General features: G+C 37.0%; 8 protein-coding genes across 21 annotated transcripts in view; 4 read left to right on the top strand and 4 right to left on the bottom strand.

Annotated features, from left to right (window-relative positions):
- The window catches only part of mettl1 (methyltransferase 1, tRNA methylguanosine), a 9,707-nt gene extending 4,737 nt beyond the window's left edge, over positions 1-4,970 (bottom strand). Inside the window, exons 1-4 of the mRNA XM_027001924.3 lie at positions 4,772-4,970; positions 4,452-4,597; positions 3,735-3,919; positions 1,094-1,207 (exon numbers count right to left, since the gene is read on the bottom strand). Of these exons, the coding sequence (XP_026857725.2) occupies positions 1,094-1,207; positions 3,735-3,919; positions 4,452-4,597; positions 4,772-4,851 (525 nt within the window). The 5' untranslated portion in view covers positions 4,852-4,970. The remainder of the gene's footprint in view (positions 1-1,093; positions 1,208-3,734; positions 3,920-4,451; positions 4,598-4,771) is intronic.
- A 6,734-nt stretch (positions 4,971-11,704) lies between these two features.
- Positions 11,705-14,243, bottom strand: LOC113572434 (E3 ubiquitin-protein ligase MARCHF9). Its single transcript, XM_027001998.3, is given in 3 exon segments — positions 11,705-11,991; positions 11,994-12,022; positions 14,029-14,243. Coding segments are annotated over 3 exon segments (531 nt in total).
- Positions 14,244-34,087: 19,844 nt separating this feature from the next.
- Positions 34,088-45,243, top strand: cdk4 (cyclin dependent kinase 4). The gene is made up of 8 exons (XM_035520586.2): positions 34,088-34,349; positions 35,770-35,990; positions 40,624-40,759; positions 41,350-41,517; positions 41,679-41,788; positions 43,046-43,096; positions 43,845-43,980; positions 44,217-45,243. The coding sequence occupies exons 1-8, from the start codon at positions 34,347-34,349 to the stop codon at positions 44,304-44,306; spliced, it is 915 nt and encodes a 304-aa protein (XP_035376479.1). The 5' UTR covers positions 34,088-34,346; the 3' UTR covers positions 44,307-45,243.
- Positions 45,244-46,451: 1,208 nt separating this feature from the next.
- On the bottom strand, positions 46,452-58,052 carry LOC113572440 (tetraspanin-31-A). Its single transcript, XM_027002019.3, has 6 exons — positions 57,881-58,052; positions 54,957-55,124; positions 54,242-54,322; positions 53,928-54,068; positions 52,565-52,675; positions 46,452-47,616 (listed from the first exon to the last, which is right to left on the bottom strand). The coding sequence occupies exons 1-6, from the start codon at positions 57,941-57,943 to the stop codon at positions 47,488-47,490; spliced, it is 693 nt and encodes a 230-aa protein (XP_026857820.1). The 5' UTR covers positions 57,944-58,052; the 3' UTR covers positions 46,452-47,487.
- A 3,924-nt stretch (positions 58,053-61,976) lies between these two features.
- On the top strand, positions 61,977-109,490 carry LOC113572409 (arf-GAP with GTPase, ANK repeat and PH domain-containing protein 1). Of its 3 annotated transcripts, XM_035520143.2 has the most exons (20): positions 61,977-64,227; positions 74,141-74,199; positions 84,212-84,299; positions 87,010-87,095; positions 87,242-87,383; positions 87,582-87,716; positions 87,851-87,972; positions 88,303-88,458; positions 91,483-91,563; positions 92,586-92,690; positions 92,898-93,057; positions 94,939-95,058; positions 96,152-96,280; positions 96,832-96,891; positions 99,698-99,849; positions 101,447-101,537; positions 102,016-102,238; positions 106,669-106,960; positions 107,146-107,394; positions 109,285-109,490. In XM_035520143.2, the coding sequence occupies exons 1-19, from the start codon at positions 63,045-63,047 to the stop codon at positions 107,383-107,385; spliced, it is 3,624 nt and encodes a 1,207-aa protein (XP_035376036.2). In that variant the 5' UTR covers positions 61,977-63,044; the 3' UTR covers positions 107,386-107,394; positions 109,285-109,490. The 3 variants fall into 3 exon arrangements, with proteins under 3 accessions (XP_035376036.2, XP_035376038.2, XP_035376037.2); XM_035520145.2 differs by lacking the exon at positions 94,939-95,058; XM_035520144.2 differs by lacking the exon at positions 96,832-96,891.
- A 1,762-nt stretch (positions 109,491-111,252) lies between these two features.
- LOC113572454 (translocon-associated protein subunit alpha-like) lies at positions 111,253-116,799 on the bottom strand. The gene is made up of 9 exons (XM_027002044.3): positions 116,686-116,799; positions 115,401-115,519; positions 115,080-115,173; positions 114,818-114,945; positions 114,381-114,515; positions 114,223-114,299; positions 113,892-113,970; positions 112,330-112,423; positions 111,253-111,850 (listed from the first exon to the last, which is right to left on the bottom strand). The coding sequence occupies exons 1-9, from the start codon at positions 116,753-116,755 to the stop codon at positions 111,783-111,785; spliced, it is 864 nt and encodes a 287-aa protein (XP_026857845.2). The 5' UTR covers positions 116,756-116,799; the 3' UTR covers positions 111,253-111,782.
- Positions 116,800-122,280: 5,481 nt separating this feature from the next.
- LOC145653122 (T-cell receptor-associated transmembrane adapter 1-like) lies at positions 122,281-126,088 on the top strand. Of its 2 annotated transcripts, none has more exons than XM_081705867.1 (6): positions 122,281-122,526; positions 122,707-122,796; positions 123,978-124,014; positions 125,257-125,315; positions 125,445-125,476; positions 125,730-126,088. In XM_081705867.1, exons 1-6 carry the CDS (start codon positions 122,493-122,495, stop codon positions 125,985-125,987), a joined length of 510 nt encoding a protein of 169 aa, XP_081561993.1. In that variant the 5' UTR covers positions 122,281-122,492; the 3' UTR covers positions 125,988-126,088. The 2 variants fall into 2 exon arrangements, with proteins under 2 accessions (XP_081561993.1, XP_081561991.1); XM_081705865.1 differs by having other exon boundaries at positions 122,680-122,796.
- A 3,181-nt stretch (positions 126,089-129,269) lies between these two features.
- arfgap1 (ADP-ribosylation factor GTPase activating protein 1) lies at positions 129,270-143,437 on the top strand. 11 transcript variants are annotated; one of them, XM_027001986.3, is made up of 15 exons: positions 129,270-129,525; positions 130,060-130,093; positions 130,667-130,731; positions 130,821-130,930; positions 131,160-131,331; positions 131,475-131,575; positions 133,333-133,419; positions 134,939-135,041; positions 135,167-135,223; positions 136,196-136,228; positions 136,998-137,027; positions 139,326-139,382; positions 140,589-140,648; positions 141,141-141,217; positions 141,625-143,437. In XM_027001986.3, exons 3-15 carry the CDS (start codon positions 130,672-130,674, stop codon positions 141,950-141,952), a joined length of 1,275 nt encoding a protein of 424 aa, XP_026857787.2. In that variant the 5' UTR covers positions 129,270-129,525; positions 130,060-130,093; positions 130,667-130,671; the 3' UTR covers positions 141,953-143,437. The 11 variants fall into 11 exon arrangements, with proteins under 11 accessions (XP_026857787.2, XP_026857786.2, XP_081561582.1 ...); XM_027001985.3 differs by having other exon boundaries at positions 130,001-130,093; XM_081705456.1 differs by having other exon boundaries at positions 130,001-130,093; positions 130,635-130,731.
- Positions 143,438-144,179: the final 742 nt, after the last annotated feature.

Genomic DNA, 144,179 nt, shown 5'->3' with positions numbered 1-144,179 from the left:
GCAACTGGGCATGGCAACATTGGAAGAAAATGATGGATGATATTTTGACACACTCACTGCAGCTTGTGGTATAGAAGGGACTGTTAAAATGCAATGCCCTCACAAGTGGCAGGGGAGGGGGAGCTCTGAGCCATTTCAAACATCTGTGACGCAATGGCTAACTAATGTTTTGATGTCAGAATATTTTTCACAGCAGAATAAGCAAACCATGTCCTCACATTAGCAATGGTGTTCATTCAGACAGAGTTGGTAGATTTACAGTATGGAGAGATATTTGACAGGAACAAAAAGAAAAATAGGCAATGCTTCTGAGACATACAAGACAAGTACTAAATCAAATACTAAGTCAAGAAAATATGACAAAGCCCATCTTGCAGAGTGAACGAGGTGGGAGATGAGACCAATGTGTATTTCATGTCTTAAAAAACTGGCAGCTAACTGTATAAGACTCAACAAATTAAGAAGACAGAGACATTAACCCAAAGTAAATGTCAAAAAGCCAATTGAGTTGTTTCAGAGACTGAACTATATCATTCTATCAATGATTTAAATTTTATTTTTCTCTATTTTTGAAAAAGCATGTAGACTGATGAAGTAATCCAATGACAATGTCTCAAAAAATGGGAGCAGGTATAAAGAAGACAAAATAGGGTCAAGGATCAATGAACAAAAATAAGTGGCACATGAGAACATCCATCTCCAACAGGCATTGATAGATGGAAAAAAATTGTTTTCAACATATTTCTCACTCTCCATCTGTGGTTCCAGTGCATTTCAAAATGGCCACCATCAGTCCAGACCAAAGAAAGCCACAATAACCTGTCTGAATGACTGGTGTCTTGTTGCGCTAACCATCTTTTTCACTACAAATATCTTGGATACATTGGTCACAAAAACACTCACCATACTATTTTAATTCTGTTCTGTAGAAAGTTAAAGGGATTTTGGTCTTGTACTAGACACTTTGTAGGTCTGGTTTCTGCAGTGCTTCGTATCACAGTTCAAGCACCATGGAAAACAATAAACCTAATGCCATGCATTAGGGCTCTTTGTAAAGCTCTAATGCTTCAGTATAGATATCGTCACTTCTTACCCATATTCTCAGTATGTAGGCATACTCAGCAAGTAAAGAGGAGCTGATGATCCTCCATTTGTGCTTCGTTTTCTTGAAGTGCGGATCCGGAAAGAGGAAGAACATCTTGCTGAGCTACAGAGACATTAATCAGATGTTAAATAATTGGCATATCTTACTATAGATCACTGTGTGATATTGTATTTCAATCCTTTTATAACATCGCAAGCTCCATTTATACTTAAACAACCTGAAATGAATGTTTTTTTTTACCTTGTTAACTCATCCTTTACTATATTAATCATGATTCAAATCATTATGTGACAAATCATTTAACAAAATTCTTGTTTATCTGAAATCTTTAGTCAAAATGCAGTGACCTCTGAACAGCTTCTGACAATTTGCTGTCATCATATACTGAAGACAGGCAAAAAAACCAAACTTTACGATTCAATCAAATTCCCATTGATAAAACCATGTCCCACCAATATCTTTTCCCTGTTTCACTTAGAAATATTAAGGAAGCAAAATTACAATCTGGTTTCTGATTCATGCTGACTTTAAAGAAAGGTAAGTATAAAGTAATACTATCTAACAATCTATGTAACAATCAATAGTGCCAGGAAAAATCATGCCAGTTTGCATATATACTTGTCTGTGTGGTGTGTTATTTTGAAAATACACTGCATTTTTCAAGTGATAGGGTTTACTCTTACAGGTTTAATTCTCTTTACACATTCAGATGAACACAGCACAAACAAGCTGCTCTTAGCTTTTTGACCATCCTCAACTTCACATTAACTTTCCCATAAGCAATGTAACTGATCGAGAGAGCTAGCATGAGAACATTAAACACTGACTGCATACAAAAAAACAAAACAAAAACAAAACATTTAATCATCTGTATCAGTGTCAGCTAATTTCATACTGACCATTATGTTTGATTTCTTGGCATTTTGCATCTATTGTGTCTTAAATAAAATTATTAGAATATTAATTTGATCAACAAAAAGACTCCTCTTGCTCATCTTATATTACATATTATAACTAGTGACATTTCTGAGGGATTGAGGTTTGTCCTAAAGACATTTATATTCTATTTAAATGTGCTAAACAGAACTGATGTATCTTCAGATGATGCTGTGATGGCATTCAAGTTTATTTCTACCAAATGGGTTCAAGGCAAAACCCACTTGTCATTTTTTTCTACCTGTTTAGAATGCATAAATGTTAAATCATAGATTTTCTTAGTTTTATTAAGGTTGTCTGGACCCATGATGATGTAAAATTGACTGAGATTAAGCAAATTATTGATATGTCCAGATTTCTGTATTTATTCCTATCTTTTAGTGTCATATTGCATTTTGATTCGTACCCTTAACACTACCACAATTTTGTCCTAGGCTAGCTATAAAAATTACCTCTTACAAAAAACTGAGAGAGCCTTTATCAAAAATGACCTGGCTCATCAGTTTGGTACAAGGTCTTTTGATTTACCATTCATATTTAGAACAATGTACACATGGAAGTTTGACCATTAATTTAAATGATTTAAAAAAGAGCCCATCTAGCAATATATTTATCTATGTGAGATGATATATGGTAATATTAGCATGAAAGGATTAAAGTATCTATCTACCTCATGTTGAAATTACAAAACTGCCTATATATAAATATGCTTGTAACAAAGGCTGAAGACAGCCACCCTTCCCGGGACTCAAACCCAGGTCTAACAGGAGGTAGATATGAGTTCTTACCACCAAACCAAAGAGCCAGCTCCCTGACATAGCAGCCAGAGCACTCATTTTACCTTCCCAAGTGATGGTCTCACCTCCGGGAAGTGCCCCTGCACATAACACTGTCCATGTGTCCCTCCACGCACAACTGCTCTTTCCATCAGGGCCATCCTCACACTTGGCTACACCATCCTCTTATAGCAGGGGTGGATTCATCAACCTGGGGCATGCTCTGAATGGCCTCAGTGCCATCCCACTTCTGACACCATGTGTAACGAAGGCTGAAGGTAGCCACCATACCCGAGACCCGAACACTGGGCTGATAGGAGGTAAACATGAGCACTGACCACCAGACCAAAGAGCCAGCTCTCTGGCAAAGCAGACAGAGCACCCATTTAACCTTCCTAAGTGATGGTCTCAGTTACAACTCTCAATGATGTAATGTACACAACAGCAGTCAGGTGGACAGAATGCCAATGATGCATTCAATCGGACTGTTCAATGTCGAATCAATCATTTTTGACTCCATTTAATGTGGTCTAAGTGAAGGTTGGTTAATTGCTGTGTAATTGGATTCATTTTTAGTATACTCTGAATAAAAGTCACCTCTCTGTATTGGGAATAAAAAGGCATATCAAGTTGGTGCATCTAAATTTTTCTGTGTGTGCCTATATTTTTGAGGTCAAGAAGAGATGGTTCAAACTGTATGATCACTACTTGATATTACCAAAGTGCCTGCTTTTTGTCCATGTCTGATGCAATGTGGCAACATGTACACTAATCCAAACTGCAATCTAAATCTGCAAAACATAACCTTAATATTTTCTATCTTTATACACTTTTAGACATGCTTATATATAATCAAAGTTTTAAAAACTGTTTGAAGAACAGATTTTGATCAGCTCAGTAAAGTTTGCATTACCTACCTGACCCTTAGTAAAGAAGTTGGGAAGGTACTTCATAGCATTGCTTCGGAGACAGGCGATGTTCTGGTATTTGCCTGGCTCAGCAGCTCGAAGGGAGCAAATGCGGTCTTGTACATAGTCTGAAACTTTCACCCGAATTTCCAGACCCAGTATTAGCTGATCTGGGAACAATGGCGATAACTCAACTACAAGAGAAAAGAAAGTCATAAACATTGTTTTGTAAATACTATATTTACTATACATCACACATTTTAACAACAATGAGGATCAGTTCAACAAGAACATGGAAATGGAACATGAACTATAGCCTTGTTTTAAGAACCAATATTGTCTCACTCTGCCATAAAATGGAAATAATCTAGATTGATCTTTTTTACTGGAATTTACTGTCTACTAAGGCACACAAATGTAATGACATAAGCAAATATTTATATGTGAATGAAGCCTCAACAGTGGTATCTTGTGGCTTGTTGTGGACCTACAAGTGAAAAGAAACCATTTAGTACTACATGTACAATGAAATTTGTCTAATAAAAATGGGAATTGTCTACCTTCTCCCCAAGCAATTAACAGACGGTGCACTGCTATTCTGGGATCGTAACAGGTGGGGAGTGAAATGGTGTGCAGCATGTTACGTGTCAGAGCGTTCTTATCCAATTTCTGAAACACGAGGAAATGAATGTGACCTGCTTTTACTCAGTGTTTTTTTAGATTTACCAAGAAGTCCACCGTATCCACAGCCGATATCAGCGAACTCTACTTGAGCTGTTCTTTTACCCAACTGGTTTCCCTTCTCTTCTAGAAATGGACTAAAATACTCAGGATACAGCTGAGACCAGTCCATTTCCTTTGGACAAACTGGACTTGAAACGAGACAAAACTTAGATGTAACTTACAAAATACACAAATGATCGTAGCCCATACATTTGCTAGTGCTTGTAGCTAAGATCCGCAAGATAGATAGTTATGTGAACTCTCTATAACTTAGAACTTTAACGTTGGCTATAGTACGAACAGAAAATCATCTTGAGACTTACTACTCAAAAGTGTGGTCCGCCATCGGGTTGGAGTGGGCTCTTTGCCGATAATAACGCTTCTGTGGCATAGAAACACTCATCTTGAAGATGTTACCTCGTTTGTAATATTTCGTTAATCAAGCCAATTATGACACAAATTATCTTATGCGAAAGTAAACCGCATGGACGCTTCACAAAGAAGAGACGCATGTTATTAACATCATCAAAGCGTCGAGACTCTGATTGGCTAAGCGGTGTGCACGTCTGCTTTACCTATGCACAGCTAGTAGTCTCATAGGACTGGTTTTAATATCGAGGTTTTCAGCGATTTATCAAGAATTCAATTTATTTTATTTTTTTAATTTATTTTTTTTTAAAGTTAATGTATCGCGATCAAGTTTTGTTGACGAAGAGCGAGGCGTCAAATTGCTTAGCAAGAGTTACTTTCGAATCAATGAAATTTGCACCCAGCCACATTGCTTGTTATGCTGTGGTCAAAATACAAAATATTTTAAAGCAATTACTTTGCTTTATGCACATTTTAATTTATTCATCTCATAAAATAAAAAAAGAGTGCAGAGACTGCAGTATGATCGAGGATGAACGTTTATTCGTGGGCATCACATACTTACGGCTGTACAAACTCTGCTACTCAAACGACATTTGAATAAATAAAATAAGAGTTTTGGGGATTCTGATCACGTATGATATAACACATCTTCAAATTCAAAGTATCAAGTAACTACTGTACAGAGATGTGTACAGATCATTTTATCTTCCAGTTGCTTAGATGTTTTAATGTGCTGGACTCCTCTACGTGGCGCGACAGTACATCTTAGTGCACAGCTTTTCCAAGAAGCGCACGTAAAAACGGCATGGCAGTCCGGACTAGAGTAATGTGTAGCCCCGTACCGCACGTTTTAGCGTTTTCTCAGCTCAGGCACGAATTCCCATTTTAAACTCAATAACTGATTATTAGCTGACGTGTTTAGTCAGATGTGTTGGCAGGGAACACAATAAAATGTGCAGTGCAGACCGCAATACATACAAAAGGGCCATGTATGCACCTTGCAAGGAAACCTCGAACAACTATTCAGTTAAAACGACTGCTCCTCCACATGGCGAGGACTGCAAACGATCACCATTTAGATGTCAGAAACATCAAACATCACAGCATACTCCCTGCTCCCAAACAAGCTAAACAACTTCTAATTAAGATTTAAATTACAAAAACATCTACTCCCCCTGTAGTTTAGATACAGTTAGCCTGCAACACCCCGACTGCAAACTTGTCACACTTAACCTGTGCTTATTCTCACCTCTTTAGCACTTACATCTTCTTCTCCCACACTCATCACCATCACTGAACATCAGGTCAGCCAAGTAAGGTAGTTGAGCATTAAAACAAATTACTTGAAAAATAGAACGTAAATGGCGCCACACTAAGTTTGTAGTCTTCCAGCATGCATGGAAGGAGAGCCTTCTCAACCATAGAAAAGCACTTATCTCTCGACCCTAATAGAAAATAAACAAAATAATCCTAAATTTCTTTTTAGTACAATTCCACATCTAACTAGGAATAAAACTGACAACAATGCTCATATTACAACATCACACAGTAGTAATGAGTTCATGAATTTCTTTAATGAGAAAATTAAGCACATTAGAGATAACATTAAGAGTATTAACATGACATTGGGCATCTTCTTAGAGATCAGAACAACCAAGCTAAAAATTAACTCTAGAATCCTTTACACCTATCCAAGATCCAAAACTTACATCTCTGATCTCACGCTCAAAATCTACACTTGCTTACTAGATTCACTGCCCACACACTTTCTTAAGGAAATCCTACATGAAGTAACTGAACCTTTACTAAATTTAATAAACTCCTCCTTGAAACTGGGGTATGTTCCTAAATCATTCAAATTAGCAGTAATCAGACCACTTATAAAAACAAACAAACAAAAAAAACAAAACAAAACAAAACAAAACAAAACCCAACTAACCTTGACCCATGTCAGTTGTCAAACTACAGGCCGATTTCAAAACATTTATTTCCAAGTTCCTAGAAAAAGCTGTAGCTCAAAAGCTAAGCTCATATCTGAATCAGAACCAGTTACATGAAATATTTCAGTCAGGCTTTAGGCCTAATTATAGTATGGAAACAACACTAATTAAAGTAGTTTATGACTTCTTGTTGGCATCTGACTAGGGTTATGTCTCTTGGCTTATATTGCTTGATCTGAGTGCAGCATTTGACACTATCGATCACAATATTTTACTAGATACACTCAAAAATGTTGTTGGAATTAGGGGAATAGCCCTTTCCAGGTTTAAACCTTATCTAGGTGGTCACTACTAATTTGTTAACATAAATGAGACTTCTTTATATATGCTACATCTAGGTGACATTATACGTAAACACTGTGATAGTTTCCAGTGCTGTGCTGATGATACTCAACTATATGTCTCAGCCAAACCAGAGGACATATAACGGCTTAGTATTATTGATGAATGCATAAAGGACATCAGACACTGGATGTTGAGGAACTTTCTCTCACTTAATCCTGACAAAACAGAGGTGCTTCTATTAGGCCCAGAGACAGCTAGGTCCTCACTCTCTAATTAATGAACCGCAGTGGTCTCCCAATCAGATATTCTCTAATAGTTAAAGATCTTGTAGTTATTATGTATCCCGGTCTCTCGTCCGAAGCTCATGTAAATAATATTTCTAGAATTGCCTTTCTTAGGAAACATTTCAAAGTTTAGGAACGTGCTCTGCTCACCTGATGCAGAAAAGCTAAACCATGCATTTATTACCTCAAGATTGGACTGTAGTGCCTTACTATTTGGCTGTACATTAAGTGTAACAGCTCTGGCCCGCGTGCCGCCAGGCAGGACGCAAAGAATTCCTCGTTGGTGCAAGACATTTATTAACGTTAAACACGGACAACACAAGTGGCACTCACATACAACTACATGGGTGAACATTATTAAATATTTAACACTAGCGACATACACTTAAATACAAAACGGTGAATAAATACAAAAATTAAATACAAATTAAATACGGTGAATTAAATACAAAAATACAAACACAGACGTTATGTGCTACAGCTACTGTTTACATTTACAATTCACAATGAGACATAGGTAGCAACAATAACTGACAAAGGGAGCACACACGGACAGGGGTTTAAATAAACACACAAGATATTAACATTAAACCCTATACACTTGTGCGCAGTCCCGGGGGTGTGGTTACCAAAAACAAAAACACAGTACATTTGTGAATCCCCCTGCACATGGCGGGCTGTACCACATGACTTATATGGGGGGAGGAGCAGTCTGTGACATTAAGTGCCTAACCAAGCTCCAGCTAGTTCAAAATGCAGCAGCCAGAGTTTTTACTAGAACTAGAAAATTTGATCAAATCACTTCTATCTTAGCTACTATAAACTGGCTCCCAGTAAAATTTCATATTGATTATAAAATACTTCTAATAACCTACAAAGCACTGAATGGTCTTGCCCCCCCGTACCTTAGAGTATTCTTAATGCATTATGATCCACCACGTCGGCTTAGATCAAAAGGTGCAGGCTCTTTACCAGTACCAAGAATTTTTAAAAATCTACTTCAAGCGGCAAAGCCTTTTTCTGTAAAGCTCCCACACTATGGAATAAACGTCCTGTAAATGTTTGATAATCAGACACAGTCTAAATATTTAAGGCTAGTCTAAACACCTATCTGTACAGTCAGGCATTTTATTAACTCCATGGGCATTGAGAGTTATGGTAAACTGGGATATTATGATGCTGTCACTTCACCTCTCTTTTGTCACTCAGGTTTGTTGACTGAGAGCGGCAGAGTGATGATGTTCCAGGGTGCCCTCATGCCTGTGTTTCCTTCTGGCTCTTTCCTTTAGCTGCGCTGCCATAGCTAGATCTACTAGAGTCCATCATTGCACATTATAGTTCCCTAATATACACACCCTCATACCTGGACATGCCTAATAATCTAGTTTCTCTTTCTGTCAAGGTACACCTACCCCTGATGTCATTATGTTACTGAGCCTCAACCTGTCTCAGCTGCCATGGATACTCCTATCACTCCTGGGTGTCCCCTGCTGTAGCTCACCACACCTGTACCCCAGCCAGCTACTTCTCCGTTGCCCTTGATAAACATTCACGTGCAGGATGTCATGATGTTACTGAGCCTCTACCTGTCTCAGCTACCATGGCTACTCCCACCATCCCCTGATGTCCCCTTCTGTAGTCCACCACACCTCCACCCTAGCCAACTACTTTTGAGTTTTTCCTTGCCACTTTTGCCCTTGGTTTGTTCACTGGGGGCTTGGAATTAGACATTTGCAAAGTTGCTTTGTGATAACATCTGTTGTAAAAGCGCTATGTAAATATTTAATTTTGATTGATTTTTTAAAATTAAAGTCAAATTTATTTATATAGCGCTTTTTACAACAGACGTTGTCACAAAGCAACTTTACAGATCATCAGGTCCAAGCCCCAGTGAGCAAATCAAAGGTAAGGAAAAATGGTAATTGTAAGGAAAAACTCCATAATAGCATGGGGTAGAAACCTTGAAAGGAACCAACACTTAAAGAGGCAGCCATCTACTTAAGTTTCACACCAGACAGCACCACATGAACAAAATAAGCAAAATGGAATAAAGTAAGTATTAGAAACATAACAGAAAGCAGGCCCTATTGTAAAAATAGTGCATGTCATGGGAAAATGATCCAGATGCTCATATGAATAAATGAATTTCCTATTCTGGATTCAATGTAAGTGAACCTCATCTGTTGCAGGAACAACTCAGAAACAGCAACTTGATATTCACCCTTGCAAATTACAGTCCACTATCAAAATGTCTACACTAAATCCTGCAACACCTGAATGGCCCTCACTCCTATGCAACTGGATACAGAACTGGAAAACTTCCCGTTTAATTGGAAACATTATGTAAGTGTGGTTGACCAACATTCAGACCCACTCTGCCTCAACACCAGTGATGTGTAAACCCTTTTGCTCTACTCTTTTTACACCAGTGACCATACTTCTAACAGTGACACTGTTAAACTTATTTGCAGATAACTTTGGTTGGACTAATTTCTAACAACGATAAAGGAATTAAGGCATCTGGCATCATGGTTTGGAGCTAAGAACCTGCAGTTGAACTCTCCAAAAACTGTTGATATGACTACTCCTTTTAGAAGGAAGTCAAACGTGGTGTGACTGGGAATTCATAGCTTCACATTCGGTATAGCAGTCTTACAAATTTCTGAGCAACACCAATCAGTAAGATCTGTAATGGGACCAACATGGTACAGCAATTTTTTCCCCTGCAGCACCTCAAGAAATATTAGCTGCCTCAAACCCTATTGGTCCAGTTCTATGTTGCTATAATTTAATTCACCATCACTTCCTCCAACTCTGTCTCATTCAGCTCTGCATCTTCACACATCAAGTCCAAGCTGTAGGCAGTTGTGCAATGTGCAGAGAAAATCATTGGCTGCTGGCTCTCAAATCTTCAATACCTTACTCATCTAGTATGAGGAAGAAAGCAAGGAAAATCATGGCTCTCTCTCCCAGTGACCCCCATCTCTGTAAGGGTTGATGCCAGGCCAAGGCCCCCTATGGCCACCAGAGGGAGGCCTCGAGTCAGGCACACCACTAATCAGGCTTAACACCCAACAGCTAGGCTAGACCTTATATAAGCCCAGTGAGCCAGTTATTCAGTGCTGGGTCTTTGTCAAAGTTCTGAGACAAGCTTCTAGCTGGTAACTTCAGGTATTGAGCCCTTGTGTTACACCTCATTTCTTATCAGCGAAGATGTTTGTTGTCCCCTCCCCTCTCCAGTTTTCCCTCTTGAGTCGGTCTCTCTCCTGAGGCTTAGCCATTCAGGTTCCTCCCTGTTTTCTGGTTTTGTTTGGGAAGTTTTAGTTTGGTTTTCCCTGGTGCATCGTGGTTGCCATTTCTTCCCGTGGCCTCCTTTGTTCTCTATTTTTCCACACTTGGCGTGGTGTTTAGTTTTTCCTTTTGTTTTACCTGATCCAAGATCTAACTGTTCTGCACACAAGCCCACCATTGTTAGAGTGTGGTTGCTCACCCAGTAGGCTGTTGGTGTCATCACCTAGCTGACCTGGGTTTGAGCCCACCTTACAATCTCAGTAGAGACCAGGAAGGAAAGCCCTAAAGACTTGGACCAACTGCACATCCCACAGGGTATAATCTTCCTAAATTCTTATATCCCACTGCTTTGACTAGTGGCTTTGAGTACACTTTACAGCACATGTTGTATTTATTTATTTTTATTACAATTTCTTTTTTGATTAAAAAAACATTGTGCTGTACATAACTGTATTTACTGTGTGTGCCATGCACAATCTTTCTGTCTTATAATAATCCCATTTGTAAAATTGTATTTGCCATCTAAGAAATACATCAAAACTCAAGTTGTCTTTCTTTATTTGGTGCTGTGAAGTTGGTAATAGTTGGTGCTGATCTGTAGGATGTCCTATTAACAAAGCAGTATACAGTGGATGGTTGCACCTTTAGTTTATTGGGTCTCCAGTTGTGGAATTTGGTAAGCTTTTAAGGATTTATTTTTGTAGACTTTATTTGCTAATTTTATCACATTTTCTTATTTATTAGATTTTTTCACACATTTAGATGAAACCGTTTAGATAAAATTACTGTTAGTTAAAATTATATAAAATTTCTGTTTATATAGTCTCTTTTTAATCAACAGGTCTTAAAGCATCCCGATTAAAAATAGTTGTACCCACTCTCTATATTGTATGCTTTTCACACCTATGCTACAAAATTTGTAAATTTGTCAGATTTCATAAACAGAGCAAGATTAAGATGCCAATCAAGAGTTTTGTGGAGGGAAAAGGTCCAAGGTTCCATTTTTAAGAAACAAACTTCCATCTCAAACAGTAGTAATGTTCATCATGACATTATGGTTTGTAGCTGTTCCAAGGCGGTGCTCACTAGGCCGTAGAATATGCAATAGAGTGTATCTACAGTGCTGGTTGAGTAAAGTTCTAATGGGCTGCTCAGTGTGACCTGCACGGACGTTTAGGCCTGAAGTGTGTGGCAAACTCCTTAACCCTTGATCCCCTTCTTTACTGCTGGAGGTGGTTGAAGCCCCTAAGTCTTTAGACTTGTCATAATTCAATACTTTCCACTGCTGGTTCACGGCTTGCTAGTACTTCAATACACAGATGAATCCTCATGGATTATAAGGCTTGTGAACAAAAACGGGTTGAAGGCATGATCAAGAAAGAGGAGAATACCAGAGAAGGGTAGTGAAGGAAATAAAACATGAGAAAACAAATCAAGGACAAAGAGAGAAGAAGAAAAACAAAGACTGCAATTATCATTATAACCAGAAAACAATCATCAAAAAATTATTTTTTTCCACACATTTTTCATGATGTGAATAAAAAAACAGGTATTGCTTTTAAAAGTATTCATATTACAAAACAGTAATTTCAGGAATCTTAAAAAACACAACCTATGCTCTTGGTGAAATAGCCCTGGAATATTTATGAATATTTCAACCAATACTTTAATTGTATATATTAACTAATTAATGATTTAAATTAAAAAATTAAATTAATTAAAATTAAAAAAATTAAAATACAAGAGAGTTGTATAATGGTTTATATTTATAGTTACATAAGTACAAATGATATCAGCAGATGAAGATTACTATGGAAGATAAAAAGGTTTCTGACTAAACAGAGTTGCAGACCTGAATAGTTGTGCTGCATACATGTGATTTCAAGCATTGCATAGCAAGTGTTTCTATTCAATGGAAATGTACAGTATCTGCAATAATATTTTAAAATTAAATAGTATTTGTCACGATACGTCCCCTCCCACTCTGTGTGTGTGTGTGTGTGTGTGTGTGTGTGTGTGTGTGTGTGTGTGTGTGCATGGTCAGGCCCTCACCTGATCCTTGTTCTGTGTCATTTGCATGTATATAAGTCTCTTGTGATCGGACTCTGTGGAGTACTACAGACCTGAGCTGGACCACTGGGACTGGTACAGTGAGGACCAGTACCCAGAGTTGGACTCAGCAGGGTTTTACGATCCCTAAAATGGACTATCAGAAAGGCTATGCAGCTCGTGGAGAGGGTAGGAAGTATAGTGATATTAGTTTTTGGTCTGACTCGGAATTTGACCATGTGGGGGATCCATTGATGGAGGCGGAGGAGGTCCTCCATAAGGATCCTCCCTCTGTTATGGACACCGCATTAGCAGACTCCAAGGCCTAGCCGACAACTGGGGAACAGGCTGGGGTTCCTGCTGGCTTCCCTGGACTTTTTCAGTTTCCATTGTGTAATTTTGTGCATTTACCTGTTCCTGTCACAGTACCTGTCCCTGTCACCCTTAGTGTACCGATCACTTTGTTCCCCCTTTGTGTCTATGCCCATTCCCGTTTGTGTGCCCGTCCCTGTGTCTGTCATTGTCCTTGTCTCGGTCTTCCTTCCCTCTGACCTGCTCGCACTAGCATTGGGTCGTATCGGGTCGCTCTGTCCTCCTGCCTCGCCATTTGGCATCGGTTTCGGGGATGTAGCCTGATAGGCTGGCACGCCAGGAGTCGTGCTGTTGGGGAGGGGCTCTGTCACGATATGGCCCCTCCCCCTTGAAGTCTGTCTGTGTGTGTGTGTGTGTGTGTGTGTGTGTGTGTATATGTGTGTGTGGTCACACCCTCTTGTGTTTCTCATCTGATCCTTGTGCTGTTGGGGAGGGGCTCTGTCACGATATGGCCCCTCCCCCTTGAAGTCTGTGTGTGTGTGTGTGTGTGTGTGTGTGTGTGTGTGTGTGTGTATGTGTGTGTGGTCACACCCTCTCGTGTTTCTCATCTGATCCTTGTTCTGTGTCATTATTGTCCCCGTATATAAGTCTCTTGTCTAATTGTGGATGTTGTCGATGTTTAACCCCTGATAGCCTGTGAGCTACGACTTCTTTGTCGTGTGCGCTAATAAACATAGGTCTCTATTTTATTCTACTCATCCCCACTTCCTGCTCTGCCTCCTCATCGTTACACTATTGTAATGGCAACATTTGTTTTCAAATCGAAATTTATTTATATAACGCTTTTTACAACAGATGTTTTCCACTTTCATTAAATCAGAAAACACAAACCATCTGGTATTTTGATATTCTATTAATTAAAATTTCTTTTAAACATTTGCTTACTTGCGGACTATTTACAAATGTAATTTTACCCAGGAGGATGACTTACCTATGCAAACAATGTCCATGAAGTCATACATGCCATAGCATATTTGGAAAAGCAGATCCTGCCGTTGCCATTTGGCTGAGGGGCTGAGGGAGGACCACACCAGCCAGGAAATACTGGCAATGAGGAAAAGGGAACCCAGGATAATGGCTGTAATCTGGATCTTCTCAATCAGTCAGAGAGATTGTCTGTCACTGAAAATATGGTAAGGCATAGGTTAAACTTGACTCAAGCTGCAGTGTATATTCTTTCACTGCCATATAAAAGCTACTTGAGAACACCCTTTGTTTTATGCTGGAAATATGGTGAGTGACCAGAAAAATACAAACACATTTTAAGTTTTAATGCTTTCTTGATCTGTAAAAGTTCAAAATTGCAAAGAATATACTTAAGTCATGATCTAATGGCCTTTGTTGTTGGTTTTAGTATTAATAAGACTGTAAAGTTGTTGGGCTTTTCAAATGCAGCAACCACAAAACAGTTACAATGAATGAACCAGGACAGTATTTAAAGGAGGTATTGTAGAAATCAGGTTTAACAAACTTTAAACTCTGAGTTCAACTAACTTGACCCAACATACCCAGAGTTATCAGTTTTAGAACAGCCAGTTAAAATTTCAGTGACTGGAATGAATCAACTCAACATCACTGAGGAATGTTCATGGTTAACTTTGTAAGCCATCATCAACTGAGTGATGTTAATGGGATTCAGCATGAATGTGAATGATAAAAACTGTAGATCTTCTTATTGTAACCTAACTTGAAATTAACATTACTATTTATTTAAATTATTAATATAAATATAAAAGTAACAAAGTGAAGTTAGCAAACGAACTACAGATGACGTTCCAAAAGATATGACTGAGTCAATAGATAAGTTCATAAAACTGCAGATATAACCTAAATCTTATTTAGCCATTAAACATGTATCAGCTATTTAATTGGTTTCAGCCCTTTTCATTTGGGTTAATTGTGATAACTTTCTATTTTAATATAACATATGTAATCCAAGGGTAATTAAACAGCATTGACAGCACAGAAAATGTATATTTTGTTAAGCATAATTTTAAATGTTATGATAGTTAGTCTTATAGTTAATCGTCATTCTGTAAATTACAGTAAGAAGGTTAATGTCCAATGGTTTTGCATATGATGATTTGGGGTAGCTTACATAGCATAAAGTCTACATGTCCAGTTTTACAGTACATGAAAGGCGGTGTATATGAAGAATGTCATTGTGTAAGAAAATTGTGTTTCAACTTTGTTTTATATTAACACATAAAGTCATATATTATTTTTACACACCTTTTGCAAATTGGTAAGTAAATTTAATATTTGAAAACTGCCTTTTTTCACTTTTTCAGTAAAGTCTTTCCTGCCTTTTGCAAACATACATGCAGAGGGATGGTTTTGACCATTTAGTGAAAAGTAATTTTATGGCAGCGGTGTCTCTTAAGGACCTCTCAGCCATGGTTGTGTTTCTTCCTCTGCGTCACTGTGTGGTATGGCAGGGTGTCTTTAGTACCAAACAAGGCACATTAAAGTCTCATGCCTTCTCATGGGTGACCACTCAAAGTCCCCTTAGGCACTCAACCTGGCTTAGACTACATTTTTTTAAATCTCAATCCTGGCTCTAAGACCTGCAATGCTGAGACTGTAGCAGGGTCAGGATGTGGTGTCTCCAAGAAGGAAACCATTTGTCTTAATCATATGAGAGGGAACATTTTATTATAAGACAATGACATTCAGTGACATGACTTGTGCTAATTTGTTGTGGTCTACAATGTATCATCACATTGCCTACTATTATTAGGTTATTCATAACTTTTATTAATTATTTTAATAGTGGAGAAAAGTAAGTATATTGTGAAATAAACCTGAACTGAAAGAAAATGTTGGACATGAAAAAATAATCTATTCTCATATATTTACTACTGAATGAGCAGTTATAAAAATGTGGGTCTATGCAGGCTATATGAAATGTAAGATTCAAAGAGTTAAGATGGCCAACTACTTATATATTTTAAACAATCTAGTAAAAATACTTATAATTTTATGGATATCCTGAGGACTTTCACAGATTTACATCCAGGGAAATTTTTGAGCTAAGTAAGCTAAGGTAATTATGTTCATCGTCTTCTGTTAAAAGCTTAACGTGAAAGCATATTAAAATAAACACAATATTATGCATAGCTACAATTTGTAGTTACACATAGGGCAAATCCACAAGTTTAACATGAAATTTGATGGTGAAGAATGTCCAAATTTAGCCAAATTTGGCTAAAAATTGTAAGTTAGTGAAAATAGACATCAAAAATTTTAAACATAGTCCAGTTACTCTTTGCACTCTATAGTATGTTGCAAAATCAATGTAATAATCTAGGAACAGAATATTTGAGCTCTAGATTAGCTGTTAGCTGGTGTGCTAATGATTAACTATGGCTTGTGTCCCATAAATCTGCTAGATAGTAGGTTAACTTAACAGTGTATGTTGCCTAACAACTAACCTATGCTTATTCCTCAACTCCTTATTCTGAAACCTCTCAGTTTCCACAAATTCTGAGTTAACAGATATTCCAGAAATCAGGTTTAGAAGCTAGGGTTTGCATCCCAGATTTGTTAACTTGGAATGAACTTGAAATGTGATGATTCTATTACTCTATTTTGAGTTTATGTAGAATAGATACTATGGTAACTTTTAGCTAACCCACTCAGTGTTTGTTAGGAAAGACTATATTCTATCTGATAACTATCTTCACTACTAATGCATTCTGTTAGCATTATTTAGTCTCACATTGCAAATACACACAAGTAATTAAACAAGAATTCCACATCACTGTAATCATTTTAACATTTATGTGATGGTATCAGACAATTGAACATCATGAATCATATTATAAATCTTTTATTGTACCCCAAATAGATTTGCATTCCTATGGCTCGATCATCAGTAAATTGAAAAGTGTATAGGAATCTTTCCATAGCATTGACATGCAATCAGTGACGAAGTATTGTCTTCCAATTCAAGCTTCATTACGCAAAATGCTACATCTATTTGGATAGAAACTAAAAAAATGCTGACATTGAACAGCATCACAAATACAGAGACAGATTTTCCAAACAGACTACTTTGGTGTACAAGTACAAATTGGTGGTGGGTGGCAGTTAAAACATAGATGTTTTTGTAAATATCTTCATTATTACACAGATGATGTAACATGATGATTCTGTAGAATGCCTCTCCCTCTATGCACATGCCTTTTTTTTTCTTTTGCCTATATTGCTTTTATTCTCAGTAATCCTTGCTGTTTTAAAATGTAATCTTTAAAGTGTTTATTTATTTTCACTATACTATCCTATTGTATCTCTCCCAGACACCTTTCAGTTGTTGGCAGTAATATCTGCATTCTTATGTATTTGTGAATGTGCATTTGAAGATAGATAGCCATGGTGCTGTTTGAGATATGGAAGAAAGGAAGGATTGTGATATGAATGGAATAAGGGGGAGATGGGTGTTAGTAAGGTGACTCACACAATTCACTCACTGTTGCCAACGTGGCAATGCTCCGTGTTCATGTCTTTTACAGCCTGTACACAGTCGCTCTCTCGCTCTCTCTTTCTCACACACACACACACACACACACACACACACACACACACACACACACACACACACACACACACACACACACACACACACACACACACACACACACACACACACACACACACGAACGACCATTTCAATGCACCACATTTCAAAGAAACATGCCAATCTGTCTTTTTTTCATAGATGTTTTTCCGAGAACAATGAGAGGAAGGGCATATTATTTTTGGCTACAACTGGCAAAGGGAGACATTAGTACAAAATTAGTAAAACACCTCTAAAGAGAAACTTTGAAGAAATTAAGTAAATTTATAGCTGCCAGACATGTCCCCTATTCTTTATGAAGTCACCTTTTACCAGCACCTGTGCATCACCTATCTCCTGTCCTTAAGCCATTTGACTTAGATGCTTATCATGAGACTACGAGGTGGTCTTACCACTGCCAAGTTGCCACTGTTGGGTCCCTGAGCAAGACCCTTAACCCTTCAGTTGTATTCATTATCTAACAATGAGTAAGGTGAGGCAGAATGCAAGTGCTGAGATGAGCAACATATATTAAGGGCAGTTCTGAAGCTATTGTTGTTAAAGCAGTCCATGATTGAGTATCAGTACAAATAATGAAATGTGAGGATTTACAAAACATGAGACCAGGTGGGCACTAAGACAAAAAATAAATAAATAAAAAAACAACACTACATGGTGCTTAGTGTTGTTAAAAAAGTTGGTTAATCTGTACAACATCATCATCAAATCGATAGCATCTTCAGGTCATGGTAATAATTATTATCTGCATAAACTAGACAGACTGTCAGAAAAACTATAACAATGGCAAAGTTATTCAGAGATTAATTCTTCTGCTAAGCCTGGCAATTCCTTTACTGGTACAAATGAGGAAATGATCAAGGGATCAAGATCTCCCAGAAAATGATTTGGTGTATTCTGTCAAAGTAACAGAAGTGGAAGTGAGGAGAATGACCCTGAGGTATCAAATGTGATTAAATATGAGTGTAGACTTGAATGTGAAAAGATTAAACTACAGAGACATTAAAGCACATGTACCAAGTTACCAAGTACCAAGTGTAACAGGGGAGGCTTAGCAGGATGTGAAGAGGAGCCGTGATACACACAACGACATTTATTTGTAACACTGAAGACAAAGTAGCACTATGGCTATCGTGAGATCAAACACTGACAATCCTAATGTTTACACAAAGGACTTATATATGCTCACATTAACACAATGAGAAGCAGGTGTGAAACACATGGGGGCGTGGCCACACAGAGAACAAACACACACACACACACACACACACACACACACACAGACGTTTGGGAGGAGAGGCTGTACCATGACACCAAGCTAATTTGCTTAATATTCAGACATCGATAGTACCCCAAGATGGCAAACAAGAATAACTATGACCAAGAAAACAAGAGGTAAATAATGGGGTCTACCAAAATTCAAATGCTTGACTGAAATGCTCCAAAGCAGTGTACTGTATGAAAAGTTTCTTATTTATTTATTTTCAATGTGGAGTCAATATTGATTACATTCCTTAAGAAAACCTTACATCAGCACCTCTGCTGTGTGCCCTTCTTCTGTTTCGCCAACAGGAACATTTCAGAGCTGATGTAATTTTTGTAGCATGAAAATTAAATTCACTTGATTTCCACTTCCCAGATTTTGATAAATGAGGCCCACTGCGACTTTTCTTGTGCAACTTACATTTGTCAAGCAGGTGTGTTTGCTGTAATTGCTGTGCTGCCGCCAGCCTGAATGAACTGTTCTGCTTGATGCTTCCTGCAAAGGTTTTCTCAGAAAGTCATCAGCTGCTGATTGAAAGTCAAAAACATGACTTAACCAGGTGATTACAATGCTTTAAATAACAATGTATCAGTTTAGGTCTTTTGGCCTTGATAGATGTTATAAAATATTACGTTCATATCTAATATAATAACAAAATAACAAATAATTGGGACATTAATGATTCCAAGATTCATTCAGCTCTTAGAAGCAATACGTTCAGGGACTTTTTCAAGTAGTGAAATAATAACCATATGCGGTAAAATACCAGAGCCCACTACCAGTGATCCCTTACTTGCTACTGGAGGACTGTTACTCCACATGCATTTTTTAAGGAGTTCACGTCCATTGGATGTAATATACTTTTTGGGTGTTCTGTAGACCCAACATATGTGCACTCTGTTCAGTACCATCCACTTCTAGAAGGTCATTACTATTAATGTCTGGGGGGTTCTTACTAAATGTGATTAAATTGTTACACAACCTGGTCAATGTCCCTAAGTTGTATCAGCTAGTCAGTTAAGCCTTTCTTAAGAAACTATATCCTGGCTCCACTCATCTTTCAAGTTACTCTCCTCCTTTCAAACTCATCTTTTCTAGCTAAGATAGGCTAGTTGAGGAAATATATTATAAAGATGGAATCACTGAGGTCCATATGATGTCTCGTTGGTATTTGTCTGTGTGTGTGTGTGTGTGTGTGTGTGTGTGTGTGTGTGTGGGTGTGTGTGTGTATATGTGTGTAATATGTGTGTCTCCTTATCACCATGCCCCTCCCTTGTTTATCGGGTTATGAGTCACTCCTGTCCTTCATTATCATCTTTGTTAGTGTATGTATTTAAGGTTTTCTTCTATGGTTGTCCATGTTTGCTGTGTTTCAGCTAGTATGGATTTTATGGGTTAGGAAGTGATTAGGAAGTGTATAAATATAGAGAGATTAATGCTGTGTTTGCTGTTGCTGTAGTGCATAAAGCCCATATAAAACTGCTTGCACTAAATCTACAGTGTCACTGGGGCTGGGTAAGCCCTTAATCTCCAGGGAAAACAGTGTGGGTTTACATTTAAAGCGGTGTTATTACAGGTTAAAAAAGTGAGCTTGGAGGGGAGTGTGGCTGGGATGCCAGAACTCACAGTTGTGCCTTCTGGAGTAAAGTACAGATGCAGAAAGGTGCCTATCTGAAGACCTCTGTGAAGAGCTTGCATTGTGATTTTGGGTATGAAGTGAATGGGCTGAGCCAATTTGGTTTGGCATATGATATTTGACATCTTATCCTGTGTATAATTACAATTGTAAAGAACATTTTAAGGGTTTCTTCATACATTGTACACTGTATTCACCCACCAAAAAAAAAAAGGTTATTTAATGTGGGTAAAACTTTTATCATCTTGATGATTACTTAAAATTTAAACATGGTTCTATGTCTGCAATATATCCTTAGAAAAGATGTCAAGGCTGGTAGTCTAAACTTTAGACAGTTTATTTAGAGAACAATTTATTTAATAACATGTTGACTGACCTGTTTTATTTGCAGATTGCAATAATTTCAAGCTACAACTAGTTGCTCTGAGAAAAAGGTTCTTGGTGATTGACTGGGCTCTTTAACAAAAGATCTGAATGGAGTACATGTGTTTGAAGGAAGGGATAGACTTTCAGTGGCTGGCAGAAATTAGCATGAACTGTAAAATTGATTACAGAAACATTAAGGAACAGTCACAAATGGTAATTTTATTAGTATTGCATTTTCTCTCATTCCTGTTGATTCACACAAAATTATAAGGGAATCTTTCCTCTGAAGTTCGTTACAGAAAATTAAATACACATCCATAAGAAAGGTCTTTGTAGATATAGATTTAAAATAGTTTGTAAAAGGCCTTTGTAACTGTATAATTTCCTTTTGAAATTATTTATAAAAAAAATGCAACACAGCTTTTTCAAAATTTCACTACACAGAAAAAGATTAATGTGAGCAATTCACAGAAACAAAAGCGTGTTCACTGTTCAGAATTTGTAGTACTGGCCTAATGGCTGGTACTAAAGGCCTAAATCTGAAAGTTTGCAGACTCATAGACTACTTTTATGAGCACTACTAAAAGGTTTAACATCACTTAACAGGTAGGGTTTGGTTACAGCATAGGAAAGCAGTCCACACTATCCTGAACTATTGTCACGGAACACTCGACTCCTGTGAGTCACGTGGTTTGGCCCGCCACGTGCAGTGGGAGGATCCTGTTTGTAGCCACACCTGTACACCCCTGTATTTTTAGTTTTTGTGTATTTAAACTCTTGTCATTGTGTGCAGTGTTGTTGGTTATTGTTGGCATAATGTGTTAATGTTAAATGTTCTTATTGTCGTTGTTAAATGTATCCGTGTTTATCGTGTTTGTTCAGTGTTAACCATGTTGCGTTCATTGTTTGTAATACATGTGAGTGCTGTTGTCTTTTTATGTTTCAATTAAATGTCCGTCCATGTTGAGGAAGTCTGTCCCTCCTGCTCCACACCCTGCGGCACTTGGGACACCGCTTTACAACTATAATAATTACTAAATTGTACTACTACTTCTAGTACTACTATGAGTACAACTACTACTTCTACCATGACCACTATTTTTCGAATAATATAGGCAATTAGGAAGACAATATTTAAGTATATGTTTTTGAAATGTTAAGGCTGTATAGACAGAACATTAAGCTAGGGCAAGCTAGGCCATGACTTCATGCAACATTTAACAGTCATCATGCCTGCATGTTGAAGCCAGATCCAGTTACTCTCTGCATTTATGTACTGAGTTCAGTCATGCTCCCCTGTGCCCAGGTCTTTTTAAGTCCCTTGTGAATAGCTTGTAATTTACATTACTGAAAAGCATAATATATCTTTTAAAATAATATACAGAGTGTGACTGAAGAATCAGTACTAAGAGCTTGTGTTGCCATTTTTTTCCCTTTGTGTGGTACTTTTTAACCATAGAAAAAATGTTTTTGATGTACATAGTTAAACTATTTGTTAAATTCATATAAGTGCAGGTACGCCTTTTTAAAGAATCAAATAGTAGATTACAGCCTTCTACACACAAAAACATTCTTTATGTCATTACGTTTTTGTATAAATAAGGCCAAATGACCCTCAAAAAATCTCTCTTCGAAGAATATGATCAGCAAGAGAAAACCCTACAAGCCTATTCCCAAGACACCTGCAAACAATAACAGTATATGTTCAGCGTGTCAAGAGTGAAAGCCTACATTGCGTTTAAAAACAAGCCTGCAGTTTCGTTAATCGCACAGAATGTTAAGTAAATAAACTAGACTTGTATATCTTTGCCCTGGTCATACAGACGAGAATACGCTCTCCATGCTGCACAAAGTGACTCTGCATCCAAATCCGCGTGCCACCTTGTATACTCGTCCTCGAATTCTAGGCTCTGTGGCCGGGGGCCCATTCCTCCTTGTCATCCCAGCTGGAACAGTTGAATGTCAGACAACCACAGTTCCCAATTCGGATATCCAGAATACCTGACCGCCTGTCTGATTCCACTCCCGACTCACTTTGTCTGGAGTCAGAATGCATCATGACTAGAACTTTCAATTAATTGAGAAACATATGCATCTTGTATTTGAACAAGTTGCACTACGAGGCTGTACTACTTTCAAGGGTGTAAGAATTGGAACTTTAATTCAATATTAGGGTGCAGACCTAATATTATTTATTCATTTACTGAAGTAGAGTCTGAAATAAAAAAATGTTTATGGATTTTTTCAGTGGTGCGATTACGTAAAACAAACTATATTAACAAAGGAGGCAGGAATGTGTATTTATTTGCCATTGAGGAGTTATCACTTCAAATGCGTATGTTTTCTTAACGACCACAGGCTGTTCCAAAATGCTAAAGGTGACTAGACATAAATTCACATTTGCTGTGCTCCATGGAGTAATATAACACTACAGTAATAAACAACTTCTAAACTCATATAGAGATCACGTGGTAGGAATATAATCTTGTACTGATCTTTTTTGTATTCTGTAGAAAGAAATGTTGATCTAATCGTATGTAACGTTCGGATGACTGTACAGACTATTAAATAAAATGTTAGTTAAAAAGCAGGTTTCAACATTGTCAGTTCATCTATGCAGAGTTTTTGGTTTTCCATTGTCCCTTCAAAAATGGCATATTGAAATACTTTGTGATTCACTGCATTCTTCTTTTGTACTTCTGTAGCATCCCTGTTATCAGTTGAGGATGTGATTTCCCCATTTCATACGCGATTGTTTTGGATCCATTTTATAAACATAGCAGATATTCCACTCCACATCCCCTTCCAACAAATCCAAGATCCACTTTAAAAATCCAGCGTCGGCGCATTTTAATTCTCTCCTGATCAGTCTAAAAAATTTGAAAAAATAAACACTCAGCCATTTCACAGTGAATCTACATTTTGACTACCCCGCTATCTGTCTGCAACGATTCTGAACAATGCAGAAGGACATCACAATCCTTACCAAAACGGAGGCAGTTCATATATAGAAGCATCCAGAACAGCTGCTGTGACAACAGGGTTGTTTACGAACAATACGTAATCTAGTTCTTGCGAGTATACACACTACACCACAGACACTGATAATGTATTTCCACTTGAAACGAGCCTACTTGCTACTTAAGAAAGATCATACATTGAATATCAAGATTATGAGGGAACGCACATTTGCTCCACTGATTAAAAATTTAAAAAGGCATTCAATTACTATTACTGTGGTCCCAATCTTCCCATCAGAAATCTTCACTCCCCTGGGCCGAGGAAAGGAAATCAAGCTTCATCGTTTTTTTTCCTTTTGTGTACATTGGCAAACGTCTCTGTCCAAGGTACCGATTTTCATGTGACTTGACACCCACATGTTTACAGATGACCCCCCGTTGGTCATTGGCTAATATTAGTCAAGGTAGGTATAGTTCTGTAAGATTTTATTTGGCCAAATTGGAGGACAGAAGATACTTTCAGTACACCAATAAATGTCTCAGGGAAAACTACACCATTTATTTGTGCAAATTTAATAGTCTAAATTATTATAAGATTATAAACTTTCTTGCTAGGACTAAAAGAAAAATAATAATTGTAGTTTATCTTGAAACATTAAAAAGGTAATACTAAAATTGTAAATAAACCCTCCTCATTCTAATGTATGGAAATGAAATGTGAACAGTGCTTATTACAATTTTCACTTTCTCAGTCATTATTATTCAAACCACAAATCTTAGAAACCATAGCTCATAGCAGTAACTGAGAGCATGACCTTCTTCAGTCATAGGTTGCTGTTTTTTGTTTAAAGGAGTCCATACTGCTTCTAAAACATCTGGCCCTGATTTATAACTAGTGGATTTGGTCCATGCTACCTTTTTAAATAAAAAAAACCAAAACAAAATAAAACAAACAAACAAACAAACAAAAAAAAAAACCCCACTGGATCCATGCGCTCTTTAGCACACTTTTTTTTTTTTGGATGTGTGATCTGTGACTTTCAGGTTACTGTTCTCAATATTAATATTGTTGTTGTTGCACTTGTTCTTCTTTTTGTAAAAGCAGTAATAGTAGCAGTAGCAGTAGTATCAGTGGTAGTAGTAGTAGTAGTACTAGTAGTAGCAGCAAGGAAACATTCTTGTTCTGCATCCCCATCTTTCTGATCATTGGATTTCTGAACATTCTGTTCCCCATTATTTCCATGCAGTGAACTGTCTTCCATTTCTGTATATACAAATACCCCCTACATCCAACCAAACCAAACCCAGTCTTATACAGCTATATCCCACAACAAAAACAACCTCAACTTCAAGCAATCTATGTTATACATCAAATAGCCAGAAAATTGCACAGTATTCTCAGCCTACTCCACTCAGCCAAGCATCAATTTTACTGCACTGACACATATTTCACTCTGTAACTCTGCAATAGCACGTTCAATCTTTAATAATACACATGAATATACATTAATTAAATAACTATTACACACCATGAAATGTACAATAAAATATTACAATAAACTATGTATAGGCCAGGCTAAACAAGTACATGGTTAATCTTGATTAAGAAATAATAATTGCATTCTACTATTACTACGGTCATTAAATTTTGGAATTTAATTTCTAGGAAATTTTGACCTCATCTTTGACACTAAAGCCATTGTAAATCTTCTATAATGTACTGTATGTTCAGACTATTAACTGTCATGGAATGCTCACCTCCCACAAGTCACGTGATTGGGCCAGCCACATGTAGTGGGAGGATTTGTTTGTGGCCACACCTGCACACACCTGAACCTTGTATGTTTGTATGTACTTAAACCCGTGTCGAAGTGTGCAGAGTGTTGGTCATTGTGGATGTAGCGTGTTAATGTTCAGGTTAATGTTCTTTTTGTCATTGTTAAACGTATTCGTGTTTATCGTCTGTGTTTATTGTTAACCGTGTCATGTTCGTGGTTATCGTTTGTAATATGTGTGAGTGCTGCTGTCGTTTATGTAAATAAATTTTTGTCGATGTCACGGTAGTCTGTGCGTCCTGCCCCTCACCCTGCGGAACGCGGGCCACCGCGCGTTACAGGAACAAACGTCTGAACTGGAATCCTTGGGCGGTGAGGTCCTTTGAGGAACTCAAAAACACCTTCTCCACCACACCAGTGCTACAACAACCCAACCCAAAAAAATCTTTTGTGGTAGAGGTCAAATGTAGGTGTGGGAGCTGTGCTGTCGCAACAACAGGATAAAGGAAGTAAATTACACCCCATAGCCTACTTTTCCCAGAAGTTGAGTCCGGCAGAACGAAATTATGGAGTTGAAGACTACGAATTGCTATCCATCAAACTTGGTTTCGAGGAGTGGAGGCACTGGCTAGAGGGAGCCCAGCACCTTTACTGTGATCACCGATCACAAGAACCTGTTTAGAACCTGTCTTTCCCTCCTCTTGCTTCCTGGCATCGCTAAACTGGGAGATTGACAAACAAATAGAAGCAGTTAATCCTCATCCACAATGTCTGCCCTGTATGTGCCACCCAAACTCCCTCATCACGTGGGCACATACCTCAATGGGAACTGGCCATCCAGGGTTCACACATACTGCCCAGTTGCTAGGTGCATGCTACTGGTGGTCAGCCCTGAACAGGGATGTGGTGAGGTTTCTTGGCTTCATGCGCAAATTGCGCATGTAGCAAAATGCTGCATTCTCCTCCCGCAGATAAACTGCAACCCTTGTCTATGCCCTGTGCTCTCATCTCGCAGTGGACTTTATTACAGATTTACCTGCATTTGAGGTTAATACAGTGATCCTTACAATAGTATATAGATTCTTGAAGATGGTCTGATTTGTTCCCTTGGCAGGTTTACCCACGGCTTGGGCAATAGCAGATTTACTCTTTCATCATGTCTTTGGACAGTTTGGCCTACCAGAGGACATCGTTTTTGACAGGGGCCTGCAGCTTACATTGCGAGTGTGGAAGGAACTACTGGGTTATCAACTACTGAATTAACTACTGAATATCACAGTCAGCCTGACGTCTGGCTACCACCCCCAGGCCAACGGTCAGGTGGAGAGAGCTAACCAGGTGTTGGGTAAGTTCCTCTGACTGTATAGCCAACGACACACAGAAATGTGGAGCACTTACCTCACCTGGGCAGAATATACACAGAATTCTCTGCATCATACAGGAACTGGACTAACCCCATTTAACTGCCACTCTACCCTTGGAACCCCCCTACCTCAGATCAGCGTGCGGTGAAACAGTGGTGCCAATGCAGTGAGCGAGTATAGGAAGAGACACACCAGCACCTGCACAAGGCAGTCGCCGCTTACACGTGGATAGCTGATAGAAGACGTGGAGAGACTCCTCAGTATGAAATGAGGCGAAAGGTGTGGGTAGCCACAAAGGACGGCCAAGCAGGCCATACTAGAAAGCTGGCTACAAAATACGAAGGTCCTTTGTCATCGCCATCACAGTGAGAGTCAACAACGTGATGTTCAAGGTCGGTCTTCTGGGAAGCAGTCGGGCATCCCGGGCATTTCATGTGTCAGCCCTGAAGCCAGTGGTGGAGGGTCCTCTCTCAGAGGAGAGTGGTCTCTTGGCGCCTCCACCACCACCAGTGAGGGAGGCGCAGCATACAGGGTACAAACCCTGCTCGACTTTTGAAGGAGAGGCAAGCAATTGCAATACCTTGTAGACTGGGAGGGGTATGGTCCAGAAGAATGCAGCTGAATACCAGCCTTCCAGGTGTTAGACCCTGACCTCACTGCCTCTTTCCACAAAAGAAACCCATGGAGACTGGCTCCTCGGTCGGCCGAGCTCTGGGAGGTTGGCGGGGTCTTCGGGGGGGTTCTGTCACAGTTGACCAGTCATCTGCCAGAGAAGACACACCCACTTTAGATAGGGGCCATCCTACACCAGTACCTCATTCCCAATCACTGGAGTTTTAATCAAGTACACCTGTTCTTACTTATCTTTATTATTTAAAGCTACAGATCTCTGGAGAAGGTCCTGCGCATTTTGTTGTGGATTTGTTTAAGAACATGGAAAATAAAGAGCTCTTTAGTTCGACCTTGCCTCTTGCTTCTTCTGTTCCATTGCTACCATCACATGCACGCTATGTTTGTAAGCTGTTGCCTTCACTTTACCTGTGTAATGTGAGTACCAATTTGTTAATTATTCGTGTGTGTTTAATAAACATCTGTCTTCATGGAGAGAACCTGTGGCACTCGAGCCATTACAGAAAGACTGACTGCCACGGGATGCCTATTCCCTTGACATTACATGGACTTCTCACAGGAAAGTACACAAGGGACTACTATTGCCGACATCCAAAACCCCTGCCTGGATCCCTGGATGTTGGGAGGAGGACCGTGACTGGAGCTCATGGCCATCCTGGAGAAAGAGGAGAAAGCCCTCTCCAGCCATAGAGGGGAACGTGCCCTGGAATTTCTTGGGGGGGCCCTAGGGCTACCGAGCCAGGAAAACAGAGGGCTAAAGGGCTCCACTGAGACCACTATGTAGGTGGTCCGGTGGAGTTGGCTAGGTCCCTGGCTAGTGACGTAGTAGCCTATGTTCTCTCGCTCCCGAGTACAGGCCAAAAGCACTGAATGGGTCCGCCCAAAGCCCTGTAGGAGGACTGCCTCAGGGGCGCTCCCTGGGTGGCTGGCGACAGGTGGACTGTAGTCCGTAGCAGCATGTGTGGACCCAGTGTGGACGTGCCTCTCTGCGTGTCTTGTAGGGCCAAGGACATGCCACCATCACCTGCTCTTCTAGCAGGCACTGCTTCTAAGTGCCTTTTTGTTTGTTTACAGGCGCATCTGTTCATTGTGGTCTGCACCCGTGCCTTTTGTTTGTTTACAAGTGCATCTACATTGTTGTGTGCACCCATGGTGCATGTGGGTGCGATATGTTGTGTGCTCAGGCTGGGTCCCTCCAAGGAGGTGGTCGCCACTGAACATCGTAGCCAGACCTTCAGGGCAGTGGACCAACCACAGCGTGTTACTGGACTGCCTTGGGAGAGGCACAGACTTTGACTTTCCTCCTCATATACTGAGAAGCCTCCCTTGTTGGCGGCTCCTAGCACACCTGTTGATGGGTGGGCACCAGGCTTTGCCAAGTGTTATTTGGGTTTTTGTGTATGTGCACACGGCAGCCTGTCCCAGGAAGGACACATCAGGAGCCGTTGCCCATTGGGGGTGGGGGGATGTGGGTTCTGCAATATACAAAATATTAACTGAATGTTACCTTCCTTTTCAATTATTTGTGTTGGGCCAGGTCCAAAGTGACCACTGTAATTTGATCACCTTTATCTCTATGAGACAACAAATGACAACAGCAGTGGGGATAAATGAGAACAAGATTTAATAGATCAGATTGTTGCAGCTGAACGACCTCTAAAATGATCCTTTAAAAGACCCTGGAGTGGTCTGTGGGAGTACTGTCAGAGTCAGCAACCTCAAATAAAGTATTTCTGAAAATGTTGTTAATTCTATTCTGCTGTGTAACGTTGAGATAAGCAGGATGCGGGGACGAATCATGTAAAACAGAGTGACACATTTATTAAGACACAACACCAAAACAATATTGCACATTGGCTGGGGTAAGGCTAAACACCGACCACAGACAACAGAACATCAGGATTTTTTATACATATGTAAATGAGGAACATAACTACAAACAGGTGTACAAACATAGGAGGGGGCATGGCCACACAAACGAACACACACACACGCACACAGGAAGATGTCTAGGAAGAGGGGGCCGTATCGTGACATGTTGTAGCTTAATGTTAAGTGTTATCACCATGTTTCAGTGGCTTAGGCTTTTTGCTTTCTGCTAGCCTTGTGCTGTGATTCTGCTTGCTGTAGAATGCCTAAAAGGCCTACAGTGCATGCTGGCTAAAAGGTCTGTGCTGATATGGGTCATGATAATCTTGCTAGCACAAGGTGACTGTGGGCTGATGCGGGTAATGGGGCCTATAGTTAATCACTTGAGATCATATATAAAGTATATTAACTAATTGTAATCTACTCACTTGGTCTCAAATGCACATGCTAAATGTATGCTGGGAAACAACTTGAGTTGTCACTGTCTGCTGCTTACAATGCTAGCACCACAACATTTTTGGAAACAATACCAGTTTGGTTATTTGATTATTTTATTTCTGCTAAAACAACCTATTTGGTCTGCAATTTATGGTTGTTGCTGATGTATTAATTCATGTTTATTCCATTACTCAGTATTTAAACTCAGAAAGTATGTTGAGACTAACACATTTCTTCAACATAAACTGAAAAAGGAAATTGATAGAAATACAGCAGCAACATTTAAAGTTATTAAATTTATGTTAACATTGCCATATTTATATTAATTCTCACATGCTTTTCAGACAGATTAGCTTTCCACTTTCACTGGTATAAATAGTCTATAGGCTCTTTCTTAAACCTTAATTTGCTAAGTCATACATGTATAGGAGTAGACCCAGGGTTGGAATTGCTTGGGGAGGTTGGGGAGAAAGGAGATCTGGTGGAGGGTGTATCTATGGGGTGGCCAGCAGCAAATGTGTCAAAAATGTATGTGTTACACAATACAAAATACTGAGTGATCATTTCTTTTTCCACTTCTAAAAGATTTATTTTTATTACTCTTATATGTGGCTCTTAGAGAAAAACAAACAAACATTTTTTTAAATAAATGAAATAAAACATAAAAATACATAAATGACAAGTGACCATAAAGGAAATTAATGTATTATTAAAAGTAATAATAAAATAAATGTATACATTTGATTTGATTTGTCAATAGTTATTATATCACCCCTGGATTAGCATGTTCTTCAAATCTATTAGTTCTCTATAATCATCACTTGCCATATCCAAATTACGGCCTTTACATTCTGTTGCTTAATATTAAATGGCGCAAGTATACGTGAGTGCTGATCTCCCTTAACAGCATTATAGAGTAATGTATGACTTGTGGATGCTCCTAACTGCTGTCCTTACTAGAGATGAGTTGTTAAGGCAGCTTGGTAAATGGCTAGCAGGTGAATGGCTAAGAGATGGTGCCAGCAACATTCAGAGACAGGTTTTAAGTTTGTGTCTTTCTTGAAAGAGTCCGTGTAAACTTACAACAGACAACTAAATTTTACTTAGATAGCTAGCTAGCGAACTTGATAATTTTAAAGCTTAGCGTTTCGCCAACTAGCTGCATAACTACTGAATATATGTAAAGGATTTTTGTTTGAATTTTGTTTGTACTTTCTAGGTAGGAAGCAAGTTGACTCTTCTTTCTTGTTCTTCGCAGAAACGCGCGACATTTTGTGTTAACTAGGTATTACCGTTGTGTTACTGTAAGTCCAGGGGTATGAATATTTGAGTAGACTTACTCATAAAGCACATCAAAATCTAATTTTCATTGCCTTTGATTATTTTCTTTTTTCATCCTGACAGTGGTAACGCTACCAATTCAGTCACGACTCAGTGAAAATATTTACTATAAGGCAGTGAGTTCTGGTGCAAAATGGGTACTTCTAGTAAATTGAGTGGTGAGTGTTCAGCACATCAGATCAGTAAAAAAAAAAAAAGTTGCATTAAACATGGTCTTCAGAGCAGCTGTTTCATGTTCAAAAATATGTTATCTATTCACCAAATGGAAACTCCTTTGTTCATTTGAAATGTCACTTTATTCAATTTTCATAGTTATTAATAAACAAATATATATTTGTTGTTTGTATTACACTAGACCAATGCACGGACAGTCATATTATATATATATATTTTTTTCCAATGACTGATTTCAAATAGCAAATCACAGTTGTATGTGAGCCTAGCAACAGAATGTCTCAACCAATCAAAGTCTATTTCCGCAATAGGCGTCCTTTTGATTGGTCGACACTGCTCCGACACGGAAGACTTAGTATTACAGAAGGCGTAGAAAAAGTATGCATGATAATTGCTTACTTTGCTTTATTTAGAATTCTTACTGGTATACTGTAAGGAAAACAACAACGACAGGTCTAAAATTCACAGCACTTACACTACACGTTCGCGGTGGACAAACAAAGCGCATAATCAGAAATTCCAAAGGGCAGGAGACAAGACCAGAAAGAATTAGTAATGGATCGTAAATTTATTAGTATTTAAAACAAGAACCCAGGTGTGCCCATCTGCATTCATTTAGGTTCAGATTACACGCACAAACAGTTTCGGCGTCAATGCATTCGCTATATGTATTAGGTTATTCGAAGAATAACTAATTTCACCTAAATATAACGTTTTCGGATATTTTGTTCCCGCACCACGCAATGTCAGATGTTTTCAGTAAGCCTATTTAAAGAAACGAGCTAAGAATATTATAACGAATACTGCTCTGAGGTAATTTTGTGAGTGTTTTTGCAATTGACGTAACTATCACTAGTGGATCGCTGGGTATTAATTTAGTGTTTTGTCCATACTGATGCATAAATGTACTTGTGGGTATTCTGTAAACCCTCATATATTAATGTTATAACTATGTTAAGGAGATGATATTCTGATAACGCAGAGGCAAACATACCATGCTGATTTTCAAACTTTTCTTAACAAGCGTCCTGACGGAGTTCTGATGAAAAGTGTATGATAACCTTTAATGTATACAACACCACACAATAATTCCTTAAACAATATATGTAGATTCTCTGCTATCAGGAGCATGACATGTTTTTCAGCTGTTTCATTTTCATTCAAAATGGTCACTTTAAGGTAGTACAATGAAAGAGATCATTGTTTTAAACTGGAAAGCAGTAGAGTCACAGCCATCTGTGCCTGATTTAAGATTATAGACCTACTGTTAAACAGGCCTGTTTGGCTTTTATATTTTGTTTTACACGTATGGAACGTTTAAGCCCCCAGAAGCTACAAGAGGAGTTGCCTTTGATGGGGGCTGAAGAGATACCTATCAACTTGAAATGTGCTGAGACTTCTTTGCAACCTAACTGAATGAAGAAATAAAGAATTATTATAAATGTTTTTATACGTTGCTGGTTACTAGATAGATGCTACACATATCTTCCATTGCATTCTGCAGATGTAGCACAAAGATTTAACTGCATTGTGTCTCAGTTATTCACAGCAAAATGTATTAGTGCAGTGCACAACTTCCAGTCCAATTAGCCATGCATCACTGAATTAAGAATAATGAGAGAATATTATTAATAATAAGAGATCAATAAGAGAAATTCATCACTTAATGAACATTTTATCACTGAATAAAACGATTAGCTGCTGCTCTGGGTATGACCAAGTTAACCACAGTTTTTAACAGATGTCACAGTGATTACATCAATGGGATGAATGAAAGTGCTGTATTTTTCCTACTTTACTAAGCTAACATAAGTACTCCATCAAATGGAAACCCTAATTAGAAATTGCCAAAAAGCTGGTTTAGTACAGTGTGCTAACCGCAGTTTTTATTATGTTAAAAAGTGGTGTGTGTGTGTGTGTGTGTGTGTGTGTGTGTGTGTGTGTGTGTGTGTGTGTGTGATATAATTGGCTAAGCTGAGTACAGAGAACCATTTGACATTACCATTTGGCTGAGTACAGAGAACCATTTGACATTACCATTTGAAATTACCATGTTTTAACTGAGAGTGTTAGTTATTTTAGTATTGATAATTAATCTCTTCAGCAATCATAACTGACACAAGAATGTGGTCATAAATGTTCTTTCACATATAAAGTTTGGGAGAACACAAGACCATATAAAAATCTTTTATTATATTATCAGTGAGTTATATTACTGTGTTAAAAGTGAAAGATATGCATCATAAACTCATCCTAAGTGTTAAAGTATTTGCCCAAAACTTTACTTAAGCACTGAAAGAAATAACACATATATGTATAAAAACATAGAAAGAAAGAAAGAAAAACGGCAGTTAATTAAATATAATATAAATATTCAATTATTGAAAATAAATGATCTCAGAAACAATATTATATCTTTCATGGAATGTCTGAAGTTAGATAAGATCTAGATTATTTTATTTCCACAAAATATTTTAGTTATGTTCTACAACGCCTTTTTAAAATAGGCGGTAACAAGACGCAATGTTTCGCACGACTCATAGGTTAGTTCAGCTGTTTTCTGACTCCACAATCCAGTCTCATTTTTATCTGACTCCGCCTCGATGACAAGACAGGAAGCATCTAATTTTCACAATGAGAGTTCAAAATAAGGATAAACAGAAAGTTTGAGAAAAGGTGCTTGAAGACTAAACGATTAGTTGCAATTACTGGAAATAAACAACAAAGAAATAAAGAAAAACTCAGCTCGACTTTATGAGGTGCGGAAGGACAGATGCGATATTCTGTTTGTGTGGCAGACAGCAGCTAGGTATAGCTATCTAGCTAGTTTGCGTCTCAAATCGAAAAAGAACATGGTAAGTTTCTAAATAGTTTCTAAGTAAAATAGAACTCGGAATGCTCACTCATCTTAATTACTCATTCAGTTGTATGTGGTTGCATGACGTTCATTTTCACGAACAACCAGCAGCTTTGCAGTGTTCGAAATGAAATAAGTCCTTGGATATCTTGCATCAAGCAATTATAGTTATTATACATTTTTTGGTGATATGTGGATAGAGGTTACAACGTTTTTTTTAAAAAAAAATTCTTTGTTTATTTGTTTTAGCTTTCCTTTTTAAACCCCATTCTGAGTAATTAACAAAGAACCCTCCATTCGGCACCACGTGCTGAGGAACAGGAGCTATTGCTATGGACTATGAGCTGCTGCGGTTGCTTGTGATTAGTAAGGCCACCGCTAGTGTTACTAAAAATTGGCAAAGAAATGAAAATATGTTATGAATAAAAGCTCTGATTGTAGATTAAGTGGTTTGATTTGTGACTTGTTTCTCGATGTGTATGTCTCAAACTCATTTTTTAAAGTTGGCCGGACGTTTCGGAGAACGCTTGTTTAAACTTGCAAAAAGATTATACGCGTCTTCCGTTAGCATGATTTAATTTGGGATGATCATATTTTTAAGGAAGCTGTTTTGTTCTAAGTGAAAATCAAGAGTGATCAGCAAAGTGGATGTAGCTTTACTGAACTTTACAAATTTCAAGGAAGTCGTACCATGTTTTCTGAATGTGAGAACCGTCAGCTAATAGTTCAGTTAAAGAACCATGCATAAACGCTCAATAATTTACTGAAAGATGTAAAGTCAGAACTTTACTGTTTTGGTGTAGAATGAGAAATTTAAAAGATGCAGTCCTCAAGAATTAAAATAGGACTTCATGTGAATAGAATATGTTTGGTGGTTTGTCTCTGGAATGTTGTGCTGACTCTCACTTGGAGGATAAGTTTAGATTCCACCATCTTTTCACATATGCTTATGATTGAGGACAGGAATTCAGAACCTTTAAATATACTATATATAAATAATTATAATATAAAAGTGCTAATGCTTCTGTCTTAATTTTCAAACACTTCTGACTTCACTCATACAGTCTAAGTACTAAGATATGTAAAAGTTGAGTTGAGCTTAATCCTCTGTAGATGACACCCCAATAGGTAGTTAGCACAGTTGATATGGGCCCAGGCAGTATATGTGGAATACATGTGACTGCCTCATTAATGACCTGATTTAACAACAATGTGATGTGCATTATGATTGAGTTTTGTGCAATTGTGTGCAAATATTGTAGCCTTATATTTCACACAGTTTAGAACTTAGGTGGTCAATAGGCAGATTTATGTACATTTATTTTACTGTTGTCTTAATTTTCCTTGACTCATATACTTTAAAATTTTTAATTTAATTTTTTATTAGCTGTAACAAGTCTTCCTTTCTCCTTTTGCAGGCCATGACCCAGGAAAGTGGGATTCAGTATGAACCAGTGGCTGAGATAGGAGGGGGTGCATATGGCACAGTATATAAGGCCAGAGATAAACAGAGTGGACAGTTTGTAGCTCTGAAGAGTGTGCGTGTGCAGACAGACCAAGAGGGCCTCCCCTTGTCTACTGTGCGAGAGGTGGCCCTGCTAAGAAGGTTGGAACAGTTTGACCACCCAAATATTGTGAAGTAAGAAAACATACTTAACACCATATACATGCCAACAGCAGCATCAATCAAAGGTTCACTAAACGGCTATCTTGGACCAGTGCTGTCTCTGTGACTATACTGTTGGTCCTGAGACTAAGACAATGTTTGAAGGTTTGTCCTGAGTAATTTTTTATTTATTTTTTCCTCCCCCAGTGAATTTTTTTTCAGTTACATGATTTGGACTAAAGGGGCATTGCAAATCTCCTTGCCTTTTTAAAATATAATTTAATTGTTTCAAACATCAGTCGTAATCTGGCTGCTGTAGAGTCTATTTCACAGACTATAATTGATTTAATTTAGCATGTACTAGAATGTTGTTTTAGGTAACAATGGTTGCTAAAAGGGAATGGTAAGGATTTCTTGAAATTGGTTTCATTACACTTAACTCTGTCTAGAACAGCCATTTTGTTTCCTTCCATAGAAGTAGATGCTGCATCTACCTTCCAACTAATTACTAGAGTAGTACCAAAAGCGAATTATTTTTCTGTTGCTTGTTTATATTCTTGTCTCTACGTCGTCTTTCTCTCATTATTGTTCCGACTCAAGAGTTTATGAACTGGGATTCTGATGTCTCAGCAAACCCTCGTTTTTGTACAAAACTCTAGCATTCACATTTTTAAGTACACGAACCATTTGTGTGCAATTTGTTTTTGTTTATAAATGTGCATTGGTGTTTGCAAACCTTATAAAATTGTGTTACTTATATTTTGTGTTGTCTTCATGTATAGTGATTGTGTGTGTGATGAATGATGTATATAGACACACACTGAGGTGCCAAAAAAATGGTACATGAGACATCAGTCTTGTACTTGGTTCCCACGGGAGCGTAGGACTGCAAAAATGTGATGGGGCATGGACTCCACAAGGTTTCAGAAATTTTCTGTAGGCAATGAGCACCATGCATACTTGCAGAATAGTCCACAATTCTGTTGTAATCCGAGGTGTAGGATTTCTGTATTCCACAGCGCATTGCATTGCATCACAGATGTGCTCAATAACGTTGGTATCTTAGGTGGGAATGGCAAAACCCCAAACTCAGAAGTGTTTCTCTAACCATCAGACTGAATGCAGGACATGAATGGGTGTAACTCGCTAGAAAGGAGGCATGCATAGCGTTCATTGTCAGATGTTTGTAGACGTACCAGGGGTCCCATGGAATCCCAGCTAAACAAACCCATAGCATTATGGAGCCACCACCAACCTATACAGTGCCCTGTTGACATGGTGTGCATATCTATCATGTGAAGCAATTCTTGCCAGCTGATGCTGATCACGTTCACCCAGAGTCTTTACAGCCACACTGCTGTCGAAACTGAAGTTTTGCCACAATTCTTGTCATGCCCTTCAGCTTTAGAAACAGCTCTAGAAGCTTCCATAGATGTCTATCATTTTATATACGCACTGCAGACACAACCAATGACGTGCATAGGTGGCCTTGCTATATAGGCTCGTCTGTACCAGTTTTTCTGGCACCTCTGTGTGTGTGTATGTATGTAATAAATATATATATATATATTCATATTCCATATTCTACACCCTTCTGAGCTGCCTCTGCTTTCTGGACTTTCTAGGTCACTCTGCATGTGACTTCACCTTCCTGTGTGACTATTGCCTTGACCGCAGTTTTGGCTTTGTATTATATCCATCACATTCATGTACTACTAACCCGTGCTCATGTTTGTAATTTCGTTTATCTAAATTATATAAGTAATAGTTTGAAGATTCTCATCTGAATACCATTTTTAATCTTGCATATGTAAATTTTGTTTAAACCTTACTATTGTTAGATTGCAGATTCTCATTATGTTGAGTATCTATGAAGCTTTGCAGTAAACACTGGCAACACAGAATGGTGGAATAATTTGTTTCGAGGTATGATTGGCCAATCGAAAGAGTGCCATCGAAGTGAGGATTTGTTGTAGTATTCTCTTAACGACCTGTAGATTGGCCATATGTATAGTTGAGAAATAAGGTCTCAGGTAGGCTAGACAGTTGACATGGATTTGTCAAATACAACAAAGTGTCTTCTTGGCAAATCATTGAATTAAAATAGACATCCTGCATGAATGTGAACTGAACAGGGAACATACAGAATGCCACTGACACACAGTCAATGCTTTCTTTTGCTGTTCAAGGGGTGGACTTCCCTCCTTTCTTGGTTTATTTGACTATTTCCTACTAATTTTCCCTTAATGCTGGTATTCAATATGTGTAGGGGCTTATTGTACTCAATATGGGCAGGAGCTGGAAACTGAGCTAAGGAGGTCTGTTCACATAATTGCACGTTAGTACACTTATTCTGTAATTCTGCTCGGATCTGTGTTCCCTCACCGGTACACACCAGCTCCGTACAACAGTAGCTTGCTGAACTGATGTTAGAGTTTGAACTGGAGCACCAGGCTCCCCTCATCATTTAGAGGAGACATCAACCACCTGACCCTGAATTCTGAAGTACTTGGATTCAAACCACTGATCAACTACCTCACCACCAGAAAAAAACAAAACAACTGATGGTTCCACTGCTATAACACCTTCAAGGAAGCATATCAGGCTAGCATCCATGCTTGACTTGCATTAGAGAGTAAACTGGGTTTTCATCTCATTCCCTTATACAGGCAGAAGCATAAAACCACCAAGCTTGCGGTGATATTAGTGAGAACATGGACTCCTGATGCCATAGGGGATTTGAGAGAGTGTCTGGACTCAACCAACTGGGACTCCTTCACATTTTCAAACAATAACATGGATGATACATGCATGGTCCTCATGTAGTCACCTCTTATGTTTCTGTGATGACACCATACAGAAGCTTTCTACATGTACAACAAATAACTCTGGATCTCAAATGAGATCAGGAAACTATATACAATCATAGAGCCCCACAGGAGTGGAGATTGCAATGCATACAAAAGGGCCAATGTACTCAACAAGGATGTTAAAACTGCATAACACAAATGCAGAGAAAAACTGGAACAGCTATTTCATTCAAACTCCTTCATTTGATAAGGACTGTCACAATCACAATTTACATGCCAAAAATGCCAAAGGTCACAATAGGCCCCTTGCTCCAGAACCATCTTAACAACTTCTACTCAAGATTTGAAACACAAAGGATGTCTACCCTCCCCTTCCCTCAAGTCTGTTTGTGGTCACCCTGCAAACTTGTCATACCTCACCTGTGCTCATTCATACTTAGTACTTGCATCTTCTTCTCCATCACCATCACTAAACGTCAGGTCAGCCAGGTTCTCAGGAAGCAGAAGATTAGGAATGCAGTGAGGTCCAAATGGTATCTCACATGCTATACTCATGTACTGTGCTGAGCAGTTTTTGTCCATCCTAACTTCAGTAAGCGCCTGGCACAGTGCTTGTTTCAAGATGTCTATTGTCATACCACTTCCAAAAAATCAGAACATGTCCCGCCTGAATGACTACAGACAAAATGCCTTAACCTCTGTAGTCATGAAGTGCTTTGAGAGACTTGCAACATGCCACCTCACAGTCATGGCTGGCAGCCTTCAGATAGTGTGCAGTTCACATACACCTAACAGTTCAATTTGTCTACACTACATTCTGCAACACCTGGATGGCTCCAACACCTCTGCCTGTGTGCTTTTCATAGATTTTAGCTCTTTCTTCAAAACAGTTATTCCTGATGTAATGGATAAAGAGATGCAGCTCAGTGTTTCCGCTTCTGTCTGTACAACTTCTTGTCCAATAGGAAACAGTATGTCAGGGTCGTGACCGTTTTGGACACTCTGCTTCAGTACTGGTGCTCCACAGGAATGTGTGTGCTCTCCTTTTCTCTCTGCTCTTTACACCAGTGACTGAATTTCTTACTAACAAGGGTAAAGCAAGAAAGTCTGGGTGCAAATGCCAAATGACAGCCTGAAGTTTGTAATATAACCAGATGCTAGGTATATTTTTGTTCTGGTCTGTGGTTCAGAATTGTTTTGTCTTTTGTTCAGGTAGTTAAATACTTGCTTAGCAGGGTTAGCCTGTCAGCAGCAATCCAGTTTTTTAACACTAAAATATTGTGGGTTTAGTAGTCTTTGTGTTTGGGTCCGTTATTCTACTGAAGTGCCTTGCCTGAGGTGGTTGTGGTAGGATCCTGGCGTTTGCTTGTGAATTCTTTACTTCAGAATTAATTCTGCTGCTTCTGTTGGGACTCCTTTCCTCTTGGTTTTACTCTGGTACAGGTTAGTCTAAGATTCAGACTGTCACTGAATTCTGCAGGTGCTTTCAGTAACATTTGAGTCTAGTTTATATATATATATATATATATATATATATATATATATATATATATATATATATATATATATATATATATATATATATATATATATATATATAATATTATTATTATTATTATTATTATTATTATTATTTTTATTTTATTTTTTTTTTGTAGTAATCCTTTATAGGGTTATGTTGGTATTCTCTTTCTTGTGGTTTTTGACACATGCATGACTATCTGCAGTGTTAAACTGTTTAGCAGTTTTTCCTTCATGTATGGAAGGGTTCTTTGTGTATAGCGAAACTCATCAATCCATTCTTGCTTTTTAACGATGCATCAGCAGTAGTATAATTTACTTTCCTTTTTGTTCAGACTCATGGATGTGTGTGCCACATTAAGAACAGACCAGGAGACTAAAGTTACTCTGGTATTTGAACATGTGGATCAGGACCTCAAGACGTATCTCGAGAAGGCTCCACCCCCAGGACTGCCTGTTAGCCGAATTAAGGTAAAAGGACTTTACTGAAATATGATAGTCTGTCCTTTCAGAAACAGGTGAGAAGTTTTGGCATCAAGGTCTGTGATATTCAGGGTGACCTACAACAGACAATCTCCAATGTACAAAAAGGAAAAAAGATATCACAGTTTAATAGCAGAACACCAAGATTATTTTTGAATGTTTAAAGATCCTTCATAAAGAAGAATTTAGTATTGCCAACAGCACATTACTAAGAACTTAAGCGGACCCTTAAAGGCATTGTTTGTATTGTTAAGGAGATATGCTGTTCCTTAAATAGTCAGTTTATCCAACAACGTTGGGAAAGAAACAACTGTTCTAAATATCCTTACTTGATTTTATGTCTCATCTTAGCACATGCATCTTTATCTGGGAGCCTTTGAGTTTGAAATAATGCAAATTGTATTTGGGAATTTTGTATCCCAATACATTTTCCATTACTGAAAAAAGAAGGCGTGCTTTCACCAGATACATTTAGTATATAAATGCCCAGAATTGAATTTTGGCAATAACAAATAAATATTTGTTTGTATAATGATTTGCCTCAATAACGTGTGCGTGTGCGCTTTTTCTTGTAAAAGGACTTGATGCGGCAGTTACTCTGTGGTCTGTCATTTCTGCACTCCCATCGAGTGCTCCACCGAGACCTGAAGCCAGAGAACATCCTGGTCACTAGCAGGGGTCAGGTGAAACTCGCTGATTTTGGCTTGGCTCGCATATACAGCTGCCACATGGCACTCACACCGGTGGTAAGATGGACAGTAAACCTCTACTAATTTAAATTAGTGCTACAGAACATTTCAACTTTTATTTTCCTTCCTTTATTTTCTTCTTTTGTCACCTTCCACCTCTTCCTCACTTATGAAGAGTTCTCTTGGGTGTTTGTGTCAAAATCCCCTTTTTCTTTCAGGTAGTAACTTTGTGGTACCGTTCCCCTGAGGTCTTGCTCCAGTCAACCTATGCCACTCCTGTAGACATTTGGAGCACAGGCTGTATCTTTGCAGAGATGTTCAGATGCAAGTGAGTCTGGGAAGTGATTTTTCTTTTTTGTAAATCTTGTTATTCAAACTGCAAACCTTGACTCCATTTGCATATATATGCAAGATGTGTATGCGTGCATTTCCTTTAGTTCAGTTCTGATGCTGAACTACTTTAAATGTTGGCATTGTGAAACACTGAGCACATGTACCTTGATATTTATTTTAAATGTGCTTTTACATGTTCAGTTCTTTATCACTTATACTAATAGATTTATACCTTTTACATTGAAAAAATAAGATTAAATATTTCTTGTATAGCCATCACTCGTAGACAACCCTTATTAATATTCCAAACTGTATAAATTTTGTAATACCAATGTGGAATATTTCTGGGCTTTGAAATCATGAGCATCAACTGCAATTTATTCAGTTTTGTATTTTTTCCCCTATACTAATGACTATATATTGAATACTTCCTCTAGTAATACACTGAAAATGTATTTAGAAAGATAAATGGCAAAACTGTCTCATACATAGTTGGATTTTCTCAGTGCATGCAGACTGTGTTCATGTCTTATGAAACTGGCTAGGTTACCCTCATCAATTAAGTTCATTTTATCTTTCATGTATACACACAGATGTGTACACTATGAAAACAGATCTTATTCATTGGAATACAGTTTATAAAACGGTAGTTCCCTGGAGATATATACAAATATTTATTGCTCTGTAGTGTATTCAGTGTTCATATGCTGTACAAAGGGCAGGATGGCACAAGATTTCATCATGCTACTCAGAATGGCACGCAAATAACTTTTGTTTATTTTTGGAATTTTCTAGTGAATGTTTTCATACTGTGGTCAGCTATGGATAACAAACTGTGGATACTCCTGGAAAAGAGCATTATATTGTAATTTTATAATATACAGTCTCAGGCCAACTTGGTGTTCAGCATATTAGATAAGTGGATGCCATTATAGATGCGTACCAAATGTATTACCAAATGATCAGTAGCCCAACCATACGCATGTTTCCAAGATCTGACTTGTTACTGACATCTGGTGGTCATTTAGTCATACTGATGTTTGTTGTGGGTTTTTGATTGATTTGTTTTGGTTAAAAAAAATTATCAATAAATAAATAAATATAAATAAATAATAAAAAAATTATATATATATATATATATATATATATATATATATATATATATATATATATATATATATATATATATATATATATATATATATAAAATAATGGTACTAACTACGTTTATTAATTTTGCCTTGATTTTCAGGCCTCTGTTCTGTGGAGAATCAGAAGTGGACCAACTGACAAAGATTTTTTCGTATGTACCTTTTATCCTAATATCTTAAAGATATTACAAGATATGTTCTAAGGACTTACATATAGGTTCAGCCATGTTTTTTTCCCTTCTTAAAAACACCACAGTTTCACCTTGGAGCTGCACAAATAACAATTTTATTTTCCCTAGTTTGTTGCTGAGCTTTGTGAAGTCATATATATATATTTACTTTTACTTGGAGTGATCCGTTCCCTAAACAAAATATTTGTTTTGTATTGCTACAGGAAGGAACTTTCAAAGGGATTTCTTTTTAAGTACTTATTTCATATTATTTGTTTGTTTCTTAATAGAACTGGAAGTTTAGGTATGACTAATACTTTGAACCGCAATTTTGGTGAGAAAGGAGTTAAATAACTAATAGGTCATTTTTCTTTGTATGTTTCCTCTTTCAGGGTCAGGTCAAAATGCTTATTAAAATCAGCATCTATGTTTTTGTTATTTCTGGAAGCACAATAGCTATATATGTTAGTGTAGCTCAGGTGTTGATGTATTTTCTGAATATACACATCATTGTGTAATGCATCTCAGAAGAATTTGGCTTCTTTCAGCTAGTGGGCATAATTCTCATTGAAGTGTTGCACTGCATGCTCCCCTACTCCGGTGCCTCTAAACCAGTATACCGAGTGTATTTCATTTAGCAGACCTAATCCTGTTCTTTCTGTTGTGTATGATGAAAGTGAGTGCTGTGATGGTCTACATGTTTTTGCATGTTTTCATTATATTTTGGCAGTGTTATTGGCCTGCCAAGTGAAGACGAGTGGCCAACAGATGTTACACTTTCCCGTCAAAACTTTTGCCCTCAAAGCCCCCAACCAATCACAGACAGCGTTCCTGAAATTAGTGAGGAGGGAGCAGACCTTTTGTTGGTATGTTTGTTTCCTTTGTCCTGATGCCTTGTTACTTTGAATAGATTTCACATTCATTTTTTAAAAGCAAAGTGGGAAACTTTGGGAACTCTTGGGAAACTTTGCCATTAATCAATCTTTTGATAAAATGTATGATGGCTCCCCATCACATTTATACCTAAAAAGATTCCATTAAATTTTTTATTCATATAAATTATATATAATCTACATCACGTTTATTCTCTCCCTCTCAACAGAAAATGCTAACGTTCGACCCCTTAAGAAGAATCTCAGCCCTAAGTGCGCAGGAGCATCGTTTCTTTTCGGATCAACCTGATAATTCCTAGAAAAGAGTGGCTAAAGCCTCTCTACTCTTGTTAAAGTAACATGCTTGTGGCATTATAAAGCATTAATGAGTTTACAGCCTGATTTGCTGCCATGTACAGAGGACAAAAGTTTCATGGTGACCAAAACTGACTTGTAAGATGGATTGTTTTGTTTGTGGAACATTTTAATTTTACTTTTAAGTTGATGCAGAAACATTTGCTAATTACAGTTTTTAAATTTTATTTGTAACGGTAAAGTGCTAATGTGATTTGGCAGTCAGGATGTCCTCATTTGCAGTTTACTGAACTCTGCGTTAGAAATACTCATATCCTCAGTCAAGTTTCTGTACTGATAAAGGTTTCCCAAAATATTATGCAAATCTAACACTGAGCTTTTAACTGTCTAAAATCATTATTTTCATTATGTATTTTAGATTATTTCTATTTTTATAAACATAGAATTGACTAATAGGTCATAAAGCATTTAAATTGAAGTATATTTCACTTTGTAATGCTAATCAATATGATTTTCCCCCGTCTGTTTAAAGGGAGTTCAGGACATGTGCCATTACACTTGTTCACATGTGTTTGCACTGTGATGTCACTACATTCCACAGTAAACATTCAATAGGTAGTTGTCTGGGACAAACCATTTATCAGAATACCAATGTATTACACTTAAAATGGTTACAGTGAGCATGGACAAATGATAGTAAAAATTAGTGTTTCAAGATACGTATTGGTATACCCTGGTGTTTTTTAATTGCGGTTTTGTCAGTAATTGTATTTTGTGATACCATTTTAAGTGTGTGCTCACATTTAGGTCAGTAAAAGTGGTGTATGTGGAACTAGTCCCAAGTGATTATTCCTTGGATTTACCCTGTCCTAAACTAAAATTGTCACTTTCATGACCTGTTCATTTAATGTTACTAAACCCAATAAAAATAAGACACAAAAACATCTTGTCTAGACCCTAGATAGAATAAGGGAATTTTGACTACAACAGGTGAAATATTCAGCAATAAGATGTATGCATAATAAGATGTTTCAGTGAAATTTGTGCATGTGCAAATTCACAAAGGGTCACAGTAGTGGTAATTACTCTGTAATGGATATTGTCTACGAGTCCTTAACATATTGATTATATAGAGGAAAATGTTTCAGTAAATGTGGCTTAAAAATATACTAATTAGGAGAAGCAGTTTTAAGGTGACTGACCAAAATCTTGGTAAAAACGCTACTATAACAAGATTTAATTACAGTGATCAGTTGAATGATCAGTTAAACAGGTGTAGGGATCATTCTCATTGCTAAAAAGTCACATAGAATGACAAACGTCATATAGTAGTAGTAACGTCTCATGTGAATGACAAAGTTGAATTGCATAATTTGCGTCGGCTTTACCCATATTGAAAAAGTTGGCATGCATTTATGCAAACTCTTCCAGTTAGCTCATTTATGGTCATAAGCAAGTAATTTAGGTGGACAGTGCCAAAAATAAACCTTTTTTTTTGTTTGTTGGCTCAGTTAGTTAGTACAGCTGTGGTTCCAAAATGCGTCTATTACTCTTACAGTAGTCTCTTGAATTTTATATAGTAGTTTTGTTCAGTCATGTCTTAAGTTGCTCTGGTAAATGAATGGTGTTTTAGAATAAAAACAATGTTGAACTATCTGGGATTCATTGCCAATGTCCAAGCCTGGTGATATTTTAGAAATCCTCTGCTTGACCAGGCTTTCAAACTGCCAGAATCAGACATTTTACAGGTGAGTATCAGACAATCCATCTGTTCACTGAAGAATGGTTTGGCACATGTCTACACCTGAACCCGCCTCCCATTTTTTTCCAGAATCTTGAGCCACAATAGGAAGCCGTATTCCTCTCTGGTGGAGAGAGACACTTGCGAATATCTACAGAAAATCTGTGCCAGCAGTCACAGCTGATAAATATTTCACTACTATTCCACTATGTTTAAGGGCTTTTCATACTTTGTTTTACACACATTTTTTAAATTCACTCTAAAGTGTCATTTAAATGCAACCAAAAGAAAAGCAACCAATGAGGTACACTTAAGTGTATTTATTTGGGATTTTTGGAAAGAAATGATTTATATAAGATTAAATGCACTGCATGCAAATTTATCCACAAATTTGAGCAAATAACAAATCTTAATACCATAACATTTATTCATACATTTTATACTTCATTATGTTTTCGTACAATAATGTAATATTTTCCTCATGGAATTATACATGCTTAGATTATCACAGAATATTACAAGTTATTCATACATTTACACAGGTTGGTTTGTGTAATTCTACTCATGGTTAGATGGTGTTAAAAATTAATGAATACATTTTCTCCCATCTTTATCCTATGCATTATTTCTATGTATTATTTATAAATGAATATAGATGTATCGTAATGACAAAGGACAAAAAATATGGCACATCACCTCCTAACTAAATAACAAAAATGGAAATAGCTATTTAAGAATCACTCCTTTGCAACCCCTATATATAGTAATCTTTTTTAAAATTAAGGTCTCTCACCTTAAAACTACAAGTTTATGATGTATAAGAAAGTATTTTACAGACATATCAGTGTTCTTTTGTGAGATGGACAAATTGGGGAGTGACACACTGGTTAGATACACCTTCGGGATGTCACCAACAACCCTGGACGTCACAGCTACTCACAAAGTTTGCTTGTGGGGTAAAACATGAAGAGCATTCAAAAAATAGTTTTATGCCCAGAACTAAATGCATATGCCACACACAGTAACTGAACAAATGTGGGGGAAAAAGATTCACTTGAAGATATGACTTTTAACAGAGAAGCTACAATATACTCACAGTTCTCAGCTGTAGGTTAGGTTGTGACACCATGGAAAGAGATTCTACTGTTTACACATTTTTTAAGACTGTATTGAGAATGTATTGAAAATTTGTACTAGTACAAAGTATCATCATTTAAACAAGATATTACAGACTGCAATCAAATTCCCAGGAAATCATCTGTGGTAGTAATTCAAGAGCAGTCATAATTCCCTGTTTTACCTTCATTACCTACTTTACCATCAACCTGCCAAAACAAGTTCTAGGTGGGGTGGGGGGATCTGGGGTGAATGCCCACCAAATTCTGATTGTCATTGTCATTTGAACTTTGTCAGTGACATAAACCTTGGCTTCCACTTGGTGCATGTTATTCACCTGGAATGCCCTTTGTGCTTTGTTCATGTGTAGCACACTTGTCTGCAATAGTCAGAGGGTTTTTTATAGTTGAGGGGTTTTTCTTGTTTCTAAAATGCATGGCCAGCCACACAGCCAGGATCTTTTAAAAAAGAAGAATATTTATATGAGCGCACACATTATACTTACTTTATAGATCTGGACACACAAATACCCAAAATGTATATCTCAAATACAAGGAATACAATGGTTTCAGAAAATATTCAGACCCCTCCACTTTGTGCACTCTTTACTGTGTTGTAATATTATTTTAAATGGATAAAATCTCTATTTTTCTTCCTCAGTTTACACTCAATAATCCATAATGAAAAACCAAAAACATGTTTTTTTTTGCAAATATATTACAAACAAAAATGAAATCTCTGATTTCCATAAAAATTCACACCCTCAATGCAATACATTTCTAAAGCCCTTCTACAGCAATTACAGCTTCTTACATAAGTATCTACAAGCTTTGCACACCTGTATTTGGCAGGTTTATTTCATTCTTCCCGGTAGATCCTCTAAAGCTACATCAGACTTGATGTGAAATATCTATTAGCTGCCATCTTCAGGTCTCTCCACAGATGCACTTAAGTCTGGGCTTTGACCAATCCACTCAAGTACAGTCCGAGATGCCCTGAAGCAGTGTTGTCTTGGCTATATGCTTTGGCTCATTATTGTGCTGAAAGATAAACCATCTCTGTAGTTTAAGGCCATATGCTCTCTGTAGCACATTTTCTCCAAGGGCATCTTTGTATTTGTATTTGGCTGCATTCATCCCTCTCATCCCTGTGCATGCCACTGAGAAGAACCCTGGTAAAATGATACTGTCATAAAATGATACTACCATACTTCACTGTAGGGGTGGCATTAAGTTCACACCATGGAATGGAATCTGCCAAAAAATCTGCATGTATATATCTGCCTATAAAAGGTTTTGCCAAACAGAGAAGGACTAGAACATATTTTTAGGTGATGTTTGGTTGGGAAGTTATTATTTAGTTTATCTCACCCTTATTAATTATTTAGTGTTACTCTTATCGATATAGTTAGTAATCAGTTCTGGGTATGCACTGAAGTTATTAGCTACCTGCATGTATGCCTTTAACATCACCAGCAAACAAACTGCTACCTATTTGTACATTATAGTGAAAAATTCACCTAAAGTTCCAGTTGAAATGGACACAGCTTTTTTTCTTTAATTGTGGTATATAGGAGAGCATGCTTCATACATCTTTGGATGCTCCCACACAGCTAATGATTTTCTCCTCCTCTGTTTTGTCTTCAAGTTCCTCCTCTGATTCCAATTTGCACACCCCCTTCTTCTGATTGATTCATGAGAAGTGTGGAGATTTACTACTGAAGTTGAAATTTAAACTCGATCCATTAGGATCTGTTGCAGAAAAAATGGCAGCAGAGGAATCAGCAGAGCCTGTGGACTCTGTGTGCCTTGTAGGATGTAATGTAATTTTGACTGGAATCTGCTCTGCAGCATGAACATACCCTTGTTCAGGTTAGTTAGCGGTATCTGATGTTTGCCAGACATAGTACTTGGAGGTCTACCCAAAGAGTACAATGTCTCAACAGATCACAGGATCATATTTTTCATGCTTCAAATAGGCTTTCATATGACTTTTACTCAAGTGCCTTCCATTTTAACATAAAGGCCTGAACATTGCCCTTCTTGCTCAGCAGAGTGGCTGTACAGTCAACTCTAGGAAGACTACTTGTCATTCCAAACTTCTTTTATAAAAATGATTAAGAATCCACTCCACTAAAAAGGCCACTGTGCCTTTTTAAACTATGTCAAGTTAATTCAATTTGCTACTGGATTCTAATCAAATTCTTGGATAATAAAAGCAAACAGTGAACCACAGGTCTGAACAGTATCATACAAGAAAATATGCTGCCTTTTGGTGAAATTTACCATGTACAGTAGTGAATTGTAATAAAAAAAAATAGTCATCCATATGAATAGTGTAGATTCAAGTTTGGGTTCTTTTTTTGTTGTTGTTTTTTTTTTTGGGGGGGGGGTATCTGGCATTTCACATTAGATGATAAAATCAGCTAACAAATTTGAATCTCAAATTGTTTTTCTTTTGTTGCTACATGAAATTCTACAGGTTAATTTAGATAACTGTCCAAAGAAAAAGGTACATAATTTCCTCCAGACAAGTTAAAGAGGTAGCTGCTAGAGTCAAGACAAATATTCTGAAACAAGCACAGCTGGCTGCAGCAGCAATGTTTAGTTAAACAGCTAAAGTGAGCTACACAATTGAATGCATGCATTTGGTTTATCAGAAAAGATCTTCTGTCTAAAGCACAGCTCAAATTTGTTCTTACTGTTTAAAATAAACATACTGTGTAATATATGAATCTGAAGTTGGCTTTTTATTTGTGTACTATGGCACTTTAAATATGGAGAAAAAAAAGATTTAAGGAGGAAAATTTGAATAAAAAGCTGTTAAGGTGGAGTTGAAAATTAAAATAAAACAGCAGTCCGGCAGGGACATCCTGATCAGGTTTTTTTGCCCAATATCCCTATCCAAGCCATTTAATATTGAGGATCTTCTGATATTGAGTCTTGATCCAATACATTTCCTAAATAATATTATTGCACAGTGTACACTTCAACTACATTGCAGTTATTAAAATCGATCTAATGTATATGCTTGACAACTCAATTATTAGATAAAGAACTTTTGGATGTTTAAAATTTTCTTGTACATTTAAACACCCAACTAAAGCCCCAAAGATGTGTTTTTATAGAATTTTTGGTCAGCTACAGGAACCTTATCAGTGCATTTGGTAACCACAGTGTATGACTAACTGAGCAGTGACAATAAAGACCATATCTATGCCATATTTCTAGTTAAAACCTTTTTGCTTGCATGAATCACACATTTCTTTTTTTCACATTTCTTTCTTTCTTTCTTTCTTTCTTTCTTTCTTTCTTTCTTTCTTATGTTTGTCATGTCTAGTTTCCAGCCAGCCTTCACTGAACTACATTCCCCAGAATCCTCCTGTCCGTTCCCAATCCCCTGATTATTAGTTATACCTGTGAATAGGTTATTTCATTGTTTCTGTTTATAAATACTTACTTGTTCGTCTTCATGAAGTCTTGCTTTGCAATTGTCTAACGTTTCCAAGCCATTTATCTTACTCTTGTTTTTGGACGTATGCCTGTTTATTTTCTATTTTTGCCAGTTTGTTTGCTTGTTTTATTGCCCTATCTGTTACCAAGCTTCACCTGCTTTTTCACTTTGATTTTGGACTAACCTTTGAACTACTATATTAGTTTTAAGCTGTATGCAACTCTGCTTTTGCATACAGGACCTGACAATGTTCTCTAAACTTCTTCATTCCACTTGTTCATTTCTCTCACATTTGTATACCACTTTATGTAATTCAGACAATTTGGCTTTTGATTTTAAATACATTTGCAAAACCTTTTAAAACATGTTTTTTTTTGTTCTTTTTTTTTTTATGAATTACTGAGTGAAAAATTGTAATTTTAAACATTTAAAATTAAATCTATAACCCTATGTGTGAAAAAAAGTGAAGGGATATGAATACTTTCTGAATCCATAGAATGTCCAGTTTAGATGATATATGGATATATTGGTGTCTTTTATGCGCATTTCAGTTTACCTCTCCAAACTAGCAAATAATTTACGGTGGCCATGAAGACCTATTGTGATGCAAATGAAAAAATGCTGCAATTACACAAAGCACATTCAAAGTATATTTTAAGTGGTTAAGGTACTTGACCTTTTTCAAGTCCCACCACTGCCAGGTTGCCTCTTTTGGGCCCCTGAGAAATTACTCAATTACTCAAGTTGTATTCAGTCATAATTGTAAGTCACTTTGAATTAAAAAAGAAAAGAAAAGAAAAAGCCTGTGCTATAATGCTGTAAATGTAAATTTCTGAAACGAGATGCAAATTCCAAAAAATGCATGCAACTTCAGAAATGTTGCAAATCCAGCCACGCACAAACAGAAGTATTTCTGATGTACATGGGCGGGGGGGCGGGGGGGGGGGGGGGGGGGTGTCGGCTGGACTCCTAAATGAGTAGCTGATGAAAAATAATTGTATTTGTGATTACCACAGATGTATCATTGGCTACAGAATTAACAACTGACCTATTCATGCTCTGCATTTTTGCGTATTTACTGTTTATAGACTGTACAGAATGCAGCCTTAAAGAACGCTAATAAAAATTCCATTTAACATGTCTAAGTTTCTGTCTAGCTAAGCTACTTAGCTAGCTGGATACATTCAAAGTGTGATACTAATTTACAACATTGACTAGGTTTTCCATCAAGTTTGAGAAATTAGCTGGTCTGTTACAGTGACCAGTTTAGTTAGCTGGTCTATTACAATGAGCAGCTGGCCAACTGTCTTATTCATACTATCTTATCTGAAGTGTGATGTTTTTATATGCACACAAAATATGATTTGAAATCAACACTCTAAATGTAGTATATAAACAGAAATTGAGTTGTAATAGATAACAGCTCATTAGGTTCAACCAGATTGTAAAAACACACTCTGAATGTAGCTAGAAAGTAGCGCATTATTGGCAGGGTCAGGTTTATATTCATGTTAAATGGGATTTTGCTTTACCAGCATTCTTTAAGGCTGTGTTCTTTACAACCTAGCAGTAGCAACAAACGCAAGTATGTGAAGCATGAACAGGTAAATTATTCATTTTTTACCATATACCAATGACAAAACTGCGATAATTGCAAATATAAATTTCTTTACACTAGCTGTTCAGTTGTCCATACTCTTTCTGCGTCCTCCTGAAACAACACTTCCATTGTGTTGTGACTGGATTTGCAGCGTTTCTGTAGTTGTATGTGTTTCATGAGTTTGAGTTCTGAATTTGGATAGCATTCATGCATTTGACTCGTTTCTGAAATGTAGCGCATGTGTTTTCATTTTGATTAATGTTTGTGTAGTTGCCGTGTAACTTGCAGTGGGGCTTGCTGGCCACCGTAATAAATAAATGAAAAAGCAAGCAAGTACAAATGGACAAACAAACCTCTGAGAAGCTGAAGAATAGCCCAACTTCACCGAGGAATTTGAGGGTTTCACCAGCATGTTGTAGCATTAAGTCCCCACATGTGAAACAGTTCCCTGTTAGTTTACAAGCCTGAAAGACAGGTGTGAAAGAAACCACTGAATACTTAATACTCAATTAATAAAAAAGTACTTGTATGCAATTCATATGGGAAAGCTCAATAAATATATTGTTCAATACAGTCAATTTTAGCTCTATTGAACCGGCAGTAATTCTCTTACTTTATGGTATTGTTTTCCCCAATGTTTTTTCAAGTTGTTTTATGATAATTAATGTTATTTTGATAGAGATGGAAATTATTATTTGAGTTTTAGATCATTTCATGGCAGTAATCTGAGAGGTTATGTGAAAGCTTGGTCTGTTCGCAAAGTGGAGATATCTCTGGTGTCACAGTACGGTAAATAAACATGTGTTGGTGTTCCTCGCTACCCGTCCCTGCATCCTCCTTAAAGCCTCCGCGTTACATCTGGTCTCTCCCATGGGATATCTCTTGGATATACCATGTTCTAACCCATCATCTACGGACACCCCCAATATTTTATGGAAATTCAAGCACTTTTAATTAACTCCTATCCACAGTTTTAATTTGTACCCATTCTTTTTTTTAAAGGTTATTATTAAATATAGTCTGCTTGCTCCTCTGAGTGTATTTAAAGAAGTGATACAGCTTTAGTCATAGCAGACTTTTTCTTAGTCATTTGCAGTATTTGACTAATTAATTAGATTTAACCAAAACCTGATGTGCAGGGAAATCATGAAATGGTGCAGAGCAGCTATGTCGCAGGACTGGAACTGAAAACTCCTCCTAATGAATGTCCACGTCCTGTCCCATAGATCTAACACACAACAGAGGTTAGTTCTCTAGCTATTCTAAAAATCCATGCTTCGAATAGCCACTATTCAAGCCACTAGTATAGTTTCTGATTAATAAGCCACTAGTATAGTATAATAAGCCACTAGTATAGTTCCTGATTAAATGGCTCAAGGGGGATAGATAAGATTTGGAAGTAAAGTCTGCAGGCCAGGTAGATCTCCAGGGAGGCACCACTGGTGTAATTCCAGGGAATGAAATCTTGCAAAATGATGAAAACTGGTACATAATCTGGAGTCACATTAGTTAATTGACACATAAAATGCAAAATGAGATACAAAAAATGGTTAATTTAGTTATGCACACTGGAACATTAGAATTTTTATAATGGATAATTACTGCCATGTGATAGACTATGTCCTAGAGAAATAAAATCATAGCTTTATCTTGTCTGACAATAAGTGCTTGTGATATTGTGTTTGTGTATTTCTGTAGAGGTAGCAGGGTATGTACAGCGATACATAGCTTGGCATCCATGCTGAACACCTCTCTGTTGTGTTCACTTCTGAACAGACCACAGCAGTTCAGGTGCTGCTCCAGAGTCCTCCTCGTCTTATTGCTCATCAAGCCCCAATATGTGCCAAACAGCTGCTCCTGTTTCGACACATAAATATACATAGCATATACACTCATATATATATATATATATATATATATATATATATATATATATATATATATATATATATATATATATATATATATATTTGGCATTAAATATGTTTTAAAAAATAGGTAGAACTGTTGGTGTGTTTCAGAGCAAATACCTGTTGTTTTCTACTAAAAGTGAGGCAGTAACAGGATATGCCAAACTGGAAGAGAAACACTAAAAGCAGGAAGATCGTGTACTAATAGACAGCAATAAAGGAACATATATTCCTTTACAAAGTTTCCACATTTAAACAATGTTATAATACCATGTTGCCACTTAAAATGGAATTTCACTTATTTTTTAGCATAGTTTCCTTATTTCAAAGTAAACAAAGTAGATTATTTTAAAGAAAATGGGCCATTTACTCAGATTTATTTATAATGTATGTTGTAGGAACCAGTGGTCAGGAAGTCTGCAATGCAAAGACTTTTCTTTCATCATTTTGCTTATTACCCAAACTATCAGTAAATCTAAATCTTTATCAGTAATGCCTGATAAAGCCTAAAATACTGGTAAATCTGTACAAATCAGTTTCTTTGGGTGATATTTTCATAAAATTCCCTGCATGTATTACTTTAAGCAAAACAAGCAAAAAATAAATATTGTATGGCAAAATATGATCAAAAACCTCTAAGGAGTCAAACAACAATTCACTTAATAACTTACTTTATTTGCTTTCCTAAATTATATCATTGCCAATATGACAAATTCTAATTTGGTCATTTTGCCAGAATTGAAACAAACAAACAAACAAACAAGACAAATGTCTGGATGGCTGTTAAAAACAGTCCTAATGCCGTGAGTTTATCAAATGTTTATCCAAAGGATACAAAAAAGAGGATAATCTGGTGGTGTTTGAGGGCCCCAACAAGCCCTATAAAGGAGATGAGGAGCAGGAAGACTCCTATGGCTGTCACTGCACCAATGACATGTACACATACTCCTATTCCAAAGCCCTTTCCCCAGGCGGCTGCTCCAATTAGAGAAAGGCCTACCATCTGAGGGAAATAGCAATACACAACTTAGCCTATATAAATTAATATATACATCATATCTTAGTGTAAACAAAGATAGGATAGTAGTCAGTCAGTTACTGGACCCCATACCTGGTCTCACATTGCTTAATACATCATCATAAAATCTGCAGAGGTTTTTCCACCACCCCCTGAGGCCCCCCTGCTGTAGCCCACCACACCTCCTTCCAAGCCAATTACTTCTCTGATGCCCTTGACTGACATTCTCATGCAAGATGGGTTTCAGACACATACACACTGTCGAAACCAGACTAGGACTAGAAAACCAGAATATATATTAATTGCTTATTTCTTTATTTCTATTTTTTTCTTTCTCTCTCACTACTTATTCTGCTCCTTATTGTATTGTAGCTATTGTAGTCTCTGTTGCCGGCCAGAGGAGGATGGGCCCCCCTTTTGAGGCTTGATTCCTCTCAAGATTTCTTTCTCATGCTCTAGGGAGTTTTTTCTTGCAACTATTGCCCTTGGCTTGCTTAGTGGGGGCTTGTATTTGGACAAGTGTAAAGCTGCTTTGTGACAACGGCTGTTGTAAAAAGCACTATACATTGTGTGCACAATTATTAGGCAAGATTGTCTTTTGACCCTAGCATCATTTGTATGCATATGTTCTAACTCCAAGCTGTATAAACTTGAATGCTTATTGGGTTTAAGCATATTAGGTGATGTGTATTTGTGTAATGAGGGAGGGTGTGGCTTAGGGAGATCAACAACCTATATCAAGGTGTGCATAATTATTAGGCAGCTTCTTTTCCACAGGCGAAAAAAGAGATTTAACTGATTCTGAAAGGTCAGAACTCTTAAAATTGCTAAGATATTGGGGAGTGATCACAGAACCATCAAATGTTTATTGTAAATAGTCAACAAAGTTTAAAGAAACATGTTGTGAAAAAAGACGCAAATTAACTTCCAAAGATTTGAGAAGAATCAAATGTAAAGTGACCAGGAGCCCATTATCCTCCAGTACTGTCATATTCCAGAACTCCAACCTACCTTGAATGCCCAGAAGTACAAGGTGTTCAGTACTCAGAGACATGGTCAAGGTAAGGAAACCATTTCACTGCGCGTTATACTGTGTATGACTATGTATGTTACGAATAAACCGAACTTGAAACGGACCACTGAACAAGACACAAGGTGAAATGTAAAGACTGGGCCAAGCAATATTGGAAAAAAAAAAGATTTTTCAAAGGTTTTTTGGACTGATGAGATGAGTGACTCTTGACTGACCAGATGGATTGGCCTGTGGCTGGATCAGTAATGGGCCCAGAGCTCCACTTTGACTCAAACGCCAACAAGGTGGAGGTGGGGTACTGCTATGGGTTGGTATTATTAAAGATGAGCTAGATGGACTCAAAATCAACTCCCAAACCTACTGCCAGTTTTTAGAAGACACATTCTTCAAGCAGTGGTACAGGAAAAAGTCTGCATCTTCCAAGAAGACCATGAATTTAATGCAGGACAATACTCCTTCGAATGCATTGAAGTACTGCACTGTGTTCCTAGCCAGTATGAGGCTTTAAAGATGAAAGAATAATTATATGGCCCCTCTCCTCATCTGACCTAAACCCTATTGAGAACTTGTGGGCCCTTTTTAAACTGGAGATTTATGGTGAAGGAAAACAGTATAGCTCTCTGAACAGTGTCTGGGAAGCTGTGGTTGCTCTTGCACAAAAAGTTGATTTTCAACAGATTAAGAAACTGACAGACTTGGAATGCCTATTATTGAAAAGAAGGGTGGAAATATTGGTCACTGATTTAAAAAAAAAAAGTTTATTTGTAAATATATTGTATATTATTTGTAATATACAGAGCAGGTTTCTCCAGCACTGTTGCTGGAGTGTCACTGCATTACAAAACTGTGCATAATCTTGGGTATAAGATAAGGAGAAACAGAACTGAACTCTGGTCATCCAGCGTTACAGCTGGAGAAGAGTAGGAACACATTACCACTGTTTTCCTGAGTTACCAGGTCATTTTCCATGCTATAGGTCATGCTCATCAATTGTGGGATCGTTCTCAGGTCTTATCAGTTATGTTATGCCTAGACAGACCTTCCCATCAGCAAGTTTTGAAACATACAGGATTAAAATAAAACTAGCCAGTGTAAGTGACATATGTGTCCTAGAATATGAGGAATGTTTCTTAATTTACAGCAGCACCAATAGCAAGACTAAATTACTTATGCACTATTCAATAGGTCTACAGAAACCAACTTTTAGCATTTTAAGTTTAAGGTAGCCTACACTGACTATTCTAAGATTTGGTCTTGTGAGGAGCTCTTTCTTTTTTATGTTTAGGTGGGGGTAGAGTCCATTTCCTTGTTTTTCATGTCCATTTCCTTATTCATGTGCATTTCCATAATTTTATTAATTGATTGTTTAAAGCTGCCTTCGTGATGTATTAAAAATATTAAGGGTTTAAAAACCTCAAAAGTAAACTACAGCATGTGAACACAAGCTTAGGTTAAGATTTGCTAATACCGGATAGATAGAATTAATCAATTACATAGTTTCACAACGTCTGTCAAATTAATTTGTTCCATCTCAGTCGCATAAGAATTAAATACTACATATATACTTAGTATTTCATTATCTGAAACAACCTCGTCGACGCAACTAAGAACCAATCTTTTTAAAGATCTTTGAACTCTCAACATGAAAATTAAGGCAGCATTAATCTAACCAGGTAATAAAATTTTAATTTGCGGGCGATAAACTCACCATATAAATCACGTTTAGGGCACAGAGTGTGTTTTTTGCACACGTAAATCCAACGTGTACCATTATAATCTTTATGTTGATTTATCTGAAAATTAAAGAAATGAAGAAATATGTTTAACTCTGAAAAAGCTTCTTTCGTTTTCTCCCGACAGTTCATAAAACCTCGCAGACGTCCGACACTTTTCCTTATGGTCACAAGTCCGTAAGGTCTCTGAAAAAATACGTTAATATTGATCTACGTCATTTCCCAGTATGCGTCATTCACCATATTTGAATCCATTTGAGAACAAGTCAACATATAGGCCAATTAAGATATTCCGTCATGAATTAACCAGATGTGTCAAAGCAACTGAGGGTGCTTAACCAGTTAAGATAACAAATTCGTCTAACGAGCCTCCCACAACACTACAACATTTAACAAATGAACACTTTGCTGCTATGCCAGGTATGAACTAATAAATAAAGAGCTTGCTCAAAGCATTTCTATGGTCCTAAAACACAAACCACAATGGTTGGGTAGAGAATCAGTGATGTGTTGCTAGAATGTCAGAAAAGGACCCCTCCAACAAGTATTCATCGCCACTATGTTATAAATAATCTGACACACACAAAATGCGTTATAAACTTTTTTATTTCAAAATTTAACAGTATTATTATTTTTAAACTTGTGATTCAAAAATATGAATACAAAGCTCCGGAAAAAGAGACCACTATAAATGTGACGGTCGGGTAAAATCAGACGCTTGCGGATATGAAACAGCAGGTTGGTTTATTTTTGGTTCAGGGGTTGTGCAATAATCCAGGGTGAAGACAAAAAAGAGTATAGAAAGGGACGATCAAACCGTAGAGAACATAACAGTCCGAGTCAGAAAGCAGAAGCTCAATCACAAAAGAACAAGGCAGAAAATCCAGAAGGGTCCAGGCAAAAATACAAAAACGAAGAATACTAAGAAAGACTATCCATAATAACGCTCGGTATGCTTTTAGAAAACTATCGGCAATACTCCAATATATACTCCAATAATCAGGACACACAGTTGAGTTCAATATTCCAGTGACGCTGATCTGATTGGAAGCCTTCGATTGGTTGAGTCATTGACTGGGTGACGAATGGGTTGCTGGGTACTGTAGTCTGCTTGGGGATCTGTTATGGCAACAAAATGATCAGTTTCTCTAGTTTTATGTTTGACTAGGTTGAGCAGTTTTGTTTTATTCTATAAACTATTGGCAACATTTCTTCCAAATTCCAGATAAAAATATTGTATTTCACAGCCTGTTTTTTTTTTTTTTTGTTTTTTTGTTTTTTGTTTTTAAATGAAAATGACTAATGGTCAAAATAACAGTTACTGATATTTCAGACCACAAATAATGCAAAGAAAACAAGCTCATATTCATTTATAAACAACACAGTACTAATATTTCAACTTAGGATGAGTTAAGAAAACAATATTTAGTGGAATAACTGAACGTCAACCTGGCACGTGGTGATGGGACAGGCCTGGCACATGTGGAGTGGCTTCCTCCACTCTAAGAACAGCCAGGTCCAGTGATGCGACGTTCAGGTGAGACCTAAATAATTTAGAGAGCTTTCTAAGTCTTACATTTTTATTAGCCAGTTTACTAAACAGCAACATTTTCATTGCGGGTTCACTGGAGTACTCTACTGAACATTATGGGAAAAGTTTCACAAACTAGAGAGGTGGACCAAGGTGAGTGAACCTAACAAGCTGTGTCAAGCCCAGGACAGGAGCTGCTTATTAAATGATTTACCTGCTTATTACAAGAAGGTCAATTATATTACACCATTGAATTCTGAATTTCAATACTGTATCCTGAGATACAAACAGAAACAAATGAAACTGCTTTGAATAATCCTTATTGTAGCATTAACTTAATACAGTGTAGTGTAATAACATGCAGCAATTGTATCAAGTAACTTATTTTTGTAGTTATTATTATTATTGTATTATTTTGTTGTATCAAATGGTTTTACTACTACTACTACTAATAATAATAATAATTATTATACTAATACTACTAATAATAGTAACAATAGGGAAAATTTGTAGAGTCTGTTTATTTGAAAAGGAGAAAGGTAATGGATGCAATGTCCATGCAATATGGCATTAAAATCTAAAAAGGATTTCTAGAAAACTGTAATATAATAGTTACTTTTTTTTCTACCCTGATTAGGCTCTACTAGTACTTTCGGGAATAGGGTAAAGTAATTAAACATTCACATTATGTTGTAGAACAAACACTATACTCTATATTGTCTATATTCATATTTCATTTTTTTTGTTCAGATATTTTCCCCTTTAATGTTTATATTCATGCTTGTGTTTTCTTTGAGTCCCTGTCATCAGTGTGAGCGGAACTCTAAAATGCCCTGAAAATGTGCAAAAAATCAAGTCACATTTATAACCGAAATAATTCATGACCCAAAGGCATGCATGAACAACAACAAAAATGTCATTATTGAAAAACAATTTATCTATGAACAATAGAAATTAGTGAAATAAAGCATTTTATTTGGTGGTAGATATTTTATATTTCCAAAACAGAAATTAAAACTGGAATTACATTACAGAGAACACGGTTCCAGGGAATATTAGGAATGCCAGTTTCTCCCAAGCTTTAGTTTTGTAGATGACTGAAGCAAGTTGTCTTGCAGTATCTCCCTTTATTTTGCATCATCCTTCCATCCTTTAATTTAAACAATATTCAGAGTTGCAGCTGAGGAAAAGCAACTCTATAAAGTTATACTGTAATTATTCTGTAACCTTCATATTTCACTGTTGGGATGATGTTTATAAATGGGTATTAGGATTGCACCACACATACCATTTTGAATTTTAGCTATATTTTTGTTTCATCAGACTACAGAACTGTATGCAGTATTTAACTGGGTCACTGATGTTTTCTGTATGTATTTACTGCAATTGTTTTGCAGCAAAGTAGGCAAATACTTTACTGTATGTATATTGTATTTGAGGTGAATATTTGTTCCTCGAGTCATTTAAATAGGATATTTAGAAGGCCACACCATTTCTACAATATGTATTAGACTGTCTGAAGCTAAATGGTCTGTGTGCATGTCTTAGTTTTTGTGCCTGTGGAATTCAAGCATACAGATTTGAATAAATATACAAGAAGGAATGAACGTTAGCAGTTTGTATGGTGGTTTGGTGCTAATGGTATTGATATCATGCATTACTGAATCTATTACCTGTGTAATTTGCAGAGTTATACTTCTTCATCCCTCACACAGATAGTGAAGAAACATTAGATCTGATTGTACATAAATGAGCTGAGAAATCATGTATTTCAGTAACTTAGTAACAATAGAGAAAGTGAATTATTTACTCTCACACTCTCAGTCCATCGCACCCTCTCTCTACAACCTCCACTTATTTTGCTCTTCTTGTTGTGTGATCTGCAGCTGTGCTCTTTCCCCTTATTTCTTTTTTTCATTCTGCCCTGTGTTGTGAGCAACTACCCAAATATTCCTCCGGATTCATCACCACATCCCATTTTATAGAGACACATACAAGGGGGACAATATTAGGAAAAGCAAACGATAAAAAAATTATACACAAGAAAATAGTTCAGTCAAGGTCTGTCACTGAAAAAAAAAAATAGAGCACTGAATCATTGCCGTGACTACTGAATGAAAGAGTAAGCATGTGTGGGAGTGATAACATCTTACAGCAAGCTGGCTTATGGAAGACAAGAGTCTTTTATTCTTATTTTCCAGGGAGCACTTTATAATAAATGATAAATTAATTGTTCTTTATTAGCTGAGATTTATTTTTACTCTGTACATCTATGCTTCTTTTTGGTTCCTCTCATTTCACATTTGATGTGTTGAGTGTGCACATCTGTGGTGTTCTCTCATCCATTCTGGCTGTGTGACTCGTCCAGAGAAGGGAAGGGTGGCTTTGAGGGGGAGGAGAGATAGAGGAGGGGCTCAGAAGGATTGAATGCATTTTATCTCTCTCTCCCCCTCCCCTCCACTCCCTCCCTTCTCAGTAAAATTTGACTTGCTAATTGCATGAGACATTGTAGAGAGGGAGGGAGACAGAGAGAGAGACCAAGAGAGAGAAAGAGAGCATGAGGAGCGAGAGCAAGAGAGCGAGAATGCAGTGGTAAAAGACGATTGGTTTTCTACGGCTTCCAGAAAGGCATCCGCTGTCCTTCGCTTTTCCTGTGCCGACTGTATTGCAGAATGAAGGCAAATGAACATGCTTTCTTTCTGCCACTGGACTGACATTAACTGTAAATTTCCAGCATCTGATGCCTTGGCTTGCAGTTAGAAACCTTTTTTTCTCTCCGTACAATTTTTTCCCAAACAAACGGTCTCCCTGTTCTGAATCAGGTTGGCTTTCATTGTCTTCTATTTGCAGCTTGCGTATGGACACAGAAGACCAATCACATAATGCGGATTACGCGACACAATCACTTGCCAATCCGTCAATTGAGCAAACATTTGCTATACAACAAAACATTGATCTGGAGGAATTAAAGCGCCCAACCGGGGAAATAAACAGGTGGAACAGAGACACATGGCAAGGACTCTTTCGAGACTAACAGAAATTTCCTTTAAATGTGGATGGACAGCAAAGGATTTTCCTCAATTTTATTCATACCTCAGAATGCATAATTCCGAGGTCTAGACCATACTGTAACCTACTGTCTGAAAATCCCAGACGGTGAATTGCACTTCCACAAATCAAAAAGGGAAGGAGGGATCTGATGCACACCATTTGAGGAAGAAGCTTCTGTACATGAACCAGGATATATGCAAGATATATATACATTATGTTCCTTGCATTGATCTGAAGGACTAAGCCTCCTTTGCTAAGTTTTGTAACATCAAATCTACTTTTTTAATGTTCTCTGCTATTTCAGGTAGTAGTTATTCATGATGTGCTCTAAAAAGCTAAAAGACTGTATTTGAGTAAGCTATACATGTAAAAAAAAAAAAGAGTTTTGTTTTTTTTTTGCTTTGGTTTCTTAATGGTCACCTAGATATTTGATGGCCTATACTTGCTTTACCTATTGGGTGCATCTGGTAGATCTGCTTCGTGTTGACTTTACTATCTCTCAGTTCACTGTATGACTGTATTTGCTTAAAGGGCTCTAAGACTCCACTACCATCCCCATGAGCCACTCAGGCACTTTGCAGCGACGAACCACCTACCTCATCTCCCTCACTCTGGTCAAGGTTGAGGCTGTAGGGACTGATGATGGGACTGAGCCAACAAAAACATTGGCTCCAACCACAGCCCCAGCCCTTTCCCAGGGCCTGGAACATGGAGCAAAAACAAGGGAGGAGTTAAAGGTGGAAGACATAAGCACAGCTCCAGAGATTGAGAAGAGCCCTGGATGTTTTGAGGAGCAGAAGGTTGAGGTTAGGGGATGGAAGTCAAATAATGAGATGAAACCTGGGAGCAAATTTGGATGTGCAGTCAGAGCTCCACCACCGAAAGCCAAAGGGATAAGCTGCCCTCTTGTCCTAAGTAATTACAAGGACAGAGAACTTCACAGAGAGATTAGGGCAGAGTCTTCTGCTAAAATTTCCCCTGATAATGAAGAGAAGAGAAGTGACATAAAAAGAACAGAAACATCTAAGCCTGATATTTACAAAACAGAATTTTACACACAAACACCAGAAAAGGCCTCAGATGTCGTTGTGTCTAATGGGGCTTCGGTACGTTCCAGCCTCCCAGTCCATCTCAGTCAACGTCCTGAAGCCCTGCTGAGAGCTGCAGTAACTATGAATCGTCGTGAGCTCAAAGAGGCCAGCAAGAGCATCTCCTCATCTGCCAAGAGCTTGGACTGTCAGGTCAGAGAGCACTCGCCCCCAGTGACAATCACTATGACAATGGGACCATATCGGGCCTCTTGGTCTGAAAGTGAGGGGAGAGGCATGTACCAACGTATTGGCATAGAGCCTTTAATGGTTGCAAAAGAAGCATATACAGGACCTGGGCTTGTAGCTCTGGATAGTCCTCAGGTGGAAAAGCTTAGAACAATATCAACCTCACTCCCAGCCCCTGCCACACGGCCACCAATGAAACCACAGCGAAAAGGCAAGAGCCGTACACTGGATAACAGTGACCTGCACTTGCTTTCAGAGGACCTGAAAAAAGGAAAGGAGGCCCAGGTTGGAGCCTCAGCTGGACAGCGTGCTTCTACCCATGCCTCAGGAAAAGACCGAAAAATGCTGAAGTTTATCAGTGGCATTTTCACGAAGAGTACCCAGTCTCCTGCAACACCAGCAGTCCCTGCCACTCCAATCCCTCTTCACAGACCCATGCAGAGAGGGTCCAGTGAGGAAGAAGGTTAGTATTAATTAAAAAATTAAAATTATTAATTCATCACACATTTTATTAGTTGCCATCTTGTATCTATAATATGCTAAGCTACTCTCATGCTTAGATACTAAAGTAACAGGTACTTACTTGGTGCTTCCAACTGATCATCTATCCTATAGCAAGTTCTTCTTCAATAAAGTCCTTTAAGATATCTATCCTTTAAGATCTATCTTAGGATATATGCTTCTTGCATGCAAATGACTGGTATTCCTAAAATTTTAAAAGGAGTGTGTAATGATGGAGGCACAGAGGAGGTACCACATGTCTGTAAAGGAACTGTAGGATGAATAGGCTAGAACACACAAATTCCATCAGTCCAGGTTTTCAGCTGATAATTTAATACTCTGAAATCAGAAAGTATAGATAATTTTTTATTATCCTTAATGCAATAATTCATCCAAATGCATAATTCATAACCCTATTAACCTATAGTTTCATATCAAATGTTAATGCAACAATTTTTCAAAACAATTCAGTGAATGCAACAGATGTCCATGTCTAATTCAAATATCATTTTTTAAATATAGATGAACATTGTAATTTATTAGATAGTTTTAAGTGTGCATATATAGGAAATATAAACAGTAAGATAGTAATGTGATTTTCTTGTAAAAGTGATAGTATACCTTTAAGTGACAAAACACATGAAATGTTAAAATAATATTATATTAGTTTCCCTCAGAGACTAAAATGCTGAAGGAAGATGTGCAAAGGAAGATATTAAGATGGGAGTGGCACACCAGGCTGCTGTGGTACTCTTGTAGATGTAGCTTGCCACTATAAAAACTAGTATGTTTGCTGAAACCTTTCATTTCATTTGTTAACTTTACTTCAACATAATTTGTTGTCATGACAAAAATGCACATTTTATAAATAATAGTTAATAAGGAATAGCAGGAAATTAAAAAGACATACACAGTTTGTGCATGTCCTATGGTGAGCTATTATTATTAATATTATTAACTGAACTATGATGAGGTGTGAACAGTAAATACTTGTGCTTGTGTACATGGCTGTTTCTATATATGTTTGTATACATGGCTGTTTCTATAAACATGTTTAACATACAGGAGAAAGGTTGTTTCTACAGGATAGGTTGCCATGGCAACAGCAAGCAGGGAGAAATGTCAGTTGCATGGATGGTGGTGTATGGATGGAAAAGAGAGGGAATGAGAGAAATATGAGCTACAAGGTGGGGGGTTCTGGAATAATACCCAAAGCAGTTGCCCCAAAAAGGAATGAAGGAATGAAACTGCTTTATTATTGAGAAGATCTTGCACATTAATTCTTGAACTCAAAAGATACAAAAGACTTGTGTTGTCTGAGTGAGCCTGGATATGCATGTACGTGTGGCCTTCATGTGATTTCATACAAAAAACATTTTGTCTCTGTCTCTTTCCCTCTGTGTGTGTGTGTTTGTCTCTCTTTCGTGTGTTTGTGTATGTGTCAAGGAATGGTAATTGTTAGATGCCAAAATGATAAATAATTAAGAGGGAGTTATCCTCTTGACTGCTCTGTGGACAGCTGTGCTTGAAACTGATGTAACAGTTGGGACTCACCTGCATGCCAGCAAGTGCATCCTGGTCAAAATCTTACAGATGCATATATTTATATGTTAGATATAATACATAACTTCTGTCAGAAACCTCAGAAGTGCTTGATGACTCATATAGGTGAAGTCTGGCTTTGAAGTTTCCTCTGCAAAATACAGTTGTAATCATCATTTAACCCACGAACTGAGTGAGCTTGAAAGAGTGTGGGCGATTGAAGTGGAGGGAGCAAGGTGGAGACTGGATAGAGACAAAGAGTGTGAAGGAGATAAAAATTGGCAAGAATAAATGGAAAATGTAGGGGTCGGTACTGAGTGAAAGGCTTGTCGTAAATTAGAATGATACATTTATAACAAACATGAGTCTAACATAACCAACATGAGTCTATTAACCTAACATGACCAACATGAGACTAACATAATTACTATAAACCTAATGACCAATGTATCTAACATAACCAACATGAGTCTAACATTAACAACATGAGACCAACATAACCAGCATGAGTCATATGACCAACATGACTCTAACATAAATAACATGTGTCTAATGTCTACCGTGAATCTAATAAAATTAACATGAGTCCAACATAACCAACAGAAGTTTAACATAACCAACATGAGTCTAACAAGCGATATGAGACCAATATAAACATGAGTCCAACATGCATCATTTGCTTTTCTGCATTTACATATAAAACAATATTTTGGTGAGAGGCTGGGCAATTTTATTAAATTTGCTCCAAATTGTTTTTTTTTAGCTAAATGTTGTCCTGTCAAATTGCTCCTGGCATATACAGTATTATTAGATAGATAATAGCTCACATTAGTTAGTATTCTAGCTAAGGTTAACTGAAAGTAACTGCTATAATATAACATACATATTTTATATTTGCCTTTATCTAAAGTCTGCAGTCTTTGTTTTAATTACTAGCATTAATAGCATTGGTTGATTTCGCTTTCTGCAGTATAAATGCCTGTTCATTATGTATTTTTGCACGCTGTAATGCTAAGTGGTAAGGAGGTGGAACATGTGCAGAGAAGAGCGAGATTTATTATGGGCAAATCCAGAGTCATTGTAACAGTCCAGGGTCAGTGAGCCAAAAGAGTCTGGGAATACATGATCAACTAAATGAAACAAAAGCACACGATGACAAACAGGGAATGCAGGCTATAACAAAGTGGCTAGGATCAATGAAGGCTAGAATAAACACAAGGTTAGGAAACACGAACAACTAGGAATTAGAAACAGGCTAAGAATCACACAAACAGCAGCTAGACTTAACACATGGAGACTAGAAATACAATGACCAGCAAAACACAGGCAAAAAAAACCAAAAAACAGGTTTTACATACACAGGGTAATGAGGACTTAACTAGACACAGGTGCAACTAATGAGGGGCGGATAAAACGAAACTAAGGAATTGAACCACAACAAGGAAGTAAAGCAAAACAAAGACACAAGACAGGGAAGTCATGGAGACAGGGATGCTAGGAAGGTCACTGATCATGACACACGCTACATCCAAGTATGTTTTCAGAATTTCTGTCAACCATAGTTTTTTGTTCCTGCATACTCATATGCTGGACACCAAAGAGGGGTATTCCTGAAGACAAATATGGGCAAAAATCATATATTCTACATTTTAGAAGTACATTTTTTACATATTTTAAGTGTAATAAGTGTAAATTCTCCTGCCACTTAAAAACCATACATGATAGAAAAATTCTAAATTATCTACTGTCCACAATGAGTAAAATTGGAACAAATTCAATAAATGTCTTCATAAAACTGAATATTTTAGATTTCAATAACAGTCAGTAATAAATGTTGAGAGTATAACATCTACACTATTTTAGAAGCCTATTGTTGATTGTTTGATATAATTATACTGTACACAAAACATCTTACATTATACACTGTGACAACCCGAGTGCCGCAAGGCAAGGAGCAGGACGCACGGACCTCTCTTGATAGAGACACATTTATTTACGTAAGACATGAACGATAAACAATAAACGTTGATGGCACTCACACAACAGACCAGTGAAATGTGCAGTAAACGATAAACAACTACACTAACACATGGTGAACGTGAACACAAACAGATAACATGAACATCTAACATGCACAGTGACTGATGATGTGGTACAACACACAGGGGTTTAAATGCAAACCTAAATGAAACAAAGAATAAGGTGCAGGTATGTGTTTAACAAGGGGCTGTGGAAACAAACAAGAAGGAAGTAGCACTGAACACAGTCAACAATAAACTCCCACTGCATGTGGCAGTCCGTACCACGTGATCAGTGGGAAGAGGAGTATACCGTGACATACACATGGTCCTAACTGTTTTAAACCAAATCTTTGCACAGTTTTATTAATTGTAACAGTGAAACATAATATGATATAATTACTTTTTATTTAGCCATGCCACTCTGACAGTGAACAAATATGTTTTAGGGCTTTGTGTATGTAATAAATTAATAAATGGCTACTGTTACTTTCAGTACTTCCTATAGAGGCTGTTATGTTATATATATTGATTGATTACTTTATAAGGTATCTCTTATTCTATAACTGTTCTAAATAGGCTTACACATTTTTTTAGTCAGTTGTAACATGGTATCCTGTACCCTGTATAGGTTGTGTCAGTCTTAACAGTTAAACTCTTAAATGGTCTGATTTAGACACATGAGCAAGTAATAATTATTAGTTGGATGCTTTAATATTTATTTATACTGCAGATTATAAATAGGGCTATATATGCCTTTCATCACATTCATAAAATCTTTTCATCACAGGTCAGAGTTGAAGGTGTTGTGCAGTATTTTCATCATTCCAAGGACAGCGCACTTCTGATCTGAGATTGATGTCTGTCTTGGAGCTATTGCTCCAACTTCCAAGGGATCACAGCTCTAAGTGCCCTTATCACAGCTGTGGCAATCTTGGTGTTAACCTTCCACATTCACTCTTCCACTCCACAGTATTTTTCCATCTTCCCATATTCCCCCCTCTGAATGGTTACATCAGTTGGGCTTGCCACATTGATTACCAAAGCAATTGTTGGTTCTTCATTGCTCAATTTTCTGTCTGGATCAGAAAGTCCCACAAGATTTATTTTATTTATTAGCTTAATTTTTTTACATAAGTCATGGCTGGTCCCATTTAGATTTGGGGAGGTGTCCAGCACATATGTCTTACATATTTTTCTGTATATGATCCCTACCTATCAGTCATTTACCATGCTAATACATGCAGGTTTGTCTCAGAGGCTCCTTTGCTCAGACTGCATATTAGGTCTTGTCTAATGTAATGCACCCCTCTTATGATCTAGTGATTAGTGCCGCTGTGCTAATCTTCAATCCTGCTGTTTCCAGCCATTTGCAGGATTATCTTATGTTCGTCACCTCTGCAATCTGTCAATGGTACATTCCATGGAGGGGCTTATTCTGCCATGACACCTCTTCTGTTTCCATGGTATCCATGTCCCCTGTGTCTGAGGCACATCATCAGTCTCATCCTTGTGGCAGATACTTGTATGTTTAGTGTCTCATTATAGACAGTGGATCGTAAATAAACCATTTTTTTTCTCCTTAGCTAATTATCATGTTTTTGTTTACTGAGTTGGATAGGGCCATAAACTATATAACATTATAGCTATATAATATATAATGTAATGTTAATGCTAAATAGATTGCATGATATAAATATAATGGCATAAATATAATGTCAATCTTTGCTTTTAGTTGGGTTTGTTTGCATTTTAACTCTACTGCTCTTTTTGCTTCTCTTTGTGTTTTAAATGAGATTTAAATGTGTTTTAAATTTTAAATGAGATTTAATCACAGTTGCTGACCATAATGTATCACTTCCCCACTGCATTACCACTTTACCCAACCATTTTACCCAAATAATATATAAGTTGACAGACAGATTTTGACTAACTGTGATAGCTTTATATTAGTTTTAGATTTCATAATAAATCTAAAACCCCATAAGAATTTTTTATAAGAACATTTTTTCCTGTTTTTAGAGGTGAGCAAGTTGGGTTCATGATTACAGATCATTATCAAATGTTTTGGTTATGTAAAATTTGTTCATATATTGTGATGTGGTGAAACATCACAATATAAAGCGAACCTTTTGCTTTATATCTTTATTCTCAGACTTGCACTCTTTCCCATGCATACGGACCAAAACTGTAAATTCACAGGCCATGCACCTGCACATTGTCCTTGTTAATGAACTGGAGTCTCTTTGATAATTTCCCCTCGAGCCTGTTACAATTAATTAGCACTCCTCTCATCCATCCAGTGCATTCTTTTTGCATCCCCAGTCCCATTTTGTGCTATCTGGACCCATCACTCAGCATGTTCAGCGGCACTGCCAGCCCAACAATGGCATGCCTCCTCTGCTGAAAGTGCTATCATATGCAGCAGAGAACCCAAGTGGCTTTGAACGCTTTCCTCTGGGCCTTTCAGGGTTAACATTAATTATTGTCAGTGACATCCCAGTAACCCAAATCTGTTGGTTGTGAACTTCAGACTAGTCAGTTCAAAGGTATAATGGTAAAAAAGAATCAAATCTCTTACAAATACAAACATAAAATGCATACATGTATATACAGCAAACCTGGTAGCTAGCTGTAAGGAATGGCTGCCCTCCTGGCCTCCCTATTTTTGTAGTTTCCCAGTCGTGTCTGTTTTCCTTTGTGTCTCTGCTCTGTTCCTTTGTTTCATTTTCGCTGCCCTTCATCTGCTGCTTCGTTCCGGTCCATGTTTTGGTTCTTGCTGTTCCCATGTTCGCCTGAGTCTGTTTAGTGCATGATTGTTTTAGTTATTTGTACCCTGTGCTTGCTCTTCTACTTTGTTGGTTATTTTTGGTAAGTCGCGCTCATTCTGCCCTGTTTCAATTCTGCTCGCTGCATTGTCGTCACCCGTGCGTTTCGTTTGTCTAGTTCATGTGGTGTTCTACCTCGGTGTCTTCCCCTTGCCCCTGTTCATTTTGCCCTTGGTGATCGTTTCCCTTGTTAATAAACCGCCCACTGCACATGCATTCTGCCTCGTGCTTGTTCCTAAGGGACTTCGTTACAGAATAATCAAACTGTTGCTAAGAAAATTCAACAGGAGGGCTTCAGTCTGTCGCCGCTTGTTCCGTCATCTTCGGTTCAGCAACCCTCACGCCACGCTATGAGGGACACTGGACTGCTGCCAGAGGGGGAGCTTGCTTATCTCAAGACTCTGCTCTCCACTCTCAGGGAGGGGAAGCCCCTGGTTTTGCCCTCACTTATGGCAGCTCCAAGTGAGTACGATTGGGAGGACAGGTCGGTAGGGAGATTCGTTATGCAGTGCCGCATATACCTCCAGTACCTGACATGCCCTCAACCCCCTGACCTAGTGAAGGTGCTGTTCACCTTTCTTTGGGGTAAAGCACTGGAGTGGGTGGAGTTAATATTCCTGCACAGAGCTCAGGAGGCTAGAACTGTGGAAGGTTTCTTCAGGCTGTTAACAGCACGGTTTGCTACAACCCCACCAAACCTGCCTTCTTTAGCTACTCCCCTCTCAGCTGCCCAGTCAGTCCCTGCCTCCAGAGTGGAGAACAGAGCCTGACCTGTCGCTATCTCTGGTGTGGTGGTCGCCACCCGGCTGGATCCAGCCCCTGCCTCCAGCGGAGAGACAACATCACTGCCCGGCCAACTCCGGTCCCTGGCGCAAGAAAGGACTCTGTCAGTTCTGTTCCTGTTCCAGTCCCCGGTGCAGGAGATGCTGCTCATCCTGTTTCTGTGCCTGGAATAGTGGATGGCATCGCCATGAATGTTCCCGGTGCGAGAGATGCCTCCTGGCCTGTTCCTTTTCCTGGCGCAAGAGACGCCACCCCTCCTGACCAAGTCCCGGTCCCTGGCGCAAGAGATGCCATTCATCCTGAGCCTGTTCCTGGCCTTGTGGTGGCCTCCTGGCCTATCCTCACCACCCAAGAGGTCTCTCAATCTGTTCTTGTACCCTATGTCAGGTCTATGCCTGTAGGTGGACCCCTGGATCTCCCTGCAGTGCTGCTGAATACTGTAGCAATGCCTCCAGACCCTGCAGCACCGCTGACCAGCTCACCCCCGTCTTTGAGCTTCCCAGACTCCCCGCTGAATGCTGCGGCCGCACCTCTGGACCTCCCAGACTCGCCGCTGAGCAAGGCAGCCATGGGCACAGGCCCGCCGCTGCTGAACATGGCGTCAGCAGACTCTGATATTCCTAGAGTGGAGAAGGCCATGTGCCAGGCCTGTCCCGGGGCCACGAGCCAGGCCTGTCCCTGTGGTCGCTCCTCCAGACTCCCCTCTGGCCCCTGTAGCTGCTACAGGTGTGCCTCCGATTACATTTGGAACTCCCTCAGACATGCCTCCTGGCAAGTCAATGATCCTTGAGGCCCCTCCATCAACCTCCCGGACCCATACAAACTCTGGTTATGCCGGGAATCACTTTTGATACTCCTCTACTCCCTGAGGCTGCTGTGCCAGCCCCCAATACTGCTCTCCTCTCCTGATTCTACATCCTCATCCTTTTCCAGCCACACTACTAGTCGGCTTGCTTTTCCCATTCCTACTTCTGTTCCAAGGTCTGCCCCGACTGCGGTGCTGGCCCAGGGTTTAGCAGGGAATCCCTTATGTGCCGCAAGCCCTGCCACTAAGCCTGGCTATAGTCCTGCCTCTGGTCCTGTCCCTTCCTTGGTTGCTCCTTGTGTTTTCCCGTCTGCTTCCAATCCTGTATTGTCATCCCTGGCTCCTCCCTTTGATCCTGTCTTTGCATTGTGTAGCCCGCTGCATCATCTGTCTAACCTGAACTCCTGTCTGTTCCAGTGTCTAGTCTGGTTCCTGTCCTAGTCCTTTCTCATTTTGCATGCCCTGGTGTTGTGCGTTTTAGTGGGGGGTTCTGTAAGGAATGGCTGTCCTCCTGGTGTCCCTATTTCTGTAGTTTCCCAGTCGTGTCTGTTTTTCCTTTGCGTCACTGCTCTGTTCCTTGGTTTCGTTTTCGCTGCCCCTCGTCTGCTACTTCATTCCGGTCCGTGTTTTTGATTCTCCCTGTTCCCATGTTCAGCTGAGTCTGTTTAGTGCATGATTTTGTTTTGGTTATCTGTACCCTGTGCTTGCTCTTTGTTGGTTATTTTGGTAAGTCATGCTCATTCTGCCCTGTTTCAATTCCGCTCGCTGCGTTGTTGTCACCCGTGCTTTTCATTTGTCTAGTTCATGTGGTGTTCTACCTCGGTGTCTTCCCCTTGTCCCTGTTCATTTTGTCATTTGTGATGTTTCACTTGTTAATAAACCACCCACTGCAAATACATTCTGCCTCACGCTTGTTCCTAAGGAAATTTGTTACACTAGATACATTACTTAAATGTTAATACATTGGTTACCTCAAGCACTCTTTGGAGAATAGACAGCTCTTGTCCTCTTCCTCTGTCCTTTTATGTCCATTTTCTTTTCTGAACACAAAACCGCTAGCATTACACATAGTGCTTCAATAGCCATGGTTACTAATTTCTTCACGCTCCTCCCCAGTGACCTCAGAAATGGATGATGCAGTGTCATCAAGAATGTCGTGTTGCCAGTGTCCATGACACAGCAAAAATTTGTCATTAAGATTGCCAAATCTGACACAGTAACCATTGTGAAAAATAAAAATATTGTGCAGTTTGTTCCCAGCATAAGACAACAGCTTTCATGTTAGAGGGAGTTAATTTTATCAAATATACTTTGTTTTGATTAAACATATTTCCTTTGGCAGAAATTTGTGCTGGACTCCTGCACCACTGATTTCATGTATGTTCCACCCATCACCACCACCAGTCCACAAAGCTCAAAAAAGAAAATTACAACAACCTAAAAAACACCCCAAATACAAGCACTCGTGCATCTTCCAGCACCAGCCATCACACTTTTTGCACTGTGTGTGAAAGATGACTGACTTCCTCTTGTTAATATTATACACAGTAAAAAAACATATAGGCACAAATACCCAATACACTACATCTTGCATATGATACAGACACAAATTACTTTTGCACAAATGACTTTGTGGAATGTTGTGTGCCCATTTGAGACAGTTTGCGTATTTGAGCATTTTATCTTGGAATTTGTGAGAGATTTTCATTGACTAAATAAAATGAATCTTACTCTGGGTAGACATATTTCAGAGTCATGTTGGTATTGTTTGGAAAAGTTTGATTTTACTTAGGAAAAACATATTGGCTTTTTTTAAAACTCTAGTACTTAACTGTCTTACCTCTCTCTCTTTCTTTCTTTCTTTCTTTTTCTTTCTTTCTTTCTCTTTCTCCATGAAAGCGGCCTGTGCTGCAAGCCAAGAATGGATGTTGAGTCACACCATTCAAGAGCTGCATCTGGTAGGATAGCACTTCAATTTGCCAGTTACTTTGACCAATAATTATTCAATTTCAAGAGTAAAACCACCATGAATGTTTTTAAATGTTCAGTTCATGCTTTTTAATTAAATTAGTTATTATAGACGCTTTGCAGCTAAAACAGATCTTCCTTTATCTGTATAAAAATATTACATATGAACTGTAACATTGATTTATAGAGTAATGATCAGTTTAGTACATTTAAAATCTATTTCACCAGGTTGGCCTACTCAATCAAATTTGTTTTGTACAATGTAAAGGTATTGTCACAGGGAGTGAGGCAAAGTACATAGATGAAGACATAGATGAGCAACATTTATTAAGGCCAAATCTATAACCATTAGTCTCAGAACAGTCCATGACACAAAGCAAAAACATGAAACAAAGACAAACACAGAGAACAAGTCAAAAACATTCAGACACTTACAAAACAGAATGACATAAGGTAGGTACAATATCCACCTTTGCAAAAATGAAGTATAAATACACAAAACAAAAAAAACCTGATACAAATAAGGGGTAGAAAAATCAACATGACAGAAATAGATACCCACATGGAGCAGGTTACCATAGAAACCATGGTGCCAGAGAAGGGGAACTATGATAGAATCCCTAACAATATGCACGGCTCCTAAAATGCAAAACAAACAGAATGCAAGCCAAAACAAGAACAAAAACGAACAACACAGAAAACATGACTAGACACAGACATGAACAGGGGCCAGGGTGAAGATGGAAGCAGGAGCAAAGGCAGGAATAGGAGCTGGAATGAAGGCAGGAGCAAGAGCTGGGGTGACAGGAAAACCACAATGGGAATGGGACCAGAACTAGGGGATGAAGAACAACAGATGCAGGAACAGGAACAAGGACAGTTATGGGGACATGTACACTCACGGGCATGGTGACACATGCAAAAGCAGACACATGGACAGAGAGGGTAACAACAATGGGCAAAGGGATAGATACAGAGACTGGACAAAATCAGGAAAGGGAGATAGAAAGAACACAGGGGTAGAAGAGAAAGCTATTGCGGTAGCCACAGGAGATGGGAAGGCTATTGAAGCAGGTAGAGGAGACAGAAAGCCCGGTGAGATGGGCACAGGAGACTGGAAGGCCAGCAAGATTTGAAGGTTGGCTGATCTGCCAGGTCTGGCAGGTCCAGTGCCGTGGCAACATCTGGTGGCGGGTCCGGCAGGTCTGAAAGCACCTTCTTGGGATCATAGCATGATAGAAGCAGTGCCCTCCTAGTAGAGGAGGGCAGTGGAGGCAGTGCCCCTGAGAAAGGCATGGCTGGATACAGGATACAGGGTGGTGTCTTCAACGCCAGAAAGAAAGCTTGGAGTGGCATCTTCCATGCCACAGACAGGAGTCATGGCTCAGGCTGGGGCAACAGAGACACACAGACAGCGAGGCCCCTAGGCACTCTCGCAAGCCCAAGCATTCCAGTTACAAGAGCAGTAACACTACCAGGACTGCACCAACTCACTATCCTGGAAATAAAATAGCACTGGCACAGAAGTGAAAACTATGTGCACCTGGGTAAAATCCAGTGGGGGAATCTAAGGAACCTCCTTGAGTGACAATGAGACACCTTTTTCCCCACAGTGCCAGGGAATTTGCTCTCACTGGGTTGGTGCCATTGGGACTGGACCAACTTGGGCAGCTTTGGCAAAGTATGCAGAGTTTTGTCCCAACAGAACAACCACATACTGATATGTTGCTTGCTCACTGCATCCTTGGATGCAGGATGCAAGGGCACCGGTGATAAATGTTTATTAATGGAAAGTCCTCTGAGTATCTTTATAATCTATCTAGTTTACCAGGTTGACCTACCATGTCATTATTAGTTTTGAGCACTGTAGGCAAATGCATAGGTGAGGGACGTTTATTAAGGTCACATCTATAATCATTAGTCTCAGAATGGTCCATGGTCAAGAAAACAGAAGTCAACAAACCTAACTTTGACATAAGGAGATGACATAAGGAGAAACAAAAGGAAACCAAAAGACACAAAGCAAAAACAGGAAATAAAGAGACAATCACAAAAACATACAAAGAAGGCCTGGCTCGTTCTATTGGGTTCTATCAGGATTCTGTGCAGGCCAGTCAAGTTTTTCCACACCAAACTCACTCATCCATGTCTTTATGGAGCTTTCTTTGTGCACTGCTGCACAGTCATGTTGGAACAGGAAGGGGCCATCTCCAAACTGTTCCCACAAAGTTGAGAGCATAAAATTGTCCAAAATCTCTTGCTATGCTGAAGCATTAACAGTTCCTTTCACTGGAACTAAGGGGCCAAGCCCAACTGAAAAACAACCCCACACCATAATCCCCCCTCCACCATGCTTTACACTTGTCAGACATATACCATTCTCCTGGCAACCACCAAATCCAGACTCATCCATTGGATTGTCAGACAGACAAGTATGATTCATCAATCCAGAGAACTCATCTCCACTGCTCTAGAGTCCAGAGCCGGCGTGCTTTACACCACTGCATCTGACGCTTTTCATTGTGCTTGGTGATGTAAGGCTTGGATGCAGCTACTTGGCCATGGATACCCATTGCATGAAGTTCTCTATGTGCTGTTCTTGAGCTAATCTGAAGGCCACTTGAAGTTTGGAGGTCTGTAATGATGGACTCTGCAGAAAGTTGGTGACCTCTGCACACTATGCACCTCAGCATCAGTTGACCCTACTCTGTCATTTTACGTGGCCTACCATTTCGTGGCTGAGTTGCTGTCTTACCCAATTGCTTCCAGTTTTTATAATTCCACTGACCATTGACTGTGGAATATTTAGTAGAGAGGAAATTTCATGACTGGACTTGTTGCACAGGTGGCATCTTATCACAGTACCACACTGGAATTCAATGAGCTCCTGAGAGTGACCCATTCTTTCACAAATGCTTGTAGAAGCAGTCTGCATGCCTAAGTGCTTGGTTTTATACACCCGTGGCCATGGACATGATTGGAACACCTCAATTCAATGATTTGGATGGGTGAGTGAATACTTTTAGCAATATAGTGTATATGAGCGAAAGGTATATATTCAAAATTCTCTGGAAGCTGTGTGTATTTCATTCCTGTGTGAACATCTCTTACTTGAGTACACATGTGTCTCATCTGGAATCTTCTTCAGACACACATGCACATTTATATATATATATATATATATATATATATATATATATATATATATATATATATATATATATATATACATACACACACACACACACATGCATATATATACATATATATACATATGCTGGCTAAAGAGCAAACAAAAAGCAAAAGCGCTGACAGTAAGTCTTGAGGCAACTGAGATGTGTATCTGTAAGGAGGTGGATGCATGTGCAGAGAAGAGCCAGATTTATTAGGGGCAAATCCAAAGTCGTAGTCGTCAGAGTAGTCCAGGTTCAGTTTACCGATACAGAGATTACTAGGATACATGACAAACAAGCAAACAAATGCACTCGAAGGGAAAACAGGAGAATCAAGCTATAACAGAGGCTAATAAACACAAAGACTAGGAAAAACATACAGACTAGGAGGCATGGAGTACAAACTTATGGGCATACAGATACTGGCTTTCAAAAACATCCAAACATACATCCATTCAATGAACAGGGTTTAAATACATGACCAATCAAGACAGGGTTTAAATACATGAACTTGACAAGACTAGAAATGAGGAACAGGTGTGGAAAACCAATGAAAGGCAGAGGAAACGAAACTATGGAATGAAACTAAAATACACAAGACAGGGAAACCATGGAAGCGAGGAAGGACTATCCGTGACAGATACAGCAAAACAATGACATAAACAAACAGGGTAGAGGTGAAGAAAACATAATAAGCAAACAGAGTGGAGGTGAAAGCAATCAATAATCAGGGGATTGGGAAAGGTTCAGTGTGTGTAGTAATGGGTGTGTCCCTTGGGCTAGGTGCCTGGCACATCGTGACAGGAGCCAATCTGTTGATACCTTTTTATACCCCTAAAAACAGAAGGTTAACATTATAAAAAATGGAAATGTGGCAGAGTAACAAAAGACTTGAAACACTTACAGTGCTGTTACAGCTGTTACCTTCCTGATTTTCTTTTTTGTATTTGTTGCAGTGAATGCTTTTAGATTTTTAAAGAACATGTAATATTAGACAAATTGAACCTTACTAACCTTACTTAGACAAACAGAACCTTACTAACACAAAAATACATTTAAAATTTTTAATTTGATCTAATTTATCCAACCTGTTATCCAAAATGTGAATCACCCATAGGAAAAAGTAAAATCCCTTAGACAAAGTCAAATTTATTTATATAGTGATTTTTACAACAGCCGTTGTCACAAAGCAGCTTTAGACATGTCCGAGTCCAAGCCCCCAGTGACCAAACCAAGGGCAAGAGTTGCAAGGAAAAACTCCCTAGAGCATGAGGAAGAAACTTTGAGAGAAACCAAGACTCAAATGGGCCCTCTTCTGGCTGACAATAGACACCATAGTAATAACAATATAAACAATAAAGAGCAAAATAAATAGCAAGTGAAAATAATAATAATAATAATAATAATAAAAATAAAGAAATAAAAAATGAAAGTCTATTCCAGTTTTCTAGACAATCTTTTTTGGTTTCAATGGTGTACACGTGTCCGAAACCTACCTTGCATGAGACTATCTGTCAAAGGCAACAAAGAAGTAGTTGGCTGGGGTGGAGATGTGCTGGGCTACAGCACGAGGGCATTGGGGGTGGAAATAATAAGACAATAAATAATAAGATAAGAAAGGTACTACCTTTACTTCTGTAGAAGAAAGATATTACCTTTATATGAATTACCTTTACTTGGCGCTCACACCAACCATGTCCTTGAAGGTCTTTTAGGCATGGCACAAACAATCCACCCTGAGCTGATCCAATGGATCGAGGAACTTGTCGAAGAAGGTATGACTGACAACATGGAGATGCAAGCTACAGTGAAGCATTACATGAAAATCAAGATGTCCAACATAGCTACCCCCACTTATATGAAGGCATATTACTTCAGCTTAAAGCATAAATAATTACATATACCTGGCAAAAGGTAAATGTGATTCACAAAAATGGATTAGGAGAAGCGACACCATAAACTGAGAGACTATAAGAATGATGATGCACATATTTTTTCTGGTCTTCCAAAAAAGTCTTCTACAACAGAGCTAAGCACACAAGCACATCAGTGGAAAATGAACTACCTGAAGATTATCTTCATCCTTCATATCCTGTCTAAGATGAAGAATCAAGAGTTGTGAATAATAAAATCTGTTTCTCCACCAAGAAAAATGTGTTGAAGCAATGTTGGAAACAATTGATGTAAGACCACAGAATATGACCTGGCTCTATTTTTTGTGTGTGCAAACAAACTGTGGCTACATTGTTGCAGCAATGTTCATTACTCAGTTAGACTGAACATCATACATTGAGAAAGCATTAAATATTTTGAAAGGCTGGTATCCAGATGGAAAACAAATTTCTGGATGAAATTACTAGGATACAGCATGGAATGCACTTCAGAATGCATATCCAAATTCCACACAATATAACTGTAATTTCCACGGTGAGCAGAGCTGCACCATAAGGATCAGGAACTCCAACGATATCTATATATGAGGCAGTAGAACAACTCCTTCGGATGCTCTGTAGCATTGCTGGAGCACCACCTGGACAGACAGAACAATGGAAATGGAGGGAAATTAAACCAAAAGAATGAACACTGAAGAAGATGTTTTTGAAGTTAAAGGATATAGTGACATCCCATGGTATACAGTTGACTTTGTAAAAACTGCCTCATGGCTCTAATGGTTTTGCTTGCATTAAAAACAACATTCTCTGTAAATATTTCTTTACAATTTTCCTGCACTACCTAGAGAGAGGATAGAAAGGGTTTCCATCCTCTTACCTCCATCAGCCTGACCTTTCAATGGACAAGAGAGAAGACTCTCATGGAAGAGAGAGATGATGTAGTTGAAACTGTAATTAAATATGACGATCTGCCACCAACATCACAAAACACAGATATTCAAGAATAGCTACGTTCCGATTATGTACCAAGATATTTATATTTGCTTCTAACATAACAATAAAAAATGCAACATGTAAGTTTGCTTCTAAAAAAAATCCCAATTTTTTCAGAGTTCTGAAACAGCCTTAATTGGGGAAAAAGAGTACAGGAACAGCTGGAGACAGGAAAATCTGACTTACGACACCACAACTGTCCAGGTCTTATATGCAGCTGGGTAATAGATGTGAAAAACACCCTTAAACAGCACCTAGAGCTATCAGGGTTAACAACGATCATTCACACATTGCACATGGCTATAAATGAGTAGGAAAAAACCCATAACCACAGATATAAAACCACTATCTCTTGTAAAACAAAGAATAGTTGGACATACACAGACAGGGTGGAAGCAAAAGCATAAACTGGTTGCTGAACAAAATGGAAGGAGAACAGACTCTGCCCAGAATGCTCTTTTGATAGATCATCTATATTAGTGTGCAATGAGCAAATGTATTTTTTGCTATTTTCGGTATCATTACCTGAGTGTTTCTCCAATAACTGCAAAGAATGTTTTTTACTCCTGTACATTTTAAGCAAATTATTAGTAATTGATTCTTGCTCTATGCTTTGCTAGTTGAAATGTTAGTACAACCATTGCACTGGCTAGATATACAGCCAAATTGAATTAATCCAGTCTATTATGTAACTCAACTGAATTACTAAGTAATTGCTAAAGTAAATGCTAAAGAAATAAATATGAATAAAATCTTGTAGCCTGGTGTAATGGTTACAATATTTAAATAGTTACGTTCTTACCTGTTAACTGATTGCTCTTTGGTTTTATCACTGAAATACACTGTGGCTAAATATGAATCACTCAGACTGCGAAATCATGGTGTATTGTTGGTTAAACTTGGCTTTGAACGTTTGTGCAAAATATCATGGGAAGGCATGCCCAGCGGATGCAATCAGTATCTCCTGAACTGGATGTTTGATGAATTATAAAGATTTATCAGGTTACCCTGGAAATTAAAGGTTGTGCCTTTTGTAGTACACAACACATTTCGGAAATGTAGCCCACATGTTTTCATTTGGATGAATATGTTTGTGTAATTGCAGCGTGATGGGTCTTCACAGCCACCATACTAAAGCCTCTTTTGCGAACCTCTTTCTTTCAGTCCCAGCACCAATTTCTTTTCCATGTATGCACATGCCCAAGGATTTAATTTCTTAGGGCATTTTCACAGAAGAGCTTTTTTCCAGACCCAGGTCCACTTGTTCCATGAGTTTGGTACATTTGGTCAAGTGTGAAAGTTGTTTTCAAGCCCGGGAGCAGTCCAGAGCACCAACCACTGGTCCTTCTGAAATTGGTGGTCTGGGGTTCGCTTTTAGCGAGCTCTGGAGTGGTGTGCAGTAGGTGTGGAAGCTCTCTGCTCCCGGCACCGCATGTGTAACCTGGCTGATTCAACTTATTGCGTTACTTCCCTTTTCAAGTTTCATGTATTTTCTGAGTAAATAAATGCTTACTATCCAGATAAACTTTTTAAGTCCATTTTTCAGGTACCCATCATTTTTGCAAAGCACTGTAACTGCAGTTTACAGGGGGAAAAAAGCAATCTATAGATGTTCAATGCAACAAAATATATATTTTTATATGAGAACGGCTCCTTGTTTGCAGGTGCTTCTGCATGGTGAAATCCCATGCATCCCAAAAGCACTGTTGTGTGTGAAAGCAAAACATCGATAATCGGTCATGGGTATGGACTCAAATATTTGGGACAAGTGAGAAAATGCTTTTAAAAGAAAAGCAAATTTGAGCTGCAACATCTGGCTCACATTCTTATCCCCAGCAATTTTCCAAGCGAAGTTATGCCTGTGGGCATTACCTATTGAGATTCTTTGTTGTGTATGGATGTGGGTACACCAGGCCCATGGTATGCATCATAACTTCCAAGGAAACAGGAACTGGACATTACAATGACAGGACTGTCATCCAGAAAACCCACTGTGCCCTTCTGAGGCAGTGGGATATATCTGGACTACAACCCCAAAGGCCTCTAATGCAAAGCCTGAGTGGACATGTCTACCTTTTCCCTTATCTCATTAGGTGTAAGATGGTGACTAGTGAGCAAGTAGAAGTGAAAGTGGAGAAGAAACATTCAAGATCCACATCAGCAAATGCATCAATGCATTGGCATTGATACCTGCATGCATCAGAATTAATCCCTGTATTTCAACAGCATTCTAGTTCATTGGTATCTTGTATTCTAACCTATTGTACTGGCTAGGATGTATTCTATGAGTAAATGACAAAACAGTTTTGTTTTTCACTCTGGATAAGAGCGTCTGTCAAATGCTATAAATGTAAATCTATATATAAGATCCATCACTGGTGAAAAACCTCACTGAGTACCTAGCCTTTACTGTCATTTTGTCCTACCTATTCAGCAGCATGTTCTATTCAGCACTTGTTAAGATAGCATAACTGTAGTTAGGTTCCTCTAGAGAGACTGTTGTCCTGAAGCATTGCAAGTGAAGCCTTGACATTTAACAGATGCAGAAGTAGACCAGCCGTGACCCCATCTTTGCTTGGGGGGATAAAGTAGTTGGAGTCTGGAAAGCATCCTGGAGTAAGGTCAGCACACTACTAGAAGTGGAACGCACTTGTACTGCATTTAAAATCTAAGGTTCTGGTGGTGGTGGGGTCAGACCTACTCCAGCTGCTTGTGCATCATGTTCTCTGTCATGGCTCAGTGGGAAGACCATTCTGAAGCCACAAAAAGACATGCTGTAGTTTTATATTTTAAAAAAACCTAGATGCTGTATTGGATATCTGTCATGAACTCCAGGAACCACGCTCATCCCAGCACTGCCACGCCTACCTCTTCCCACCAACATTTCTGATCTGGTTCACCAGAGTACCAATTACACACTTGATGACAATTCTCTCCATTGCTACCTTCCTATTTAAGCTCCCCTCCCTCACACACTTTGCAAAGTATTGCCATTCTCATATTGCATACCAAGCTTTCATTGTACACGTTTGTCTTCCTGGTTTCCGAATCCTGCCTGTGTTACAGACCTCGTCTCCTGCCTGATCCCTGGAAGCCTTCTGGAATCTGCCTCGCGTTTTTGACCTTGGACCGACCTGAACACGATTACCCGCCTAACTCCTCTTATCTTACTGGGAAAGCTCCAAGCCCTACTACCTCTCCCTACGGTTCCTACCCGCCCCATAACCAAAATAAAATCTCTAGCAGTTGGATCCTCTCCTTCGTGTGTGTGTCTTCATTACAATATCTGATATGATATACTGTATGTGGTTGAGTGGGAGAAGCTACAATGATGTGCAGCATCATTATTAGCTAGCATCCTGTATCATTATCCTTCTGCATGCTACAACAAGCCAAACGGGGATAAAGATAACATGAATTATCCACCATCCAGTGGATACAACTTTGACCTTCAACCTAATCAAAAGCTGCAACACCAGCTGTGCTCATGGAGGAACCTTAGGTGGGGTCAGTGTAGTGTTCTGGGGAGAGGTTGGTGTAGTTTTGGGAGCAATCCTCCCAGCAAACCATGATCATAGTATCTATGTACCCTCTTTGTAGACTGTGTTCATGTTAGTGGATTTCTCCAGTCAGTTATATGTTAAGCAATCTATGAAGTAAAGCTTTTAATGCAACTGTATCAGCTGCTTTAATGTTGAACTTATTTCTCAATATTGCTTACTTTTAAATGTTTTTTAACGGATAACTTGGCCTTTCCTGATAATCATCATTTGTCATATAAAATAATTTGAGCCTGACCAAAATATGTATTTATTGATGATTAATTTTTTTATTAGTTTACATTCTTCTTTGGTCTCTCTGGCAGGTTGCTAGGTCCATTGTATATTTATATAAACATAAGGATGTCCTCATGTATTACTTTGTGTATTATCGTTTTCATATAGGGAATTCTAGGCAGTCTGCGCAGTGGAAAATCATCATTGGTGCATCGTTACATGACTGGCAGCTACCTGCCATTTGAGAGTCCTGAAGGTAAGTTCAGCCATTTTTTCATACTGGTATTGTGATATGTCATTGAATGCATGACATTCAATGCAGATCTAATTATTATTTTTGATGTTTACTCTCCCATATAGAGAAGGTTATCTGATTATGGTATTATTGTAATCAATTGGAAATATTGATTACAACCAATTGGAAATGTAGTAGTGCTCGGCGTGATTTACTGTAACAGCAATGGAAGAATAAAATACAGTAGACAAAACACAGTGCAAAATCCTGTAAAGCAATTGTGGATAATAGAGCTATGTACCATTTCTGATATCATAGCTTTGATCTACCTTTGATATTATAGCAGTATCTGAAATAAAAATGATTATTATAAAATTTGTCCCTAGGCTAATATGAACAATACCCTCAAACATATATCTTGACAATGGACACCGAGATGACAGAAAAAGTTGGAGGATTTACAAATAGCATGTGAAGAATCTTTCATTACTTATCCTTTGGCCCTCATTACAGACAGAGCATCTTACATTTCTGACTTGATTGTAAGCAAAAAGAATTACATTAGATTTTTAATAGATACAGTATCTAGTTAATAAATTATTGTCCCATTAATTAATTTCAGATTCTAGCAAGCCTTAGCAGCTGCACATTCTCAGACTTCTTTAGAAAAAATAAACACCCCAAGGGGTAAGATCAGTTACTGTCCTTTTTTCAAAAACCTTTTTTGTGGTTGCTCCTTTTTAATCTGGTGTCTGACAAGATCCTAACCTAATATTTTTTTCACTTTATATACAACACTTTTTGTAATTTGCAAACATAATGTTGGCTTTCATACTGAAAGACTAAAACATATCTCTTTACACTCTAAATCATACTATGATTCTGTTGTATATTATCTAGTTAGTATATTTTATATTTGATACAAGCTCAATGTTTAAGTTTAAAATTATCTAATCCTTAAAATTAGTTAAAACACAAGTTTTCTCAACTAAAAACGTTTATTTTCAAATTATTATTTTAAATCACCAGTACCTAAACATCCAAATTGATTTATTACATAAAGATTGTACTTATATAGTTTTGGGGCAGTGATTGGAGCAGTGGTAGCGCAGTGGTTAATGTACTCAACTTGTAATTGGAAGGTTGCCAGTTAAAGCCCTACAACCAGCAAATTGACACTATTGGGACCCTGAGCAAGACCCATAACCCTCAATTGCTAAAGTTGTATTCAGCTCTAGTTGTAAGTTGCTTTGGATAAAAAGCATCAACTAAATGCCATAAATGTAATTATTGTACATTTTTAGTGTTTAATAACAGTGTTTAAGCAGAACTTCTGTCTTAAAGCATTTTATTTTCGAATCCAAGTCTTGGCTATGTAGATTGATGATGCTGGCTGCTATACTATCCAATATCGGTTAAATATGAATGTATTCAAAATAATTTCTGTTGAAAATAAGAGACACTGTGCAAGACTCCTCATGTTACATTTGACTACTTGGTCTCAGATAACAAGATCCAAGAAAGCCATGCTGTCTTGGATGATGCCTGGATTAACATGGGACAGCAATAAATGTTGAAAAACCACAACAGTCTTCTTTTGAGCCAACTGAAGCCAACAATAAATTGAAAAGATTTGATAGTGTGGAACTGATAGAATGCTATGAATGCATGATTTATGAGATGAGCTACATGAAGCACATGAGGAAACCATGGAGCATACAAAAACCTAATGTACATTCACACAGAAAGTGATGACAATGCAGATGCCAAATTACAGTTCTCAGAGTCTTGGAAGATAACAAACATAATGTCACCATTCGGATATACTAATCCTCTTCCTTTAAACTTGAAAATTGTATTTATTTAGAATATGGTTTCAGCCTTCAGCAATTACCCTTATGAATAAACTTATTTTCATTGAAGTCCTGCTGACATAACATTTTAAGTGATAGGTATAAAATGTTCTGTATGGATTTAGATTTAGATATGGTTTACTGGATTTAGATTTTAAAACATACTGTGCAGATTTGTGTTTTGACTATAATCTTAAATCATTTGCTTTCTCAAAAGTGAATGCAGAATACTGAATTTGTATTTTAAGTCGGTTGAGATAGAAATGTTTTACAGTACACACGGCATAATATACTCCCCTGCTGGGTTAAAGAAAGAAGAATAAACATAAAAATACAGTTTCATACATGAATATCCATTTTCCTCCAACTCCAACTAAAATTGATTAAATTCAGCATGATGTCTTTTCTGTGCAAACAATCTATTCTGAAGAAGTACTATATGCCTCCATATCTCCTACAATACACTACTACAGTTTGTTACAGGCTGGGCACCCTGTTCTAAGTGATCTTAAAGCAAGCATGTTAATCTAGCCTTATTCAGTTCACACTGGCTTCCTATTATGCGCCACATTAACCACAAAGTGATATTAAAAACATTTAATTGTCTAGCTCTAGCAATGCTGAACTCTAGAAGCATTATAGCCTATCCTAATCATGTTGCACAGCTGAGGGAGACTTACTGCTAGTAATCCATAATTTTAGTAATCCAGTAATCTTTCAGGTGGAAGCACTTCTGTGACACTTAATTCAAAGGATTGTTCGCAACTTGGATGTGGACAATCTTACTTATATAGCTAACTGTAACTCAGTAATGGTGTATTCATTTTATATTTGTATATAACATTGGTAGCTGCTACTGAGTTGACTTGTTGCTTTAGGGGGCGTGTTTAAGAAGGAAGTGCTCATTGATGGACAGAGCCACATCTTATTTATCAGAGAGGAGCCTAGCCTTCCAGATGCACAGGTAGGCCTTTCTCTTCCTTTAGACTCTGATTTTATTACTTCTTATAATACTCTTACAATATATCTTATCTCTACATGTGATATTTTTAATGATCCATCTCTTCATTTGTCTCTCTTCACATCTACTGTCATCTTGCTGGGTATCAGTTCTTCAGTTGGGTAGATGGTGTGATCCTCGTCTTCAGTCTGGAAAATGAGAGCAGTTTTCTGGAAGTATACAACATCTATAGGCAGCTGGGAATTCATTGCAATATTGCTGAACTCCCCTTCATTGTAGTTGGCACTCAGGGTAAAAAAATGAAACAATATAGAAATTAAACATAGTTTTAAAAGACATGTTTAAGTTTATTAAACACTGATAATGCATGTCTCCTTAAATTACTTTTTCATGTCATTACAAAAAAATAAATAATTGCAGTCAAGACTTTTAATAAAGACTGCTATTTCCATCCTTTGTGAATCATGAAGCTATTATTTTCGCATCCAGATAAAATAACAAGCACCAATCCACGTGTAATTGATGATGCTCGTGCCAGACAGCTATGCTCAGATGTCCACCGCTGCACCTACTATGAGACCTGTGCCACCTATGGTCTAAATGTAAATCGGGTGTTTACAGAAGGTGAGACCATGAAAGGAAAGCCGAACCACACACAAATGCATACCCATACACATGATCTTGAACAAAATTACGTTTTGTGCTACATCAGTGATTCAGATAATAAATATTCATGGTAGTAATTGCTGCATCTCCAGCTGCACAGAAAATAGTTACTATGAAGAGGCAGTTGGCTCTCTATGCTTCTTGCAAATCTCTACCAAACTCTCCCAATCACTCTGGTGTGTCCACCCCAGTCTCTGTAGCTTTTCCTGTACAAGTAAGTTGCACTAACACCTTTATATTTGTACACATAATGTATTTAAAGGGTCACACAACTGAGCTGTGCTTTAATGGCTGACTAATCATTGGAAAACATTAACTAACTAAAATCACCTGAATTAACTTTTTCCGCCTTTCTGCCTTTGTTTAATTTGAAATTTTTCTCTCAAATCAAATTACCTTTGATAACAGCAAAATAACCTGAGAAAATACCTTAGGAATTTCACAGAAATATGTTTTAGGAACTACTGATTATAACACCATTATATCATTGCTGACTCACTTTATCTGTATTTGGCTGTTGTCTTTATCTGTTCCATTGTCCTAGACCAGTAATGGTGGTCAGAGCAGTGACTACTCATCCCTGCCCTCCACCCCTGTGATCGGTCATAAGCATGTTGGTGGAACATCAGGAGGGGAGAATCTGGGCACTGCTACCCCCATATGTCTGAGAAGTGGACATGGGCGAACTTCACGATTCACAGTGAGTTACTAAGTCTAACCCTAAAACTTTAATAATAATAATAATAATAATAATAATAATAATAATAAGTTCAATTTATATAGCGCCTTTCACAGACACAAGGTCGATTTACAATGATAGTGGGAAAATAAATAAATAAATTTGACACGAATTGACACAAAAAAATACTTAACAAATACAGATAAGAAAAGAGGTTATGAAAAGCACTGGCAAAAGAGGTATGTTTTAAGTTGAGATTTGAAGGAGGATAGTGTGGAGCAGAGACGGAGAGATTGAGGTAATGTGTTCCATAGTTTTGGGGCCATGACACTAGACTAGGAGTCTAGTCTAGGAGGAGGACCTAGACTAGAAGTGATGTGAGCTGAGTTCCTTAGATGAAGGAGGATTCTTGCGGCTGAGTTTTGGACGTATTGTAGTGAGTGGATGGTTTTGTTAGGGATGCCAATGAGAAGACATTTACAGTAATCAAGACGGGGGGTGATGAAGGGATGAACCCAGGTCTCAGCATCATGTGTGGAGAGCAAGGGCCTAAGCCAAGCAATATTATGGAGGAGAAAAAAGGTATTTTTGACCAGAGACTTGACTTGGGGTTCAAAAGAGAGAGAGGAGTCAAAGAGTATGCCAAGGTTCCTAACCATGAATGAGGAACTGATCAAGATACCGTTCAGATTTAATTTAAGATTGGAGAAATTTGATATTTTGGACTTTGGGCCAATAAGTAGAAATTCCATTTGATCAAAATTGAGTTTTAAAACGTTTATGCTCATCCACTGCTTGAGATCTTGGATACAGGAGAATAAAACAGGAGTTGGTAGGGTAGTGTGAGCCTGGCTGTTAATATAGATCTGAGTATCATCTGCATATCAGTGGAAATGAAGACCATGCCTGCGGATAATCTGACCAAGGAGCAGCATATAGATAATGAACAGGAGATTGCCAAGGACAGATCCCTGGGGAACACCTTGAGTGACAGTAGGAGTGTGCGATTTGTGTTTACCTAAGACAACATAATGTATTCTATTAGAAATATAGGACGAGAACCATTCAAGAACCATGTTAGTAATGCCAATGGTTGAGAGGCGGGCAATGAGTATGTTATGGATAATTGTGTCAAATGTGGCACTTAAATCTAGAAGGAGGAGAATACTCAGGTCACCAGAATCAATAGAGAGTATAAGATCATTTAGAATACGTAAGAGGAATGTCACAGTGCTGTGCATGGGACAGAAACCAGATCAAAAAGGTTCTGATTTACTCCAGGTTTTTTAAGAATGGGAGTGATACCTGAGATTTTGAGAGCTGAAGGAACATAACCTAAGGTAAGGGATGCAGTAATGAGATGACAGATGGGAGCAGAAATAGCAGAACAACACTTCTTAAGAAGAGTAGTGGGGGCCAGATCAAATTGGCAGGTAGAGGAATTAGATTTTGTTATAATCTCAGAGATTAGGGAAGGTTGGGTGAGAGAGAAGGCAAAAAAATGTTCAACAGCAGAGGTGAGAAGGGTGTCCCCATAATCAGATGTAGGGAGAGCAGAGGGAAAAACTGGTTAATTTTGATTATTTTTACATTAAGAATCTAAGAAAACCTTCACATTGTTCAACAGTACCAGATGGAGAGAAAGATGGAGGCTGAAGGAGCTTGTTAATAGTATAAAAGAGAGTTTTGGTCTTATGTCTGGGACCATTGATAGCAGAGGATATAAAGTGTGAGTGGGCTGTATTTAGAGCTGACCTATAATTAAGCATATGGTCAGAATAAGATACTTTATGAACAGTGAGACCAGTTCTCTTATAGAGGCGCTCAAGGCACAGACCTTTGGTTTTCACAGTACATAACTTAGGGGTAAACCATGGAGAAGAATGACCAGAGGGAACCTGCCTGGACTTGAGAGGTGCAACCTGTTCAAGTAGCTCAGAGATGGAAAGTTATATATAGAGAGAATATCATCAGGAGAGGACAGTATTGAAACAGACATTAGGGGAGAGGAGTAGAGGTGAGCAGAGAAAGTGAGAGGGTCAACAGCTTTGATATTATGGAAAGAGATGAGGGATTTAGTGCATGGCTGAGTGACTGAGGTAGTATCAGTGGCTTCATTAAGTTTATGATCAGATACCAACTAGCAATCCAGTAACAGAAGTAATATTTAAACCAGAAGAGCAGATTAAATCTAATGTGTGACCATGAGAGTGGGTTGGAAAATCAACATGTTGAGTCAGAGAAAAATATGGATATTAAAGTCCCCTAGCACAACCATCGCTGAACACATTGCGCTGGCCAGAGTGAGAAGCTCACTGAATTCTGACAGAAAGTCTGAAGATGTACTGGGTGGTCAGTAAATTAACAAAAACAGCACTGTTAAGGAAACAGTTAGCTTTAACACCAAATATTCAAATGAGGATGCCTCATGAAAGGTACAGGCAGAGACATTAAGAGTGTTATTATAGACAGCAGCCAGACCACCACCTATTCCCTGGATTCTGGGCTTAGCCAAACTTGAGATGTAAATAATCCTTAGGTTGCTGCCAAGTCTCAGTAAGAAAAGATAAGTCAAATTTGTTTTGCACAATGAGATCATGGTATATGGAGGCTTTATCCATGAGGGAGCGACAGTTTAGCAATGCAAAGTGGTTCTTTGGTGTCGTCCATTTGTCCAGAAAACAGGAATAGCAGAGTCAGATGAGTGGTAAGTAGAGAACAGAGAAGCAACAAATGCACCAAGCGTACTCCCACCCGAGTCCATGTGATCAATCCCACCAAAACAATCCCACTAAAACAATCCTTTCATTATTTAATCTATATGTTCTGATAGGACATTTTATTGTTTTTGAGAAGTAAAATATTTAAGGAATTTAACTTTAATCAGTTAAAATTCTATTGTGAGTTTATTGGCTTACATGTAAATTGTAAATATCCTGACCTCTTATTTGCTTATTTGCTTTTCTCACTTAAATGAAATCGTTTTATACTCCTCTCCTCCTGCTGCCAGATGTGTGACTTTAATTTTGCATTTTTCCCCTCCAGGTTCGTCGGGGTAGTGACTCAGACAGGAGAAGTGTTGACAGCAAAGATTTTGGCGTTGGGCAAGTAATCCCAATCAAGCAGGTGTGTGTGTGTGTGTGTGGTGTGTGTGTGTGTGTGTGTGTGTGTGTGTGTGTGTGTGTGTGTGTGTGTGTGTGTGTGTGTGTGTGTGTGTGTGCGTGTGTGTGTGTGTGTGTGTGTGCGCGTGCATGCGTGCGTGTGTATGTATGTGTGCGTGTGTTTCATTCGTTTCATTAATCTCTTCAGTTGGAAACTTGCATTTGCTTTATCCCTTTTTCCTACATGTTCTACGCATGTGACTATGTGTACTAATACAAAATTAGTATTTAGACTCTTAATGTTATGAAATGTATAGATGAAAAGTTAGAAAGACTGCAAAAATATTTGTAGAGTTCCTTTTATCCTGAGGAACCAGTATCTAACATGAAGTTTGACAAAACAAACACTAGCTGTTTTGTTCCAAATTCAAGAACACGGTCACAGATCGACAGATTGACAGCCTGATTCTTCTACAAAAAGCTTCCAGTGATTTTGAATTTAGAATTTTATGCCATTCAACAAATTATAATGGCATTCAACAAATTATACTGCTTTTGTTGTGTTTCAATGCAATAGCTGATATAGCAAAATGTACCTCTGCAGCCCACTTGGTTACATTTGCATTACATTTGCAGCATTTGGCAGACACTCTTTTCCAGAGTGACTTAAATATTTATCAGTATGACAGTACAGTACAGTGAGGTGCTAGAAACATCAAGGTCATAGGTTTGATACACATTCTGTCATACTGATAAATATTTAAGTCACTCTGGAAAAGAGTGTCTGCCAAATGCTGCAAATGTAATGTAAACTGAAAAATTATGATTGGAAATCAGAAACAACCAATATCAAATAGTAGTTCTGAAACTGTGCCAGGCAACAGGTATTTTACAATCATTGTAATTTTGCAAATATAAAAAGTTCCTTTCAGATCTGTGTACCTAATAACAGTCAACTGAAAGGTCAGTGCTTCTAATAAAGAAGGTGATGAGTGTAGATATAAAAAACTAAAAATAATTTGATTCCTTTCACTCTCTAACTTACAGAGTATCCTGCTCAAACGCAGTGGGAATTCCCTCAAACAGGAATGGAAGAAGAAATATGTAACTTTGTCAAACAATGGAATGCTATCGTATCATTCCAGTGTCAGTGTGAGTGATGCAAATAATGGTATTTCTCAGTACAGAAATGTTAAAGAGCTATGCTGTTGTGACATTCTGATAATTATTAGCTTCAGCTGAAAATCTTGCAAAAGATGCTTTTTGCTGAACATACATTAATTGCTCAGAAATGCCAGTATCTTATATGTTTTACTCTCTTAATTATCAGAATTCAATTTTATTATCCTTTGGTGGCAGGACTATATGCAGAATGTTCATGGGAAAGATATAGACCTCCTGCATGTGACAGTCAAGGTTCCAGGAAAGCGTCCCCCAAGGGCAGCCCCAGCAGCTGGACCACTGCCTGGACTGAATGGACTAGGTCAAAACAGATCAGGACCGGAGATAACCAGTCCAGGTGAGAGAGCAGCCATTGTAGTCAAATCTCTGGTCTATGGGGTCTTGTTCTCATCTACCATGATGATCTGACTCACATCCATTTTTATGCACTTCTGTGGTCTTTCACAGAGTGAAGGGTGATCACATCGTACAATGGTCACTTTGATCCTGCACCACTGCAAATGGTATTTTATTGATGATTGTCATATGGTGTGGGATGCCTCTTGTATGTGATCACTTTTGATTGATCAGTGGAGGGTAAGCATTTGTGTTAAATATTAATATTTGGTCAAGATAAGGCTGGAGGAATTTGGACCCTTGAAGGAGTAAGAGCTGAAGTGGTGCTGAGAATGGTGCTAGGGTGGAGCCAGAGTGTTCTCTCCTTCTCTCTTTTCCAACTTTATCTGTGTTTCTCCTTCTCTCAGTCTCTGACCCACCCTTCTTTACAGAACTGTTCTAATTCAACCAGATTGAAGGGCTTTCGAGATCAAACTGCCTGTTTAAAGTTCTGCCACAACATTTCAATGGGGTTCAAGTGAAGACTTTGACAAAGCCACTTCAAAACCTTAGTTTTGTTTATTATGAGCTATTCAGATTACTTCAGATCATTGTCTTGCTACATAACCCATTGACACATAGGCTTCATGAACTTATAACCAGACATTCCCCTGCAGGCTGTTTTGGGATGTTTTGGTAGAGAGCAGTTAAGGTTCCCAACCAACCCCACACCACCACAGTACCACCACCATACCACTACCATGCTTGACCGTTGGTATGATTTTCTCATCATGGAATGTTGTGGTAGCTTCCTACCACATGTGATGGCGCTTCTGTTTTCCAAAAAATTTCACTTTATACTCATCAACCCATTGAATATTATTCCATACAGCTTGACGGTCATCAAGGTGTTTGGCATGACAAACCTTTATATTTTTTGGGTTAGCAGTTTTCACCTTGCAACTCTTGCAATGGATACAATTTTTGCAAAGTATCTTTTTAATGGTAGAATCATGAATGATAACATTATCTCAGATGAATGAGGTTTGCTGTTTCTTAGATATTTGTCTGTTCTTTTGGGACTTCCACAATGAATCATTGCTACACTCTTGGAGAAGTTCTGGTAAGCTCTTACTGTACTTTGCCCAGAGTCCCAGAGCTTTAACCTTGCATATCTTATATGCGGGCTTTCTAACTTTAGACTGATATATTTCAATAACTTTCTTAACTCTTCTGGGATTTCTTTTGACTGGAATAGTGTGATCCTTGTTGAGACCATTTGGCCTAATTCAGGTAGCAGGAGATATTCTATTTAAGTGATGTTTAGATTTTAAATAATATATTTCATATTGCATACATTTTAAATAAGTAAACCATTAAGGATTATAAAAATGAAACTTGCATCTGACATAACACAAACATATGTAGAGTAGTACAAATGTAAATGAGAGGGAATGGGATCATCGGGAATAAAATAACTATGCAAAAGTTAAAAGAAATGCAGAGAAAAATTAACACTATGTAAACAATTTGGACTTTCACTAGCCAAATTATATGACTACCCAATTCATCACCAATAACAAATTATTCTTTCTAAAATTATTGGAAATTAAACACACATATGTATTCTTTAAAAAATCTTACATTTCTTATAAGAGGAAAATGTCTCCAAATCTCTTCTATTAATTTTATCTTGTAAAAATCTGCTTTCAAAATAATTTTACAAACTAGCTCCAATTGAACTTTTAATCAATCTGTACTAGATATACAGTTAACATTTCAACATCTGAAATTATTTTGTATCCTGAATATTTCTCAGTTTAATTTAGCCATTTTTGTTAGACTGCTGTGAACACCTTTTCCAAATTATGGCATTCTTTTTTGTTTCATTTTCTGACCACAGCTGCTGCCTTTCCAAGCAGTCTCTTAACTGTGGAGGAGGGTACAGGAGACATTAACCCTGGAGGTCATAGAGCTGCGCAGTGTACACCATTTTCACTCCATAGTAAAGTTCAGAGTATTGGTATGTAAATAGATGTCGCATCTTTTATTTTAACTTTATGTTCTTACACTGGTTCATTCATCTTGTTTCATATTTCTCAATTATTCTGGCACATTTCTGAAACAATCTTCAAATGATCAAATCTTTAAGTACATCTCCACATAGGTTAAACCAAGCAGCACATTCGTCTTGCAGAAAGTTAGTTTAAATGCTCAATCTGGGCTGCAGCTTGCATTTTTTTAAATGGTCCATTTGGAGAACAGAGATTAATCAAGTAGGAGGGGATAGACAAGGGCAGAACCCAGGACAGGCCTTTGTTTTAACATGGAAGATTTTAACATATCTGTGATTTCTCAGATGTTGCAGTCAGTCAAGAGCTTGGTGGGAAATTCAACATTATATCTTAACTATATCTTATTTTAATGTGGCATATGGTCTTCTCACTCCATTTTTAGAGATCGTAGCTATAGCTATATTTCTCTCCCTGACAATGAATTGTGTTTGTAAAATACACCTAAACATGTATGATTGGTGTGAGAAAAGTGAATCTCAAGATTTAGCAATATTCAATTCATTTCTCATAGCACAACCAGGTCACTGATGGTTATGCATTAGATGAGTTTGTCAGTTTTGCCCACTGGCTGTAATATTTTTGCACGTAAACATTAAGGCAATGACCACAGTGATCAGTGTTATTAAATGTAATCAAATTCAATAGAAAAACAGTACATTTGAACATTAAGGCTTACAAAATGTATGACTGGACCAACTTAGGGCAACTGTACATAGTAGTTTATAAAAGTACTGAAATATTTGTGATCTGTGTGACCACAGTATGGAGTGTGTATAACGATCACAATAAGGGATGTGTACACTGTAGATCACAGTAAGAAATCAGCATACTGTCATGCAAACTGTATTGAAGATGTGTGTCACACAGTGTTTAGAAAACAGTGAGATTAATTTGAGGACTGGGGCCACAACAATTGAGCATATTAAACAGTTAATGAGCTTGTGCATCCACAAACACAATGAACTGGATCTCGTGAATCTTGTTTATCTGTGAGATCTGCAATGAGATTTTTCTGTGTGTCTGTTATCATGCCATATTCAGAGAGTGAAGGAATACTGGGTCAATCACTGATAAAAGACTCCAGTACATCACCAATGATTGACAGGAAGAAGCATCGGAGGAAGAAGAGTATGAATCAACGGGGGGACACTGTAGCAGGACCAGCTGAAGGTGAGTATTCTCATATTAAATTTAATTGAACTGGATGAAACTGATCACTTGGAGAACTATGAGTAAATGCAATCTGAATGTTCATGAATACATAATACAATACATTCAGCAAATGAGATGCAATAAACTTAAAACTTAATATGAACAGTTAAAGTCAAAACAGTTAAAGTCAAAACATTATAAAAACTACATTCATGTAATCTTCTGATCTACTACTGAATGTATGACCTAGATCCCTAGCTGAGCAGTTTGAGTATTGCTATCCTGTAACGCTAACTAGGAATGCTCTGAACCCTTTCTCCGTATTGAGTCATTATCATGGATACACTTTGCACATTCACAGGGGTTGTATACAACAGCCCAGTAAGTGAAATAAAAATATTAGTATTGGTATTCTGTATGTTTGGTATTAGCCCACACTTAAGGTCCAGTTCTGTGAAAACATTCTGTTGTTGTGTCTCTAATGTTAACATCTTTAGTGCTATTTTGAAAATGATCCAAGAATTTCCTTTTCCCTTATATTTGTGTCATTAATTCTTTCTGTCCTCCAGCCAAACGCAAAATGTGGAAATTAAAAAGCTTTGGTAGTTTAAGAAACATAAACAAGACAGGTAAAACAGAGCTGGATGCATGTTATCTGTCAGTCACTTGGTTTTAAGCACATCTGAAAAAATCAACAAGGTTTTAATAAAACCTTGTGTATTGTGCAACTAGCGCATATATACAGCATACCTTTTGTTCTCTTTTTTTTTTTTTGCCTCAGTATTCTTATTTAAGGTTCTCTCAAATGCCAAAGAGATATTTGGAAAATATTATAAAGTAAATACTATGTAATTTGCCATCCATATAGGAACTTGTTAAAGCAAACTATGAAACTATAAACAATTATGAACAAGCTGTGTGTACTATTGAGTGATGATCAGATAAGTTGCATTATTCCAAAAATACATTTATTAGCTCAGATGTAAATAATATAAATATGCTAATTAATTTTTGCTAAAGCAATATTGCAAGCATAATTTCAGATGTAAAATCTCAAAGTTATTGATAAAGATTAATGGTGTTAATTATTAATTTCTAATTTCAGTGTAAATCAAGCTACTAATACATAGAACCATGTGTGCACCAAACCTGTACTTTTAACTGCAGACTGAGTTCTTGATTATTCTCAGCTGGTATTCTTAGATTTCACAAGAAAACATGTCAGTACAATGAAAATGTTCCGTGATTTTCAGACTGTTTGTAGAAGCTCTATTTCTATTTACCTGTTCAGTGCATTTATTTACATAGCTTTCCTACCCAAATTCATTTCTTCATTAAAACTGAAACATATATACAGCTCATTTGCTTATCTTATTTTTATCTTTATTAAATACTACTGAATTTCATAAAAAGCTATTGTTTAAAATGCTTTTTCTATGGAATGAAATCCAGAAATATATAAAATATGCAAAAAGACAAAATATAATTATCATATAAAAGCATTCTGTGAGCTCATAGAAGAGAGTATGTTTTTTATAATGTGAATTGTTAGTTTAATGTAAACCAGGTCCTATTCAGATTGACAATATCAGCTGAGTTCCACTGTATAAACAAATTCATTCTCTATTTGTTTGAGATCATGATACTTATAGCTCATGATAGATATAGTTATATATATTTATAGATATATTTATATATAAATAGATATTTGTCTTATTGATAGAGCTGATATTTGTTTTGAAAATTGAGCCATAAATATTACATTTTTACATTAAATTTCAATTTCAGTGATCATGAAATAGGAAAAACTATATTAAAGGGTATTATGCTTGATTTCCTGGTACAGTCTTGTTTTAACCAACAACCACAGTAATTATGTTAGAACAGTGCTTAAAACTAAGGGACTAAGAGACATAGTTCTCTGCAAGAAAAACACAGCTCAGGGGTATTAAACTTAAACATTCTTCTTAATCCCCCTGAAAATATATATTACAGGGAGCTTGAATCCTTAATTAACAAGCAGTTAGAAATTTTAACATAATTGCACATGAGCTGTGTTATATAGCAAAAATTATATGTACTGTGAAACTGCTTGCAAGTGTATGTGTGCATGCATGTACGTGCATGTGTGTGTGCATGCATGTTTGTGTACTGGTTTTATACTATTTTAAGCATGCTATATGTGGATGTATACTGTTACATTTCTGTCTGTACCACTTGAAAAACCTGCTAATCACTATATTTTCTGCTATAGTGTTTGGCCCCCAAACACTGAATATATAAAAAATTATTATTTTACCAGCATGGTGCTTTTTGTCCATATGCATGAAATATGGAAATGTCTTTAGATCACTGATCTGTGTGCAAAACACTATACTTGGATGCATGCTGTTTGCCTAACAAAATTGCACAGTTGTGTTTATTTTTCAAAATCTGCAATGTCGTATGTATGTATGGATTGGTGGACCACCTCCATCTGGTGATAAAAAATTGCTCTATGGTGAACTTGTTGACACATGGTCTACAATTAATTAACTGACTAAACAGTACAACCTTGGTTCCAAAACATTACAAATATGCATTACTTATTTCTGAATATGAATAAGGTACAGTAACCAACAGGTTTTTTTTCATTTCTTTCTGTTTCTTTGGATAGTGACCTGTCCTTATTACTTCAAGGCTGTTAAGAAGTAGTTCCTCAAACATATATCACAATAAATAATAATACATTTGCCTGCATATTCAGAATGCACTGACAAGCAGAGCTGAGCTGAGGACAAAACAGGAGATAATGTGATGTGAGGAAGGTGTTTGTAAAATCTTATACACTCAATCCATATGCAGAATCTTCACCCTGATGGAAAAGTTAACATTACATATTTTAGACTGTTCTATTATTCTGACTATCTCATGTTACTTCAATAATTATTAACAGGGATCACGGGAGGGAGCAATCGAACATTGATGACTGTATATTGAAGCAAATGACAGAAACACCAAACATTTTTGTGACAAAGGCCAAAGGCAACAGCAATACCTGGGTTTTGAACCCAGGTCCAAAAGGTGGTAAATATGTGCCCTGTCCACTGTACCAAAGAGCTAGCCTGGTGGCTTTGTGGACAGAGCACCCATTTCATCTGTCTGAAGTGACAATCCCTGTCACATCACCCTGTCTCATTTGGGGTGGGGGGTTTAATTCACCATATTTTTTCCTTAGATTCAATCAGTTACTGTTTGAATCAATAATATAGGCTAAACGTGTGGGAAAAGGATAAAAATACATGCATAAAGCCAAACAGATACTCTTTGAGAACTATTTTTGTGGATGAATAAATCATGAATTATGAATGAGTCACCATTCCTTTAAAACTGTAGGTTTTTTCTCTGTTCTACGAATGGTAACTCTCTCCTTTAATTCCATTTCAATCCATTTAGATGATGAGAACTGTGAATTCCAGATCGTTTCAAGCACAGGGCAGACATGGCACTTTGAGGCACAGAGCCCAGAGGAACGTGATGCTTGGGTGCAGGCCATCGAGAGCCAGATCCTTGCTAGTCTGCAGTCCTGTGAGAGCAGCAAAAACAAGGCAAGAGACATAATCTAGCCACTATCTGTGCAGTGTTACAAAGCTAAATACTGTCTGAGATTATTTAACCAAATTCAAGATTTTGCTGGCTAATGGTTATTGTAGATAGCACTAGCTGATGAGGCTGTGGAACATTACACAACATATTTGTACTCCTTCAAATGCAGTATCGCTCACCATCATGTGACCATTTTTTATTATACTTATATCTATAAGGCTTCTTATTCAGTCTGCAGAAAATTACCTTGTATATTGCCTGTATTTGTTATATACAAATGTGTCAATCTAGTGCTTAATATCTATCTTGTAGAGCTACCCTTCACAGAGTTTAGTTTCAGGCATAATCTAACACATACAACTTTAGAATTATGATTCTGGATCTATATTTATATAAACCTGCCATGAAAAAAATGTTTGCTATAAAAAGTACTATACAAATTTTCTGATTTGATTTGACTTGAAAGCTCTCATGTCCATGCTGCTCAATACACATACAGCATATACTTCATGAGAATAATTTTTTAACATAGGTATACTTCAAATGTTCATATGATCCACTTTCTTTGGGATTTGTATTTACATTCTCCACTATCCAGAAATAGAGTAATACTCCGTTAATAAACACACTTCATATTTTACATAAACACTTTGCTAATAAAGATTGCATCCCCAGAAATCTTGGATACATACAACAGAAACATAACTACATATAAAGCCCAGCAAGAAACAGTTATTGTTATTAGATATGTACTTAAATATTAGATATGTATATTAGATATCATCTCACCCTTATTTTATGCTCATCCTGACTTTAATCATCTAAGTAATAAAATAAGATAAACATGTAACTAGGAAACAGGAAACACTGAGTACTGGTGTTATGTGATAATTCTTTGTCCCATTTAAATTCTCTGGGAGAATTTATGGTTTGGGTTTTTTGCACTGGATGGTTCTTTGGCTAAGATGACATTTATTTTTTAGTTTGCTGCTTTTTTATCTGCAGTTTGGCTAGCAGTGCTGTTAACCTTTGTTTATCAGACTCTAGGGACTCATTTCTAGTTTGACTATTATGCTAATCCTCAGGCTAGGTGCTATCTGCAATCTTTATATCCCCTCTAGAGCTCTGACAGCTTGCTGACTTTTCATCCAAATTGTGTTTATCTTGGTTCCTTTGTTTCCAAGGAGGAGATCAGGGTGACCTATGGAATATATTTTATATCCTAGTATTTCAAGCATCATTGCAGTTGCTTGATGAATAAAGCAGTTTATAGATGTATTTATAATGGTGGTTGAAATTATGTATATTCTTACATTCATATCTGCTAGGATAGTGTCTAGTATTAAACTTCAGTATTTAAATGTATTACTGTAATGTAAATGACTCTGGTGCAACAGAGTACCAGTCTATATGGAACAATTTAAAATTAGGAAATTATTCACTACAGTTCTAATGGATATGTGGCATTTATTGCTATTTTATTTCATACTGATCTAAAATGCTATCTATTACACACAGAAACATTTACTACAAAACTCTTAAATATATCTGCTGTTTGATGTGTATGCTTGTATGTTGATTTTTATGTGTATTCTACAGGCAAGAAGGAACAGCCAGAGTGAGGCATTTGCAATTCAGGCCATTCGTAATGCTAAAGGAAACAGCTTCTGTGTGGACTGTGACGCTCCTAGTGAGTTTCACCTCAAGCTTTCAGATAACCGTTTGTCTTTTTTTTTCCATGCTACATTTCTCAGTGTGCTATTAAAACCAGAAGACTCTCATAATTGTTTGTGTATCTACTATTTTTGGTGAAGTCTTAATAAAAACACTTTTTATGTAATTTCAATATCAGTTAATTGCCATAATGTATGCAATTGTATTAATATTATCATAAGATAACTTTGAAAAAGATTTTGAGGTGAAAAAGTCATCTGGTGACAATCTAAATGATCAAACTAAATCATTAAGTGGGAACATTAAACATGTTTACATGCATTGCTAAAATTGGAAACTACAGATTCCCATCATAAAAATTGTGTGTTAGCAAGCAAACTAAAAAACCCAGCCATATTTAGTATATTAACCACTACTAAAACATCCATGTTAAGTTGGAAATCTAATCACAGAGCATGGATCACATTGATCTCACCACCAGCTTCTCTTCACAGATCCAACTTGGGCAAGTCTAAACCTTGGAGCACTGATATGTATTGAGTGCTCAGGGATCCACAGGAACCTGGGGACTCATTTGTCCCGTGTGCGCTCACTGGACCTGGACGACTGGCCTTGCGAGCTTACTCTAGTGCTCATGGCCATTGGCAATGAAATGGCCAACAGCATCTGGGAAAGTCGAACAAAAGGTCATCACAAGCCTTGTCCTGATGCCACACGGTGAGTAATGGCTAGAAAAGGAAGGAAATGTAAGCGCATGAACCTGTGTCCTTGCTTTCTATGAAAAACCTTGCATTGTCATGAAAAATCAACAAAACCAAATAATTGAACCACAAAAACATGATTAAAAGATGATTAGTAGTTACATAAGTTGAGAAAAAATATCTTCATCATTGACGTGATTTTTGTTCACTACAGCAGATAATAATGTGGTATTGAGACAAAACTGATGACATATTCATTGTTTACAGATATTTTTCTTCTTCCAGTCCTTATAAACTACAATGTATTTAGAGTTCTGTCAAGAACATTCATCTCCTATAAATAATGTCAACAAAAAACTTTACAATTTCCTCTATTTTTATGAAAGATTTTCTGTGCTTGGCACTATGAGGAAACATTGCAATATTTACCTTATGGTTACATGAACCTATTGGTTAGAGGAAAACATAAGATTTTTTGTGCACCCTTAATATCTCACGAAACACTAAATCTTTCTTATAATGTTTGACAGAGTGTGAAAACACATGGCTAAGATTCTGAAACCATTCCTTCATGCAAAACGTTCAACTGGCATTTAGGTTTCACATGCATGTATGTACTGCCACCCACTTAGGAGGTTGGGGTACATGCTTTGCTTGAAAATCAACCCTAGGTCTTCTGGAAATATGCTCCCACTGTGTACATTCAAACAAATGTATGGGACAAATCATCTAGCCATGGAAAACCTCAAACCATTATCTAATATAAAGCTGACAACATATAGTGTTGATGTGATCCCTTGATTTAGTGTTGCTTTATGCTAGTATAAACAGTCCAGTTGGATCAATGGAAAACTCTGTGTGGTGGATATACCAGGAACAGTTGTAGTTGGTGTACTTACAGGTGAATTGCTAAAGCTTGTAAGCATTCAAACAAATTTGCAACCATGCAAATTCTGTCAAACGACAGGATTGGTAGCTTCTGTGGAACAGCCTCAGGGAATGCACAAACCCATTCACTGACCCACTATGAAAATATTCACATATAAGAAAAACTCACTCCAGTGAGAACTCTCAAAAACCTGTTGAACAAGACATTTTTCTAAAGGTGGAAGAACACACAGAGCTCCTCCATCCTAGCATTTAGCACAAAAATGAAGTATCATATTTGCAAAGGCAAAAATATTCAGCAAACGTATAGCAAAAACAAGACACTGGTCACTACACCTCTATGAAACTTTGCAACTTCTGACTATGTTCACACCCTATTCAGGAGGTCCTGCTAGAAATATTTGCCATTTGGACTGAACATCTCTCAAGGGATTATCCACACTGGGATGGACCAGATGTTTGAAGGCCTTCATGATTTGGTTAGCATAGCTGATGATGTATCAATCTATGGAAGGAGTGAGCAAAACCATAACAAAAACCTCATCTACCTGATGGAAAGAGCAGAAGAAAATAGTCTTGTGCTCATCAATGGGGAAATGCACAATTAAACAGACAAGGTTGTCCTTCTATGGCACTCTCTATATAGAAAATGGCATTAAGCAAGACCCAGCCAAGGTCAGTGACATCAAAAATATGCCAAACCGCCAAAACAAAGATAAACTTCACAGATTCATGGAAATATTAAATTACTTTTCACCATACATTCCAAACACTGCAGGATGAATTTCCATGGACATAGAAATGAATGAATCTCCATGGACAAAGGACAGTGATCACTAGGAATGTTCTGAATATTTGAATGCAACAATCATAGTGGATGCTTGCCTCAAGTACTACAACCCACAAGAACTGCTGACTATTAAGGTGGATGCATTAAAGAAAGTCCTAGGTGTAGTAGTGGTACAGGATAGCAAGCCTGTTGCGTTTGGATCAAAGACATTGACAGACTGCCAGTCATGCTACAGCAACATCAAACACAAAATGATTGCCATTGTGTATGGGATTTAGTGTTACCATACACACCTATATGTAAGGCATTTCTTGTGATACCTAGCAACAAACCACATGTTACCATATGTACAAAATCACTGCATGCTGCCCTACCAACACTCCAGTGTATGGTGATCAAGAAACAGGGGTACAACTACTGTGCTGTACTATCCTGGAAACAAAATCATTTTTAGTTTGACTATACAATACAATAGGCTGCCAAACCCTGAATGCATGTAGCATCAGATTTGTTCAAAGTTGATTGTTGGCAATACCTACTGATTGTAGAATGATACAAATACCCAGCTGTCGATTCAACTGTCAATGAAATGTTCCTGTGCCCAGCCAAGCAGTCATATATATAATGCAGATGTTCATGTCTCTTTTTGGTAGACCTGACTGACAATGGACCACAGTACACAAGACATTCAAAAGTTTTAGTGCTGCTTGGGGAATCAAGAATGTGACTAATTCTCCACACTATGCAAAGAGCAATGGATTAATTGAAAGACATGTATGACACATTAAGTCAGTCAAGAAGAAAACTGAAATGTGGTGGTGAACTGCAGATAACAATACTATGTGTCCAAGCAACGCCAATTGATACTGAGCTACCATCATCACTGGAATTGCTCTTCGTAAGACCTATAGCTACTTTTTGAGTAGCCAGGAGAACAGACTGCACGTAGAAAACATGCAAGAAAAACTATCATGATTGATATGCTTATAGCCTCCCCTATATGCTGGACAACATGTCAGGGTGCTAGACAAGGAGAGGAGTGTACAGTAGTGAAAAGGTGCTGTGAATCAAGAAGTTGCATTGTAGACACCCCAGTGGAAACAAAATCCAGAAGTCACCTGTGTAAAATAGTTATTCCATTAGTGCAAAAGGATTAGTTTTGCACAGCTACAACTTCAAAATTAAGTCTATAATACCCATACAATGTCACAGTGAGCCAATACCAAATACAACAAAGTCAAACAACCAAAAGCCAATATACACTGTCAAGCCAGATCATAACCAGACCAGCATGTCTATGTATACGGTCAGAATAACAGCCAGAGCAGGATGGTAGTCTACACTGATGATTGCTCTCCTATACTTATGTAAGTTTTCTGTCAGACTAAATACTACTACTACTAATAATAGTAATACTACTACTAATGAATAAATAAATAAATAAATAAATAAATAAAGTTTTGTAATAGAAATGTATAGTAGTTGGTCCATGTCATCGATATTCAAACTGAAGCTTTACTCAATTAACATTTCACTCTATACCATCAAAGAAAATTCTAAACATGTGGATAACTATATGCTCAGGATTGTTTCACCATAAATTCCACTATGTTTACTGCAGGAGATCTTCTATAGTCCCTGAAAAAATATGATTAAACTGGGTGGGGTGGGGTTGTAATATTGTCTTTAAGGTACTTGAGGAGTTTAATTAATAAAGAGGCTCCTGTTGAACCTTTTGACTCTACATATTACTTTACTGGGAACTTGTCTGGGGAATTTCTCCAACACCTAAACCAAAAGACCCAAGGTGGGAATTGAACCTCCATTCTCAGATATGTAGAGATAGTAATTTAACAGTGTACAATGGAGGTGAAGCACAAACAAAAGAAAAAGTAAATGGAAAACTGAAACTGATCAAAAACTGGCTTTCCCAACTAAGGAGGTGGAAGAGTAAAGAATGATAAGACAAAGAAACAGGGAAAGCCACAGGAACAGATGGATTCTGGTGAGGGTAAAGGGAACTTGAAATAAAGGAAAAGGTGAGGAAAGTCACAACTCAAGGCTGTAGAGAAGAAAGAGGGGCAAGAGAGATAGAAAGTCCTTGAGGTTTGTACCTGAAATACCAGCCTTATGTTTTGCGTGAACACTAAACAAAAACTGAGCATTAGGGATCTCATCAACTGCTCTTAAGTGTGCAGGAGGGCAGGAGCTCCTATTACCCACCCTTTGCCTCCCTCTGTTGGTCAAAGGTGGCCTAACAACAACAAAATACAATGCCTACAAATAAAAGTACAATGAGGTGAGTGAAATGATTGTAAAATAAAATGAATAATAAAACAGTAAATAAATTATGCTCATTTAATTTGAAACAAATTTGAAACAAATTCTGAACTTCTGAGGACTTAATATAAAGACATTTCCAACTGATAAGGAATATGGCTTCAAATATGCAATATCAACTAATGTCAGTTTGTAAGAAAAAACATGGAAAATCTAAAACAGAAATGATTTCACACTTAATTATTTGGACACATAGATAGATAGATAGATAGATAGATAGATAGATAGATAGATAGATAGATAGATAGATAGATAGATAGATAGATAGATAGATAGATAGATAGATAGATAGATAGATAGATAGATAGATAGATAGATTTACTTGTGTCTCAGCTGGGATGCACATTTTAATAGCTAATTATATTTAAGCAGTATATTTATGTTTAACCTACATTATGTTACCTTAACCAAAATCTCTTTCATCATAGGGAGGAACGGGAGTTATGGATTCGAGCCAAATACGAGCAGAAACTCTTTGTGGCCCCACTCTCTGCATTAAATGATGGCTCAGACTCCCTGTCTGTACGCCTCTGTAAGGCTGTGATAGACAGGGACCTTCCCAAACTACTCTTCCTACTGGCACATAGTAGTAAGGAAGAGATTAATGCTCCTCCTTCCTATGTGATGCGCTATGGCAATGGAGCACTCCATGAATCACACTCCGCCCTCCATGCCGCTTGCTATCTTGGAGATGTTGTCATGACACAATTGTTAATTTGGGTAAGACTCTCAGGAAACACACTTTGATCTATTTTAAATTAAGCTTTCAATAGAAGGACAAAAGGACACATTGGTAACTGCAGTTCAAATTTGTTTCCTGCTGCTATCAGCTATTCTTTTTGCTCTTTTACTTGTTTGCTCATACTCACACAAGCTCTCTCTTCCTTTCTCTCTCTCTTACAAAGTATGGTAGTGATGTGAAGTGCAGAGACAGTCTCAGCCAGACGGCCCTTGCCCTTGCCCGGCGTGCTGGGAGTCAGGTGTGTGCAGACATTCTCTTACAGTATGGCTGCCCCAGTGAGATCAGCCCCATCACCTCCACCTCACCCACTAATTCACCCTCTGGAGCCACTAGTCCCAGCCTCTCCCGCAACAGTAGCTGTGCAAGTCTTAGTCGATCCAGCTCCAAAAGACCCATGTCATAATGTTACCAGGTAAGATTAATACATTACATATATAAATAACATACTGCCTAGAAAGTCTAGAAAACAACTTATTTTGTAATTGATAGTTAATTTAAATGTTATCGTTAGTTGGAGAATCATGCCACAGGTTCACAGGTTCAAATCCCCGGATTGTTTGGTACTCCTGTTTGGCGATTCTGTGAACCAGATGTCTGTTCCAGGACATTAGATGCTACTGCTGTGCTCTTGGGCAAGGTAGTTAACCCCCACTGCCTGAGGCAGTGTTGGTCTGGGATGAGTTTCCCCAAAATTATAAATCTTAGACAATAACTAACAAACTAATGAAGGACTTGCGAAAAGAATGAGATTTTTTGTGTTTCCCAAAGCCCTTCATAATCCAAAATTTAAAAAATGAGTGTAAAGTATTTTTCCTTAACACTAGCATGGGAAAAGCATTGCTACTCAAAAACTGATCAGGTCAAATATATTGTATATTTGACTGCCTTCAGTCTCACACCAAAAATAATGTTTAAATGAGCAATAATAATAATAATAATAATAATATTAATAATAAGCAATATTATTAGAACAATTTAATATTTGATTGGCTGAAACATGTTCAAAGGTATTGCAAAGAAAATAATACATTTACAAAATCCACAGTCTACACCTGACAACACACATTAAATGAATTCTGTAATGCCCCAATTAATTAACTACTATTAAAACAAACAGTGAAGAAAAGTATTTATTACACATGCGCACACACACACACACACACACACACACACACACACAGACACACACACAAAATCTTTTAGTCAAAGTCAAATTTACAACAGCCATTGTTACAAAGCAGCTTTATACATGTCGGAGTCCAAGTCCCCAGTGCGCATGCCAAGGGCAACAGTGGCAATGAAAAACTCCCTAGAGCAAGAGAAAGAAACCTTAAGAGGAACCAATACTCAAAGGGGTATCCTCCTCTGGCTTCCTCAGACTAGTATTTATTCTGTCAATCTGACATAAAGAAAACAAATAAGAGATCATTTGTTAGAGGAGGTTGAAAAAAGTGCTGTTTTCTAAAGCTCATGATAAAACATGATAAATGTAAAGAAACAACCTAGCAAGCAGCCTAATAGCATAGCAAACAGCCCAAGTACCTAGTAAATAAATCAGAAAGAAATAGAAAAATGTATTAAGTGCTAATAAGAATTATTGTTGTTAAATATTTATAATATATATCATATAATATTTATATAGGTGTTGATATATATGCTTCTGTAATGAAATGAGGGGAATTGATGCAGTCCAATGTCAATATGGACAGTCTAATGTCAAGGCAGGATCTGAACACTTCCAAAACACTTGCCCGTTATGTAAATTTACTTGCTTGATTATAGACAGAGACTGGACTTTCTTTGAAATAATCCTAGTATTAATTTGCCTAAATCTCATGAGTGTACTAACTAGAGAGAATTACTGAGTAGTAAGTAGAAATAAGTGGTGATTTTTGCAAAACACAGACTGCAATATGCACAATGTGTATGATTGCTACTTTTCCAAAAGGACATATAGACTAAAGGTTCAGATATTTACTGCATGGCATTTTGTTCTTAAATTGGATGGTGCAACCATTGGAATCATGGACATACCAGTACATCCAATAGCATTTCGAGATATAATAAGAGAATAAGTTTTATATTAGTGGAAAGGCTCTAATCTCAAAATATCATTAAAACCTAAAGAAGAAGAGGAGAAAATAGCTTCAGTGGAAAATATCTTAATGGGCAGAGAATTACCCCTTGATTTTTATATTAATATTTAGTAATATTTAGTAATATATTTGTCTGGTTTTGGCTCTGTATTTCAATATGGTAAGACCTCACGTCTCTCTTTGCTCTATTCCTGGTCACTTTGCAGGTGTGGGAGTACGGAAGAGGGGTGCCATACAATACCACTCCTAGAGCAGCCTGACGTTAAGGGCACAATGACAATGTCCACTAGTAATAGGTCAACACCCTTTGGTGCCCATCCTAAACCACCTCCATGCCATCAGTATTGTTATCCTAAATGTAAACATTTGACACATTGCCACACAATTTGTGTAATTGTATTTGTTAATTCTTTCTTCTTCTCTCTCTCTCTCTTTATATATATATATATATATATATATATATATATATATATATATATATATATATATATATATATATATATATATATATATATGTGTATGTATGTATGTATGTATCTGTGTGTGTGTTTTAGATTAAATAATTTAGAGAAGCAAAGGGGGTAGGAGACCAGAAAGAACCTCCTCATGTATCATGTACTTCTAAAAATGGACAGGAATTAATGCATATGTACTGTGATAAGAACTTATCTAAACACCTACTGATATAAATAACTTTGATAATATATCAGTATGATTCTTTGATTATTTGTAGATCTTTAAAGTTGAGGGATCATTGAGCATTCCATGCAGATTGGTTTTACTGAAAAATATCTATAGAGAAAAATGATTAATGGGGACAAAATCATGTACATAGAGATATAGCCCAGAACTTTTGATTTTTAATAAAAATAATGTTTGTACAGGAAACAAATATAGAATGAAACTTATTGTTAGATCTGTTATAAAAATAGTCTATTGTTCTGTATGAAATAAGTTATGGAATTGATTCATCCTCTAGTAGAGGCATTCTAGAAGCAAAGAGTAGTCTAAAAGTTCAGGTGTGCATTAATTTTATTAACACAGACATTCAATCATGTTAATACAGAGATTTGTTTAGAGGTTTGACCTAGATTTGACCTTTTTCAAATTGAACTGTGGGGCTCATGACTAACAAGGTTTTCTGTGGTTTTACCATAACATTGATTGATTGTTGGAATGTTGACAATGGCAGAGCCATCCTTGGGCTGGAGTTCAAAGAGAGCACAGTTAATCCTGCTCTGTGGGTATAAAGGATGGCCAAACTTGAGAGGGAATTTGCAACACAACTAATGAAAAAACAACCAACAATAACAACAATAATGCTACTACTACTACTAAAAGCAAATAGTTTTTGTTGTCTTCAGTTGTACTGCTAAATCTCTCTCTGTCTTAATCTCTTTGACAAAAAATGAATCATGAATCATGCCACAAGTTTCTTTGAATGTATTTCAGATTTTCATGTTCTTAACGCAGTGTTATTTTATGAATGTAAATACAACTTCTCAGATTACAATGTTCTAAAAGCAGTCTTTCATTTTCTGAATGTAAGATAGTGTGTATTTGTCGTAGATGAACATATCATGAAAATAATAAACAGCAGGTTATTTTCATTTCATGATATATGAATACTCACAGAAATGGCCAGCCAATGGCCATGAAATGCGAGAGTTAAAATATACATAACAGCAGAATAAGTTAGTTATCGTGTTTTTTAAAAAACATAAGTCTAGAAGACAATGAAGATAGCAAATACAATAATGCTTATCCTAAGATCAGATATTGTAAAAGATAGTCTACAACTTATATTTTGCAGGCTTTTGTTAAGTTTTTTTTAAATCACTTCCAGTGTACATTTTCCCAGTGTGTTTTGTTTAAATCACTTTGAGGCCAAACTAAGTTGTAAGGTATATATGAATCAGATACATTTTTTAGGTTCACCACTAAAAAATACAAGATACACTGACCTATGTAATTCCATAACCAATGAACTACAATGCTTTTCCTAGTCTCTCTGAATATTTTTTTGTTTTTACCACTTTGAGTAACTGCCAGTCTTACCTAACATATATTATGCCAGGATAACATATATTGTATTTGTCATTTTGTGTAATGTTGATTTTTTTTTTCTACTTTTAACTGCACTCAAAAAGAATAAATAAGGCAATACAAGTCAAAATACCAAAAGAATGTTTTATTTAAAATAAAAGGTTTCTGTTTAAACAGTTGGCAAAATGAAGTATCTAAGATGTCCTATGCCCTTTCTTTACAGTTAAATAGAAAGTATAACATTAGACATTTACTTTAAAAAATGTTGGAACAAAACTGTGGGAATGTATACAAAGAATTTCACTGAACTTTACTGTAGGAAAACATTTCCCAAATATTTACAGCCCTTGAGTATACAACTTTGGTTTGTTTTTCAGAGCTGCATTCATGAGGTGTTTAACATTTCAACAGTTTTTCAATCTACAATTACAAATACTGCACACAAACATTTATCACACAATCTCTTTTGCTTTCATATTACGACAACATAGCACCTCAAAATCATTCTAAATTATGAGGTCATATTGTCATCATTTGGTCCACCAATTATTCTGTGACTTGAAATGATAATGAAATAGTTCCAGTTCTACCCACAATAATCTAACTTCATCCAAACACTGATAAAAGATGAGATTTCCTTGCAATAAATGTATTAGCGTTACTGGTCTGTGCTGCCTGCTGATCTTGTGACTCGTTTTCTCGGGGAGGCTCTTGGGGATGTTTTCTCTGAAAGACAAAAGATTCATGATATACAACTGTAAAACTACATACTTAACATGGTTCTATGGCATAGTCTAAGACAAGGCAAGCTGAGTCAAAAGCTATATTTAACATTAATCTATTAAAGTAAAGCATTATACACTTTATTAAAATTAACAGTAGAAAGTCCTTAAAATGATTGCTCATATTCAAAGGTGAGATGATTGTATGGAACTGGAAGGGTGGCAAAAACAAAGCCACAAATAAAAAATACTGACATTTAGTCTTATTTATGGCACAAAGAAACAGACCTTCATGAATCCATATATGTTAGTATAATCTATTTAAACATGCACTCTTACAGTCTTACAGAGCAGTAACTGAAGTAAAAGATAAAAATAAAAAGTAACATAATATATAAAATTAAAGGATATTTTGACTTTCCATGCACACTATAATATTAATTTTTCCTAAAAGTATAATATGAAAGTAATGTCTGAACTTACTCATGATGTTGAGGGTCTCTGGGGGTATCCAGCTAATATCCGCATCATTCAGTCCACCAGTGCTTGTCTCAACTTTCATTGGAACTCGCTTTTTCTAAAAACAACAGGCAAGAGGACACTAAACAGCACAGTTATCACAGTTTTGTGTAATCTAGCCTAGCTCCTATTACTCCTTAATCAGATACTCAGTCATTTCACTATGGTTCTAGCTCTCAGACAACCTGACGAGCTGAGCTTCAAGTGAAAAGTATGCCCTTTCCAGAGTTAAATTATTTTTTCTTCAATACACCAGTTAACAGCTAAAATTAGAAATCTGATTTTCTCAAAACCTGACTAGAGGTTGTGAGAGAACTTAAAAGAAGCTTGTTTCTAAATCATTATCATTATATCCAAGAGAAAAGCTCTAAACCAGAGCACAGTAGTTGATAGATCAGCACTTATAGGTTCAAAATTATGAAAAGCTATCTGTCAATTGGTTTACACTATCAAAAGAAATTAAAAACTGCAAAATTACCTACTTTGTAATTCCTTAGTTTTGTGACTGATTTATGATTTGCTATAATATTTACTACCCAAAGGCAAAGTCCCTTCTGGCATACTTTGTTTAGGGCATTGGGACTTGTGTAGATATAATCAGAAGGTATAGACAAATGTGTAAAAATAGAAATTGCTGGCAAATGAAAAAGAATTGTGAGAACAGGAGCTGTCCAATGGGATTGACAGCACTGGAGAGGGCTGGAGAATGTGTGGCTGTGCAACACAAAATAAACTGCCTTTTATGGTCCCTGATTACTTGATTCCAGTTGGGATCTGGAACCAAAAAAAATGTAGAGATGTTCTAGGGCCTTTAGCACTTAACCAAGAGCCTAGAATCTAGCAGACAATAACCACTTATAAATATCTCCGTTTACCAGATGAAGCACACACCATGCATGTGGTATGGTCTTTGATATTGCTTAATGCAGTAAAGATTCTGTGCTTCATGCCTATGATTCAAATGGAGACATGGTGAAGCTGTAAGATGACTGCAGTATTTCAGAAAAATAAAAAAGGTTTGAAAACTGCAGCACAATACCAAGCACAGCTATAATATATAGGAGATAAAACAGATCTACAATAAAGATTAAATGCCAAAAACCGGGAATCAATATTCCTTCTGTAGTCAAAGTAAGTGACTATAATAACTTAAAAGCATGTAATTAAGTTGCAAATAACAATAGCGTAACAAATATAGCATATTTGAGAGTGTATTTAATATTGTTGGCCTTGTTTGTCAGTTATACAATTTTTCTTTAAAAAAAATAAAATAAATAAAATAAATTAAAAAAAATAATTATATATAATTATATATATATATATATATATATATATATATAGGCTGATTCTGAATTAAAAAAAATTTTAAAATAGCAAAGTAGCAGCAAATAATTTTGCATTTAGCCTTTCCAAAGGGTAAAGTTTTAGGCCTTAGAAATAAGACCCTAGGAGTGAATTATTATGGAGCCATTAGAGAAGTAGATTTTTTAGTGAGAATCATAATCCAAAAATTTAAAAATGCCTACCATTCGTGACTCCAGGACCTGATACATTCCAAAGACCATCAGTACAAACAATCCACTGAGGAAAATGTACATGAATATTCTGCAATTGACAGCAAAGTTTTCTGTTATCAATATGAATGACTTTTTCAAATTGTGTTAACAGTTTGAGGACTAATAGTCATTTCTAAAAAAAAAATTCAGTAGGTTCTTGAAAATTTCTTGAACACACACAAAGAACATTATCAAACTAAATAAGTGTAATTCTATCACCCCCACCCCCTGCCAAAATAAATAAATAAATAAATAAATAAATAGATCTGATAACATCACACAAAGAAATTATATGACTTACGTTTCTCCATCCAGGCATTCATCCACTTCGGTGATGGTCACAGTCTGGTTGTACACTGCACTCTGGAAAGCACCGCCCTGGGAAAAAGGCAGTTACCATCAGATACACTTCCTAACACAATAGGAAAATATAGAAAAGGTGTGACATTTTTAGCTTACCTCACTGTCAAGGTAGTTCAATAAAATGACCAACCCGAAAGGACGGCCAGCCATAGGCTGAGCTGGAATGAAGGAATACTCAAAAGAAGCCTGTTTATTAGGCTTTATCACTGTACCCAGGGGCAAAGCTGTGAACTGGATAACAATAACACAAAAGGACAAATCAGAAAGGTTAGATATGAAAAATAATAAAAGTTGAAAATATTAACTTTTTTGTGACTAATTTGTGCTATGCCTAAAACAACAGCCCTTGTCTGAAATGTCTGCTTGGGGCTGGTGGGACTTTTAGAGTTTTTTCTTAGCAAGTGCTTTCCCTCTTTGCTTAGTGTTAGATATTGCCAATTCCCCTGTGGCACAGCTAAGACCAATGACATGATCTCCATTTCCTTTAAGTGGGAAGGAATACTATATTTTATTTGTTGATAATTCATGCTTACATTTTGGATGAAGAATTGATAGTCTTGGGGATAATGGAAGGAAGCCTCCAGAGACTGCACTGTAAAATCCTGGCTGCCCTTATTTGTGAAACCCACAAGAAATTTCACAATTTCATTGGCAGGAAAGTCTATAAAATAAAAGTTTGCATACTTTCAAAAATAAAAGCAGAAGACAAAGTAAACATCAACAGGTAAATAGATACAACTCCAATAATATCACAATTGAAAATGATCAGAATCATGGAATGTATCAATTAACAACCTTCTCCAGTGATAAAGATGATTGTTGTGTCTGCATCAGGATGTGATGTTACATCTGTGTCCTGGGAATTTTTATCCAAATCATCAGCATCATACTTGGGAAAGAATGCAAGTTATAAGCAATTGCATAAAATAAAATGGTAATTTAAATAAATATAGGTATTGAATGAATCATATTATCCATGTAAATTAATCCATTTCTCCTTTCTCTCTTTTGCTGCATGTCACCTGGTCATTCTGAACTTTTCACCACCAAATGTATACAAGATCAATAACAGAAAAAGAAAAAAAAAAAAAAAAAACTTATCAATATGCTGCTTACTTTGTCTCCTGTTTGAGTCTCTTCAACTAGTGCCTCATCTTCATCATCTTCTCCCTCTTCTACTGCAGCATCCTCTGAAGCATATGCTTGTTCTGCATCAGTCTCTGCAAATACTGTCCCTATGATATTAAAAAGTAGGGTTAATTATTTCATATTTGAGACCATGAATTATTCATCACTAATGTCTGACTTTCTTAATAACCTAGCTTGTCCAGTTTATCCAAATAATTTTGGAATCCCAAACACTTTAAAAAATAAGGTAGTTTAAGTGTTTATAAACCACTATTTTTATTGCAATTGACATGTCTATTAAAATAGATTTTAATTTGCTCAAGTGAATCAGTCAATGAATGGATAGTCTAAGGTAACTCCATACAACATCTATATTTGTCATAGGGCCATTATACACATAAAAGCAATGATTAATAAAGATTTGTTGAGTGTCACAGTGTAATGTGGCACATTGAATAAAATGGCAATAAGAATCCAACATTGTGAAAGTGCCAATTAAAATATGTTCATGAAACACAGCTACTGGATTATTATTATTAATTACTTTTATATAGTGCCTTTCGCAAACCCACTTTACAGACATCAGCTTTTACAATCACTCAAACGCCGATGAGAAACGGCAACCAATTTGCACACAGCATACTCTCAATCGGAAACCACAACCCCCTGGGGGACTTAACCATCACTGGACATACATGCACACATTCACACACATCTATAGATACTTACACACAGGTTGCATTCATACAAGACAATTTGGAGAACCCAGTCAACCTAACCTCCAAGTTTTTGGACTGTGGGAGGAAACCCATGCAGACACAGGAAGAACATGGAAATTGTAGCCTCATAGGGACTCGAACCCAAGACCCGACAGGCAAACAGGCTAAAAATTTGGTGACCCATTGAAATAAGTTTATTGGAATGGGTCACCAAACTAGGACACATCACCGAATTTAGCGGCAATATATATATATATATATATATATATATATATATATATATATATATATATATATATATATTAACGCTAGTATAAAATGAGCAAACCTATGTTCCACAGTTTGCGATAAACAAAGAATCTCAACATTTAACCACTCTTATATTTGCTATGAAAATTTCCATCCGCTATACTGAGATACATTAATTTCAAATTAAAAACGCTTAAAAGTAAAATGAATGAGGCACAGACCAAAAATGTTTATGCCACGTCAGTCGGATCTGTAACTCGGATAAGTGGATTTAAAGTTACGGAATGTTTATGTATGTAACTCACCGACAGCATTAAGGCCACATGGAAATGCAAGAAGAAACACCAAAAATAAATTCAAACAAAACTTATACATTTTTGCAGCGCTACGGTCTATAACTTTAACACCGTCTACGTTAATAAAAGAACTATAGAGGCGGGATTGGGTAGACGTATTTCGGAAACGCCCAGTAATGCTACGTAAATGACGTTGATGTCATGCAGGACTGCCTGGTGATGGCGTGTGCGGGATAATTTCATTGCAACTCCAGAGCACTTTTCTCATATACGTCGATAAACGTCGCTTAAAAAGGAAGTACGGGAGAAAGACACCCAAAAACGTAACTCACTCACTGAACAAAAACATACACACAATATGACAAAAAAAAAAAAAAAAAAGTTTGTAGGCTCATTTTCTTTGCTGAATGCTAGCATCACGCTTGTGGCTTCTGGCGAACTGGTGCATAACGTGGAGATGGTGGCTCCTCAGCGTACCCTAATCCAAGCTTGCTATCTTTTGAATCTGATGAGCAGCCAAGCACAAACTCCATGGACATCCTGAGCTCACAGCCGAACATCAGAAGCCAGTGAAACTGGCTAATTCCTTACTGGTTGGCTAGGGGGCACTCACTCCATCATAAACTGAAATGTGACCAATGTATTACAAAGTCCAAAAGCTATTACCCAGCATGAATGCTGAACCTCAGCCCTCAGGGATCCATTTATGTGACACTGTATTCAGCTCCTCCTGGTGGCTTCACCCACAAAATATCAAGGTGAATTTGACCTGACAGCACGCCCTGCCCTGGGGATCTTCCAGAGCTGGTGGCTTCCAGAAGACCAATGCAACAGTGACCTCTATTTGTTCAATAGTGTAGAAAAAGAAGAAAAGCAGAAGGAGATCCAAAACTACTGGGGAAAATGGGTTAGCCTAAGTTAACCTAAAGACAGACACAGACACAAGGAGGGTAACACATTTCTAAAATGCTAATTTAGCCAAAAAAGGAGCATGACTTATTGAGCCACGCACAATTTAACCAAACAATAACACATTAAGAACATTACTTCCTATCTTGTCCTTAATGCAGAACTGTTCTCAAAAATACTGAAAGTATATGTAACCAAATGGAGGAGCTCACCCACTACCGAGAGTGACATAGCTCCAAATATCCTGAAGAAATCTATAAATCATTTAAAGCACATGGGCATTGGTAGTTCAGTGGTTAAGGTACTCAACAATCGGAAGGTTGCCAGTTCAAGCACCACCACTGGCAAGTTGCCACTGCCCATGAGCATGGCCTTTGGATAAAAGTGTCATCTGAATGCCATAAATGTAAAGCCTTTAAGGCGAAACAATTCAGAGAAAACAAAAACTATCCAAAACAGAAACAAGGCATACCCAGTGAGGGAAAACACCAAGGTATAGATATTTTACCCCACAGTTAGATTCAGATTTGACTTTATTTGACATTTGTAAGTATTAAAAATATATACACTGCAATTGTGGCGCTTGCTCATAAACACATGAAAAGTAAAAGAAACAAATGCAAACATTAAACTTCACTACATATACACACAACAAGCCACTGACCATGTCAAGGCATTTGAAATTCATTAAAAAAAACTATTGTGTAGACTTGCAATTCTCAATTTAATCAACATATATCATTTCCCTGAATACAGCAGAATAAAGTTCTCCATTGCTGGATGGTATCTATCTGCAGCACCAATAATCATCTCTGCCACACATAACTCTGTCCAGAGCTTTCCGACCAGAGCAATTCAAATTCCCATAACAAACTAATATAGAATACATTCATTTATTAACATACACCTTTCCAAGATCTTAAGGGTCAGTCCCAATTTCTTTAAAATCCTCAAAAAATACTAACTCCTTTGAGCTTTCATAATTGATTAATTAAAATCCATGTGAAAAGCAGCGACACACACAAGGGGGCATGTTACATTTTAATTTGCCATGAGAGGGAAATGAATGAAACCTCAATTCCTAAAAACCTAAAATAGTCCACTGCAAGCTGCTCTTCATTTAAACAAGGCATTATATTCTCTCATTGTGATTACTACACACAACACTAAAACTCCCCTTGTAATAGAGTGAATGGGCCTTTCCCTCAACAGTAGACAATGGCTTTGATGTTATAAACACCTAATGCATGGACCTATCCGTATTAAAATAGCTATAGCAAATAAAGCCAACACCAACAAATCAATCCTTCCCAAAATGGAGGACCGGTCACTGCTAAATGAGATGTTTGATATAGAAGCACTGAAGCACATTTCACTAAAAAGCACACTGATTCGACACAGTGCTTGCATCACAGTTACTTGTGACTAATCATGTGACTAACGACATTCAAAGCATCAAATGTCACTGATACACATATATCTTGCAAGCTGTAAGATGATGGAAAAGATGGTTGTCTTTTTTACTTAAAAATTGGGAATATAGAACAAAGAAAGCAACAAAGACGAAGAAACATTCAAATGTTTCAGAACATTTCATCTCATTACCATAAATGTAATTTATGCTGGGGAAATGTCCCCACCACCTCCTGAAACGCCTGGTTTTGTACCTACCAATTTTTTTAAACTCTGAAAATAATTTATATATGTTATATTGTAATAATATTAAAATATTTTATAGGTGTGTGCACTTGGTTTAAAAATGAGCTTGGAGAGGGGTAGGGCTGGAACACCAGACCTCACTTTTGAGCCTTTTGGGGGTGTTGTGGGCTTAATTCAGCGAAACACAGACAAAGGGAGGTGGCTACCTGATGATCTCTGTGAAGAGCTCAGAATGTTCTGGTTTTTGGTATGAATTTAGTGGGCTGGGCGCTATGTGAGGCTCTAATGGTTTGGCACATGATATTTGACATCTTATCCTGTGTATAATTGCAATAATATATTTAATACAGCTTGCTTTAGGTAATAAAATGAAGCATATTATCTTCCTAATGACAGAATTAGAAAATATTTGTGCTTATATTTTGTCCCATGATGACAAAATAATAAATGTGGCACAATTTACATTTCGTGAAACAAATCAAAATAAATACAACATAATTGTATTATAAAAATATTTTAAAGCATAGAGCTGATACTTATTGTATTGTTATAGGTTTGATGAACGTGGCTGAATTCAGTGAAAGTGTGTACCCTAGAACTTAAATGATTCGCAAATTTGATGGCAGCTGAATTGAATGCAACACCTTGTCCGCATTCTCGCCCATGCTCTTTACCTCCCAATAATATTTTATACTTTTGCAGTAGTATAAATATTTTTACACTGCTGCACACAATTATTTAGAAAATGCATTTATTGGAGCACTTTACAGTGATTACTAAACATCACTGATGATCATCATTAGATCTTTTATTTTATGAAATATCAAATCAATGGAGCTAGTGAATCTTAGTTTGCTTGGAGTTCAACTTATGACTGCAATAATTTCTGCTAACCACGAGGTGGCCCTCTATCTTGGTGTTGACTTGTTGTCTTAACTTGCCCAGTCTAACTCTCTGGACTGCACACCTACAGACTTTATGCAATTTATCTTAATACAGATTATAGAACAAACTCCACTGTCTTTGCCAGTGGACCAATTGTTATCAGTCTCTGGGAGTTTGCAGAAAGTGTGAATTATCCTCCTTATGGTCTAGATGAATGGCAGAATTAGACAGCCCTTTGGCCATATGGACTTTCTCTGGAATTTGCATATTAATGAATCTGCGAGTCCACCAAATATCAGGGATTTGACCCATCCTTATTTCCTTATCAATAGGAAAAGGGAAGAAACTATTTACAGAAACTGCAAAAGTAAAAGGGGAACCTATGCATACACATTAAGACCAGACAGAAAGATTAAAACATGTGTCATTATTTAAATAACATCCACAAGGAACCTACACCACCACTATTATACATGCTCTCAGTAAAGTCTGTTAAACTGCTAGAGGGATCACTTTACTGAAGCACCTGTTCCAGTACACAGACTGAAATGCATTTGTTTTCTCAGGCAACCCTCAAATCCCAAACAGACAATGAAATTTACACCAACTCTTGTTTTTGGCTTCATCAATAGATGCATACCGTCAGTCACCACTCATGCGAAGATTTAAAATTTTCCTCAAAAGCCATGGATGAACAAATCCTCCTCTTACTGAGAGCATGGAACCCTGCTTTTAGATTGGGTAACTAAGTAATGTACAGCTCATCTAGGACCAAACTGACAAGGGGATTCATGAAAGCCCCATACATATTGTGGACTGGGAACAGTTTCAATAATTCTGCATGCACACACCCATCCTCAAGTGCTTTTTCAGAAGTACCACTGACAACCTCCTGCATCACAACATCGTTGCCTGGTACAGATAGTGCTCCATCTCAAACAGGAAATCACTGCAGGGGGTGGTGAAGACCAGCTCATTATTGGGTGGTGAAGACCAGCATGTTACTGGGTTTCCCATCTGGACGTAGGCTGCAGAGCATCCGGGCCAAGTCCTTTAGACTTACAAATGGTTTCTTCCCACAGGCAGTCAAACTGCTGAGAATATTTTCAGAACAGAACTTCAACATGTCAATTGTAGCAATTGTAGCACTGACTGCTGGAGATATTATATCATGTTCCTCATTCAGCATGTCATGGTGAGAAGGAATGACAAAGCTTTCTTTGACTTTGACTAAAGACCCTCTTGGGCTACATTTTACTGGATAAATATTCAATAGCACCTGATGTTGTGATATATGTTTGGGTGTTTTAAATGTCCAGATTCCAGATCAGACTTCACACTTAATGGTATCCTGAGAATCCAAACTAATATATAATGTTATATAATAAGGATTACTTCCACAAGAACAACAAAATACTTTGTGTCAGAGTTAATATGCATACTTTTTTTGTATTAGAGTTAATATGCATACTTCTAGTATTCTAGTATATAGATTAAAGGTAGTCATAGCCATTTCCTTGATAGCTAGTATTTTTAATCCCATGCCTGTGCAATGAACAACCCAAATTCAACTTCCTGTGATTCTGGACATGATAATTATGTACACATGTGATCTAATGTGTTCAAAAGTTTGATTTTAACATAAATCTGTTTGTGAATGTGCCATGTATGTGTGTTAAAACATTCATGATGAAATAGTATAGCAGGACCACTCAACAAAATTCTAAAGTAATTTCTAGAAAATCAGCATAAACATTACAGAAATAATATTTGCAAAGCCAAATTGCTGCTACAGTGCAGTGCAATCAGAGAAGTGTGAATAAGAAAAGAAAAAGAACAGAATGGTATAGAATGCATGGAAGTAATTCCTTTTGATCCATCAGATCAACTAAAATAAGCAAATGTATATCAGAGGAACATGAGTTCTTACAGCTAGAGAAGGGCAAACAAAATACTGTACTCTTAGCTGTGTCTATTTTCTATATTTCAATACATTTTCTGGTGTATATCACTGATCACACAGGAAACGTTTGAGAAATTATTTTGTCCGACTGCCAGTATATATATTTTTTTCTAATCATGTGCATAATCTTGCTTTACATAAATTTGAGCCTGCATGCAGCAAATTTCCTTTCAGGTGTAAACGTATCACTGGAGGGGATGTGGTTTTCTGCAAAACTGCTTTGCTGATTTGTGCTTATTTAAAAACATGGTGCTTACTTCCTGCAACAAAACCTCTACACCCAACCTTAGCTACTTGCTTTCTTTTAAGGTTTAATCTTGGATTTCAAATATTTTTATTGTTAATACATAACCTTAAGTGTAGGTTGTATAGGTGCATTTTACAAATCATTCATTTCAAGATGGCTAATAATTGTAGTGTGAGCCAGACTAATGGTAAGTAATTCGCTGGTGTCTTTCTGCATAACTGTATTGCTTAGCACAAGAGTCACACAAAATTTATTTTAAGAAGATTTTTTGTATTTTAAAGATTGTAACCTAATGGATGATCCAGCTCAACTGTAATGTAGATAAAATGTGATTATCTAGGTTTTAGTGTTTTCTGTGGTTCCAAAGAACTCTGGGCCGTCCTTGGACTGGTCAGTGGAGTGCTCGTCTTTTCTCTGTGCTGGAATATTCTCTGCTGTGTCCAAAAACACTGGACAGGTAAGACATAATAATGTTGAGGAAAATATTAATTTTCACAAAATGTAGGCTAATTCTGACTTTTCTCATGATTAATTTAATTCTTCTTACTTTATCACCAGATTCACGATAAAAGTAGGCTAATCACCTACTTTTGTTTTCTTTTCAACCCTCCTTTATCCTCATAGATTTCCTTTCATTTATAAGTTTTTCAACTTTAAAAAATGAATATATGAAAATCCATTTTGTAATTATAGCCTTCATTTGGTATTTACACACTATTCAAAATGGCACTTGATTACTAACAGTCTGGTGTTGTGTGATATTCTTCCTGTTTCGACTTTACATACTTGTACCCAATGCTTCATTGCCTGACAAAGTAGAAACAGGAGGATTATCCTGCAAATGCAGCAATAACAATCTCTCTAACAACTATATTAGGTGCAGCTGCTTTATGTTATGAACTATACCAATCTGGGCAGGGTTTACAAAAAGCATTGTGACACAGTGGTAGAAAGTATTTCCTTAATTTAAGATGATCTTACCACTTCAGTGCTTTTGGGAAACCTGGCACTGATGCCATACAAAATTCATCAGCAGTCAGTTTTTTACCCCAGGGTAACTGATTATACAAAGGGCACATGGCATGATGCAGATACAATGACAATTATATGATAATGACATGGTTGTTGGTGTTGTGGAGTAGTCCACAACCCTATACATTTTCAGTCAGCAGCAGCTGTGGTCAAAAAAATGACCAAAGATGGATAATATAACTTGTAGTCTTTAACTGAACACCTACAAGAGCTACATAGAGGATATTTTAATAAGGTTGGTATAAATATATAAATACATCCATTCACTGGTATGAAATAATGACTGCCACTTTTGTTTTGTGCTCTTAGTTATAAACAGTATCACAACATAAATTCTAAAAGTAACAAGGCATAAATATCACTTTTTAAATTACAATGCTAACCAGGATCACTGTTATCCTTGTTTTTTTTGTTTTGTTTTGTTTTTTTAAACATTTTTGTGAGATTGCTGTAATGATGGTCAAGAAGGGTCTGTAGCTTCTGTTAGTTTTTATTTCATATCAGCCAATTTTCATTCATTTCATAAGTCAACTTTATGTCTAAAATTTTAAATTATTAATGCTTTTTTTAAAATGAAATTCTCTTAATTCTTTTATTTCTCCTTAGCCAAAGGGAAGGCTTTTCTTCCTCGTTTCAGGAGGAGGTATGTGCTAATGTAAAAATGAATAATATAAAACAGCTATAGACTACTACATGCACTATTCATTCAGTTCTTTGGTTTGTTTTTATTAATCAGTCTAGCAGTAAGTCATTCACTGTTTCCTCACACAAAAAAATTAAAACACCATCATAGATGCAAACAAGAAAAACATAATAAGGTGACTTTTTTTAACAAATGTAATTCTTTGTAAAATGAGCTAGTGTGATCATCTGGGATAATTCCACCAATTAATGGGCAATTCAACAGATAAAATACATTTGCAATGTTAAGTTTATTTTCTCTCACTCAAAAATATATTAGGCTATAAGCAGAATTTTAGCTCATTAAGTAATATTACTGAACTGAAATGGAAGAGATCACACCCTGGCAGTCATTTGACTATATTAGAACATTTATATTTTTTACATTAAATGCAAGAGTTATAGTTCTAGTGCCTCTATAGATACAGTAATTATTTAAATTTATGTTATCTATTATCTATACTTCCAAAATAATTTTATTTATTAATACAAAGATAACCAGAAATACATATGGAATCTACTGGCACAGACCAGTCACTATTCTAGACTCTGGAAAATAAAATATATTTAGTATGCAGCACATCCAATACAATTTGAACAGAACATTTGTGTAAAAATAGTACAGGTCAATTATGTCTTCACAAGTTAGAATTCAATATCTTGCATTAAGCCATTCAAGACCTGCTATAGATAGTGTTTTTTTTTTTTATTTCAATGTTGAAATGCCTCTTTTGTTTCAAAAGAAAATAATGGCAATACCACAAAACTTACATATTTGAAACCTTGACTCAGCTCGCTGTCATCATTGCTGGATGCACTGCAGCAGTTTCTAAACAAACACAGGAACATATTCAGAAATGTTTGTTCAATGTGCCATAGTGTTCAAGTCTAAAATATGCATCCATGTGTTTGTTTGCTCACAATGGTAGAAAAAAGCTTTCCTTTTGTAAGAAAAAAAGCTTTACTGCTGTAGTATAAAATTAGGCGCAATGATAACTTATCTGTGAAAAACAGATAGAATATTTGAGCTACACTACTACAGCATATAGTTTTGTAATTCTACATATTTGTTTTAAATACTCATCAGTAGTGACATCATTATGCTGGGAAAGGAATGTTAACACATTTTACATAAATACAAAACTTCTTTAAACTTCTTTGCTATTCATTTTGTTCTTATTTTTATCACTTGGTACGGTACAAGTCTGAAACGGGATTTGGAGGACAACCCTATCTATGGCAACATCACTTACACACAAGCCAGTAAGTCCATTAGATAGAATGTATGTGGGGGGGAGTGGATAAGTGGTTGTGTTTATGTATATAATAAGAAACTGAATATAAAATCTATTTTGAAATATAAAAGCTTTTTTGTGATTTACTCAACTTCAGAACATCATAAGGATGAAGAATGTCCTTCACAGGTATGATTGACAAAAATACTGTAATATGTCCAACTATAAACTTAGCTAAAAATAATTATAACTATTAATATAAATAATATTCCCTGTTTTTGTGGGTGAGTCCTGTCTAAAGATTTAGAGCAAACCAAGAATTGCGAATGCATGATGCATCATAGATTAAAAAAAAAAAAAGAGAGAGATAATCAGATGAAGACAAGTAGATTCCATAGGTCTCTGTCAGCATTAAGCATTATGGTTGCCTGTCTTTGTTTAGACGACCACCAATGGAAGAGAATGTTATGCCAATTTGACCCTGAAAGTTCCTGAATCAGCTTCAAATCGGAATTCTCCAGTTTCACAAATACAGTACTCAGATGTGAAGGCAGTTTCTGATGCCACCGCAGAGCAAGAAGATAACACAATGGACAAGGACACATGCTCACTTTTGTCAGACCTCTATGCATCAGTGGACACAGAACATATTAAAAGGAAGAAAGAGGACAACAATGAGGCCTATGCCAACCACGTCTGAAGGATTTCCCTTTAATTTCAGAACAAATGTGGTCATACTCTGTCTGAAAGAACATGACTGCAACGTCAAATAATAAATATTATGACAAACAACAAAACATACAGTTTTGAGCTGTTAAGCCTGGTTTTTTTTTTTTTTTTTTTGAGTACTACACTTTCAATTTAAGAAATGATGATCAACTGCAACTTAAACTGAGACCATACTTCAGTACAAGAACTGAACTTGAATTACAGTAGATTAAATTCATTGTACATTTAATTTTTTTTACTTTTTTAATTTTAATCAAATTATTGTTATTGTCAAGAAGACAAAGTTCTGGTTTGGGAGGGTAAATATTCTTTGTATACTCTGCTAAAAGTAGAACCAAAAGGAAATCAATGGCTGAAATTAATTTTTACCATGGATCTCTCCACTGTTCCAAATATTTTACTGTGTGCACAGCACTTCATGGAAGACTGCTTCAAAAACTGTACAGTTCAATGCTGGATATTCTCTTACTCCTGAGGGAAGTTCCATCTTTGTGTGGCCCAATAGGATTTTCAGGCTTACAACTTGTAAGTGTGCACTATTGTTTGTGGATATGTGACATTTAAAGCTACTGTGAGTGTTTAAGTGTGGAGCTACTGGCTGTAGATAAGCCATAGTGCTTAGCTGTAGGCTACTCAGCTAATGAGGTTAAACTGACAACTAACCTTACTGTGTTATAATGGATTTGCTAATTAGTTGCAATGGATTTGTGATTATAGACTGTAATGTTACGTAGCTAGCCAGTTAGTTATTCAGTTAAATAGCTAAGATCCTAATGCCCCTGATATTTTGTATTATGACACATGTATTATGCCTGCAGAGAACTGACTGTGTGGTCATGGAACAGAAAACAGCTTAGAAGCCACTGGACTTCTAATGATTTCTAACATTTCAAACACAACAGTGTTTACAGCTGCTCAGAAAGGCCTGTCTGCAGACAGCAGTAAAACATGTAGGGACAGAACCCTCTCTGGCAGATGACCAATCAGAACAGCAGAACAGCTTACTAATCATCAAAGCAGAATCAGGAGAGGTTGCTTAAAGACACAGGGGCTCTAACAGAGTGTTTAAGACAGAGGGTGAAAAGAGGGGTACATTATGAGAAAAAAATGTGTTTCTGGAACATTGAAGCATATAAATCTATTCTCCAAAAATACAATTATGAACTTTGAAAATGAGCATAATAGGTCCCCTTTAACTCAACCACAGGTGGTTTTCATCCCAGTTTAAGGTCAGGGGACTGGGATGGCCATGCAAAAGTTTTATTATATTATCAGAGAAACACTTTTGTATGGATTTGGAAATACATTTTTGGACCATCGTTCTGATCAACATCCAGCCACAACCTAGTTGTAGCTTCTAGGTAGATGCAGCCAGATTTTATTTTGGTACTTGAATGATGGTATGTATTCTGATGAGATTTCCAGGGTCTTTCAAACCAAAACAGCCCCACAACAAACCCACCTTGGACTTTTTGTTGCCAAAAGGTTCTATTTCTGTCTCATCTGAATATGGAACCTGATTTCAGTCAAAATACAGGATACACTTCTTTCAGGCAAGTTCATAAAAGTTTTAAACTTCTTAATTATTGTCCTAAAAGTGGAGATGGCCATTGTCAGGCAAGTAGCCTTACTTAATCATTGATCAATAACAAAGGGGGTTTGGCCTGGGTGTCCACTCATTTTTATACCTCAGTAAAACAGGAAGTCAAATGAGAAACTCTAAGGGTCTGAATCTCTACTCTTCAGATGATGCAATCCACATCTCAATACACAGTTTATGATAAGAAACAAAAATGGTACAGTTAAACAGGTAATAATCTGATACACTTTGTTGCATGATTGAGGCCTATTATTCATTTTAGCATTGATGCATTATGTTTCAGTTTAGCATGCACTGATGTGTTTTCTGTAAGGAAAAACTATTTCAAAACATTTCTTCACTGAGTTTATTTTGTCTGAAAAAATGGCACCTTAATTCTCTCACAAAATCTTATCCCACATATATATTGTCCCCCTCTCTGTATTGCATTATTTTTGGCATGTACTGGTTTGATGTGTAGAGAGTGAATATGGAAAGGTGATAGGATAGTTGCGGGAGGTGATCTGTTGCTAAACATGACAGTGTCTGAAAGGTAGTTTGTAAGGTGAACATAGTGAAGTGGCATGTTGAGGCAGTCCATCAGCCAGTTCACAAGGCCATCACTTACCTGCATCAGTTTGATTTTCTTCTCCATCAGATTGAGCTGAATAGTATAAAACATGCTGTCAACTGCTGTGGGGTCTGATTGGTGATTGTTAGCAGAGGGGGCTGATGAGAAAACTGGTAGTCAAACCTGTTGAAGAACTGCAGTCTCATTTCTCGCTTCCACTCCTACCCCTGCAGATTAATTGTATCCTGTTATTTACCTCATTCCTCTCCAAACAGTTGTTAACTCACTTTCTCTTAGCTCTACTACTTTGCTTTTGTATTTTAGTCTCCCCTCTTTTATTTTTTATCTATCATACTGGTGGCTAGATCATCAATGCCAAGCCTGCAGTTGTAATAGAACACATCCCAGTCTGTGGTCTCAAAACATGCCTGGAGGTTCTTGCAGACTCTTGTGTCCATCCTCGTCACATTAGTGGTTGCAGACTGATATGTTATGCAGGTATAAGTTATCATATGCAAAATGGTATTCGATTACTTATGTGAAAATGTTTCAAGCAACCTTCTGACTACAAGTCAAGTACCTTAACAACTGAGCTACCACTGCCCCTAATATGTTTACCCTCAGCACGTCAATGTCTGGCTTCTATGAGTACAGTCAAAGCCCTCAGATGAATACAATCTCCTGAAAGGCATCAACAGGGAAAAAACCCGTGGTCTTTGGTTTACAAGACAAACACCTTGCCACTTGCCCATCATGCCTATGAGCAAATATTTCATATTTTTGTGCAAGCATTTTATATTTATGCGCAAGTGTTTCATAGGTATGCAAAAATGTCCTGTTTTCTCTGGAAACCTTTTAATCATTCCCCGTGATTTAAAGATGTGACAGCTAGTTCATTCTAAAATGTCGATGCGCTACATTAAGACAACAAATCAATAAACATTTCCACGTTTTGTCTGCAAAAACTACACAAATCATCCTCTAAGGAATAATACTGAAGAAAAAAAGTATTTCTTTCGCTTCGAAGCGAGCTATTTATACGAACGCACCACCCTCTTAGTAATGACGTTGAAGGGTTCTCCCAAAATGCCTTGCATTGCCAACGTAGCAAACCAAACCATCCTTACGTCTGGGAAGTCATGGATCATGGCTTCTTAGGGCCAAAAAGTACTCTATGCTAAGGTTGGAGTGAATGAAAAGCAGTTTAGCACATAAGCAGTAAACCACAGCTGCTGGTCTAGCGAGATTGTGATCAGAACATTTGTTTCACTTCACGATTATCAAATACAAGCTAGTAATATCACAGAGAACGGTCACAGAGAGCTAACTAGCTAGCTTAACGTTGGCATTCCTGGTCAGGTACGTGTATTTTAATATAGCTAGCTAACTAGTCGAGGTCGGGTAGCGAACCTGTTTTCTTTGTATTTTAACATGGCATAATTTATCTGACAGAGCTAGGTTAGGTAACTAACTAGTTACGTGATTATTTTGGTTTGAAATGCTAATGCTTAGTATCTCTAGACTTAAACCTTTCCTTGCCACTGTCAGCTAGCTGGCTTGCTTGCAAAGGTTAGCATATGTTTTGTTTTGTTTTTTCTCTTGCATAGGCCAGTTTGATCAGTGGATGCTATTCTGTTTTTTTTTTTATTTATTTATTTTTTTTTTAATCTCCTGTCTGATGTGAATTGTTAGCTATTTTGAAGTAAGTTAGCTGATGTTTCCTCATGTTTAGATCTCTGGATCAGCTAACCGGAATTGATGTTTCTAGCTTAGTTGGATAATTAGACAGGTTAGATAGCAATGAATTGCATACATTTTTGACATTTTGTTTCAGTCCATAGACAAAACCGGCAACAATAGGATACATTTCTTTGGCTTCGAATTCTTCCACAGGTGGATCGTAGGTACCGAATCTTTTATTGAAGACGTAAGTTAAACCCACGCTCTTTATTCACTATGTCGTACTGCGTAAATCCCTTTATCAATTAATACATATAACACATTAGTTTTTCCATTATACCGAATGACGACGACAGCTTCTTAGCTAACAGTTAGCTAATTGTATTTGCGAGTTTGATACAGATATTAAATGGCATCAAGGAAACCAAGATGTCGTAGCTATGATGCCAGTGGCTAGATAATAATATTGTCAGACATTGAAATCGTGAAGGAAGTACGTAAACTGAAACCCAGGGCTTTGCTGGCTATCTACATTTTTGCTCATGGAAGTCCTTCATGCTTTCTAGCTAGAATTTTCATTAGAAAGTGTTGCATAAGTTTGGAAAAGTACATTCTTTATTGAAGGAGTTAATCATTGTGGGACTTAGCTAATGTGTGTTTGTTGAATCCCTTTTATAATTTTTATCCACTGTTTTTATAAGTAAAATGTTTACCATTTTTAGTAAGAGCGGATACAAAGAGGAGAAAAAAGATTTTACAGAGAGATGTGTTAACCTGCTTCATTTTAGAGAGACATCTGTTCACTCGCTTCACTTTACAGACAAAATGGCCAGTCCTCGGACAAGACGCGTTCTGAAGGAAGTTAGAACCCATAATGGAAATAATGTGTGTTAATTCATTTTATCTGTTACTATTATTACATGCACCTATCATGGAAGCACCTTTGTCAAATGATGATTTCTGCTCTGTTTTAGGTTTGTTTTGAGTGTGGTGCGTTCAATCCCCAATGGGTGAGTGTCACCTACGGGATATGGATTTGCCTGGAATGCTCTGGAAAACACAGGGGTCTTGGGGTCCACCTAAGGCAAGTTTATTTACTCACAAAAACTACTTTGCATTTTAGCCAGTGTAATACGCAAGGTTTCCAAAAAAAACCCCAATGTTTTCAAAGATTCTTCATCAGCTGTGAAAGTACTTCAAAGTGCTTTATATACATGTGTATGTATTTGTGCACCGTCTGTATTGCTTTATTTATTTATTTTTATTTTCATAGTCTGTGAACTTTTATTGATTATCCCCCCATTTATTTATAGCTTTGTGCGATCTGTTTCAATGGACAAATGGAAGGATATAGAACTAGAAAAGATGAAGGTTGGGGGAAATGAAAAATTTCAGTTATTTTTGGAACTCCAGGATGACTATGATTCCAACTGGACCTTACAAGAAAAATACAACAGCAAGGCTGCTGCTCTTTTTAGAGACAAGGTATGTTCTTGTGTAGATGTACTCATTCAGGCAAGGTAGGTACTTGTGTAGCTGTACTCATACAGACAGACCTTCTCATTAAAAAAATATTTCTTATATGTAAAAGCATTGTACAACATTTAGGTCTGAATTTTATGCTTTAGGTGGCTACTCTAGCAGAGGGAAAAGAATGGTCAATTGAAAACTCACCTGCTAAGGACTGGACTCCTTCTGAGCCAAGGACTGGGCTGTCTACTGCTCATCGGCAAGTCAATCATTATATTTACTGGGTAGTGTTTCAGAACTGTTTTTATGCTACAGTACATTTAAAAGAAAACAGTCTAACATTAGCTACTAAAAGCATCAAGAAACTATTTAAATTTACTGGGAACCATAGTTTGGTCTACTCACAGACAAGATTTAAGTAAGCTCATGCAAAGAGATCTCAAGTGAAACTGAACCCATATTTCACACAGACATTGTACTGTCTTCTTGCATAGTTTAATTCTTTCTTTTGTTGACTACAAGAGAGTGCTGGGTCTGGATCAGGTTCAGCAATAAAGCTCGTCTGATTTTTTGTTTTTAAAATGTATCCATGTTCTAGCTGTTTGTGTTATCTTATAAGTTAAGAGGCATAAAGACTGCTGGGTGCCAGCAGTGACATTTGAAAATGGCCGAGTGAAATCACGGTCACTCCACTTTAGTGTTGTTGTTTAGATGTGTCAGTAGTTATGTCACAGGTATGCTAGTATATGTGCTTTCTAGTGGTTAATACCCAGTATCTTAGGAAGGGCACATTCTGTCTCTTGCCCTTCAGTTTTTCAAACTGGTAATCTAGTTATATCTGTACTTGATCTTTTTGAGCCCCATACAGAAAATGAAATCCTAGGTTTAATTAATCAATCAGTTAGTGTGGTGGAAATTATCCTGGACAGGTCAGAGAAACAATGTAATGATTGCAGGGACTGCTGTGCTATGAACTGACTCGGAGGCAAGGGTAAAAAAGAAAAATAAAGTTTATTCAAAGATTCATCCTAAGGGTGTCTCAGTTACACACACAAGGATGTGTAAGGGACAGGCACTTGGCATGTGTAAGGGAGAGGGTCACTTCCACCCTTTCTCAGCTCACCTTTATACTGTTCATGCAAATCAGGAGAGAAAAAGGAATAACTCCCTACTAGGAGTTTTGTCCTTCTGCACCTATTTTTCCAGTACCAGCATCAAGAAAGTGGATGGGTCAGAGAGAGAAGATGAAGTGCCTGTAACATTTTAATTTACCTCACAAACTGTTCAAAAGATTGGAAAATGTATAGTTAAATCATTATCCAAAGTAACCAAAAGTGCACACCAAGAATTTTAAGGTCCTTCACTGACATTGTTTTCTCATGAGAGGAATTGTGAATGGGGGGGAAAAAGATCATAAACTGGTGATTGGCTAGACTTTTATAGTTTGGTAGTTCAGAATTTAAAAGGGTAGTTCCATACAACTAGAACTCTAGTTTGTCCAACTGTGTTAACCATACAACAGTAAGGAAAAACTAAACCCTTGATCAGTTCACTCTGGTATTCAGTATTGCTTGTTATATTGGCAGTTAACTTGGTCTGTTAACTGTAATACCGTTTTGAGTTATATTAGAATTGATTTATTACTAAGATCCATTTTATTACAGCTTATCATTCACTGGTTTTTCATCTAATTATATCCTGTTTTACTAGAACAAAAGCTCTGCCAAAGGTTGGACCATCAACACTGTAAACTAGGCTAATGGGTAATTATTTTTTAAAAATCAGGTTCATCAAGTGCATCTGCCACTGAATGTAGATACCAGTGAATATTTCAGAAGTTTCAAAAACAATTACAGACCATTACATGAGGTGCTGAAAAATGGCTAAAAATGTTGGTCAAATGCTTTAGTTTTGTGTGTACTTTATTTATTTAATTGCTTTGATTACTGCAAAATGTTGAAATATTAAAGTGCATCATAACTGCAAAATTTACCATCATGTGGAAAAATGTTGCAGAAGCACAGCTGGTCTAGGGCAGCATTCTTCAAACACTGACCTGGCATTTGAGGACTGGATCAGTGATGATGTCAACTCTTACCAAAGGTGTGTTTGATGATTTTGTACATAGAATCTATAGGATCCTCCAAGCATGCACTTTAACAGATGAAGTTATGTTCTTTATTACAGTCTACTGCTCTGGAAAAAATTAAGAGACTGCACTCTTTTGTTTTATGAACTGCTGATGATGTTTGTCAAATTCCAAATAAAATTGTTTAGGTGTTGCTTTGCCCCAGGACTCCTATTGGTATAGGATAGAGAACTTGCCCAGACATGAATTGAAATATGTTCCCCCAAAAGAGAAGCAATGTTGTTACATCATAGCTTTGCCCTGCTTTGCCCTGCTCCTATATTTACCTGACACACAGCATTTAGCATACAATTGAGGGTTAAGGGCCTGTGGTGAGACTTGAACTGGCAGCCTTCTGATTACTAGTCAAGTACCGTAACCACTGAGCTAACGCTGCCCATTATCTTTTCCCATTATTTCGCATTATTTTTTGTAGGACATTTCATGCCACAGTTGTTGAGTGATGTTTGAATGAGCTGGCAGTTATCCCAGTGAGTGGAGAGTCATTTTTGCCCTCTGCCAGTCTGTAGCTTTGTTGTCTCTGATGTCTATTGTTTGACCTTGTCCTTATGAGCTGCCAACTTTGAAATTAAGAATGGAAGCTACCTGATGCTCACTATATCCATCTGCTAATAAAGCCAGGATTAAAACCTTCTTTTCCTCATTCAAGACTTTTCTTTTATACACTTTTGGCATAGTCAATAGTTATTTTTATATTCTGATTACTTTTTAGGTACTGCTAGCACTGTTGTTGCCATCCAGCTAGTCCTAATGCAAGGGGATAGTGATGGCCACAGCAGTGATTTTTACACTTTTCCTTGCTAAATAAGATTTGATTTAATTTATTGATTATTCATATTGAGGTTTACCTGAGTTGGAAATCAAGAGATTGGAGTGGAATGGCTGCTCTTAATTTGGAGTGGTCTGTTAATTTTTTCCATCGTAGTATACAAGATTACACATATTCTATAGGTGTACCTATAGGCTGCCAGTCTCTCTCAGTTGTACTAAGAAGGTAGATGATAGTAACTTTTTTTTTTCTTTCCAATGGCCTTTTTCATGAATGAATAATTCGTTTTTGAAACAAATAATTATGGCTGCTTGTTTTCTGTTTTGGGTAAACGGATATATATATATATATATATATATATATATATATATATATATATATATATATATATATATATATATATATATATATATATATATATACACACACACACACACGTACACACGTACAAATACTTGCCCTTTGGGTTACAAGGTCCATCATGAAAGAGGCCAATAAAGGTACACACACAGGGTACAATAATCATGCCAGCAGTGGTAAATTAAAACATATAATTGACTGTCTGGCAGCCTATACAATTAACTGTGGCAGCTATAGAGTAAGTGCACCTAATGAAGTGATGACTCAGGCAAAGGATGTGCTAGAGTTTATGATGAAATTGTGAGTTCCTATTTCATAGTAATTGAGTTGATCTACTTCTGCAGTGGAAGTAGCCAAGGAAATCGATATGTGGGCTTTGGTAACACGCCTAATGTTCCAAAGAAGGAAGAAGATTTCATTAACAATGCAATGTCCTCCATCTACTCGGTATGATATCATCCTCTACTTTAGAAAAGGGCTTCTTCTTTAAAATGCTAACTTAAGCACAAAGCTTATTCATCAATAATCAATAGATCATCAATATATTTCTGTTTTGTTTTTTTTTCTATTAGGGCTGGAATAGTTTCACAGTTGGAGCAAGCAAGTTTGCAGCTGTCGCAAAAGACAACGTAAGTGTGACTTTTATTAGTATGTAAACTGATTCATATATACCTGTATTTGACTTACTTTTAGTGGTTGGCCATTATGGGTTTTCCAGAACTGATAGTAATTTTTAGAGAGTGGTATAGCTGATGACCAATATTAGACTGATTACCATGACATAAGCAGAAGTATTAAGCCTGAACATGCCATCGGTTGGGAACTAACAGTAGACCAATTGTTCAGCACACATTAAAAATATATGCTGCACTAATTTGCATTCCTGATTCATAGCTACAAGAAATTGCATTGCCTGTCTTCTCATTGGTTGCTGTCGATATCCCAAAAAAGTAAAATATTGGCTCAGTAAATATACTGGCTGATATATTAGCTGACCATTATTTGCCTATAAAAGCACTACTTAACTATTGAATTTTTTATCTGCCTGGAATTAAAGCTGGAAGGGTATCTTCACAACTAAGCTACCCCTTTAAATAGGCATATTGAAAACAGGTCCTGCATTTAATATTAATATTTTAAAAGAAGAGCGTAAGATTAGGGATGTCATACATTACAAAATTATGAGCACAGATAAAACGAAATTTTAAGTAGCATGTAGGAAAATATTGTGTAATGTTTGCCAGTCATTTTCATGTGTGTACCCACTGGGGTTTATATAATTTATACTGTTATTTTAAAAAAATAAGTAAAGGTTGGGGTAGTGGTAGCTCAGTGGTTAAGGTGCTTGAGTAGTAAGGTTCCCAGTTCAAACCCCACTCCTGCCAAATTGCCACTGTTGGGCCCCTATGCAATGCCCTTACTCCTCAATTTCTTGATGTGTATTCAATCATAATTGGAAGTTGCTTTGGACAAAAGCATCATGTAAATTTAAAATCTTCCATCAAATGTTAATTTATCTTTTGCATATATGAAGCATGAGCATTTCAGTTAAAATGAAAACATTTTTTTGTTCTGTTTGTTTATCTTCTTTCCTGAAACAGACAGCAAAACTTGCCAGCCAAGCATCTTTGAAGGTGAGTTTTACACTAACATAAAAGCATTGAATGCAGTGCATTTCCTCACCTTTCGCAACAATGCAGTTGTTTAGTGATTGTATTATTTAAATGTATAATTGATTTACTTGTCATCTGTATTTTAGTCATGAATAGTAAGCACTTATTATTGATTGTTGTGGCATTTGTCTCTAAACTCTTAGGTAATTGAAGCCATTTCTTGTTCAGATTCATTATAAGAAATCTCAGTAAATGGGTACTGAGATTTATCTCAACATACAATTGTTTGAATACAGTTTGATCATATCAGTCAAAGTGTTTTGTCTTGTTACAGAACACCACTTTAAGGATTGTTTAAATTGATAGTTTTTTTTTTTTTTTTTATATATCCTTGCTAAAAGGGAATGACTCAAATAAGGATCCACAACGTACAGCTTTAGTAACTCTGAAAATCTAATATTGGAGTGTTTGCTAAAATGTACTACAGTCACTCATATAATTTGTACGTTGAAATTATAAGACTTCTGAAGATTAAAGATTGTTCAATGGCTTAAACAGACCTAGAACAAGTATAACAGTTTTATTTTTCCTCAAAACCTATTTAAAATGATGCAGTGTTTTATATAATCTATGGTCTTGAGTATATTGAGGCTTGAAAGGCAAACCTATAACTCTGATTAGTTTATCTTATAAACTAATTGACTAATATTGTAAGACAATATTTCAGTATTTGATGAAGTGTGAATTTTTGTTGCATACTTTACATCCAACTGCTTACTCTGGATAAAAGTTAAGAGGCTATAAGCCACCCCCTGAGCCGGTAAAACTATAAAACTTGCCTGACTCATTTGCTTTGTAATATTGTCTTTGTTTGTTGTAGCTGCTCCATTTGCGTTTACTTGTATCATTAATTGTGCAGTATTTATTTGCGCTTCATTCACAGAGCATTTTGATTCATTATGTTTATTTTGGTGTATCCCTGAATGTGCATGATGTTCCAGGTAATATATCGGTGAATTCTATGGCTGCAAACTGAACATCTGAACGTTGAGTTTTGACCATCATGACTGGTCATGTGATAATGTTTGATGTGTGGGTGTTTCTGAAAATTTGAACTTCTCAAGTTTGAAACCATCCTCTCACTTTTTTTAAAAAATAAGCTGCATCCAATAAGATTTAATGTAAAATGGCTAGTGGAAACTGGTAGGAAACAGCCCTATGCAGACTTATACAATTTTAGTTATAATATAGTGCTAATTAAGACCATATTAAACATTTAACATTTGAGATGCTTATTGTGGAAGGAAACCTTCACAGTCAAGGCACATACATCTACCAAGTTAGTACCAGTTCCAAATACCACATAATGGTGGATGATTTTCTTGATTAATTTGGTTAGTCAGAATTAATGTTTAAATATGATTTTTAAAATGTGATGATCAAGATTATTAAAACAAAAACAAACACACATAATGAAGAAAATGGGCAGCAGTTTGCAGAGCAAAGAGCTCGTAGAAAGCAAAGATATAAATCAAAAATGGATATAGCTACAACTAAATGTTAAAAAAAAATACATTGTATTACACATTTTCTTGTACTTACACAATTTTAAATCTGTTAGGGATATTTAAAATAAGCAATTTCTTTTCAGTACTGACTGCTATATATTGTGCTGGATATTATTTTTGCGCATCCAATGTTCATTCTAATGAAAAACAAAACCTTACTTCAAACTATCCTTTTCAAGCCACATAATGTAAGGACTAAACTAAATGTAATCCTAATTGAGAATTATCCATTGTAGTGAACAAATTTGAGGTGTGGTTTTTTATTTATTTATTTTTGTTATTTTTTTTTTTTTTCCTCCAGTATTACCCAACTATAATCCCAAGTACTGGTACTAGTTCTGCTATTCGGTTTCAGTCAGCACCCAACCTTAGTGAATGCTCTGTTTGTGAGGGTTTTTTCTCCCTCACTTGACCCCATTTAAGACACTACCAGTGTTTTTCAACCTTATCTCTACCATGCAGCAAATGGACAGTTACTTCAGACAATAATTTAGATTCATTTCTCAAAATATTTATAATGGAAGTATAAGGGGAGCTGTTGGCAAATCCCTACAACTGCCCTCCTTTGATTGTGTTGTCACAGGCATTTTCTGTTTTTTTCAGGGAAGTATAATTCCAGGGAAGTCCTACATTTTATTTATTTATTGATTGATTGATTGATTGATTGATTGATTGATTGTATTTATTGTATTTGGTTATCGACTATACCCTAAAGATGCAGTAGATCATGACAAGGGGCAGTAATCATCCAAAAGCAAATGTCAAGAAAATATGCTAAAGCTTATCTTGTGCTGGGGTTCACATTAAATATGGTATGAGATGAGGAGAGAGAGAGAGAGCATTGTTTACTTTATGCCTGAAAACTCAGTATGGCAGTATGAGACCCAACAGATTAAGAAGACACTTGGACATTACACCCCAGCCATGTTAATAAACCACTTGAGCCATGTTATTGTTTTAGCAAAGTGATTGCATATTTTATTATATTTCTCTCTCTCTCTCTCTTTTAGTTAGTTATATTTTGTCTAATTTCTTCTTATTTTTCTCTCCCAATTTAATCATTATGCCTATTTCCTTTTCAAACTCCTTTCGCTGCAGTTTTCCTTATCCAAAGGGGAGCATGATGGAAAACGTTTGAGAACCACTGCAGTAGATAAAGATTAGGTTGAAAAATGCTGGAATATTTAAGCACTCTCATTAGCATGGCTTTGTACCTTATTAATACAGTGGCTGTGATTGGTGGCATTGAGCCCCACATGTATGATGGAAGGATTTGCTTGTCTTTCTGAATGGCTGTTAAGAGTATTGGGTATACATCTTTATACCCATAAAGTTTATATTCTGTTGGATAGAGCACAGGTAAAGATTGTTTAGTAAAGTGATTTTGGTGCAACCATTCACGCCACAATTGCTAAATCACTCATTGTCTCCTGTCTTTGTTCTCTACAAGGAAATGGACCACATCTTGACAAATCCCCTTAAACAATTTCTCATTTTATGTGTGTTCATATCATCTTGAAACATATTCTTCCTTTTCTACTCTTAACTAGGCTGCTGAATTAGGCCAAACATTAAATGAAAATGTAGTCAAACCAACTCAAGAAAAGGTAACTAATGTTTACAGTTGGCACTTCTTTGGTGGTGGGTTGTATGTCAACCTAGTCACAATGCTTGTAGGCCAGAAGGATGTTCTGTTTAGATTTTTTTTAATGCTGTCTTATATTTACATTAGATCAGAAAAGGAAATGTAGAGATAATGTAAATATCTATTGAAACAAACTTTACCATTAAAAATGTTGTATGAAATAATGCATTATACCAGGAGTTCCACGAACATTATTCATTAGAAGTAATTACTAATCTTATTATTTGACTAAAGGTATGTGGAAATGCAATCAAATGATATTGAGCAAATTTTCACACTGCAAAATTGCTTTTCATTCTGTTGCACTCTCTGAATAGTATGGGTGTAATGGTTTGTTCTTGCTTTGGTTTTGGGCCATGGTTTGGTTTCAGAACTCCTTTTTCTTCAAATCAATAGGTACACTAGTCTCTATAATGTGGCCAGTGTTGAGTGTTTTAAAAGGGGTCATTATCTTGGAAATGTTCCAATGGTGATTGAATATGGGCCAAGCTTTAGTTACTAATGTACTGTTTATTTTGTTCTTTTTTTAAAAAATAGCAGTTTCTTTTCTTCCATGGGTAAAAGGTTATGACTTTAAAAGGGAAATGCTTGCATGATAATGATAACTGCAGTAAGTCCAGCTAGTGGAGCTGTCTCTACTATTTGCCTGAAATAATTGCCTTATAGTAAACACAGGATTTTGTAATAAGCTGAGTTAAGTAACAACTTTCATAAATGCAGTCCATATCTTGAAATATTTTAGAATCTATTTTCAGCCAGGTATAACAGCTATTCTGAAGGAACATATAGTCTTCAGAGTACTGGCCATAGTTATTTTTGAAATGGCTTTTAAAAAAAACTTTTTTTTTTTTTTTTAAACTCTAAGCTTTTCAATTAAAATATAATTTCTATAGATCTCTAGAATTGTAGACTTAGACTCTCTTTAGGTTTTCAGACTCAACAATTTGATTGACCATTAGATTTTCACTACCTGTTTTACACCAATATGTACTTTCTTACTAGTAAAATAAAAACACTCATCACACGTGTATAGTATAGAAATTGTGTCCAAAACCATTGCTGCAATTCTAAACCGTTACATGCCTTCTGAACATGTATAACTGTTTGCATATGCTGTTGTCCAGACAACTGCTCAAATTCACTATTAACATTGATCTGACTTATTTAGGTAAAAGATGGAAAGTTATTTGATGAAATGGCAGTGAGCATCACAGGTTTTGCCTCTAAGGTATGACATAAGCTGTTGCTGCACTAATCCACTGCTGACTTCCTCTGAGCAAGACACGAGGTGTCCAGGTGTAGTAGCAAATCAGAAGTTACAGACCCAAGTCAATGACTGATGCAAATTAAACAATCGCCTATGTGTTCTCTCAGAGGAGGAGGTTTTGGGCAAACAGTCGCTCTTTTGAAAGTTAATGTGCATTTTTTGTCCATTTCTTTGTGCTGCTATTGTAATTATAATGGTGAGTATATCAAAAATATATAGTTTATAGTGATTTAGTTTGAATGACAATGTTATGAGAAGCTTTTCTCAGATTGATTTAAGCAGCTCTGAAGATTTTGCATTTTTCATTATACACTGTGATGTGTAGTTTTCATTTACATACAAGACAATTATAATCACTAACATCCATCTGAGGAACTACTGTAGTGTGCTGCATTTTTGTGTTTACTTATAAAACACATTTAAAAATACTTAAAATTACTGTGCTATGTCCAGCTGCAGGATACTGGAACAAAAGGCTGGAAGGACATGAGCTCTTTCTTTACTGGGAAACCAGGGGACCCTGCAGATGGGTAATGATGATGGGAGATAATCTTTTGGAAAGTGATGTGTTTTGCAGTAAAAAAAATGAATAACTGGCAGAACCTGTGGTCCTTATTTTGAATAAATAGTTAAATTAATGACCTGTTAAAAACCTTGGTAAAGCACATGTCCCATTGCATAATTAGCCCCATAGTACATATAGAATCAATGCCCTATACACCTCTTACAAGGTCTGCATTAGACATGATTATGGATATTAAAGACCTGCAAATTATTCGTTAATTTCATGGTGCTTCAGTCTCTCCATGAATGTTTTCATTGTATTCAATTTCTGTATATTACAATCATGAAAATTAGACATGAATAAAAAAAAAAAAAAAAAGGATTTTAACAAAAAACTAAAATGAAAAAAGTTAACATTTGTGTCTGCCACTAGGTCTACAGGTGGTGAAGGCTATCAGAACATGGATTCGTCAAGTGGTTATCAAGAGAGTGAGGGTGCCAGTCAGAAGTTCTGGGACACCTTTGGAAGTAAGCCCAAGTCCCCCAGCAGTGACAGCTGGACCATTGCTGACAACTCGGCTGAAAAGAAGAGCTCAGACAGCTGGGATAACTGGGGATCTGAGGCCCAATCTAACAACAAACATAGCACTGGAGATAGCTGGGAAGCCTGGGACAACAACTGGGAAAGTGCTGGAGAGAAGAAAACCAAGAAAAGCCCTACTAAACCTGAGGAGGATTTGTGGGACAATGCTGACTGGTAGAAGGCCCCAGTTTCCAAATGACTTGCAATGGACTAATTGTGGCAATTGCCCCATTACCCTGGAGGTTGGGTATAGTCTGTGTTGTCAGATGTGTTTTTGAGTAACTTTTAGTTTGAAATATATTGCAGAAATTCTAATGTGAATGCTTTCTCCACATATATTATTCAACATTGTTTTTGCTGAGTTCAGGGTGAGATTGTAATTGATGTTGAATTTCCGAACTTATTCTGAGTCAGTTTCTGCACGATACTAATTTAGACTCTGTGTATTTGCTGTGCAACACACTGTATTGATTGAGATCTCTAGGTTTATATTTTGACATATCATGTTGATGCATCCAGACCTTTGATAAGGACCTATGTGTTTTTCAGTAGCATTCCATTATTTTAGCCCTGCACTTATGTTTTAGTTCTGCTTGTTTGCCTTGGAGGGGGACACTTTTGTCAAGTTTCTGCATGAAAAAGCATAAGCCCTTTTCACTGTCACTTTTTTGTTCTTAGTTTATAATGTGAGAGGAGTCATTAAGCAGTAGTTTGTTGCATGTTAAATAGAGAGAATTAGGCTATAATTTTTGCTCAATTTTCCTAAATTCAAGTAATTTACATTTAATAAATGAATAGCATCACATGAGTTCAAAAGAGTGAAAGGCATTTTGATTTTTTTTTTTTCTAATGTTCTTTGATGATCTAGCACATATAGCTAAATTTTCTTAGTTTGAGCATTTCACTGAAAAGGTTCTTATTGCTGTCCATTATATACCTACCACATTCTGGAATCCATGTCTATCTTCTAGGTAGGAGATTTTAATCTTAGTAAATCTTTATTTAATAAACCTTAAAAGATTTACTTCCTCAAGAAGGCTTATTGTAGCATTCTACACATTTTAATTTGTTTCAGATCACAACCCATCATACTTGAGTTCATTGACACTAAACTTCCCCTGCCTTTTTGGGGTGTGGACACTTATATTCCAACAGTCCTGAATGGTCACACAAGCATAAACCTTTTTAAAAATCCACTGCAGAATATATAAATTGATATAATCAAATAAACAGCACAGCATATCCACAGTGTTTTTAATGGGACATGCCCAGATCATTTCCCCTCATAGGGTAGTTTTTTAGTGATGCTTGAATCCAGTGCAGCTTGGCTCTGAATGGCTCCATGCACTCCATTTTTGAATAAGCACTCGGCTTTTGGGTAGTCTTGCCGAATGTCCAAGGCAGTACTCTCTACTAATCCAAGTTATCTTTTCCTGTTTGCAAATAATTATAGGACTGAATCAGTGTTGAGAGATTTCTATTGTGCTTTTCTTTTTTTGAGTCTCAGAAGCACTGTGCTTCTGATGTGTGGTACATCTTCTGTATATACTATATTCTTTTGTTTGAAACCTGTTCCATGCCTTAACACATTTTAATGCTCACACAAAAACAATGTGACCAATGTTGAAAATAAATGAATAAATAGTGTGTGTATATATATGTATATGTGTGTGTTTTTATATATATATATATATATATATATATATATAAAAAATGTGTGTATATATATACAATGTGTGTGTTAAACATTCATTAAATGATTGGTAGCTGACATTTGTTTACCTTTTCAGTGTTATTTACGAAAAAAAGGTATAATTTTCCATAGTGTTTTATCACGTGATGGTTTATAAAAATGTTTCAGATAACTTCACAATGTTCAGGCATAATATTGAAGAAAAGTATAAATGGTTCTTATACTTCTGAATTGTTGCAGTTAGACTCTTGGAGGTTACTAAACTATTGTGACATCTAGTATGATTGATCGATTGCTCTCTGTGTAAAAGTGCTGACATATATCCTGTTCTCTTTTGACTGATTCAGAACAAACAAGAGATTACTTTCATGTAATACTTAATTTTTTTTAAACGTTTAATGACATTTTCTATTAAGTGACATGTCTCTCTATCCCAATGTGGATAAATATTTTTCCTTTACTCTCAAATCTATATTTGCTTTGACTTTGCATTCTATATGCCATCTATGTCAAGCAAATACAGAGTTGAGGGTAAAGGGGATAATATTTTTCCACGTGTGCCATATCCCTTTTTCCTTACTTGTGAAAAACTGCTGCTTGTTGTGCAGTCAGGTTTTCTGAGGGGGTTTGAATTACATTAATAAATAAATACATATCTAAAACCTTTAAAGTCGTTTTAAAGATATTCTAAAATTAATTTACACTGAATGAA

The sequence above is a fragment of the Electrophorus electricus genome, chromosome 22 (genome assembly GCF_041902795.1).
Source record: "Electrophorus electricus isolate QZ-2024a chromosome 22, ASM4190279v1, whole genome shotgun sequence".
Classification (NCBI taxonomy): domain Eukaryota; kingdom Metazoa; phylum Chordata; class Actinopteri; order Gymnotiformes; family Gymnotidae; genus Electrophorus; species Electrophorus electricus.
Note: the sequence above shows the minus strand (reverse complement) of the source record. Positions and strands in the feature narration are given on the sequence as shown.

What these genes read in the sequence shown, in the direction of transcription:
- cdk4 (XM_035520586.2), top strand. An exon ending in ACATGGCACTCACACCGGTG is followed by an intron (nt 41,518 to 41,678) that starts GTAAGATGGACA and finishes TTTTTCTTTCAG; the next exon opens with GTAGTAACTTTGTGGTACCG. An exon ending in GCAGAGATGTTCAGATGCAA is followed by an intron (nt 41,789 to 43,045) that starts GTGAGTCTGGGA and finishes CTTGATTTTCAG; the next exon opens with GCCTCTGTTCTGTGGAGAAT.
- LOC113572440 (XM_027002019.3), bottom strand. Translation starts at nt 57,943, where the DNA reads ATGGTACACGTTGGATTTACGTGTGCAAAAAACACACTCTGTGCCCTA. An exon ending in ACCAGATTATCCTCTTTTTT is followed by an intron (nt 54,323 to 54,956) that starts GTATCCTTTGGA and finishes GCTGTCTATTAG; the next exon opens with TACACGATCTTCCTGCTTTT. An exon ending in ATGCCAAGCTATGTATCGCT is followed by an intron (nt 52,676 to 53,927) that starts GTACATACCCTG and finishes CCTGTCTTTCAG; the next exon opens with GCTTGTAAACTAACAGGGAA.
- LOC113572409 (XM_035520143.2), top strand. Translation starts at nt 63,045, where the DNA reads ATGAGCCACTCAGGCACTTTGCAGCGACGAACCACCTACCTCATCTCC. An exon ending in CATTGTAGTTGGCACTCAGG is followed by an intron (nt 87,384 to 87,581) that starts GTAAAAAAATGA and finishes TTTCGCATCCAG; the next exon opens with ATAAAATAACAAGCACCAAT. An exon ending in GTGAGAGCAGCAAAAACAAG is followed by an intron (nt 99,850 to 101,446) that starts GCAAGAGACATA and finishes TGTATTCTACAG; the next exon opens with GCAAGAAGGAACAGCCAGAG.
- LOC113572454 (XM_027002044.3), bottom strand. Translation starts at nt 116,755, where the DNA reads ATGTATAAGTTTTGTTTGAATTTATTTTTGGTGTTTCTTCTTGCATTT. An exon ending in ATCAATTCTTCATCCAAAAT is followed by an intron (nt 114,516 to 114,817) that starts GTAAGCATGAAT and finishes ATTGTTATCCAG; the next exon opens with TTCACAGCTTTGCCCCTGGG. An exon ending in AGGTCCTGGAGTCACGAATG is followed by an intron (nt 112,424 to 113,891) that starts GTAGGCATTTTT and finishes TGTTGTTTTTAG; the next exon opens with AAAAAGCGAGTTCCAATGAA.
- LOC145653122 (XM_081705865.1), top strand. Translation starts at nt 122,493, where the DNA reads ATGGCTAATAATTGTAGTGTGAGCCAGACTAATG. An exon ending in TAGTGTGAGCCAGACTAATG is followed by an intron (nt 122,527 to 122,679) that starts GTAAGTAATTCG and finishes GTGATTATCTAG; the next exon opens with GTTTTAGTGTTTTCTGTGGT. An exon ending in ATGAAGAATGTCCTTCACAG is followed by an intron (nt 125,477 to 125,729) that starts GTATGATTGACA and finishes GTCTTTGTTTAG; the next exon opens with ACGACCACCAATGGAAGAGA.
- arfgap1 (XM_027001986.3), top strand. Translation starts at nt 130,672, where the DNA reads ATGGCCAGTCCTCGGACAAGACGCGTTCTGAAGGAAGTTAGAACCCAT. An exon ending in GAACCCATAATGGAAATAAT is followed by an intron (nt 130,732 to 130,820) that starts GTGTGTTAATTC and finishes GCTCTGTTTTAG; the next exon opens with GTTTGTTTTGAGTGTGGTGC. An exon ending in CCAGCCAAGCATCTTTGAAG is followed by an intron (nt 136,229 to 136,997) that starts GTGAGTTTTACA and finishes TCTGGATAAAAG; the next exon opens with TTAAGAGGCTATAAGCCACC.